This window comes from Bos indicus x Bos taurus, chromosome 23, assembly GCF_003369695.1.
Source record: "Bos indicus x Bos taurus breed Angus x Brahman F1 hybrid chromosome 23, Bos_hybrid_MaternalHap_v2.0, whole genome shotgun sequence".
In the NCBI taxonomy this organism is placed as follows: Eukaryota; Metazoa; Chordata; class Mammalia; order Artiodactyla; family Bovidae; genus Bos; species Bos indicus x Bos taurus.
In genome coordinates, this window is record NC_040098.1 from 35817810 (window position 1) to 35961988 (window position 144179).

Sequence of the window (144179 nt, forward strand, 5' to 3'; positions counted from 1 at the left end):
TACTTTGGCCACCTGATGCAAAGAATTGACTCTTTGGAAAAGACCCTGGTTCTGGGAAAGATTGATGACAGGAGGAGAAGGAGAAGGCAGAGGATGAGATGGTTGAATGGCATCACCGACTGGATGGGCATGAGTTTGAGCAAGCTCCAGGAGATGGTGGAGGACAGGGGAGCCTGATGTGCTGCAGTCCATGGGGTCTCAAACAATTGGATATGACTGAGTGACTGAAGTTACTTGAAGGTATGATGTGTTATGTACATAACATAATGATTATATGATCATCATACATAGGTCACATTGACATATATGCTATTTCAGTTTCAGGTATCATTATACATAGATTATATTGACATATAATGTTATTTTGGTTTCAGGTGTACATTATTTTATATATATTGCAAAATGATCACCACAATAATTCTGGCGAACATCCCTCATTAGAAATAGTTACAATTTTCTCCTTGTGATGAAAACTTTTAGGATCTCTTGGCAGTATTCAAATAGGCATAAGTATATTCCCTTTTTGACTTAGTGCAGTTAAATGAAACAAGTGGTGCTCAGTTGTAGAATCAAAGAATCATGTTGAAACAGTTGAGTTGAATCAAACTTCTCAGTGCCAACTCATATAGAGCTGTCTTGAAAAATCCATCCTTCATTAGGCCCACCTGGGTCCCATCACACATGGTATGGTGTGCAGGCATAGATCAGTGTTTAAGCCTTATGCTATATTTTCCAATTGTCCATGAATTTCTTTCTCGACATCTTTCAGTGCTTCATCCATCTCATGTCTTCACTATCCAAAGAGGTTATAATTATGGCAGAAGACATCTAAGTAGCTAGACTCGCAATTGCTGCCCACTGGGCATTTTGGAAAGAGGCTGGGAAGGAGTCCTTCCAGTATTAGCATTTTACTTTCAGGGGATTAGGAAGCTTTTCTGTTTGAAGAGTCCATCAATACAAATATATCTCGGGAGTGAGCACTGTTTAATTATTTACTTGATTAGTGATTAGCTGACCGTCTGCTGAGAGTAATGCAACGAAGCGTTAGTAAACTAGGGAGAATTCAGGCAAAAGGAATGAGAAACTCTGGGAAAAGTGGACACATGCTTAAGGAGACCATTAACTCTATTTGGTTTAGGTTTTAGGTTTTGTTTAGACCGACTCTGTAAAGGTATGGGTTGTTTCCATTTGATTTCCATTCATCCTCTATGCTTTACAGTGTATGTCTTATTTACTTGTTGAAAGTGACTAGTGACTTACTGCTTGTTATCACTGGGTAGTCCTGCTTTGGTTCTGGTATTCCATAGGGTCTAGCAGAGGCACCTTAGAGTACTTATTTCTATCATTTGCTGCAGAACCTTAACATTTTTTGGTAATTTCTGCTACTAAGATGATGAAATACAGGAAAATAGAGCCCAGGTGCTTTTGGATAAAACCCTAATTTATTTCCCCTCTTCTCTCTGACTTTTGATACATTTACTGACTCAACTAGCCCCATATTGCTGGATGCCTTTTTTGGCTCTTCTGACTGCCTCATTCCTTGCCTGTGGTCAAGGTCTATTTCATTTCCTGTATCTCTCACATGCTTTGCATCTTTTTACTTGGCAGAGCCCTCTTTGATTTTTAGTGTCATAATATTCCCAGCTTTTTCTCATCTCTTTCTTTATCTCTACCAGCCCCAGCAGCCACAACTCCTCTATCCACATTGAAGTTTCTCTTTTCTAATTCTGGACATTCTGCTCTCTTGGACTGAATATTCTTGGTTTCTTGTTGCATTGAAGAATAAAGACAAACTCTCCATTTTGCAATATATGATTCTCCCTATTGCATAAAAATCCATGCAAGTATTTCTCCATTCTAACCCTACAATAATATATACAGTATATCATGGGAGCATAATCATGAGAGATACAACATGAATGGTAAGAAATGAACATTTCTTGTGTTTTGGTCAGACTTGATTATTCACTGATACCTTATAATGCTATATGTATTTATATCTCAGTTTCCTTGATCTAGGATGTCAGAGATCGTTACTTCCTAAGATGATCCTAAATGAATTGACAGATATACTGTTTTTCTATTTTTTTTCTTCTGTTCTTTGTATGTATTACCTGTTCAAAGAACTTTATACATTGATTCATTAAATCTTCATAAAAATTGATGAGAGAGACACTATAATTTTCCCCACCATATCCATCACTGTTCTAAAGTCACCCAGCGAGCGATGTGCCATCCCACTGCCCCTCAGTGCCTTTGCCATGATCAATATCCCATCAACTTTTCAAAACTCCATCATAAAGCCATCCCATTTGCATCACTCCTGTAACACACTCAGATGGCTCCTAGCTTTACTTCAATCCACTGTAGCTCCGTGGTGGCATCACATCTTATTCTTCTTCATGCTACCATGCAATATAGCAGTTTGTGTGTTTATATCACCCTCTCCTTTTCCACAAATTGAGGGCCTGCTTTGGGAAATAGAGATTTTTTTAAACCTCAGTTTAAGTCCTCATTGTATCCATGACATGTGATTTACTAATCTATAAGGTCAGTGAACTTCAAAGGTTCTTCATTTGTTTGTTTCCTTTCAGTAACCACTGTTACTATTCTTGATATAATAGGGCCATTTCTGCAAAAGTAATCTTACATGGAAATCTGTAAAAGAGGGGAAAATCAACACTTTCTGGATGGCAAGGGAGTGATTGTTAAATGCTGTCCAAATATCCCCACTTTGGCTATTCCTGACTGACTCTATAGTATATCTATGGCTCTGTTCAATATTTTCTGAAATCTGCAATATTCACTTTTTATGTCACAGTCAAGCAGGGAGAGAGCTTTAATGTCACCACCTCTGTTGTTGATCTAAAGTCCTAAATATATGCTTGAAATAAATTTTATGAGAGACAAATACATGAAGATGTGTGTGGTCTATTGGTGTGTGTATATTTCCTCCAATTGCATTGCCCCCTTATTGACAAAATTTCCCTGTAATAAATGCCATCCTCTCTGCTGGAAATATCTGCATGAAAGAAAGTTAAGCAAGTAACAAAATAGAATTAGATGTTTTGGGCAGTAAATGACTTAGAAAGTGCTTACAGGGTTTTTTTCATGGAAAGGGAATATGAGATATTTGCTCTTAGGATATTAAGAAAAGCATATATATTTGGGTCCTTAAAAATAAAGTGTTCTAACAGCATTTCATCCTTCACTACCCAAGTCCTAGACTCACTTTCCCTTTGCTGTTTTTCCTTCCTCTGTCTTTCTCTTCCTTCCCTCTTATTCATCCCCCTTTCCCTTCTACCTTTTGATTTCCCATTTTCTTTATCAGGAATTACTGCTAAAGCCCTAAAGATGCTGTAAAACCAGCCCAGGTACATCACTGAATTCTTAGGAGAGACAGTCAGAGATCGGCCCTCATCCCAGGTTGTTTGGAGGCTGTTGAACAAGCTGAGCATCCCTAATCCAGTCACATTGCTCCAGTCTCAGTAGAGACTCAGTCTATTTGGAGGATTTTATAACTCAGGGACTTACTAGGGCATGTTTGTAAGGCCAAATAATTAATGCCAAAGATAGTTAATCTAAAAGGAAGAGAGAATGGCATCTCACTTCTCAGATAAATGTGTTTTTGAATCCAGCTTTCTGATCTACTCAGTGTCTACGTGACCAGTTGGACAATTGTCCAGAATCCCCAGGTGGGGGACAGATACACACCAGTATTTCTGCCATTCAATTGATCAGAGTGTTTATGATACATGGGGTTCCTGTGGGTCAGTTAGTAGGCAGCTGACTGTGGGCTGCTTAATTTTCTCCAGATGGTGCTTGCAGAGTGAGGGAAACAGAGAGGCTGTGGAGAATACTGCAAGTGGGGAGCTGTGGTTCCAGAATATTTCCCCTGATTAAAAAGGAAACTATGAAGTTGGGGATCCCCAACTTGTGAATGTCCTAGAAAATCACATGGATACCCCACAAGGGAAATACTTGTTAGTCAGGAGGAATTTCAGTTCAGTCCATCTGGACCAAGAAAATGCTAGAACACTACCATGTAAGTCAATGATGTCAGAACTTTCCCTTCTCGTCACCGTCTCCCCTGCTCCAACATGATCCAAAAAATGAAAATCCAGAGAGGGAGAGAGAAGGAAGGTTGCAGAAATGGACACATCTGCACTTCCTGGTAGGTTCCCTGGACCTCAGCAGGGGAGAAGGAGACATTGAATAGGCTGAATATGAGATGGAGCTGACACTTGACTGATATGGACTTGTGAAACCCAGAGTGATAGAATGTATGGAATGGCTGCAAGGTGATGCAGGAAATGAGGATGCAATGGAGTGTGGGTGAGGACAGCCACTGGAGGAGGATGAGCCAGTTCACCTTTCTATCTGCTATGGTCTCAGCCTTTGTGTCCCCTAGAAATTTGAAATCCTGATTCCCATGGTTATGGTAACCCTAGGTGCAGTCTTTGTGAGGTGATGGAATTGTAAGGATGAAGCCTCTTCAATGAGATGAGTGCTTTTATATATAAGAGACACTCAGTGTTCCCGAGCCCTCCCCCGTGTGAGGATACAGTAGGAAGTGTGTGACCAGAATGGACCCTGCATGACCCCACTGTGAAAATCCATTACCATTGTTTTTAAGCCTGTGATATTTTGTTATAACATCCCAGAAGGACTAAGACAACATCCCAGAAGGACTAAGACAGCATCCTAACAATCTTTACACAGTTTAGTAAACCTCATGCTATTTACACAAAAGTGCAAAGCACTTGTCTTGTCTGGTGTAACACTGTGATATTTGGCTGAAAGTCGTGGCTGGCTTTCATAAAGAATCCTGAGAATTCAGTCTTCTTGGTAGCATGACCAGAACCATGAACAATTGTCTAATTCTTTGATTCTAATAACTTGACCCAGAATAATTGGCTGTGATTCTTACATTATCTCTTAATGGTCTTCTTTGTAATGCCAGCTTCTGCTATTTGTGACTAATTTTAGTAGGCGCTTCATTCTCTCTATTGTAGGGTTGGATTTTCTTTTGATTTACTCTTAAATGGAGATAAGAAATGTTAACAAATTGCCCTTTTAGATTTTCACATCTCTAAAGTGTCTGTGTTTATTTTTTTAAGAGGAGACCCATTACAGAGCATGCATTAAAAAGCTCTAAATTTCAAAGTAGCTTGCTGTGGGATAGATCGTTATGACCATCTCAGAGCTGGATGGGATGGATGTGGATTTAGCACGTTTTGCGGGTTCGGCACGTCAGGATCTTGATGTACGTGTCAACTTTACGTGAATCCCTGTGCAGGCAGTAGAACAGGTTATAAAATTCAGAAAGACGCCTGTCTTCATCGCTGGACGTCAGGGATGGGAGTCCTGACCAGCTACTGGGAGCCTCGTGGATCATCTTCAAGACTGGAACAATAATCTGAATACCCAAATGATAATGACTTCTTGTGCATTTTATTAATATACGCTTCTCTTTTTTTCTTCTAATTATCAAATAAAGATTTGGGGAAGACATATGAATATAAAACTCTCTAGATACCAATTTTGGAGCCAGCCTATAAGAAAACAATTAGAAATCTAAAAAGTATAAATGGAACTCAAGTTTAGTTTTAACTTTCTCTTTTCTTCCTTCCCTCTCTTATCCGTTGATTTGAGGAGAACAGAGAAAGAAGTCAAGTGGAACTTCAATAGCAGATGTGCTGGGATACTTTGAAGAAAAATGTTGATCTTGGAAATTCTTTTCTCTAGTACTATTACTTTTGAAAATATTTCAATCACCAGTGCCCAGGAAGAGGCAAGCTTTTGGTGGAATTATGTGCAATGCAGGGAAGGCTGCACATGTCAAAAATTGCAGTGAAATTCTGATTCCTTTACAGTAGAATCTATCATTATGAATGACTAGGCTCCTGCTTTATGTAGTAGTAGTCTAACATAAAGTAGTGATGAACCTTTTTCTTACAAAATGAGATATTTCCAAACTCCTTACGCATTACAGAGGTCACCTCTTTCATTCATGAAGAAAACAAGAAAGCCCTCTACAGGACGCTCACCTTGCTGAATTGACTCTCTATGAATGACTGAAGTTTGTCTGACATGTTCTCAATCTTTATGGCGCTTGATAGGAAAGCCTCTGACACTTCTTTCATACTCTGCAGCTCCGTGACTAGATGGTACAGAGGATTATTCCAGGAGTACAGTAACACGAGTGTCCACTTACTAAGGTCTTCATTCTAAGCAACCATAAGAAAAGGTCTCATTAAAATAATGCTAATGCAGTGGATTTGGTAACATGTGATCTTTGCTCAGAGCAGCTGACCTAAAAAAACTTTTGGTTATTCCTATGTGCATGCAGAGATTTTTGAAGGTAGTAAAAGTTGCAAAAGGATAAAATGTAAGCTGTTAGTTCACACTTTGCTGAAATATTAAAAATCTAGCTTAATTTAGGAACTGATTCTTCTGGTGTGTTCTAATTTATAACATAAAGAATTTTCTTTTTTCCTCTGAAATTCTACCACCATTCAGTGAGTTCTTTTGTGTTTGTATATTTCCGTGAGAGAATCTAAGTATTTACGCAAGTCAGTATGTGCTGCAGTGCCTGACCCAGGAAAGAGGGATTCCACCTGTGCCCACATCATTGTCACCCAGTGATTCATTCGTATTAATGAATCAGATGAGTCACTTGTATTGATTTTTGATTGGTAATTGTTTTATGATAGTACATCAAAGAGACAATGAAAAGACATGACATTCCTAAACAGGCTTCTCTCCTCAGCTGATCCCACACCAGCCCCCTGCTGACATCAGAAGAGTCTGTTTTGTTGACAAGTGTCTGGGCAAAAAATGGCACAGCGTTGTCTTTAGTAACAGCATCAGTGGGATTCACAGTGGAGGGTCCCCCCTAGTTCACTACTACTAGCAGAATTGAGCCTGAAAATCCCGGGGGCTGAAGATCTCTAGTTAATATGCTTGATTTCTTTATAGCCATGAACTGTTTTACTGGTAAAGAACAGAGAACTCAATAGGATTAAATATAGTAATGCACATAAAGTGCTGAGTAAAATGTAAGGCCGTGTAGTAACTCTCAATAAACTTTAAATTTAAGCTTATTGAAAATCCCTCCTCTTCTCCCTCTTTGTCCTTTTTCCTTGTTCACCCTCATTATTAATGAGCTTAACAGGGGAAAAGAATGCTGGTATCATTAAGAAGGTTGTAGAGAGAGAAGATAGAATTTTAAGGTAGGATGCATGTGGAAACATTTTAAATAATGTTAGGAAGAAGGATAATGCAGGAAATAAGAAAGGAGAGATTATAACAGTGAAAATTTGGAGTTGCCATAAAGGATTGAGGCTTGATATGTAAACTGTGTTGTCCTCAGAACAGAGGCAAGTGTTGCGGCCATGAGAAGCAAGGCAATGTTTATAGGCCTTGTAGGGGAGACTTACAAATTAAGAATAAAAGGCGACGGAGGAGTCATTGAGAATGAAGAATGAAGGTATCAGAGAAGTAGAAGCAGAATCAGGAGAGCCTTGAAAGGCAGATGCGAGGCCTCAGATGGTGCAGTATAGGACTCCCAAGTAGGAGTCACTACTAACAGGGAGTACTCAAAATGGGTGTATTTCTTACATATTCATAATTTTGCAATCTTATATTTTACCCATGGAAGTTCCCATTCATTTCCCATTTTCATACAGAATAATAGCTGCGATCCTGTGTCTAATGCATTGGTTGAACTAAAGTTGTCTGCATAGACAATTTATAGATCTGTTATTTATCTTGCTACTACAGATCTTTAGTCATTCCTTGATTTCCCTCATGCTTCATGAAGTGCATAATATAATTGTCTTCAACTGCTTACAGTTCCTCCACCTTTTTCTGCATGTACAGTTACCATAACCTCTAATAATCTGAAGTCTGGTAACCTACATGCTGTCTCGTTTGACCCGGTGAAAAACCCAGGTGAAAGACTCACGTTCGTCTGCTGGGCTTTATCTCTTTCTTCGGGAGTATGGAAGGAATTGGTGTGGCAGCTCTTGGTGGCATTGATATAGTACTGTTTGCCCTGGGCATATTTTTCATCCTGAAAGTGATCAGGCAATTAGTTAGGGTTGTTGGGCATTGAGTAGATGAACCCATTACCAGAACACTAACATGTTTGATAGACGTGTATTTTTTTTAATGGGGGGGGGCAATCACAAAATTTGAAAGTCATTCTTTTCCTACTTTTCTATACATTGTCTCTATAAAAATGATTTTACATATAACTTTTCTAAGTTTAACCTTTTCCCTTCTCTGTTTTTTTATTATTATCATTATTTTTACTATTTGAACCAAATATAGCACATATGTACCAATATTTGGTGCTTCCCAGGGGACACTAATGGTAAAGAACATTCCTGCCAATGCAGGAGATATAACAAGACTCAGGTTTGATCCCTAGGTGAGGAGCATCCCTTGCAACAGTGTACATCAGCATACTCCAGTATTCTTGCCTGGCCAATCCTATGGACAGAGGAGCCTGTTCGGCTAGTCAGTAGGGTTGCCAAGAGTTGGACACAACTGAAGTGACTTAGAGTGCATGCATGCACCTATATTTAACAATTTAATCTTTTGTTTACTTGGAAGAGTTGGAAAAAAAAGGACAGTCAAAATGGAGGATAAAAGAAAACCTAGTGAGTAAAAAGAACTACGTGAATTTAATAGAAACCTTTAGCACCGCCTTTTATTAGCTGTCTCTTCCACTGTGTGCTCCTTGATTGACCTAAAAGAATTAACACACAACTTTCAAATAACTTCCTCAGAAAGAGTATAATTGTTTCCAATTGTAAACACCCCTTCTATTGTAGCTCAAAACCTATTCCCTACAAATCTTAGAACAATAATTTGTACCATTAAAAAAACTACAAAGTATTCATTTCTGTGACCGGGATTCAGCTTTATTTAACATGTTCCATCCACCCAGTTCACTGCAGAGCTGCTGCTGCTGCTAAGTCGCTTCAGTTGTGTCCGTCTCTGTGCGACCCCATAGATGCCAGCCCACCAGGCTCCCCCGTCCCTGGAATTCTCCAGGCAAGAACACTGGAGTGGGTTGCCATTTCCTTCTCCAATGCATGAAAGTGAAAAGTGAAAGTGAAGTCGCTCAGTCGTGTCCGACTCTTAGCGACCTCATGGACTGCAGCCTACTAGGCTCCTCCATCCATGGGATTTTCCAGACAAGATTACTGAAGTGGGTTGTTGTTGTTAGAACCCTAACTGCCAAAGTGCTGTGTTTTGAAAAGGGTTCTGACTTTTGGGTATCCCATGGTCTATAGCCCACCAGATTCCTCTGTCCATGGGATTTCTTAGGCAAGAATACTGGAGTGGCTTGCCATTCCCTTCTCCAGGGAATCTTCCAGACCCAGGGATAGAACCCAAGTCTCTCACATTGTGGGCAGATTCTTTACCATCTGAGCCACCAGTGAAGCCCATTAACGTTAACTGAGCTCTTAAGATGGAACACTCATCCAATAGGTTTAGTGTCTTCATGAAGCGAAACACCAGAGAATTTTCTCTATGTTTCTGTGTCTCTGTGTCTTTTCCTCTATCTCTCTTCCACATGCGCCACCCTTTGTGAGGACTCATGGAGAAACCAGCCTGGGAAGAAAGAGTTCTTACCAGAACCTCACCTTGCTGGCACCCTGATCTGGGACTTCTAGCCCCCAGAACTGTGAGAAAAGAATTTTCTGTTTATTCCACTGAGTCTAATGTATTATTTTATGGCATTCCTAGCTGACAAATACAAAATAATTTATATGGAAATTTAAAAAAGAAAATGAATGAAAGGAAATTGAAAAAGTTATTGCACTTCTTTTATTTGAGATTTCACAAAACTGATCCTTTCTTCGATTTCAACATCTTATGAACTGAAAGCTTCTTTGACCTAGAGACGGTGTTACTGCAGCCTTCTTGTTTAAAGGATAGTATAGTCCCATCACTTCGGCGAGGTTTCCTTCTGGGAGCCTGGTGACTACAGTCCACAGGGTCACAAGAGTAGGACACGATTAAGCAACTAAACCACCACCACGATAGTACTTACAAACTTATGGAACATTATTGTGGAAAGGTTATGGAAGTCATGGGAGAGGCTGGCGGCATTGATAAACAAGTCTGTAAGGGATTTCCGTAAGGAGACAAACACGTCAGGACTGCAGGACGGGCATGAGTTGCCTTGGCATAGGAGCAGATTAGACATGAGCAGCAGCAGCAGCAGGCAGGACCCTGTTTAAATAAAAACATGAGCCATTCTGAGATGATTTAGTCAGCTGAGGTTATCAAATCCATCCTGTGGAGGGAAGCCTTTTCTTTCCCTGTTGCTCAGAGCAGGAGTTGGTGCTGTAGAAGCTGGGGTGGAGAAGAAGGAGCACTTTCAGTGTAAATTTAGATGGATGATGATATTTGCACAGACAGAGAGTTGGAGAAGTAGGTTACTCCCTATATTTTTGAATTGCTGCCAGAAATACTTCAGTGCTCTGCAAACATTTGGAACTTAATTCTGAACCAGAGTGTTTAGGCCATTCTTTTAAGACAGTTTAATGTTGGGACTCTGCAGACTCTGAGCAGCAAGGCCCTCTAGGAGTTTGCAATGTTTTTACTCTACATCGACTAATGCTTGAATTTTAGACACTGAAATGACAAGAAAAGTCCAGTCGATCTGTGTGGTTTACCATCACGCTGGGGTAAGAGTAAACACGTGACTGACTGATCACCACTATTGAGTACAGAGAGAATACTAAGAGAAAAAGATACTGTACCTTGGATCTGCTCACTCACCTTAGTAACCCCATGCATGTCTTTGATACTTTCCCAAAAGCTTTAAAACATCTTAAAATTTGTGTTTCACAGGAACCCTGTGAGATAGCCTTAATCTTCACTATGATCATCAAGTTATGTTAACGAAGATGTGATGACTTGGAGAGGACAAGTAACTTTCCCCAGGTCCCATTAGAAGCAGGTGGAGGTGACTGGGCACCAATACACTCATCTGTTCACTTTCTGATGTCACATCACACATGCCTGTGGCCCTCAGTCTGCATGTGTGTAACCAGGATTACATCAGGAGCTATGATGACTCTGCTTAAAGAGAAAAGTATTTTGTCTTTGACTGCAAAACAGCAGTGACCCTAGAACATTGTTTTTATATGCACTTGTTCTGCTCTGTCTATAAAACACTCACTGTTACAGTCTTTGACGATTATCAATGTGAGGGCCTGGTTCTCCTGGCTAGCCCTTCTTCTAGGCACCTTGGCAGCTCCTCTACTCTTATCCATGTTTATTCTTCTCATTATGTTTGTTTCTTCAAGAAAATAGCAAATAAATCTCCAAATGGTAATACAAGAATATTACCTGGTCAGCACCCAAGACAACATCATCGGCTCTGCAAACAAGGCCTGCCTCTTCTTGACTTTGACTTTTTAAGGACAAAATTTACCTGCCTGGTCGGGAGTACATCCTGACAACCCATGAGCTTTAGTTTTTGAACCATCTCCAAACATCTCTTTGACAGTAGAACTAGACCTTCATGCTTCCATGATGTATTGTAATATTTCAGAAATTATTCCTGGCCCTACCTTTGGCCAACAGAAGCATAAAATCATAGACCCTTGCAAGCATGATTTTAATATTACTTTTCCTGTGCGTCCTTTGTAAGTAAGCAGAATTTAAGACTGAAGTGAGCAAAAATTGAATTTGGACAAGAGAACTGATAAAATAGAGATTTTATCCTCCTGAATGAGATCTGAATATGATTCTTTTTCCAAATTACCAGAAGAGTGATAATTTAATGAAGGATAAGATATCAGCATTTAGTAGGTTTTCTCTACTCTTAGTTAGTTTAAATGGCATGGTATCTAAGAATAAAATTAATATTTAAAATTAGGGGATGAAAATAAAAGAAGTGGTTCTCAAAAAGGAGACATATAAGTTGGAGAAATTTGGGACTATCGCTCTTATCAACTAAAGAGCTTATTGCGACAGGCAAGGAGGATAATAGCTTATATAACATAAACATATTTGTGTGCATATATTTCTCTGCATGTATTCATGTGCTATGCATAAATATATGCTTAATTCCTTCATGAAACTTTGGACCTTATAAAATTCAATTTTATAAGAGGCGGTAAATATAGCAGAATACCCTAATTCCTAATGTAATTGATCATCTATTGGTAGATGATTAACTATATGATTTTTCTTTCTGTTAAATTGTTTTTTTTTAATATTTTATCTCAAATATTTATTTTTTTATTTTTTAATTTAAATTTATTTATTTTAATTGGAGGCTAATTACTGTACAATATTATATTGGTTCTGCCACACATCAACATGAATCTGCCACGGGCGAACATGTGTTCCCCATCCTGAACCCCCCTCCCACCTCCCTCCCCGTACCATCCCTCCAGGTCATCCCAGTGCACCAGCCCCAAGGGTCCTTATTGAACCTGGACTGGCGATTCATTTCCTATATGATATTATACATGTTTCCATGACATTCCCCCAATTGTTATTTGTGTGTTTGCTTTGGTAGCACATATAATGAAAAATTGGAATAATACTGAGAAGATTAGCATGGCCCCTGCCCAAGGATGAAACACAAATTTGTGAAGCCTTCCATATTTTTCTGTAACAGCTTCAAGGGGTGGGACAGGAAGGAAGGTGGGAATGAGGTTCAAGAGCGGGGGGACATAGGTATACCTATGGCTGATTCATGCTGATGTTTTGGCCGAAAACAGTACAGTATTGTAAAGCAATTCCCCTTCACTTAAACATCAAGAAATTCAATTCTAAAAACTGTTATTGGGGATCATATAACAGGTTCAGATATCCATTGTATGACTAAAGAGGATCTGACTGGAAACTGATGATGTGAATTATCATTGAATAGTGATTCATTAACTTTATAGTTAAATGAGAAAAGTAAACTAACAAACACTACTGTCTGTGATTCAGTGTCATAGCAAGCTATAATCCTAGTCTGCGTTCACTTTTAGGTTGTATGGTGACCAAACTTTGAAACTGAGGCTGTTCCCAGAAACTCACAGTCGTGAGTCCTGCCCAGGGATTTTGTTCCTGATGCTGGAGGCTTCTGTTCGCTGGTCACTAAGGCCGAAATTTTCTCTGCTGAGCATTCTCTGGTCTATCATGTGCACAAGTCTTTATATTTTGGTTTTCTAATTTGATTCTCTTATTCTTTTGATCAGACTACCAAGTCCCTTGATGATTTATTTTTCAGACCCTTTTGTGCTTTGATCTTTCTGATGCTCATTAGTGTATTTGCTTCCATGTCTACCTCTCTGAGTAGTTTTCAGCATCTACATAAACCCTACCCTATTCTCTTACTGTCTGGATTTTGGCATTTAGCATAAGCATATTTTTATGAACTTCACTTTCCTTCTGGTGCAGTTTCTGGTACACAGTTTAAGCTGGTTGGCTCACATCTTGCTTGTCCGTGTTGTCTCCGAACAATTAGAGAACTCTGTTTTCTTTCTAGGCAATACTGCGCTTCATTTTGATACCGTTGCTAATTTTCTGTGATTTCCCTTCCAGCCTCAGAAGCTTTGTCTTTCTCAATCTACTGTACCCTGAGCACTATGTACTGTATGTTGTTATTACTCTTTTAAATCAATATCCACTAGTATAGCAGAGAATTAAAGGCAATATAATTGCAATAGTATTAGTAATAATACATTCCCCAAAAATGTAATCCAGTAATGCTCCCAGTTTTAAATGACTTTCTATGCATGTATTGTTGAGGTTCCCTACTCATTTTTCCATACTAGGTGTTTCAATTTTGAAAAAGAATGTAGAAAACAGTGGAGTGGAAAATTCTGAAAATCACCTTAGATTTTAGATGCCTCAAGATTAAGTATGTAATTATTAGTTTGTTATAGTTAATAAGGCTATTCTGAGCACATATAGTCAGTGTTGGGTGAGCTATTGAGTAAAGGATGTATACTGTGAACTGCATCACCAAACAGGTGATTGGAGTTAAAGAGAGCAATGCCAGGAAGACACAGGTTTTTGTTCTGGAAGGAAAAATTTACAGGGTCTGTCATCTACAGTCTACTCTTCAGAGTTTTCAAAACACTTACTCTCCCTTTGCTCATTTAATAATTTGGGTTGTTTGATTTCTTTTCATACTGAGTTGCATAAGTCTCTTATATATACCTGGATACAAAGCCCTTACCAAATATGTGATTTGCAAATTTTTTTTTCATTCCATAGGTTGTCATTTCATTTTACTGATGGCTTCTTTTACTATGCAGGAGGTTTTGAGTTTGATGTGCTTTCACTAGTTTATTTTTGCAGTTCTTGCCTTTGCTTTTGATGACTGAGTTGTTTGAGCTGCTTGTATTTTGGAAAGCAATCTTCTATCAGTTGCTTTATTTGCTATTATCTTCTTCCATTCTTACCAAAAGACACAGACTGGCTGAATGGATACAAAAACAAGACCCATATATATGCTGTCTACAAGAGACCCACTTCAGTCCTAGAGACACATACAGACTGAAAGTGAGTGGATGGAAAAAGATATTCCATGCAAATGGAAATAAAAAAAAAAAGCCAGATTGATGATCTTCATATCAGAAAAAAATAGACCTTAAAATCAAAACTATTATAAGAGATAAAGAAGGACCCTACCAAATGATCAAAGGATCAGTCCAAGAAAAACAGATAACAATTTTAACTATTTATGTACCCTACATGAGAGCACCTCAATACATAAGGAAAGCATTAACTGACAAAAAAGGAGAAATTGACCGTAACAGAATAATAGTAGGGTATGTTGACACCACACCTATAACAATGGACAGATTAACAGAACAGAAAATTAATAAGGAAACTTAAGCCTAAAAGAAAATATTAGAGCAAACAGACCTAAATGATATCTTCAACACATTCCATCCAAATGCAGAAGAATACACTTTTTTCTCAAGTGCACATGAAACATTCTCCTCATCTTGGGTCCCAAATCAAACCTCAATAAATTTAAGGAAACTGAGATTATATCAAGAATTTTCTCTGACCACAACACTATGATACTGCTACTGCTACTGCTGCTAAGTCGCTTCAGTCGTGTCCGACTCTGTGCGACCCCATAGACGGCAGCCCACCAGGCTTCCCCGTCCCTGGGATTCTCCAGGCAAGAACACTGGAGTGGGTTGCCATTTCCTTCTCTAATGCATGAAAGTGAATTGTGAAAATGAAGTCGCTCAGTCATGTCTGACTCTTAGCAACCCCATGGACTGCAGCCTACCAGGTCCTACATCCATGGGATTTTCAAGGCAAGAGCACTGTGATATGAGATATCAATTATAGGGAAAAAAACTTTAAAGAACACAAACACATGGTGATTAAACAACACATTTCTAAATAATGAGTTTCTTCAGTTTACTGAAGACATAAGGGAAATCAACACATTCCTAGAAACAAAGAACAATGAAAATATGATGATCAAAAACCTAGAGGATGCAACAAAAGCAGTTCTAAGAGGAAAGTGCATAGTAATAAAAATCCGACCTCAAGAAACACATTCTATAGACAACCTAACTTTACGTATCTGTAACTCTTTTTAAATTTCTCTTATCAATGTCTTAAAGGTTTTGCATAAAATCTTTCAGCACCTTGCTTGTTTATTTCTAAGTGTTTTATCTTTATTTGATGCAATAGCAAATGGGATTGTTTTCTTTATTCCACTTTCTGATAGTTTGTTGTTGATATATAGGTAGGCAACTGAGTTTCATATATTGGAATATAATAAACATAATGTATGCTACATCTTTAAAGAATAGACATTTTCTCACAAATAAGACATCTAGATGATCAAGAGGTATATGACAAGATGCTCAGTATCACTAGTAATCAAAAGAAATGCAGATCGAAAGCACAAGGGATATATCCTCATACCTGTTTGAAAGGTTAGTACCAAAAATGTAAGAAATGACAAATGTTATTGAGGATGAGGAGAAAAAGGAGTGCTTATGCACTGTTGGTAGGGATGTATACTGGTGCAACTCCCATGAACACATACTGTGGAGGTTATTCAAGAAATTTAAAAGAGAATGTTTACGTGATGCATTATCCCACTTCTGGATATATAGTCAAAGGAAATGAATTCATTGTCTCAAAGAGAGACCTGCATTCCCATGTTCATTGCAGCATTATGCACAGTAGCCTTGTTACAGAAACAACAATCTTTCAACAGGTGAATGGATTAAAACTATTTGATGTAACATATATAGGCAAATATTATTTAGCCATTAGAATTAGAAAGAAATCCTTCCATTTGTGGCAACATGGATGAAACTGGAGGGCATTACACTAAATAAAGTAAGTCAGAGAAAGACAAATACCATAGGATCTCATCTATAAGGACTTTCAAAAAAAAAAGGGAACTCAGAGTAGAAAAATGATCGCCAAAGACTGGAGAACAGGAAAATTGGGAGAGTTTTTTAAAGGTTGCATATATTATGTATAAAAAATTAATAAGGTGAGGATCTAAGTTTGAGCTTCATGATCTAATCATGAGATTGAACAAGCTCTGGGAGTCGGGATGTACAGGGAAGCCTGGCGTGCTGCAGTCCCTGGGGTCACACAGAGTGGGACACGACTGAATGACTGACTGAACTGAAGAGAGTGGAACTTACCTGTGTTCTCCTCAAAAAGCAAAAGTTAAATGTGTGTGGTGATGGTAATGTTACTTAATAGAAAGGGAAACTCGTTTCTAATCCATGCACAAATGGGGGTGGACAAGATGATGGAGGGGTAGGTGGAAGTGGGGTACACCTCTCTCCACCGATGCATCAAGAACGTCTAAAGACGCAGCAGTTCTCACAGAAGACCAGGTGAATCCTGGCAGGACTCCCTGACTACTGAGAAGGAACATCCGGATCTACACAGAACTTGGTAGGACAAAGGAGAGAAGGGACAAGGAGGAAGGGGAAAGAAGGAGGAGAGCAAGTGGGACCTGCCTGCACCTGGGGGAGAGGGAGCTGAAGCGCAGGGGAGAGATCCCCACGTCCATGCCCATCCACTGGGATGGGGGAGTCATTTGAAGCTTGGGGAGAGAACTCACTAATCTGTGACTGTCTGAACGGAGTGAGAACCACACAGACAAGCCATGCTGCAGCCTTTCATACCTCGGACAGAGTTGTAAGTCCACTGGTGTCCACGGAAGCTGGGAGTTGGAGCCATGGGGATTGCGGAATGATCCCAGGGTGAGGACTCCTGTTGACAGTGGGGAGTCAGCCTGATGGGATGGGATGGAGGAAATCTGCTGCATGGAATGCTTCTTAAGGAAAGCCATGAGGTGTAAAGGTAGGCTTCTACTGCCTGTGGAGTAGAGCTGTCTCTTTCTCCATGCTGGTACCTGTAGGTTGAGCAATAGAGAAAGACTTCAGTGAGGGTGGTCCTTGAGTGCCTGATGCACTAAGCAATGGAGAACTTTGAATGTCTATATACATGACCCTACACCATTCTCTGTTAAATTTTGGGTTTGAGCATCGTAATGTTTTTATGAACTTAAATTTCTTCTGGTAGAGTTTCTGGTTTACAAATTAAGCTAATCCCTCACATCTGGCTCGACCTTGGTGTTTCAAGAAACTTTGAGAACCTTCTTTCCTCTCAAGGCAAAATTGCCCTTTACTTTACTACCATTGCTGACTTCCAATACTTTCACTTCTTGCCTAATATATTCTATGTCTTTCTCTATTTGCTATAAGTTTAGTAGTTTGTGTCCCTGTGTTGGTATTAATATTTATCATAAATTATGAATGGATGCAGTAGAGATCTAAAAGGACTACAGTTACAACAGTAGTAATAAATAACCCCTAAATTTTAATCCATTAATGCTCCCATTTAAAAATGGTTTTCTATCTGTATATTATTGAGGTCTCTTAACTCATTTTCCTTACTAGGTAGCTCAATTTTGAAATGAAATTTAGAAAACAATGTAGTGGTAAACTCTGGAAATTGCCTTCCTTTTGATATGCTTCATTAGTAAGGATGCAATATTAGGATTTTTTTTCCCCTGGTGGGGCTGTTCTTAGTACATATTATAGCTCACTGTGGGGTGATTGCTATTGACTGAAGAATGTACACATTGAACTGTGATTGTCAAACAAGTGAGTGGAGATGAAGAAAGTCATGCCAGGAAGGCACAGGCTTTTATTCTTCTAGAAGGAAAACTTTGTTGTGTTTCTCATCTACAGTCTAATCTTCAGATATATTGAAATTCTTACTTTCCTTACACTCCGTTAAAAATTTGGATTATTTGGGGATTTTTGCCCTTGAATTGTATGTCTGTATTTTTGGATATTAAGCCCTTGTCAAATATATGATTTGGAATATCTTCTGTCAATCTGTGAATTGCCATTGATTTTGTTGACGTTCCCTTCTTTGGAGTCTGATGTGGCTCCACTTGTTTGTTTTGCAGTTGTTGCCTTTGCTTTTGGTGTGAAACCCAAAACTCATTGCAAAGACCAATGGCAAGAAGATGACCTCAGTGTCTTCTTCTAGGTGTTTAATCACTTAAAGTCTTATGTTCAACTTTTTAATCCCTTTTTAGTTGACTTTTGTGTATGGTAAAAGACAGGGGTACGGTTTCATTTTTTCATAGGACTATCCAGTTTTCCCAGTGCCATTTTGAAAAGCTTGTCCTTCCCCACTGGATATTGTTGGCTCCTTTTTCATAAGCTAACCAACAATATACGGGTGTGCATTTCTTTCTGGCTTCGCTGTTCTGCTCTGTTGATCTATGTGTCTGTTTTCATGCCAGAAGCAAAGCATTCTGTTTTGATTACTACAGCTTTCTAATATAATTTGAAATCAGCAACCATGGTCTCAAACTTTGTTCTTCTTTCTCAAGATCACTTTAACTCTTTGGTATTTTGTGATTTAATAAAGCAGAATAGACCAAGAAGAGATGGGAAAAGTACACAGAAGAACTATACAAAAATATCTTAATGACCCAGATAATCACAATGGTGTAGTTTCTCACTCTGAGCCCCACATTCTAGAATGTGAAGTCAAGTGGGTCTTAAGAAGCACTGCTGCCATAAAGCTATTGGAGGTGATGGAATTCCAGCAAAGCTATTTAAAATCCTAAAAGATGATGCTAATAAGGGCTCCATTCAATATGTCATAAAATTTGGAAAAGCCAGCAGTGGCCAAAGGACAGGAAGAGGTCAACCTTGTCCCAATTCCCAAGAAGGGCAGTACTAAAGAATGTTCAAGCTTCTGAACAGTTGCAATCATCTCCAGTGCTAGTAAGGTTATGCTCAAAATCCTCCAGGCTAGGCTTCAGCATTATGCAAACCTAGAACTTCCAGATGCTCAACCTGGGTTTACAAAGGCAGTCGAACCAGAAATCAAATTGACAACATTTGCTGGAACACAGAGAAAGCAAGGCAATTCCAGAAAAACATCTGTTTCAGTGACCTCACCAGACTGTGTGGATCACAACAAAGTGGAAACTTCTTAAGAAGACGGGCATACCAGACCAACCTTACCCATCTTATGAGAAACCTGTATGCAGTTCAAAAAGCAGCAGTATACCTATGGTGGATTCATTTTGATATTTGGCAAAACTAATACAATTGTGTAAAGTTTAAAAAAAAAAAAAAAAGCAGCAGTTAGAAGCAGACAAGGAATGATAAACTGGTTCAAAATTAGTGAAGGAGTCCTTCAGGCCTAAATATGGTCACCCTGCTGATTTAAGATATATGCAGAGCATGTCATGTAAATTGCAGGACCAGATGAGTCCTAAAAGCTGGAATCAAGATGGCTGGGAGAAATATCAACAACCTCAGATATGTGAGTGTTACAACTCTAATGGCAGAAAGTGAGAAGAACTAAGTGCCTCCGATGAGGGTGAAAGAGGAGAATGAAAAAGCCGGCTTGAAACTCAATATCAAAAAAGCTAAGATCACGTCATCTGGTCCCATCAGTTCAGTCGCTCAGTTGTGTCCGACTCTTTGCGACCCCATGAATCGCAGCACGCCAGGCCTCCCTGTCCATCACCAACTCCCGGAGTTCACTCAGACTCACGTCCATCGAGTCAGTATTGCCATCCAGCCATCTCATCCTCTGTCATCCACTTCTCCTCCTGCCCCCAATCCCTCCCAGCATCAGGGTCTTTTTCAGTGAGTCAACTCTTTGCATGAGGAGGCCAAATATTGGAGTTTCAGCTTTAGCATCAGTCCTCCCAAAGAACACCCAAGACTGATCTCCTTTAGAATGGACTGGATGGATCTCCTTGCAGTCCAAGGGACTCTCAAGAGTCTTCTCCAACACCACAGATCAAAAGAATCAATTCTTCAGCGCTCAGCTTTCTTTACAGTGCAACTCTCACATCCACAATAACTACTGAAAAAACCTTAGCCTTGGATAGACGGACCTTCATTGACAATGTCTCTGCTTTTTAATATGCTGTTTACGTTGGTCATAACTTTCCTTCCAAGGAGTAAGCGTCTTTTAATTCATGGCTGCAATCACCATCTGCAGTGATTTTGGAGCCCCAAAAATAAAGTCAGCCACTGTTTCCAGTTTCCCCATCTATTTGCCATGAAGTGATGGGACCGGATGCCATAATCTTAGTTTTTTGAAAGTTGAGCTTTAAGCAACTTCTTCACTCTCCTCTTTCACTTTCATCAAGAGGCTCTTTAGTTCTTCTTCACTTTCTGCCATAAGGGTGGTGTCATCTGCATGTATATGGTTATCAATATTTCTCCCGGCAATCTTGATTCCATCTTGTGCTTCATCCAGCCCAGCGTTTCTCATAATGTAATGTGCATGTAAGTTAAATAAGCCTGATAACAATATACAACCTTGACATACTCCTTTTCCTATTTGGACCCGTCTGTGCTTCATGAGAAAAGAATCTAAAAAAGAGTGTATATATGTATATGTATAACTTATTCACTGTTCAACAAAAACTGACATTTATAGCATTGCAAATCAATTATACTGCACTAAAAATAAAAAATGAATTAAAAATAAATCAAAGATCTGGAATAAACCATAACCATGTATAGCAGCTTTTAGTGAGCTCTTGGAGTCCTAGCTGATTATGGAACCCAAGAATGATCTTGGGAGATCCCCAAACTTTTAATTGCTATCTGAAGTGAATAAAGTCTTGAGGACTTTCCACACTGAAATTTGTATCTGTCAAAGGCCCTTTCCTTCATATTCATAGTCGTTATGTTTCCATGTTGATCAACAGGTACTTTGTCTAAGAACTCAGTCATTAACTCATATTTGAAATCAGAACATGTATAGGAGGGGCGGGGGGATTGCTCAATGACTGATAACCAAGGAAGACCCTGGAAACACGCTTATATTGTTGTGAAATCCATCAAGGAGTTTGCCATCTCAGACCCTCCATCTGGGGCTGCTGGTCCTGATTCAGCTTCCTTAGTCCTTGGCTTCCTATCAGCACCACAGAGCATTCAGTATGGATGAGGCACTGGGTTCCTTAGACAAGTCAGTCTCCTCATTGGGTCCAAATGCTTGTGTTCTCCCAAAATTCATATGTTGAAAACCTAATTCCCAAAGTAACGATTTTAGGAGAGGGGACCATTGGAAAATGATTAGGTCATGAGGCAGAGCCCACATGAAGGGGATTAGGGCTCTTGTGAAAGAGGCCTGAAATACTTGCTCATCCCTTCTATTTAGGGATATGTCCTGGAAGAGGCCCTCACTCACTCAACCATGCTGGCACCCTGATCTTGGACTTCTAGCCTCCAGAACTGTGATACATAACGTGGTTTATAAACCACCCAGCCGCTGGCATTCTGTGAAGGCAGTCTGCATGCACTAAAACACTGAGCGTGATTAAATGGGGGGAAAAATACTGTCACTCTTGTTTTCCCTTCCTAGGTGATAAATGAGGAACAGGTAGCATGGATAATCAGTTCCCGAGGCCCATGGTAATGTATTCCATAGAACTGTACACTTCTTTCAAATTGTAGTTCTTTGACATGCTCACCAGGGAACATATTTTCTTAGAGGTAATTAACATTTAAACCAATAGATTGTAGATTTTATGGGATCAGTTGAGGGTGTTAAGAGCAAAGATAGACGTTTCCCAAAATAAAAGCAATTCAGCCTGAAGACGGCACCATTACTGGTACCCAAGTCTCTAGCCTGTCAGCCTAAAGATGAAGCAACTGAACCCTAAGGCCTGTATCTGGGCTCTCATCAGAATCCTAACTTACCTGCTCTTTGACTTGGAAAACTTATCTTCAATTCTCTAGGGCTTGGTTTTCTCAACTGGAAAAGGAAAATTAGAGTAGAAAATCCTTTACATTTCCAAAGATTATGCAAATCTCTGTGTAAAACATGATTCCAAACTGAGGTTTTATTCTTTTTCCAAAAAGAAAATTATCGATTGGTTGTGCAGCTTCCATGTTTGGGTCTCTTATACTACTCATTATCTGTTCTATGCAACAGTGTATTTCTCTAGCGTAGCTTTCAGAAAATACCTTGATAGAAATAGTTATTGACTGTTATGGAATATTACTTTTATCTTTGATCTTCCACTGAAAAGCAGGAGTTGTAGTTAAGCACACTAGTGAGAGAAACTGTTTCTAAATGTCAGGATGTCACCTTGAGAAGTTTGCTGTGTGTCGTTGCTCCATCGTGTCAAACACTTTACGACCCCCTGGACTCACAATCCCTTGGACTGCAGCCCGCCAGGCTCCTCTGTCCATGGGGATTCTCTACACAAGAATACTGGAGTGGTTTGACATGCCCTCTTCCAGGGATCTTCCTGACCAGGGATGGAACCCAGATCTCCTCTATGCACGGGAACTCTCTTTACTGTCTGAGCTGCCAGCTCCTAATAAAATAGGTCTTGAAGTACACAGAAGATGCATGATTTGTCTACTTTTGTTTCCTGCAACAATGGGTTTTTTCCAGCTAATGTATCAGTCCAATTTCTATTTACCTGAATGCTATCTAGAATGCAAGTTCTCGCTAAAAGAAAAAAATCCACACAAAAGGAACTTTTATCTGGAATAGCAGTTAAGATTTTGTCCAGTTGTCAGTTTGTCCAAAATACCAGAGGCTGGGTATTTTCTTTTAATTATAATATTTACCTCAGAAAGAACAAATGGCTGGCCAGTTTCTGCCATGTTTGATACTCAATAAATATTAACTTCAGGGCAGTTGGCGTAACCCTGTAGACCCAATGGAACTGAATTAAAGGAGTGGGAATTGGTGTTATGCAGATAATTAACTATAATATAAGTCAGAATGTGGTCAAGGAGGTAAAAATGGTGAGGATGAAATTAGGAAGCCATAAGGAGGAAGATGGTACTTCTATCTGGGAAAAGTAGGTAACAATTCATCAAGGAGGTGACTTTCTTTTGTACCTTCCAAGAGAGATTAGGTGCTTGTGTACAATGCAGGAATATTTGATTTGTAGGCTCTCCTTAAAGTATTTTTATCTGTCATCATCAGAGAGTACAGCTAAGAAATTGAACTTCTCTAGTGAAGCTGAGAATCCTATGGTAAATAGTAGACTCAAGCGGCAGGTTCAGAGCACTGTCTCTAGTTCTGTCCTATTCAGCCTTTTTGTCAGTGACTCAATTATCACATTATCTTAAGACGTGAACTGTGAGGGCTAGTGTATGTGGAATAACAGACTGTAAATCGAGTGGTTTCTATCTAATAAGGTGATGATTAAAAGCAAATGCATCCACAGTTTTGTGAAAGTGAAAGTTGCTCAGTCATGTCCAGATCTTTGTGACCCCATGGACTAACAGTCCATGGAATTCTCCAGGCCAGAAAACTGGAGTGGGTAGCCTTTCCCTTCTCCAGGGAATCTTCCCAACAGAGGGATCAAACCCAGACCTCCCACACTGCAGGCAGATATTTCACCAGCTGAGCCAAAAGGGAAGCCCCCGCAGTTCTAGTTCTGTAATTATATCCAAATAATCAGGGTATGAGGGTTTAGGTGGGGAGAGAAGACCTCAATGGTTTTAGTTCACTGGATGCTGTGAGCGGAATCAAAAATTCATTGGAATTTTACTCTGCACGAATAAAAGTGTTTCATTGAACAAACACATAAGAAAGGCCTTCTGGATGAAAAGAATAGACAGCAGGGAAGAGCACACATGTGGACTTTGTGAATTAGGACTTAAATTTTAGTAGAAAACCAGAAAGAGGTAAATTTCAAAGTTACATGTTGCAGCACAATTGGGACACATGTCAAGAGGGAAAAGCACAGAATGCCATTTGTGCACATAACAAGGAGCCCTGAGCTGTGTCAGAATCAGGAACGGCTGCTTTGGGGAAGTGGTCTTTTCAGTGAGAACTGAAAGATGTTGCGGAAGTCATGAGGTAAAAGAGAGAGAGTCTTCCAGGGAGAAGGAATTGCATTGATAAAGAGTTAGCCATATGTGAGAATATAGAGTGAGGAGAACAGGCGTGCCAGGATTGAACCTTCAAGGAACTCAATTTACTTGGTAAAACTTATGCAAACTAGACAGTGAATACAAGATGGAATATGATCAGTTCTGTGAAAGAGATAAAAATCAAGTTTTGCAGAGCATAGGAGATATTTCCATTTGCCTGGGAATTCGGTAAAGATTCACTTAAACCTAGGAAACCTGGTTTCTATTGCTACTTTTGCATCGAGTTTTATAAATTTAGATAAGTGACATAATCATTCTTGAATTTCCTTATATGTCCTTATATGAAAGGATTTTCTAGATAATTTCCAAGGTTTCTTCGTTTTCTAAATATCCAGTGAATCCCACTGGTTATTATCTGGAATAAAAAAACCCTTTTACATACCAAGAGTAATAGCTGAAATATCTACAAAATTATATAAAAAGCATTGAAATTCTTGCTTTTTTTCTTTTTTCATTTTTTGAAAAATATAATTTCCAGATAAAATGGCAAGATATTTAAAGTATACATGACAATTTAAATAGGTATACATTATTAATGGATTCTCACATTGATATAATTCACATATCTATTAATATCACCTCACATATTTATTTTTCAAGATCTTTTTGGTGAGGACCTTTTAGTTTTACTCTGCACAGTTCAGTTCACAGTCCCTCAGTCCTGTCCGACTCTTTGCGACCCCATGAATCGCAGCACTCCAGGCCTCCCTGTCCATCACCAACTCCCGGAGTTCGCCCAGACTCACGTCCATCGAGTCAGTGATACATGTGTGCTAATGACTTCAGTCATGTCCAACTCTTTGTGACCCCATGGACTATATAGACTGCCAGCTCCTCTGTCCATGGGGATTCTCCAGGAAAGAACACTAGAGTGGGATGCCATCCCCTCTTCCAGGGGATCTTCCTGACCCAGGGATTCAACCCACGTCTCTTATGCATCCTGCACTGGCAGGAGGGGTCTTTACCACAAACACCACCTGGGAAGCCCCACAAATGTCAATAATACTTTACAAACCTTAGTCACCATGTTACACATTAGATCCTCAGACTTTATTCATCATCTTACAGCTTAAAGTTTGTGAACTTTGACCAAATTCATTCTTAAATCATTGATTTCTCAGCACTTATTTTTACATGTTACATGTTACATGTTCTTGTATTTATGATTTTGGAGTCAGTAAGAATGATGTCCCCCTCTTGTTGTAAGCAGTTTAGCATTACATCTTTGAGGGACCATCTTTATCTAGCAGGTCCATTGCCACCCCTATCATTGTCAGAAATCAAGATGATTTACACAGGTAAGGGAAATAAAGAAAACTGGCTTCCCTGGTGGCTCAGATGGTAGAGAATCTGCCTGCAATGTAGGAGACCTGGGCACCCCTGAGTCAGGGAAGATCCATGTAGGAGGGAATGGTTACCCAATCCAGCATTCTTATCTGAAGAATCCTTTGGACAGAGAAGCCTTGTTGGCTACAGTCCATGGGGATCACAAAAAGTCAGACATGCCTGAGCAACTAACACACAATGAACTTTAAGGATTTGGAAGCCATACCAGAGCTAAGGATACCTTAAAAGGAAAAGCAAAACTCTTAGATACAGGCAAGAACATGGATGCATAAACACTTTTAGGCCAACAGGGCAAAGGAAGAGAATGGATATTGCAGGCTCTAAAGAGTCTTGTACATAGCTGCAGCTAAAAGCAAGGGCCTCTGACCAGAGCTCTGGGCTTCAGTGGAGAAACTTGGCCACTTTGCAGCAAGAAAGGAGTCAGAGGAAAGAATCAATCCACTAATCTCTTTCTCCATTGACTCACCAATCTCTTTTGTCCACCCCTGGCCAAACTCAAGTAGAAGTCAGAGGCCAGGAGAGCTAGAGGGATAAAGTATGGTCTTCTCAGCCTCCAAAGGTTCATAACATAATAGAAAATGATCAACAGTGTTACCAAGGGGCATATAAAGAATTCAAACACACCCACCATTTCTATGTAGTAGCTGTGTTTTCTTTATCTTATGATTCTAGTTGTAGTTAATTTTGCTAGACATTTAGGATGACTGGGTAGGATTAACTTTAATGGCAGAAGTCAGTTTCTGATTTAACCTAGACTTGAGTATTTGTCACTGTATTTCTGGTATCATAATATTATTACTGGGTCCCTAACTGACTGTATCCTTGATTCACTTAAACCCTTTGAAGAGATACGTAATGGGACCAGATTTAGGAAGGGACCAGAATTATCAAGAGATGTTTTTATACATTGTTGAATTCATTTGGTTGATTTGTATGTGTGAGAGTGAAAAATTTAATTCCAAATTTGTGGAAACGTTACTCTGAAATTTCCTTTTTGTACTGCCTTTGTTTGATTTTAATATAGATCAATATTGGCCCCATCTCATTAGTTGGGAATGGTTTCCTACTCTTTCATTTTCTTGAAAAGATTATGTCAAATTGATCTTAATTTTTTAAATATTTATTAGAATTCTCTGGTCAAACTATCTGGGATTGATGATTTCTTTTTCAAAAGTTTTATGTCGCAGTTTCAATCTCATTAAAGTTTATAGGAGTATTCAGAGGATGTATTTATTTTTGCTTCAAGTATTTTGAGATTATGTTGCTTGGTTATACATAGCTAGGATTATTATGAATTCCTGCTGAATTGACTCTTTTTCACTTATGTAAAGTCCTTGTATTCCTTTGTTCATAGATATTTCCATTGCTCTAAATTTTACTTTATCTAATATTAACATTTGTTTTTATCCTTTTATTTTCCAAATATCCATGTGATTATTGAGTTTCTTGGGCTTTCCTGGTGCCTCAGACAGTAAGGAATTCACTTGCCTTGTGAAGACCCAGATTCAATCCCTGAGTTGGAAAGATCCCCTGGAGGAGGACATGGGAATCCGTATTCTTGACTGGAGAATTCCATGGACAGAGGAACCTGGTGGGCTACAGTCCATGGGGTCACAAAGAGTCAGGCACAGCTTAGCAACTAAACCACCACCTGGTGTTCCTTCACATTTATTCCTTGGGAGGAACAGCCCTACTCAGGCTGCCTTCTGAGGCTAGGTTGGAGGTTAGGAATGCTGGGCCTGGGTTGTCCTCTCTTAGGTGCTGCTGTGTTGCTCTTCCATTCTTCAGGCCCTAATCTAGTTCACCTTCTTCTTGCCAACTATACAAGGTCTCTTTTAATGGTCTCTTCTTATTTCCAGAACAAGCAAAGGAGTGGGCACAAAGGGATCAATGTCATCTTGTCTGAACCAGAAGCCCAAGGTGTGTTTAATAACCTAGGGAAGAGATTTCATGGAGGGAACTTGAGGAGGAAAGTGGAAAGGAGTCCACAGCAGGCTGGAGATGAAGGTCTTGGAATCCCCTTCTTTAGAAGTTATCAGAAGCTGAGAAAGTATTTTTTCTAGATTATATATATATTCAGTTCTGAGTGAGTACACTTTCAGTTTCAGCAAACTGTAAGTCTTCTGATTGTTTTCATTAATTTTCTTTACAAATGCATATATATAATGATATCCATATGACATTTTATTTATTCTTCTAGGCTATTTCAGTTCAGTTAAGTTCAGTCTCTCAGTCGTGTCCAACTCTTTGCGGCCCCATGAACTGCAGCACGCCAGGCCTCCCTGTCCATCACCAACTCTCGGAGTTCACCCAAACCCATGTTCATTGAGTTCGTGATGTCTTCCAACCATCTTATCCTCTGTCATCCCGTTCTCCTCCTGCCCTCAATTTTTCCCAGTATCAGGGTTTTTTCAAATGAGTCAGCTCTTTGCATCAGGTGGCCAAAATATTGGAGTTTCATCTTCATTATCAGTCCCCCAATGAACACCCAGGACTGATCTCTTTTAGGATGGACTGGTTGGATCTCCTTGCAGTCCAAGGGACTCTCAAGAGTCTTCTCCAACACCACAGTTTGAAGGCATCAATTCTTCGGCACTCAGCTTTCTTTATAGTCCAACTCTCACATCCACACATGACTACTGAAAAAACCATAGCCTTAGCTAGACGCACCTTTGTTGACAAAGTAATGTCTCTGCTTTTTAATATGCTGTCTACGTTGGTCATAACATTCCTTCCAAGGAGTAAGCGTCTTTTAATTCCGTGGCTGCAGTCACCATCTGCAGTGATTTTGGAGCCCCCCAAAATAAAGTCAGCCACTGTTTCCACTGTTTCCCCATCTATTTGCCATGAAGTGATAGGACCAGATGCCATGATCTTAGTTTTCTGAATGTTGAGCTTTAAGCCAACTTTTTCACTAGGCCATTTTTTCCAAGGCCATTGCTCTGCTTTATTATGATTTGAGATTTAAACCTGAAAAAACAAATCTATTGTAGAGTTTGGGTTATTTCCCAGTAGATGAATTGATGGAATAACAAAAGAACTAAAAATGATTACTTAATTGAGCTCAGAAAATCTTACATATGCATATGAAGAGAGTTATTCACATATATTTGTATTCTTGGCCCCTTGTGGTATTCTGAGAACTTTGATTGAAGCTATATATAAAAGAAATTACTTTATTATGATAGGTAAACAAGTGGTATAATTAGGTGTGTACAGTCAGAATCCATTAGTCCAGTGGCCATAAAGATGAGTGTCCTCATTCCCTGGGGAAGAAAATGTTAGCATTTCCATTTATTTTTATCTCACTGTCATTTAATTTACATTTTGTGTATATATTTTAAATGTCATAATATATTAGAATAGTAATGCATATATAAGATTTTTCCATATTATAATTAGGTCACTGACAGTGTGTTGAAAAATGGAAAATACTTTGGAGATTAGTTCTTCAGGAATCAGAAAATTATCAAAATTTGCTGCATAAAATGTTACTTAATTTGGCGGAGTTTACCAACAATTTTTTATGAAACCAGTTCAACTGAAGAGAAGCAGAATGTTCAGAACATCCATGTTTGCATGAGTTTGCATAGAGCCTCAGAGACAGAAACATTTTTGAAATTTTATAGAAGACCAAGAGACCTGATTGGACAGGGGAAAACTTGAATCTTGAATGCAAGAGAGCATGTTTGCTCCCCTCAGTGTGGTCTAAGTTGTTTTTCTTTAAATCACCTCCCTTTCTTCACCTTCATTCCCTAAACCCCATCCTCTGCTTTACTAGTTCTTTTCCCATAGTACAGATCACCTGTTAACATACCATATAATGTACTTGGATTCATGTTTATTGCAAATTATCTGTCTTCCACCAGGTAGAATATCAGTTCCATGAGGACAAGTGTCTGCCTGCTTTGTTTATTGATGTAAACTAAGCACCTTTAGGAGAAGGCAATGGCACTCCACTCCAGTACTCTTGCCTGGAAAATCCCATGGACAGAGGAGCCTGGTAGGCTGCAGTCCATGAGGTTGTTAAGAGTCAGACACGACTGAGCAACTTCACTTTCACTTTTCACTTTTATGCATCGGAGAAGGAAATGGCAACCCACTCCAGTGTTCTTGCCTGGAGAATCCCAGGGATGGCAGAGCCTGGTGGGCTGCCATCTATGGGGTCGCACAGAGTCGGACACGACTGAAGCGACTTAGCAGCAGCAGCAGCAAACACCTATAAGAGTTTCTGAGTCAAGGAGGAATTAAGTCAATGATCAATTGGTTAATTACCAATAGCAGAGTACTGGGCAGGCCTATAGGTTTCAAAATTTAGTGATTCATTAGCTATTGTAAATAAGCTGTTCTACAGTTAATATTATAAGTTTAAGACACATTTCTGTTTCTTTTACCAGCATAAAGATAAACTACATTTGAAAAAAAGGTTTTAGACCCAACATGATAGCCAAAATGCACAGTTGAAAAAACAAATTATTCTAGATTATTTGTTTTCTTTATCCAAAATATAATTATATTCCTTTTCAAAACCTTTTCCTTACATAGGTGTATGTACATATATGTTTATATATATAAATAAAATTCCATATAGTCAAAACTATGGTTTTTCCAGTAGTCATGTATGAATGTGAGAGCTGGACCATAAGGAAACTGAGCACTGAGGAACTCATGCTTTTGAACTGCAGTGTTGGAGAAGACTCTTGAGAGTCCCTTGGACTACAAGGAGATCAAACCAGTCAATACTAAGGAAATCAGCCCTGAATATTCATTGAAGGCACTGATACTGAAGCTGAAGCTCCAATACTTTAGCCACCTGATGCAGAGAACTTACTCATTGGAAAAGACCATGATGCTGGGAAAGATTGAGGGCAGGAGGAGAAGGAGCTGGCAGAGGATTAGATGGTTGGATGGCATCACCGACTCGATGGGCATGAGTTTGAGCAAGCTCCAGGAGATGGTGGAGGACAGAGTAGCCTGATGTGCTGCAGTCCATGGGATCTCAAAGAGTGGATATGACTGAGTGACTGAACTTAACTGAAGGTATACATATGTATCATGTATATAACATGATGATTATATGATCATCATACTAGGTCACATTGACAAATATGCTATTTCAGTTTCAGGTATCATTATACATAGATAATTTTGACATATAATGTTATTTTTGTTTCAGGTGTACAATGTAATTATATCAAATATATTGCAAAATTATCACTACAATAAGTCTGGTGAACACTTGTCACTAGAAAGAGTTACAATTCTCTTCTTGCACTGAGAACTTTTATGATCTCTTCAGTTCAGTTCAGTTCATTCGCTCACTCGTGTTGACTTTTTGTGACCCCATGAATCGGAGCACGCCAGGCCTCCCTAATTATCACCAACTCCCAGAGTTTACTCAAACTCATGTCCATCGAGTTGGCAATGCCATCCAACCATCTCATCCTCTGTTATTCCTTTCTCCTCCTGCCCCGAATGGCTATCAGCATCAGAGTCTTTTCCAATCAGTCAACTCTTCCCATGAGGTGGCCAAAGTATCGGAGTTTCAGCTTTAGCATCAGTCCTTCCAATGAATGCCCAAGACTGATCTCCTTTAACAATGGACTGGTTGGATCTCCTTACAGTCCAAGGGACTCTCAGGAGTCTTCTCCAACACCACAGTTCAAAAGCATCAATTCTTTGGTGCTCAGCTTTCTTCACAGTCCAACTCTCACATCCATACATGACCACTGGAAAAACCATAGCCTTGACTAGATGGACCTTTGTTGGCAAAGTATTATCTCTGCTTTTGAATATGCTATCTAGGTTGGTCAAACTTTCCTTCCAAGGAGGAAGCATCTTTTAATTTCATGGCTGCAAGTCACCATCTGCAGTGATTTTGGAGCCCAAAAAAGTAAAGTCTGACACTGTTTCCACTGTTTCCCCATCTATTTCCCATGAAGTGATGGGACCAGAAGCCATGATCTTCATTTTCTGAATGTTGAGCTTTAAGTCAACTTTTTCACTCTCATCTTTCACTTTCATCAAGAGGCTTTTTATTTCCTCTAGAAGCAGAATCAGGAGAGCCTTGAAAGGCAGACGAAATGGCTCGAGTGGTCCAGTATAGGACTTCCACATAGGAGTCACTAGTAACAGGGAGATCTAAAAACTGGGGTATGTTTCTTACATATTCATGAATTTTGCATCTTTTATTTTACACATGGACATTCCCACTCATTTCCTGTTCTCGTACAGTATAATAGCTGCAATCCTGTGTCTAATGCATTGGTTGAACTAAACTTGTCTGCATGGACAACTTATAGATCTGTTATTTATATTGCTACTACAAGATTTTTAGTCATCCCTTGATTTCGCTCATGCTTCATCAACTGCATAATATAATTTCTCTTCAATTGTTTACAGGCCTCAACCTTTTCCTGCATGTACAGTTACCATTACCTCTAATAATCTGAAGCCTGATAACCTGCATACTGTCTCATTTGATCTGGAAAAAAAACCCAGGTAAAAGACTCATGTGCATGTGTTGGATGTATTCTTTATCTTCAGGGGTATGGAGAGAATTGGTGTGGCACTAGTTGGAGGCATTGATATGGTAAAATTTGCCCTGGGCATACTGTTCATCCTGAAAGTGATCAGACAATTAGTTATGGTTGTTGAGCATTCAGCAGATGAGCCCATCACCAGAACATTAACATGTTGATAGATGTATAATTTTTTTATTGGGGGAGGCATCACAATATTTGAAAGTATTTCCTTTCCTATTTTTTCTATACATTGTCTCTATCAAATTTATTTAACATCTAACTTTTCTAAGTTTAACCTTTTCCTTCTCTGTTATATTATTATTATTTTTTTTATTTTTTAGTACTTGACCCAAATATAGCACATATGTACCAATATTTGGTGCTTCCCAGGTGACGGTAGTGATAAAGAACATTCCTGCCAATGCAGGAGATATAAGAGGACTCAGGTTTGATCCCTAGGTGAGGAGCATCCCTTGCAAGGGGGTACGGCAGCATACTGAAGTATTCTTGCCTGGCGAATGCGATAGAGGAGTGAAGCCTGTTGGGCTACAGTCAATAGGGTTGCAAAGAGTTGGACACAACTGAAGTGACTTAGAATGCATGCATGCACCTATATTTAACCATTTAATCTCTTGTTTACTGTGGGTTAGAGCCAATTATTCCCTTATAAGGTGTTATACGGTTATGACGTTGACTTATCCCTGATCCGCACACAAAAAAGCTTAGTGTTCATCCCAGGTGCAGAATACAATGTTGTTTATGGTGACAAAATGGTACAGCAGAAAAACATGGCATAAAGTTATAGGAAATACTAAGCATGGACTGAGAATAATAAGAGTAGAGAAATCTAGCTAACACATTGACAGAGAAAAACTAATCTTTTGCAAAAGTTATGAACACTTAAAGAGATTACTTGGAAGATTTGGAAAAAATGGGTAGTCAAAAATGGAGGTTGAAACAAAAACTAGTGAGTAAAAAGAACAACGTGAATTTAATAGAAACTTTTAGCACCGCTTTTTATTAGCTGTCTGCTCTACTGTGTGCTCCTTCATTGACCTAAAAAAATTAACATACAACTTTCAAATACCTTCATCAGAAAGAGAATAATTGTTTCCAATTGTAAACTCCCATTCTACTGTAGCTCTATGGTCTATAGCCCACCAAAATCCTGTGTCCATGGGATTTCTCAGGCAAAAATAATGGAGTGGCTTGCCATTTTCTTCTCCAGGGAATCTTCCAGACCCAGGGATAGAACCCAGGTCTCTCACATTGCGGGCAGATTCTTTATCATCTTAGCCACCAGCAAAGCCCATTAAGGTTAAATGAGCTCTTAGGGTGGAACATCGATCCAATAGGTTTAGTGTCTTCATGAAGCAAAACACCAGAGAATTACCTCTGTGTCTCTGTGTCTCTGTGTCTTTACTTCTATCCCTCTTCCCAACCCCCAACGTTGTGTGAGGATAAATGGAGAATGCAGCCTGAGAGGAAAGAATTCTTAGCAGAACCTCACCCTGCTGGCACCCTGATCTGAGACTTCTAGCCCCCAGAACTGTGAGGAAATAAATTTCTGTTGTTTATTCCACTGAGTCTATTGTATTCTTTTATGGCATTCTTGGATGACAAATACAAAATCATTTATTTTGGAGATTTAAAAAAGAAAATGAATGAAAAAAAATTGAAAAACTTACTGAACTTCTTAGGAATCTTAGGGATTTCACAACACTGATCCTTTCTTTGATTTCCACATCTTATGAGCTGATGGCATCTTTGACCTAGAGACTGTGTTATTTGAAGTTTGGCTGATGCAGCCTTCTGTTGAAAGGACAGTGTAGCCCAGTCACTTACGCAAAGTTTCCATCCAGAAGCCTAGCCGGCTACAGTCCATGGGGTTGTAATAGCCAGATATGACTTACGAACTAAACCACCACCACCACAGTACTTACAAACTCGGTGAACATTATCCAGGAAAGGCCAAAAATGTCATGGGACAGCCTGGTGGCATTGAGAAACAGGCCTGTAAGGGATTCCGGGGGGATGTCAAACACATCAGGACAGCAGGACAGGCATGAGTTGCCTTGGCACAGGAGCAGATTTGACATGACCAGCAGCAGCAGCAGGCAGGACCCTGTTTAAATAAAAACATGAGCCATTCTGAGATGATCTAGTCACCTGAGGTTATCAAATCCATCCCTGTGGAGGGAAGCCTTTTCTTTCCCTGTTGCTCTGATCAGGAGTTCTTGCTGTAGAAGCTGGGGTGGGGAAGAAGAAGTGCCTTCAGTGTAAGTTTAGATGGTTGATGATATTTGCATAGATAGAGAGTTGGAGAAGTAGGTTATTCCATGTATTTTTGAATTCTGAGCAGTTGTTGCTGTATTAGCTGTGGTGAGGAAGAATGAGCACCTTCTGTGAAAATTTAAATGGATGATGATATTTGCACAAATAGATAGTTGGAGAAGTAGTTACTCCCTGCGTTTTTCTATTGCTCCCAGAAGAACTTCTGTGCTCTACAAACATTTGGAACTTAATTCTGAGCCAGAGTGCTTAGGCCATTTTTTTAAGACAGTTTAATGTTGGGACTGGAATGGATGAATTTAACTCAGATGACCATTATATCTACTTCTGCAGGCAGGAATCCCTTAGAAGAAATGGAGTAGCCATCATGGTCAACAAAAGAGTCCGAAATGCAGTACTTGGATGCAATCTCAAAAACAACAGAATGATCTCTTTTCATTTCCAAGGCAAACCATTAAATATCACAGTAATCCAAGTCTATGCCCCAACCAGTAACACTGAAGAAGCTGAAGTTGAACAGTTCTATGAAGACCTACAAGACCTTTTAGAACTAACACCCAAAAGAGATGTCCTTTTCATTATAGGGGACTGGAATGCAAAAGTAGGAAGTCAAGAAACACCTGGAGTAACAGGCAAATTTGGCCTTGGAATACGGAATGAAGCAGGGCAAAGACTAATAGAGTTTTGCCAAGAAAATGCACTGGTCATAACAAACACCCTCTTTCAACAAAACAAGAGAAGACTCTATACATGGACATCACCAGATGGGCAACACCAAAATCAGACTGATTATATTCTTTGCAGCCAAAGATGGAGAAGCTCTATACAGTCAGCAAAAACAAGACCAGGAGCTGACTGTGGCTCAGACCATGAACTCCTTATTGCCAATTCAGACTTAAATGGAAGAAGGTAGGGAAAACCACTAGACCATTCAGGTATGACCTAAATCAAATCCCTTATGATTATACAGTGGAAGTGAGAAATAGATTTAAGGGCCTAGATCTGATAGACAGAGTGCCTGATGAACTATGGAATGAGGTTCGTGACATTGTACAGGAGACAGGGATCAAGACCATTCCCATAGAAAAGAAATGCAAAAGAGCAAAATGGCTGTCTGGGGAGGGCTTACAAATAGCTGTGAAAAGAAGAGAAGTGAAAAGCAAAGGAGAAAAGGAAAGATATAAACATCTGAATGCAGAGTTCCAAAGAATAGCAAAAAGAGATAAGAAAGCCTTCTTCAGCGATCAATGCAAAGAAATAGAGGAAAACAACAGAATGGGAAAGACTAGGGATCTCTTCAAGAAAATCAGAGATACCAAAGGAAAATTTCATGCAAAGATGAGCTCGATAAAGGACAGAAATGGTATGGACCTAACAGAAGCAGAAGATATTAAGAAGAGATGGCAATAATACACAGAAGAACTGTACAAAAAAGATCTTCACGACCCAGATAATCACAATAGTGTGATCACTGACCTAGAGCCAGACATCCTGGAATGTGAAGTCAAGTAGGCCTTAGAACGCATCACTACAAACAAAGCTAGTGGAGGTGATGGAATTCCAGTTGAGCTATTCCAAATCCTGAAAGATGATGCTGTGAAAGTGCTGCACTCAATATGCCAGCAAATTTGGAAAGCTCAGCAGTGGCCACAGGACTGGAAAAGGTCAGTTTTCATTCCAATCCCAAAGAAAGGCAATGCCAAAGAATGTTCTAACTACCGCACAATTGCACTCATCTCACAGGCTAGTAAAGTAATGCTCAAAATTCTCCAAGCCAGGCTTCAGCAATATGTGAACCGTGAACTTCCAGATGTTCAAGCTGGTTTTAGAAAAGGCAAAGGAACCAGAGGTCAAATTGCCAACATCCGCTGGATCATGGAAAAAGCAACTCCAGGAGTGGTGACGGACAGGGAGGCCTGGCGCGCTGCGATTCATGGGGTTGCAAATAGTCGGACACCACTGAGCGACTGATCTGGTGTGATCTGAATGTTGGGACTCTGCAGACTCGGACAGGGTGGCCCTCAAGGAGTTTGTAATTTTTTCACTCTACATTGACTAATGCTTGAATTTTAGACACTGAAATGACAAGAAAAGTCCAGTTGATCTGTGTGGTTTACCATCACACTGGGGTAAGAGTAAACACATGACTGACTGATTGCTACTGTTGAGTATAGAGAGAATACTAAGAGAAAAAGATACTGTACCTTGGATCTGCTCACTCTCCTTAGTAACCCCATGCATGTCTCTGATACTTTCCCAGAAGCTTTAAAACATCTTAAAATTTGTGTTTCACAGGAACCCTGTGAGATAGCCTTAATTTTCACTAAGATCATCAAGTTATGGTAATAAAGACGCAATGACTTGGAGAGGGCAAGTAATTTTCCCCACGTCCCATTATTAGCAAATGCAGGTCACTGGGCACCAAAACAGTCATCTGTTCACTTCCTGATGTCACATCACACATGCCTGTGGCCCTCGGTCTGCATGTGTGTAACCAGGAACACATCAGGAGCTCTGATGACTCTGCTTAAAGAGAAAAATATTTTGTTTTTGACTGCAAAACAGCAGTGACCCTAGAACATTGGTTTTATCCACTTGTTCTGCTCTGTCTATAAAACACTCACTGTTAAAGGCTTTGACAATTATCAGTGTGGGGGCCTGGTTCTCCTGGCAACTTTTCTTCTAGGCACCTTGACAACTCGTCTACTTTTATGCATCTTTAATCCTCTGGTTACATTTTTTTTTTTTTATAAAATAGCAAATAAATATCCAAATGGTAATACAAGAATATTACCTGGTCAGCTCCCAAGACAATGTCATCAGCTCTGCGAACAAGGCCTGCCTTTTCCTGAATTTGACTTTTTAGGGACCAAATTTACCTGTGTGGTTCGGAGTACCTCCTGACATCCCATCAGTTCAGTTCAGTCGCTCAGTCGTGTCCGACTCTTTGTGACCCCATGAATCACAGCATGCCAGGCCTCCCTGTCCATCACCATCTCCTGGAGTCCACTCAGACTCACGTCCGTCGAGTCAGTGATGACATCCAGCCATCTCATCCTCTGTCGTCCCCTTCTCCTCCTGCCCCCAATCCCTCACAGCATCAGAGTCTTTTCCAATCAATCAACTCTTTGCATGAGGTGGCCAAAGTACTGGAGTTTCAGCTTTAGCATCATTCCTTCCAAAGAAATCCCGGGGCTGATCTCCTTCAGAACGGACTGGTTGGATCTCCTTGCAGTCCAAGGGACTCTCAAGAGTCTTCTCCAACACCACAGTTCAAAAGCATCAATTCCTCGGCGTTCAGCCTTCTTCACAGTCCAACTCTCACGTCCATACATGACCACTGGAAAAACCATAGCCTTGACTAGACGGACCTTTGTTGGCAAAGTAATGTCTCTGCTTTTGAATATGCTATCTAGGTTGGTCATAACTTTTCTTCTGAGGAGTAAGTGTCTTTTAATTTCATGGCTGCAGTCACCATCCACAGTGATTTTGGAGCCCCAAAAATGAAATCTGACACTGTTTCCACTGTTTCCTCATCTTTTTCCCATGAAGTGATGGGACCAGATGCCATGATCTTTGTTTTCTGAATTTTGAGTTTTAAGCCCACTTTTTCACTCTCCTCTTTCACCTTCATCAAGAGGCTTTTTAGTTCCTCTTCACTTTCTGCCATAAGGGTGGTGTCATCTGCATATCGGAGGTTATTGATATTACTCCCAGCAATCTTGATTCCACCTTGTGCTTCATCCAGCCCAGATTTTCTCATGATGTACTCTGCATATAAATTAAATAAGCAGGGTGACAATATACAGCCTTGACGTCCTCCTTTTCCTATTTGGAACCAGTCTGTTCCATGTCCAGTTCTAACTGTTGCTTCCTGACCTGGATACAAATTTCTCAAGAGGCAAGTCAGGTGGTCTGGTATTTCCAACTCTTTCAGAATTTTCCACAGTTTATTGTGATCCACACAGTCAAAGACTTTGGCATAATCAGTAAACTAGAAATAGATATTTTTCTGGAACTTTCTTGCTTTTTCGATGATCCAGCAGATGTTGGCAATTTGGTCTCTGGTTCCTCTGCCTTTTCTAAAACCAGCTAAAACATCTGGAAGTTCATGATCCAGGGAAAATGCCTTCTTGATCTGCTGGCTCTTCGAATAAAGTTAATATTAAGAATAAATATTCCTTGCCTCAACACCTTGTCTTGGATTCATTGGCCTGTCATGCAACGAGTACAGTGAGCTTGGAGGGTAAAAGAAGTGATGGCTACGCAGGTGCAGGAGGGCCTAGAGGAGCTATTCCATGTTCAAGGTCAGAAGGGGCAGCAGTGAGGAAATACCCCATGTCCAAGGTAAGGAGCAGCAACTGCAGTTTGCTGGAGCATTCGTGAAGAGATACCCCATGTCCAAGGTAAGAGAAACCCAAGTAAGATGGTAGGTGTTGCAAGAGGGCATCAGAGGGCAGACACACTGAAACCATACTCACAGAAAACTGGTCAATCTAATCACACTAGGACCACAGCCTTGTCTAACTCAATGAAACTAAGCCATGCCCGTGGGGCAACCCAAGATGGGTGGGTCATCTTGGAGAGGTCTGACAGAATGTGGTCCACTGGAGGAGGGAATGGCAAACCACTTCAGTATTCTTGCCTTGAGAACCCCATGAACAGTTTGAAAAGGCAAAATGATAGGATACTGAAAGAGGAACTCCCCATGTCAGTAGGGGCCCAATATGCTACTGGAGATCAGTGGAGAAATAACTCCAGAAAGAAGGAAGGGATGGAGCCAAAGCAAAAACAATACCCAGTTGTGGACGTGACTGGTGATAGAAGCAAGGTCCGATGCTGTAAAGAGCAATATTGCATAGGACCCTGGAATGTCAGGTCTGTGAATCAAAGCAAATTGGATATGGTCAAACAGGAGACGGCAAGAGTGAATGTTGACATTCTAGGAATCAGCGAACTAAAACGGACTGGAATGGGTGAATTTAACTCAGATGACATCCCATGGAGCTTAGTTTTTGAACCATCTCCAAACATCTCCTCTTTGATACTAGAACTAGACCTTCATGCTTCCATGATGTATTGTAATATTTCAGAAATTATTCCTGGCCCTACCTTTGGCCAACAGAAGCATAGACCCTTGCAAGCGTGATTTTAATATTACTTTTCCTGTCCATTCTTTGTAAGTAAGCAGATTTTAAGACTGAAGTTAGCAAGACTTGAGTTTGGACAACAGAACTGATAAAATAGAGATTTTATCCTATTTTGAACATGATTCTTTTTCCAATTTACCAGAAGAGTGGTAATTTAATTAAGGATGAGATATCAGCATTTACTAGGTTTTCTCTGCTCTTAGTTAGTTTAAAGGGGAATGGTATCTAAGAATAAAATGGTTATTTAAAATTAGGTGATGGAAATACACTTTCTAACACCATACACACAAATAAACTCAGGATGGATTAAAGATCTAAACATAAGACCAGAAACTACAAAACTCCTAGAGGAGAACATAGGCAAAACACTCTCCAACATAAATCACAGCAGGATCCTCTATGACCCACCTCCCAGAATATTGGAAATAAAAGCAAAAATAAACAAATGGGACCTAATCAAAATTAAAAGCTTCTGCACAACAAAGGAAACTATAAGCAAGGTGAGTAGATAGCCTTCTGAGTGGGAGAAAATAATAGCAAATGAAGCAACGGACAAATAACTAATCTCAAAAATATACAAGCATCTCCTGCAGCTCAATTCCAGAAAAATAAATGACCCAATCAAAAAATGTGCCAAAGAACTAAACTGACATTTTTCCAAAGAAGACATACAGATGGCTAACAAACACATGAAAAGATGTTCAACATTACTCATTATCAGAGAAATGCAAATCAAAACCACTCTGAGGTACCATTTCACGCCAGTCAGAATGGCTGCTATCCAAAAGTCTACAAGCAATAAATGCTGGAGAGGGTGTGGAGAAAAGGGAACCCTCTTACACTGTTGGTGAGAATGCAAACTAGTACAGCCACTATGGAGAACAGTGTGGAGATTCCTTAAAAAACTGGAAATAGAACTGCCATATGACCCAGCAATCCCACTGTGGGCATACACACCGAGGAAACCAGAATTGGAGGAAACCAGAATTGAAAGAAACACATGTACCCCAATGTTCATCGCAGCACTGTTTATAATAGCCAGGACATGGAAGCAACCTAGATGTCCATCAGCAGATGAGTGGACAAGAAAGCAGTGGTACATATACACAATGGAGTATTACTCAGCCATTAAAAAGGATACATTTGAATCAGTTCTAATGAGGTGGATGAAACTGGATCCTATTATACAGAGTGAAGTAAGCCAGAAAGAAAAACACCAATACAGTATCCTAATGCATATGTATGGAATTTAGAAAGATAACCCTGTATGTGAGACAGCAAAAGAGACACAGATGTATAGAACAGTCTTTTGGACTCTATGGGAGAGGATGAGGGTGGGATGATTTGGGCGAATGGCATTGAAACATGTATAATATCATATGTGAAATGAATCGCTGGTCCAGGTTCCATGCATGATGCAGGATGCTTGGGGCTGGTGCACTGAGATGACCTAGAGGGATGGGATGGTGAGGGAGGTGGGAGAGGGGTTCAGGATAGGAAACACATGTACACCTGTGGCAGATTCATGTTGATGTATGGCAAAACTAATACAATATTGTAAAGTAATTAGCCTCCAATTAAAATAAATAAATTTATATTAAAAAAATAAATAAATTGATACAGCAAAAAAAAAAAAACAACAACAACGATGCAGGAAGGAAATGGTGTCTCTATTAAGTGGTAAATATTAATAAATAGATACATATAAACAACAAAAAAGAAGATGTGGTACATGTATACAGCAGAGTACTACTCATTCATTGAAAAGAATGAAATAATGCCATTTGCAGCAACATAGATTGCTGCATATGCTAGGACCATAGATGGACCTAGAGAGTCATGCTGAGTAGACTATGTCAGACAGAGAAGGAGAAATATCATACAATATTCCTTACAGGTGGTATCTGAAAAGAAATGATACAAATGAACTTAACTTGCAAAGCAGAAGGAGACTCACAGAGTAAAAAACGAACTTATGGCTGCTTGAGGGAAGGGATAGTTAGGTAGTTTGGGATGGTCATGTGCACACTGATACATTTAAAATGGATAACAACAAGGACCTATTGTATAGCATATGGAACTCTGTTCAATTATGTGGCAGCCTGGATAGGAGGGGAATTTGTGGAAGAATGGATACATATATATGTATAGCTGAGTCCCTTCACCATTTACCTGAAACTATCACAATATTGTTAATCAGCTGTACCCCAATACAAAATAATAAGTTCAAAGTATGGGGAGAAAAGACTGCAAAAAAATAAAATAAAATTGCAAAAAAAAAGGAAAATAAAAGAAGTGGTTCTCAAAAGGAAGACATATAAGTTGGAGAAGGCTTCCCTGGTGGCTCAGACGGTAAAGCGTCTGCCTGCAATGCGGGAGACCCAGGTTCGTTCCCTCGATCAGGAAGATCCGCTGGAGAAGGAAATGGCAACCCACTCCAGTATTCTTGCCTGGAAAATCTCATGGATGGAGCCTGGTAGGCTACAGTCCATGGGGTCGCAAAGAGTCGGACACGACTGAGCGACTTCACTTCACTTCACTCATCAGCTAAAGAGCTTGTTGTGACAGGAAAGGACAATAATACCTTGAATAACATAGACGTATTTGTGTGCATATATTTCTGTGCATGTATACATATGTTTTGCATAAATATATGCTTAATTCCTTCATGGAACTTTGGACCTTATAAAATTTGATTTTATAAGAGGCGGTAAATATAGCAGAATACCCTAATTTCTAATGTAATCGATCATTTATTGGTAGATGACTAACTATATGATTTTTTTTTCTGTTAAATTTTTATTCATGTGTTTGCTTTGGTAGCACATATATTAAAAAACTGGAATAATACTGAGAAGATTAGCATGGCCTCTGCCAAGGATGACACACAAATTTGTGAAGCCTTCCATATTTTTCTATAACTTCAAGAGGTGAGACTGGAAGGATGGTGGGGAGGAGGTTCAAGAGCGAGGGGATATAGGTATACCTATGGCTGATTCATGTTGATGTTTGGCCGAAAGCAGTACAGTATTGTAAAGCAAATACCCTTCGATTAAACATCAATAAATTCAATTATAAAAACTGTTATTGGGGATCATATAACAGGTTCAGATATCCATTGTATGACTAAAGAGGGTCTGACTGGAAACTGATGGTGTCAATTATCATTGGTTAGTGATTCATTAACTTTATAGTTGAATGCTGCTGCTGCTGCCGCTTCAGTCGTGTCCGACTCTGTGCGACCCCATAGACAGCAGCCAATCAGGCTCCACCGTCCCTGGGATTCTCCAGGCAAGAACACTGGAGCAGGTTGCCATTTCCTTTTCCAATGCATGAAAGTGAAAAGTGAAAGTGAAGTCGCTCAGCCGTGTCTGACTCTTAGCGACCCCATGGACTGCAGCCTACTAGGCTCCTCCATCCATGGGATTTTCCAGCCAAGAGTACTGGAGTGGGGCGCCATTGCCTTCTCCGACTCAGTGTCATAGCAAGCTATAATCCTTGTCTGCCTTCGCTTTTAGGTGGTGTAGTGTCCAAACTTTGAAACTGAGGCTGTTTCCAGAAGCGCACAGTCGTGAGTCCTGCCCAGGGTTTTTGTTCCTGATGCTGGAGGCTTCTGTTCGCTGGTCACTAAGGCTGAAATTTTCTCTGCTGAGCATTCTCTGGGTCTATCACGTGCACAAGTCTTTATATTTTGTTTTTTTAATTTGCTTCTCTTATTCTTTTGACCAGACTACCAAGTCTCTTTATGATTTATTTTTCAGACCCTTTTGTGCTTTGATTTTTCTGATGCTCTTTAGTGTATTTGCTTCCATGTCTACCTCTCTGAGTAGTATTCAGCATCTACATAAACCCTACCCTATTTTCTTACTGTCTGAATGTTGTCATTTAGCATCAGCATAGTTTTATGAACTTCATTTTCCTTCTGGTGCAGTTTCTGGTATACAGCTTAAGCTGGTTGGCTCACATCTAGCTTGTTTGTGTTGTCTCCAAAAAATTAGAGAACTCTGCTTTCTTTCTAGGATAAGGCCCCTTGTTGTGATACCATTGCTAATTTTCTGTGATTTCCCTTCCTGCCTCATAAGCTTTGTCTTTCTCAATCTACTTTAACTTGAGTACCATGTGCCTCTATGTTGGTATTACTATTTTAAGTCAACATCAACCTAGTATAACATAGAATTAAAGGGAATAAAATTACAATAGTATTAGGAATAATACAGTCCCCCAAATTATAATCCAGTAATGCTCCCAGTTTTAAATGACACATACAGACTGAAAGTGAGAGGATAGAAAAAGATATTCCATGCAAATGCAAATCAAAAGAAAGCCAGATTGGCAATTCTCATATCAGAGAAAATAGACCTTAATTGAAAACTATTATAAGAGTTAAAGAAGGACACTAACAAATGATTAAGGGATTGATGCAAGAAAAGACATAGCAATTTTAAATATCATTTACCCACAATAGAGCACCTCAATACATAAGGTAAACACGAACTGACATAAAAGGGGAAATTGACAGTAACACAATAATAGTAGGCATGTTTTCACTGCACCTATACCAATGGACAGATAATCAAAACAGAAAATTAATAAGGAAACATAAGCCTAAAAGGAAATATTAGAGCCAACAGACCTAATTGATATCTCAGCACATTCCATCCAAATGCAGAAGAATACACTTTCTTCTCAAGTGCACATGGAACATTTTCCTCATCTTGGGTCACAAATCAAACCTCAGTAAATTTAAGGAAATTGAAATTATATTAACCATTTTCTCTGACCACAACACTATGAGACTAGATATAGATTATATGGGGGAAAAAACTGTAAAGAACACAACCACATGGACATTAAGCAAAACATTTCCAAATAATGAACAGGTTACTGAAGAAATAAGGGAAATCAAAACATACCTAGAAACAAGGAACAATGAAAACATGATGATCTAAAACCTAGAGGATGCAACAAAAGCAGTTCTAAGAGGGAGGTTTATAGAAATACAAATCCTACCTCAAGAATCACCTTGAATTGACAATCTAACTTTACATATCTTTAGCTCTTTTAAAATTTCTCTTATCAATGTCTTAAAGGTTTTGCATAAAATCTTTCAACACCTTGCTTAAGTTTATTTCTAAGTGTTTTATCTTTTTTAGATGCAATAGCAAATGGGATTGTTTTCTTTATTCCACTTTCTGATAGCTTGTTGTTGATATATAGGTAGGCAACTGAGTTTCGTATATTGGAATATAGTAAACATAATGTATGCTCCATCTTTTAAGAATAGACATTTTCCCACAAATAAGACATATAGATGATCAAGAGGTATATGACAAGATGCTCAGCATCACTAATAATCAAAGGAAATGCAGATCAAAAGCACAACAGATATCACCTCTTACCTGTTTGAAAGGCTAGTACCAAAATGTAAGAAATGACAAATGTTATTGAGGCTGAGGAGAAAAAGGAGTGCTTATGCACTGTTGGTAAGGATGTATACTGGTGCAACTCCCATGGAAACATACTGTGGAGGTTCCTCAAGAAGTTTAAGAGAACTGTTATGTGATGCATTATCTCACTTCTGGATATATAGTCAAAGGAAATGAAGTCATTGTCTCAAAGAGAGATCTGTATTCCCATGTTCATTGCAGCATTATTCACAGTAGCCTTGTTATAGAAACAACAATCTTTCAACAGGTGAATGGATTAAGACAATGTGATGTGACATATATAGGTTAATATTATTTAGCCATTAGAAAAAGAAAGAAATCCTCACATTTGTGGCAACGTGGATGTAACTGGAGGGCATTACGTTAAGTGGACTCAGTCATAGAAAGACAAATACCATATGATATCAATCATAAGGAATCTCAAAAAAAGAAAAAAAGATGGAACTCAGAGTAGAAAAATGATTGCTAAAGACTGAAGGATAGGGGAAATAGGGAGAGATTTTTAAAGGTTACACACTTTCATATATAAAAAATTAATAATGTCTGAAGATCTAAATTTTAGCTTCATCATCTAATCATGAGATCTAATCATGAGTTTGAGCAAGCTCTAGGAGTTGATTATGGATAGGGAAGCCTGTGCTGCTGCAGTCCAGGGGGCCACAAAGAGTCGGAAATGAATGAGCAACTGAACTGAACTGAGGATCTGATGTATAGCATGGTTACTGCAACTAATAAGATTGTGTTGTATTTTTAAATTGTCTGAGAGAGTGGATATTATCAAGTGGTATCACTGACTCGATTGACATGAGTTTGAGTAAGCTCTGGGAGTTGGGGATGGACAGGGAAGCCTAGCATGTTGCAGTCCATGGGGTCTCAAAGAGTCAGCCACGCCTGGATGACTGACTCAACTGAAAAGAGTGGAACTTTCCTGTGTTCTCTTCAAAAAGCAGAAGTTAAACATGGGTGGTGATGGCAATGTTACTTAATAGAAAGGGAAACTCGTTTCTAATCCATGCACAAATGGGGTGGACAAGATGATGGAGGGATAGGTGGAAGTGGGGTACACCTCTCTCCACTGATGCATCAAGAACGTCTAAAGACACAGCAGTTCTCACAGAAGACCAGGAATATCTGGATCCATACAGAACTCAGTAGGACAAAGGAAAGAAGGAACAAGGAGGAAGGTGAAAGAAGGAGAGCAAGTGGGACCAGCCTGCACCTGGGGGAGAGGGAGCTGAAGTGCAGGGGAGAGATCCCCACATCCATGGCCGTCCACTGGGACGGGGGAGGCAGTTGAAGCAGTTGGGGAGTGAGCTAACTAATCTGTGACAGTCTGAACAGAGTGAGAACCACATAGACAAGCCATGCTGCAGCCTTTCATACCTCGGACAGGGTTGTAAGTCCACCGGTGTCCACGGAAGCTGGGAGCTGGAGCCATGGGGATTGCAGAATGATCCCAGGGTGAGGACTCCTGTTGACCAAGGGGAGTCAGCCTGATGGGATGGGGTGGAGGAAATGTGCTGCATGGAATGCTTCTTAAGGAAAGCCATGAGGCCATAAAAGTAGGGTTCAACTGCCTGTGGAGTAGAGCTATCTCTTTCTTCATGCTGGTACCTGTAGGATGAGCAATAGAGAAAGACTTCAGTGAGGGTGGCCCTTGAGTGCCTGATGCACTAAGCAATGGAGAATTTTGAATGTCTACCCTATTCTCTGTCTAAGTTTTGGGTTTAAGCATCATAATATTTTTATGAACTTAAATTTCTTCTGGTAGAGTTTCTGGTTAACAAATTAAGCTAGTTCCTCACATCTGACTCTTGTTGGTGTTTCAAGAAACTTTCAGAATCTTCCTTCCTCTCAAGGCCATACTGACCTTTACTTTACTGCCAATGTTGACTTCCCATACTTTCACTTCTTGCCTAATATATTCATTCTTTCTCTACTCACTATAAACTTAACAGTAGGTTTTCCTATTGGTATTAATACTTATGATAAATTATTAACCTGATGCAGTAGAGAATCAAAAGGAATAGAGTTACAGCAATAATAATAAATTACCCCCAAATTATAATCCATTAATGCTCCCATTTAAAACTGATGTTCTATCTATGTATTATTGAGCTCTTAACTCATTTTCCTTACTAGGTGGCTCAACTTTGAAATGAAATATAGAAAACAATGAAATGGTAAACTCTGGAAATTACTTTCCTTTTGATATGCCTCATTAGTAAGAATACAAATATTAGGGTGTTTTTTTTTTCCCAGTGGGGCTGTTCTTAGTACACATTATAGCTCACTGTGTGGTGATTGCTATTGATTGAAGAATGTACACTGTGAACTGTAATTGTCAAACAAGTGAGTGGAGATGAGGAAAGTAATGCCAGGAATGCACAGGCTTTTGTTGATCTAGAAGGAAAACCTTGCTTGTCTCTCATCTACAGTCTAATCTTCAGGTTTATTGAAACTCTTACTTTTATTATGCTCCATTAAATTTTTGGATTATTTGGGGTTTTTTTTGCTCTTGAGTTGAATGTCTCATGCATTTTTGGATGTTAAGCCCATACCAAATATATGATTTAGAATGTCTTCTGTCAATCTGTATGTTGCCATTTGATTTTGCTGATGTTCCTTTGTTTGGAGTTTGATGTGGTCCCACTAGTTTGTTTTTGCAGTTGTTGCCTTTCCTTTTGGTGTGAAACCCAAAAAACAGTTGCAAAGACCGATGGCAAGAACATTTCCTCAATGTCTTCCTCTAAGAGTTTAATCGCTTAAAGTCTTATGTTCAAATTTTTAATCCATTTTAATTTGATTTTTGTGCATGGTAAAAGACAGGGGTACAGTTCCATTTTTTCATAAGACTATCCAGTTTTCCCAGTGCCATTTTTGACAAGCTTGTCCTTTCCCCACTGGATAGTCTTGGTTCCGTTTTCATAAGCTAACCGACAATATACGGGTGTGCGTTTCTTTCCGGCTTCGCTGTTCTGCTCTGTTGATCTATGTGTCTGTGTTTGTGCCAGAAGCAAATCATTCTGTTTTGATTACTATAGCTTTCTAATACAATTTGAAATCAACAACCCTAGTCTTGAACTTTGTTCTTCTTTTTCAAGAACACTTTTATCTTTGGTGCTTTGTGACTTAATACAGCAGAATAGACCAAGAAGAGATGGAAAAAGTACACAGAAGAACTATACAAAAAAATATCTTAATGACCCAGATAATCACAATGGTGTAGTTTCTCACTCAGAGCCAGAAATTCTGGAATGTGAACTCCAGTGGGTCTTAAAAAGCGTTGCTGCCAACAAAGCTAGTGGAGGTGATAGAATTCCAACAAAGCTATTTAAAATCCTGAAAGATGGTGCTATTAAAGTGGTCCACTTAATATCTCAGAAAATTTGGAAGAGCCAGCAGTGACCAGAGGACTGGAAAAGGTCAATCCTCATCCCAGTTCCCAAGAAAGACATTGTTAAAGAATGTTCAAGCCACTGAACAGGTGCACTCATCTCCAGGGCTAGTAAGGTTATGATCAAAATCTTCCAGGCTAGGCTTCAGCATTATGTGAACCTAGAACTTCCAGATGTTCAAGCTGGGTGTAGAAAAGGGAGACGAACCAGAGATCAAATTGGCAACATTTGCTGGAACATAGAGAAAGCAAAGGAATTCCAGAAAATCATCTGCTTCATTGATCTCACCAAACTGTGTGGATCATAACACAGTGGAAAATTCTTAATGAGATGGGAATACCAGACGAACCTTACCTGTCTTCTGAGAAACTTGTATGCAGTTCAAAAAGCAACAGTTAGAAGCAGACAAGGAAAAATAAACTGGTTCAAAATTGATGAAGGCATCCGTCAAGGCTGAATATTGTCACCCTGCTGATTTAACTTGTATTCAGAGCATGTCATGCGAAATGCTGGACTGGATGAGTCCTAAAGGCTGGAATCGAGATTGCTGGGAGAAATATCAACAACCTCAGATATGTGAATGATACCACGTTAATGGCAGAAAGCAAAGAGGAACTAAAGAACCTCCGATGAGAGTGAAAGAGGAGAGTGAAAAAGCTGGCTTAAAACTCAATATCAAAAAAGCTAAGACCATAGCATCTCGTCCCATCATTTACATGCAAATAGAAGGGAAAAAAGGTGGAAGCAGTGACAGATTTCCTCTTCCTGGGCTCTAAAGTCACTGTGGATGGTGACTGCAGCCACGAAATTAGAAGACGATTGCTTCTTGGCTGGAAAGCTGTGACAAACCTAGACAGTGTGTTAAAAGCAAAGACATCACTTTGCCGACAGAGGTCTGTATAGTCAAGGCTGATGCTCTTTCCAGTAGTCATGTACACATGTAAGAGCTGGACAGACAATAAAGAAGACAGAGTGCTGAAGAACTGATGTTTTCAAACTGTGCTGGTGTAGAAGACTCTTGAGAGTCCCTGGGGCACCAAGGAGTTCGAAACCAGTCAATCTTAAAGGAAATCAACCCCATGTACCCTTCGGAAGGACTGAGGCTGAAGCTGAAGCTCCAATACATTGGCCACCTAATGTGAATAGCTGACTTATTGGAAAAGACCCTGATGCTGGGAAAGATTGAAGGCAGAAGAAAAAGAGGCTGATAGAGGATGAGATGGTTGAATAGCATCACCAATTCAATGGGCATGAACTTGGGCAAATTCTAGAAGATGGTAAGGGACAGGGAAGTCTGGCACTCTGCAGTCTATGGAGTCAGTAAGAGTCAGACATGAACAACAACAACAGTTTTATACAAGTTGTAGAATTTTTTTGTTTGTTTTGTGAAAAGTTTTGAAATTTTGAAAGAGACTGCAGTGATATGTAGATAGCTGTGGGTAGAATGGATGTATTAACAATATTAATTCTTCCAGTCAATAAATATGAAGTATGCTCCTTTTGTCTGTTTTAAACATTTCCTTCATGAGTTTCTTGAATGTTTTCATACATATATCTTTCAACACCTTGCTTTAATTTATTTAAGTATTTTGTTTTTTGATGCAATTGTAAATGTGATTATTTGTATTTCTGTAATGTGTTTTGGTGTGTGGATAGGTAACTGAGTTTTATATATTCAAATACAGTATACAAAATGCATGCTATTTTTTCCAGAATAGACAATTTTTCCTCTAAATAAAACAATTTTTAATCTGGGCAGTTTTTTATCTGTATCTTTCAAGACTCTGCAATCCCCTGGGTATATGCTAGGAGAAATCTATAATTCCTTAGTCCTTGGCTTCATATCAGCACCACAGAGCATTCAGTACGGATGAGGTTTTGGGTTACCTTAGACAAGTCAGTCTCCTTGTTGAGTGCCATGGTCTAATGCTTATGTTCTCCCAAAATTCATATGTTGAAAATCTAATCCCCAAAGTGACAATTTTAGATGGTGGGACCATTAGAAAATAATTAGGTCATGAGTTCAGAACCCACATGAAGGCAGAGCCCACATGAATGGGATTAGGGCTCTTGTGAAAGAGGCCTGAAATACTTGCTCATCCCTTCTATTTAGGGATATGTCCTGGAAGAGGCCCTCACTCACTCAACCATGCTGGCTCCCTGATGTTGGGCTTCTAGCCTCCAGAACTGTGATAAGTAACATCGTTTATAAACCACCCAGCCTCTGGCATTTTGTAATAGCATCCTGCATGCACTAAAACACTAGACATGATTAAGTGGGAAAAAAAATAAAATGTTGTCAATCTTGTTTTCCCTTCCTAGGTCATAAATGTGGAAAGGGTAGCATAGATATTCAATTCCAGTGTCACGTGATAACATACTCCATAGAATTGTAAATTTCTTTCAAATTGTAGTTCTTTAACATGCTCATCTGGGAAGATATTTTCTTAGATGTAATTAAGATTTAAACTATTAGATTTTGGATTTTATGGGATCAGTTGAGGGTGTTAAGAGCAAAGATAGAGCTTTCCCAAAGTAAAAGCAATTCAGCCTGAAGACTGCACCATTACTGGTACCCCAATCACCAGCCCATCTGCCTAAGGATGAAGCAACTGGACCCTAAGGCCTGTCACTGGACTGTCATAGAATCCTAACTTAATTGCTCTTTGACTTAGAAAACTTATCTTCACTTCTCTAGGCCTTGGTTTTCTCAACTAAACAAGGAGATTAGAGTAGAAATTTTCTTACATTTCAAAAGAGTATGCATATCTCTGTATAAAACATGATCCCAAACTGAGGTTTTATCCTTTTTCGTGAAAAGAAAATTATCGATTGGTCATGAAGCTTCCATGTTTGGATCTCTTCTACTTCGCATTATCTGCTCTATCTCACGGTGTATTTCTCTAGCTAGCCTTAAGGAAAATTCCTTGATAGAAATAATTACTTGATTGTTATGAAATATTACTTTTATCTTTGGTCTTTCATTGAAAAGCTGGACTTGTAGTTAAGCACACTAGTGAGAGAAATTGTTTCTAAATGTCAGTATGTCACCTTGAGGAATTTTTCTATGTGGAGTTGCTCAGTCAAGTCCAACACTTTACGACTCCATGGTCTGATGACCCACCAGGCTCCTCAGTCCATAGGGATTCTCTAGGCAAGAATACTAGAGTGGTTTGACGTGCCTTCTTCCAGGAATCTTCCTGACTAGGGATGAAATCCAGGTCTCCTGTACTGCAGGGGGACTCTACTGTGTGAGCCAACAGCTCCCAATAAAATGAGTCTGGACATATACAGAAGATGCGTGATTTGTCTACTTTTGTTTATTGCAACAGGGTTTTTTTTTTTCAGTTAACATATCAGTCCCGTTTATATTCACCTGAAAGCAATCTAGAATCCAAGTTCTTTCTGAAACAAACAAAAAATAACACAAAAGGAACTTTTATCTGAAAGAGCAGTTAAGATTCTGTCCTTTTCAACCTTTTTGTCAGTGGTAGATTATCACATTATCTTAGGACATGAAACAGTGAGGGATAGTGTATGTGGAATGAAAGACCAAACAGGTTTTAGTTCACTGTATGCTGTGAGACCAGCATCAAAAATTCATTGAAATTTTATTCTGCATGAATAAAAGTGTTTCATTGAACAAACACCTAATGAAGGCCTGTTGGATGCAAAGAATGGACAGCAGTGAAGGGCACACATGTGGACTTTATGAATTAGGACTTAAATTTTAACAAAAAAACAGGAATGAGGTGAATTTCAAAGTTAAATGTTGCACCACAACTGGGACACGTGTCCAGAGGGAAAAGCACAGAATGCCCTATGTCCACATAACAAGGAGACCTGAGCTGTGTCAGAGTCAGGAAACGCTGTTTGGAGGAACTGGTTTTTACTGAGATCTGAAAGATGTCGAGGAGGTAATCATGTAAGAGAGAGAGGGTGTTCCAGGGAGAAGAAGGCATTTATAAAGAGCTTTAGCCATATGTGAGAATATAGAGTGAGAAGAACCGACATGCCAGGACTGAACCTTCAAGGAATTTAATTTGCTTGGTAAAACTTAACCCTAACAGGACAATGAATACAAGGTAGAATATGATCAGTTCTGTGAAAGACATAAGAATCAAGCTTTGCAGAGCAAGGAGATATTTCCATTTGCCGGGGTAATTCGGTAAAGATTCACTTAAACCTAGGAAACCTGGTTTCTATTGCTACTTTTGGATCGAGTTTTATAAGTTTAGATAAGTGACATAATCATTCTTGGATTTACTTATATATTCTTAATATGGGAGGATTGCCTAGATAATGTCCAAGGTTTCTTACTTTTCTGAATATCCAATGAATCCCACTGATTATTATCTGGGGGAAAAAAAAAAAAAAAACCCTTTACATACCAAGTGTAATATCTGAAATAAATTATATAAAAAGCATTGAAATTCTTGCTATTTTTGTTTTTTTCAGTTTTTTTTTATTAAATTCAAATTTATTTATTTTAATTGGAAGCTAATTTTTTTAAATATATTTTCCAGATAAAATGGCAAGATATTTAAAGAATACATGGCAATTTAAATAGGTATACATTATTAATGGATTCCCTCATTGATTTAATTAACATATCTATTAATATCACCTCACATATTTACCTTTCAAGATCTTTTTGGTGAGGACTTTTAAGTTTTACTATCTTACATGTGTGCTAAGTGACTTCAGTCATGTCCAACTCTTTGTGACCTCATGGACTATATAGCCTGCCAGGCTCTTCTGTCCATGGGGATTATCCAGGAAAGAATGTTAAGGTGGATTGCCATGCCCTCCTCCAGGAGATCTTCATCTCTTTATTTTTTATGTAATGTCCTTATATTTCTTTGTCTTTGGAAATTTTCTTTGCTCTCAACTCTACTTTATCTAATAATAACATATGCTTTTATCCTTTTATTTTCCAAATATCCATGCCATTATTGAGTTTCTTGGGCTTTCCTGGTGGCTCAGACAGTAAGGAATCCACTTGCCTTGTGAAGACCTGGATTCAACCCCTGGGCTGGGAAGATCCCCTGGAGGAAGACATGCGAATCCATAATCTTGCCTGGGGAATTCTGTGGACAGAGGAACCTGGTGGCCTCTATTCCATGGGTCACACAGAGTCAGGCACAGCTTAGCAACTAAACCACCACCTGATGTTCCTTCACATTTATTCCTTGGGAGGAACAGCCCTACTCAGGCTGCCTTCTGACACTAGGTTGGAGGTCAGGAATGCTGGGCCTGGCTTGTCTTCTCTTAGGTGCTGCTGTGTTGCTCTTCCATTATTCAGGCCCTAAGTGAGTACACTTTATGTTTCAGAAAACTGTAAGTCTGTATTTTTTCATAATTTTCTTTACAAATGCATATATATAGTGATATCCATATGACATTTTATTCATCCTTCTAGGCCATTGCTCCGCTTTTATTATGACTTGAGATTTAAACCCTGAAAAAAAGATATCTATTGTAGAGTTTGGATTATTTGACAGTAGATGAATTGATGGATTAACAAAAGAACTAAAGATGATTACTTAATAGAGTTCACACAATTTTATATATGCATATGAAGAGAGTTATTCACATACAATTGTATTCCTGGCCCCTTGTGGTATTCTGAGAATTTTGATTGAAACTATATGTAAAAGAAATTACTTTATCATGATAGTTAAATAACTGTTATAATTATGTGTGTACATTCCGAATCTATTAGTCCAGTAACCATAAAAATGAGTGTCCTCATCCCCTGGAAGAAAATGTTACTATTTCCATTTCTATTTCTATTTATCTCAGTGTCATTTAGTTTATATTTTGTGTATATTTTATTAATGTCATAATATATTAGAATACCAATGCATATAAAATACTTTTACATAATATAATTATGTCACTGACAGTCTGTTGAAAAATGGAAATACTTTGGAGATTAGTTCTTCAGGAATCAGAAAATTATCAAATGTGCTGCATAAAATGTTACTTAATTTGGGGGAGTTTACCAACAATTTTTTATGAAACCAGTTCAACTGAAGAGAGGCAGAATGTTCAGAACACGCATATTTGCATGAGTTTGCATAGAGACTCAAAGACGGAAAAATTTTTGAAGTTGGGTAGTCCATGGGGTTGCTAAGAGTCGGACGCGACTGAGTGACTTCACTTTCAATTTTCACATTCGTGCATTGGAGAAGGAAATGGCAACCCACTACAGTATTCTTACCTGGAGAATCCCAGGAATGGGGGAGCCTGGTGGGCTGCCTTCTATGGGGTCACACAGAGTCGGACACGACTGAAGCGACTTAGCAGCAGCAGCAGAGGAAGACCAAGAGACCTGACTGGACAGGGGAAAACGTCAATCCTGAATGCAAGAGCAGGTTTGCTCCCCTCAGTGTGGTCTAAGTTGTTTTTCTTTAAATCACCTCCCTTTCTTCACCTTTATTCCCTAAATCCCGTCCTCTGCTTTACTAGTTCTTTTCCAATAGTACAGATCACCTGTTAACATACCATAAAATGTACCTGGATTCATGTTTATTGCAGATTATCTGTCTTCCCCCAGCTAGAATATCAGTTCCATGAGGATAAGTGTCTACCACTTTGTGTATTGATGTAAACAAAGCACCTATAAGAGTTTTTGAGTCAAGGAGGAATTAAGTCAATAATAAATTGGTTAAATGACCAATAGCAGAGTACTGGGCAGGCGTATAGGTTTCAAAATTTTGTGACTTTAATTAGCTATTGTAAATAAACTGTTCTACAGTTAATGTTACAAGGTTAAGACATGTTTCTGTATCTATTATCAGCATAAACATAAACTACATTTAAAGAGAAGGTTTTAAACCAAACATGATAGCCAAAATGCACATTTGAAAAAAAATTATACTAGTTTGTTTTCTTTATCCAAGATATAATTATATTCCTTTTCAAAACCTTTTCCTTACATAGGTGTGTGTACCTATACGTTTATATATATAAATAAAATTCCATCTATTCAAAGTTATGGTTTTCCCAGTAGTCACTATGGATGTGATAGCTGGACCATAAAGAAACTGAGCACCAAGGAATTGATGCTTTTTATTTTTTTTTTTTTTTTGGTGTGAAATATTTTTTTTAAATTTTATTTTATTTTTAAACTTTACATAATTGTATTAGTTTTGCCAAATATCAAAATGAATCCGCCACAGGCATACATGTGTTCCCCATCCTGAACCCTCCTCCCTCCTCCCTCCCCACACCATCCCTCTGGGTCGTCCCAGTGCACCAGCCCCAAGCATCCAGTATCGCGCATCGAACCTGGACTGGCAACTCGTTTCTTACATGATATTCTACATGTTTCAGTGTCATTCTCCCAAATCTTCCCACCCTCTCCCTCTCCCACAGAGTCCATAAGACTGTTCTATACATCAGTGTCTCTTTTGCTGTCTCGTACACCAGGTTATTGTTACCATCTTTCTAAATTCCATATATATGCGTTAGTGCTTTTGAACTGCAGTGTTGGAGAAGACTCTTGAGAGTCCCTAGGACTGCAGGATCAAACCGGTCCATAATAAGGAAATCAGCCCTGAATATTCATTGAAAGGACTGATACTGAAGCTGAAGCTCCAATACTTTGGCCACCTGATGCAAAGAATTGACTTATTGGAAAAGACCCTGGTACTGGGAAACATGATGGCAGAAAGAGAAGGTGATGGCAGAGGATGAGATGGTTACATGGCATCACCGACTCGATGGGCATGAGTTTGAGCAAGCTCCAGGAGATGGTGGAGGACAGGGGAGCCTGATCTGAGTCTGTGAGGTCTCAAACAGTTGGATATGACTGAGTGACTGAAGTAAATCGAAGGCATGCATATGTGCTACGTCCATAATATAATGATTATATGATCATTATATCATATAAGTCATTATAAGTCACATTGACAAATATGCTATTTCAGTTTCAGGTATCATTATACATAGATATAATGATTATATGATCATTATATTATATAAGTCATTATATAAGTCACATTGACAAATATGCTATTTCAGTTTTAGGTATCATTGTATGTAGATAATATTGACATATAATGGTATTTGGTTTCAGGTGTACAATATAGTAATTTGATATATATTGCGAAATAATCTCTGCAATAAGTCTGGTGAACATCCCTCATAAGAAATAGTTACAATTTTCTCCTTGTGATGAAAACATTTACGATCTCTTGGCAGTGTTCAATTAGGCAATAAGTATATTCCCTTTTTGACTTAATGCAGTGAAATGAGACAGTGGCGCTGAGTATTAGAATCAAAGAATCATGTTGAAACAGTTGAGTTGAATCAAACTTCTCAGTGCCAACTCATATAGAGCTGTCTTGAAAAATCCATCCCTCATTAGGCCCACCTGGCTCCCATCACAATGGTATGGTGTGCAGGCATAGATCGGTGTTTAAGGCTTATGGTATCTTTTCCACTTGTCCGTGCATTTCTTTTTTTTTTTTTTTTTTCATGGTTGTAAAATTATTTTTTATTCTAGGACCAAATTCCTTCTCCCTTGTTCAAAGCTCACAGTGTCATTTGCCTGAAACAAGAATCTACTAGCATCGTGTAAGGTCAAGTGGTTTCCTCAATTTTATTCATTGTTTAAAATAAATGTTTGGTAGAATTCAATGGTGGTGCCATACAGACATAGACTTTTGTTTGAGTGGAAGTTTTTAACTACAGATTTAATATCTTTAGTAATTACAGGACTATTCTGATTTTTTATTTCTTCTTAATACGAGTTTTGAAAAGTTGTCTTGTTATAGAAAATTGTCCATTTTTCCTTCAATTTTCATTTTTTGGCATAAATTCTTTTTTAAATATTCTGGATCCTAATTTCAATTTCTGGAATATCTTTAGTGATGTCTCCTTTTTCATTATAATAATGGCTAGTGTATTTTCTTAATCAGTCTTCCTAGTAGGTATCTATCAATTTAATCTTTTAAGAAGTGAAGTTGCTGGCTCCTTGGGTATAAATCTATTCTACTTTTATTGATATGCTAAACAGTTTTCCAAAGTGGTTTTTACCAAATTACACACACACCAGCAGGATATGAGAGTTTTGCTTGGTCCCCATCTTTACGAGACAGCAAAAGAGACACTGATGTATAGAACAGTCTTATGGACTCTGTGGGAGAGGGAGAGGGTGGGAAGATTTGGGAGAATGACATTGAAACATGTAAAATATCATGTAAGAAATGAGGTGCCAGTCCAGGTTCGATGCACCATACTGGATGCTTGGGGCTAGTGCACTGGGACGACCCAGAGGGATGGTATGGGGAGGCAGGAGGGAGGAGGGTTCAGGATGGGGAACACATGTATACCTGTGGCAGATTCATTTTGATATTTGGCAAAACTAATACAATTATGTAAAGTTTAAAAATAAAATAAAATTTAAAAATAAATAAATAAATAAAAATAAAATAAAACTTCAAAAAAAAAAAAAGAAAAGGCAAGTTAAGAAGCTGGGAGATGATATTTTGCAATACACATAACGTGAAAAGGACACATACGTATGTAAATGTGTAAAATATATGAAAAATGTTTAAAAAAAAAAAACTCTTAGGTAATAGAGAAATGGGCAAATACATAGAGAGGAACTTCATACTGGGTTTTGGCAAACATGCATTTCTTTCTCCACATCTTTCAGTGCTTCATCTGTCTCCTGTCTTCATTATCCAAAGAGGTTATAATTATGGCAGAATAGTCTAAGTAGCTAGTCTTGCAATTGCTGCCCAGTGTACATTTTGGAAAGAGGCTGGGAAGGAGTCCTTCCAGTATTAGCATTTTACTTTCAGGGGATTAGAAAGCCTTTCATTTGAGGAGTCCATCAATACAAATATGTCTCAGGAGTGAACACTGGTTAATTATTTATTTGATTAGTGATTAGCTGACTGTCGGCTGAGAGTAAGGCAATGAAGGATTAATAAACAAGGGAGGATTCAGGCAAAAGGAATGAGAAACTCTTGGAGAAAGTGGACACATGATTAAGGAGACCATTACCTCTATTTGGTGTAGGTTTCAGGTTTTGTTTAGGCTGGCTCTTGGAGAAGACAATGGCACCCACTCCAGTACCCTTGCCTGGAAAATCCCATGGACGGAGGACCCTGGAAGGCTGCAGTCCATGGGGTCACTGAGGTTCGGACACGACTGCACCACTTCACTTTCACTTTTCACTTTCATGCATTGGAGAAGGAAATGGCAAGCCACTCCAGTGTTCTTGCCTGGAGAATCCCAGGGACAGGAGAGCCTGGTGGGCTGCCGTCTATGGGGTTGCACAGAGTCAGACATGACTGAAGTGACTTAGCAGGAGCAGCAGCAGGCTGGGTGTATAAATGTATGGGTTGTTTGCATTTGATTTCCATTCATCCTCTATGCTTTACAATGTATGTCTTATTTAAGTGTTGAAAGCGACTAGTGACTCACTGCTTGTTATCACTGGGTAGTCCTGCTTTGGTTCTGGGATTCCATAGGCTCTAGCAGAGGCACCTTAGACTACTTATTTCTATCATTTGCTGCGGAACCTTAACATTTTTTGGTGATTTCTGGTACTAAGTTGATGACATACAGGACAATAGAGCTCAGGTGCTTTTGGATAAAACCCTAATTTATCTCCTCCCTTCTCTCTGACTTTTCAGTCACTTATTGACTCAGCTAGTCCCATGTTGCTGGATGCCTTTTTTGGCTCCTCTGTCTGCCTCATTCCTTGCATGTGGTCAAGGTCTATTTCATTTCCTGTATCTCTCACATGCTTTGCGACTTTTTACTTGGCAGAGCCCTCTTTGATTTTTAGTGTCATAATATTCCCAGCTCTTTCTGGTCTCTTTTTCTCTGCCAGCCCCATAAACATAACTCCTCAATCCACATTAAATTTTCTCTTATCTACTTCTGGACCTAGTGCTCTCTTGGACTGAATGTTCTTGGTTTCCTGTTGCATTGTAGAATAAAGACAAACTCTACATTTTGCAATATATGATTCTCCCTAGTGCATAAAAATCCATACAAGTATTTCCCCATTCTAACCCTACAATAATATATGCAATATATCGTGGGAGCATAACCATGAGAGATACAACATGAATGGTATAAAATGAACATTTCTTGTGTTTTTGTCAGACTTGATTATTCAATGATACCTTATAATGCTATGTGTATTAATATCTCAGTTGCCTTGATCTAGGATGTCAGAGATCCTTACTTCATAAGATGATCATACATGAATTGACAGATATACTGTTTTCCTACTTTTGCACATCAATATCCCATCAACTTCTCAAAACTCCATCATAAAGCTATCCCATTTGAGTCACTCCTATGACACACTCAGATGGCTCCTAGCTTTACTTCAATCCACTGTAGCCCCATGGTGGCTCCACATCTTATTCTTTTTCATGCTACCATGCAATATAGCAGTTTGTGTGTTTATATCACCCTCTCCTTCTTCACAACTTGCAGACCTGCTTTGGGACAAGAGAGATTTTTTTAAACCTCAGTTTAAGTCCTCATTGTATCCATGACATGTGACTTACTAACCTATAAGGTCAGTGAACTTCAAAGATTCTTCATTTGTTTCTTTTCGGGAACCACGGCTACTATTCTTGATATAATAGGGCCATTTCTTCAAATGTAATTTTATGTGGAAATCTGTAAAAGTTGGGAAAATCAACGCTTTCTGGATGGCAAGCGAGTGATTGTTAAATCCTGTCCAAATATCCCTGCTTTGGCTATTCCTGACTGACTCTATAGTATATCTATGGCTCTGTTCAACATTGTCTGAAACCTACAGTATTCACTTTATATGTCACAGTCAAGCAAGGAGAGCGCTCTGAATGTCACCACTTCTGTTGTTGATCTAAAGTCCTAAATTTATGCTTGAAATAAATTTTATAAGAGACAAATACATGAGGATGTGTGTGGTCTATTGGTGTGTGTATATTTCCTCCAATGGCATTGTCCCCCTTACTGCCAAATTTTCCCGCTAATAAATACCATCCTCTCTGCTGGAAATATCGAGACACTGAACAAAAGAAAGTTAAGCAAGTAACAAAATAGAATTAGATGTTTAGGGCAGTAAATGACTTAGAAAGTGCTTACAAGGTTTTTTCATGGAAAGGGAATATGAGATATTTGCTCTTGAGATATTAAAAAAAAGCATATACATTTGGGTCCTTCAAAATAAAGTGTTCTAACAGCATTTCATCCTTCACTACCCAAGTCTTAGAATCACTTTCCCTTTGCTGCTTTTCCTTCCTTCTGTCTTACTCTGCTTCTCTCTTATTCATCCCCCTTTCCCTTCTACTTTGTTTTTTCCCATTTTCTTTACCAGGAATTACTGCTAAAGCCCTAAAGATGCTGCAAAACCAGCCTCTTCTTAGGAAGAGCCACTATCTCCCTAAGTGACTGACTTCTAGGTACTGACTTCTTAGGAGAGACCATCAAGTGATTGGCCCTCATCCCAGTTTTTTGGAGGCTGTTGAACAAGTTGAGCATCCCTAATCCAGTCACATTGCTCCAGCCTCAGTAGAGACTCAGTCTATTTGGAGAATTTTATAATTCAGGGACCTACTAGGGCATGTTTGCATGGCAAATAATTAATGGCAAGGATAGTTACTCTAAAAGGAAGACAGAATGATATCTCACTTTTCAGATAAATGTGTTTTTGAATCCAGCTTTCTGATCTACTCAGTGTCTACGTGACCAGTTGGACAATTGCCCAGAGGCCTCAGGTGGTGGACAGATGCACACCACTATTTCTGCCATTCAATTGATCAGAGTGTTTATTATACATGGGGTACCTGTGGGTCAGTTAATAGGCAGCTGACTTGGGCTGCTTAATTTTTTCCAGATGGTGCTTGCAGAGTGAGGGAAACAGAGAGGCTGTGGAGAATACTGCAGGTGGGGAGCTGTGGTTCCAGAACATTCCCCCTGATTAAAAAGGAAACCATGAATTTGGGGATCCCCAACTTGTGAATGTCCTGGAAAATCACCAGGATACCCCTCAAGAGAAATACTTGTTAGGGGCAATTTCAGATCAGTCCGTCTGGACCAAAGAAGGCTACAAGGGCACCATGTAAGTCAGTGATGTCAGAACTTTCCCATCTCATTACCATCTTCCCAGTTCCAACATGGCCCAAGGAATGAAGATCCAGAGAGGGAGAGAGAAGGAACGTTGCAGAAATGGACACATCTGCACTTTCTGGTAGGTCCCCTGGGCCTCAGCAGGGGAGAGGGAGACATTGAATAGGCTGAATATGAGATGGAGCTGACACTTGACTGACCTGGACTTGTGAAACCCAGAGTGATAGAATGTATGGAATGGCTGCAAGGTGATGCAGGAAATGAGGATGCAGTGGACTGTGGGTGACGACAGCCACTGCAGGAGGATGAGCCGGTTCACCTTTGTATCTGCTATAGTCTCAGCCTTTGTGTCCCCCAGAAATTTCATATGATGAAATCCTGATTCCCAGGGTTATGGTAACCCTAGGTGCAGTCTTTGTGAGGTGATGGAGTTGTAAGGATGGACCCTCTTCAATGAGATGAGTGCTTTTATATACAAGAGACACACAGTGCTCCTGAGCCCTCCCCTGTGTGAGGATACAGTAGGAATTATGTGACCAGAAAGGACCCTGCATGACCCCGCTGTGGAAATCCATTTCCATTGTTTTTAAGCCTGTGATATTTTGTTATAACATCCCAGATGGACTAAGACAGCACCCTAACAATCTTTAGACAGTTCAGGAAACCTCATGCTATTTACACAAAGGTGCAAAGCATTTATCTTGTCTGGTGTAACACTGTGATAGTTGGCTGAAAGTCGTGGCTGGCTTTCATAAAGAATCCTGAGAATCCAGCCTTCTTGGTAGCATGACCAGAACCATGAACAAGTGTCTAATTCTTTGATTCTAATAACTTGACCCAGAATCACTGGCTGTGATTCTTATGGAATCTCTTAATGGTCTTCTTTCTAATGCCAGCTTTTGCTATTTGTGACTAATTTTAATAGGAGCTTCATTCTCTCAATTGTAGGGGTGAATTTTCTTTTGATTTACTCTTAAATGAAGATAAGAAATGTTAACAAATTGCCCTCTTAGATTTTGACATCTCTAAAGCATCTGTGTTTATTTTTTTAAGAGGAGACCCATTACAGAGCATGCATTAAAAAGCTCTAAATTTCAAGAAGCTCGCTATGGGATAGATGATTATGACCATCTCAGAGCTGGATGGGATGGATGTGGATTTAGCATGTTTTGCGGGTTCGGCACGTCAGGATCTTGATGTACATGTCAACTTTACGTGAATCCCTGCGCAGGCAGTAGAACAGGTTATAATATTCAGAAATACTCCTATCTTCATCGCTGAACGTCATGGATGAGAATCTTGACCAGGTGTTGCTAACCTCGTGTATCGTCTTCAAGACTGGAACAATAATCTGAATACCCAAATGATAATGACTTCTCATGCATTCCCTTAGTACTTGTTTATCTTTTTTTCTTCTAATTATCAAATAAAGATATGAGGAAGACATATGAATATAAAACTCTCCAGACATGGATTTTGGAGCCAGCCTATGAGAAAACTACTAGAAATCTAAAAACTAGATATGGAACTCAAGTTTAGTTTTAACTTTCTCTTTTCTTCCTGGGTTCCCACTCTCATCCTTTAATTTGAGGAGAACAGAGAAAGAAGACAAGTGGAACTTCAATAGCAGATGTCCAGGGTTACTTTAGAAAAATGCTGATCTTGGAAAGTCTGTTCTCTAGTACTACTACTCTTGAAAACATTACAACCACCAGTGCCCAGGAAGAGGCAAGCTGTTGGTGGAACTGTGTGCAATGCAGGGAAGGCTGCACATGTCAAAAATTGCAGTGAAATTCTGATTCCTTTACGGTAGAATCTATCACTATGAATGTCTAGGCTCCTGCTTTATGTAGTAGCCATCTAGCATATAGAAGTCATGAATCTTTTTCTTACAAAATGAGATATTTCCAAACTCCTTATGCATTACAGTGGTCACCTCTTTCATTCATGAACAAAGAAAGAAAGCCCTCTGCAGGATGCTCACCTTCCTGAATTGACTCTCAATGAATGCTTGAAGTTTCTCTGACATGTTCTCAATCTCCATGGCACTTGATATGACTGCCTCTGACAGATTTTTCATATTCCGAAGCTCCAGGAGTAGATAATACAGAGGATTATTCCAGGAGTACAGTAACACGAGTGTCCACTTACTAAGGTCTTCATTCTAAGCAACCAGAAGAAATGATCTCATTTAAAAAATCATAATTCACTGGTTTTGGTAACGTGGTCTTTGCTCAGAGCAGCTGACCTAAAAATCTTGGTTATTCCTATGTGTATGCAGAGATTTTTGAAGGTAGTAAAAGTTGCAAAAGTATAAAATGCAAGCTATTAGTTCACACTTTGCTGAATTTTTAAACATCTAGGTTATCTTAGGAACTAATTCTTCTGATGCATTCTAATGTATAACATGAAGAATTTTCTTTTTACTTCTGAAATTCTACCACCACTCAGTGAGTTCTTTTGTGTTTGTATATTTCCGAGAGAGAATCTAAGTATTTACGCAAGTGAGTATGTGCTGCAGTGCCTGACCCAGGAAAGAGGGATTCCACCTGTGCCCACATCATTGTCACCCAGTGATTCATTCGTATTAATGAATCGATGAGTCCTTCCTATTGATTGTAGATCGGTAATTGCTTTATGATATTACAACAAAGAGACAAGGAAGAAGACATGACGTTCCTAAACAGGCTTCTCTCCTCAGCTGATCCCACATCAGCCCCCTGCTGATATCAGAACAGTTGTTTTGTTGACATGTGTCCGGGCAGAAAATGGCACAGCGTTGTCTTTAGTAACAGCATCAGTGGGATTCACAGTGGAGGGTTCCCCCTAGTTCACTACTACTAGCAGAATTGAGCCTGAAAATCCCGGGGGCTGAAAATCTCTAGTTAATATGCTTGATTTCTTTACAGCCATGAACTGTTTTAGTGGTAAAGAACAGAGAACTGAGTAGGATTAAATATAGTAATGCACATAAAGTGAAAGTGAAGTCGTTCAGTCGTGCACGACTCTTTGTAACCCCATGGACAGTAGCCTGCAGCAAGCTCCTCTGTCCATGGGATTTTTTAGGCAAGAGTACTGGAGAGGGTTGCCATTTTCTTCTCCAGGAAGTCTTCCCGATCCAGGGATGGAACCCAGGTCTCCCGCATTGTAGACAGATGCTTTACCATCTGAGCCACCAGGGAAGTCTCGTCACATAAAGTGCTAAGTAAAACGTAAGGCCATGTAGTAAATCTAAATAAGCTTTAAATTTAAGCTTATTGAAAATCCCTCCTCTTCTTCCTCTTTGTCCTTTTTCCTTTACTTGTTCACCCTCATTATTAATGAGCTTAACAGGAGAATAGAATGCTAGTATCATTAAGAAGGTTGTAGAGAGAGAAGATAGAATTTTAAGGGGGGATACATGTGAAAATATTTTAAATAAGGTTAGGAGGAAGAATAATGCAGGAAATCAGAAAGAAGAGATTATAACAGTGAAAACTTGTAGCTGCCATAAATGATTGAGGCTTCTATGTAAACTGTGTTGTCCTCAGAACAGAGGCAATTGTTGCCACCATGAGAAGGAAAGCAATGTCTTATAGGCCATTGTGGGGGAGACTTACATATTAAGAATATAAGGTGACAGAGGAGTCATTGAGAATGAGAAATGAAGGAGGTGTCAGAGAAATAAAAGCAGAATCAGGAGAGCTTTGAAAGGAAGATGCGAGGGCTTGGGTGATGCAGTATAGGATTCCCAAGTAGGAGTCACTACTAACAGAGTGTACTCAAATCTGGGGTGTGTTTCTTACATATTCATGAATTTTGCAATCTTATATTTTACACATGGAAGTACCCATTCGTTTCCTGTTTTCATACAGAATAATAGCTGCAATCCTGTGTCTAATGCATGGGTTGAACTAAAGTTGTCTGCATGGACAATTTATGGATCTGTTATTATCTTGCTACTACAGATCTTTAGTCATCCCTTGATTTCGCTCATGCTTTATCAGCTGCATAGTATAGTTTCTCTTCTATTGCTTACGGTGCCTCCACCTTTTTCTGCATATACAGTTAACATAACCTCTAATAATCTGAAGTCTGGTAACCTACAGACTGTCTCATTTGATTCGGTGAAAAACCCAGGTGAAAGACTCACGTTCATCTGCTGGGCTTTATCTCTTTCTTCGGGAGTATGGAAGGAATTGGTGTGGCAGCTCTTGGTGGCATTGATATAGTACAGTTTGCCCTGGGCATATTTTTCATCCTGAAAGTAATCAGGCAATTAGTTAGGGTTGTTGGACATTCAGTAGATGAACCCATTACCAGAACACTAACATGTTTGATAGACGCGTATTTTTTTTAATGGGGGGGGGGTCACAAAATTTGAAAGTCATTCTTTTCCTACTTTTCTATATATTGTCTCTATAAAAATGATTTTACATATAACTTTTCTAAATTTAACCTTTTACCTTCTTGTTTTATTATTATCTTTTTTTTTTTTTTTTTTTTTGCTATTTGAACCAAATATAGCACATATGTACCAATATTTGGTGCTTCCCAGGGGACGGTAGTGGTAAAGAATATTCCTGCCAATGCAGGAGATATAACAAGACTGAGGTTTGAATCCTAGGTGAGGAGCATCCCTTGCAAGAGGGGACAGCAGCCTACTCCAGTATTCTTGCCTGGCCAATCCTATGGACAGAGGAGCCTGTTGGGCTACAGTCAGAAGGGTTGTCAAAAATTGGACACAACTGAAGTGACTTAGAATGCATGCATGCACCTCATTTAATCATTTAATCTTTTGTTTACTTGTAAGAGTTGGAAAAAAAAATAGACAGTCAAAATGGAGTATAAAAGAAAATCTAATGAGTAAAAAGAACTACGTGAATTTAATAGAAAACTTTAGCTCCGCCTTTTATTACCTATCTGCTCTACTGTGTGCTCCTTGATTGACCTAAAAGAATTAACATACAACTTTCAAATACCTTGCTCAGAAAGAGAATAATTGTTTCCAATTGTAAACATCCCTTCTACTGCAGCTCGAAACCTAGTCACTGCAAATCTTAAAACAATAATTTGTACCTTTAAAAAAACTACAAAGTATTCATTTCTGTGACTGGGATTCAGCTTTGTTTAACATGTTCCATCCACCCAGTTCACTGCAGAGCAGGTCTTATTTATTGGCTATTTACTCTGAGCCTGGAGAAGAAAGCCCAGAGAGAAAGGACCTGAAAATCAACACGCTTCCTTTACCCCAATCCCACCTGAAAGTGCTTTGTGTCAGGTAGTATTATGGGCTGAATCTGTGTTCTTCAAATTCATGTGTTAGAGCCCTAACTGCCAAAGTCCTATGTTTTGAAAAGGGTTCTGACTTTTGGGGATCCCATGGTCTATAGCCCACCAGATTCCTCTGTCCATGGGATTTCTCAGGCAAGAATACTGGAGTGCTTGCCGTTCCAGTCTCCAGGGAATCTTCCAGACTCAGGGATAGAACCCAAGTCTCTCACACTGTAGACAGATTCTTTACCATCTTAGCCACCAGCGAAGCCCATTAAGGTCAAATGAGCTCTTAAGGTGGAACGCTGATCCAATAGGTTTAGCGTCTTCATGAAGCCAAACAGCAGAGAATTCTGTGTATTTGTGTCTCTGTGTCTTTTCCTCTATCTCTCTTCCCCACCCCCCACGCTTTGGGAGGAGTTACAGAGAAGCCAGCCTGGGAAGAAAGAGTTCTTACCAGAACCTCACCTTGCTGGCACCCTGATCTGGGACTTCTATCCCCCAGAACTGTGAGGAAAGAAATTTCTGTTGTTTATTCCACTGAGTCTATTGTATTATTTTATGGCATTCCTAGCTGATAAATACCAAATCATTTATTTTGGAAATTTAAAAAAGAAAATGAATGAAAGGAAATTGAAAAAATTATTGCACTTCTTAGGAATCTTTGAGATTCCACAAAACTGATCCTTTCTTCGATTTCAACTTCTTATGAACTGACGGCTTCTTTGACCTAGAGACGGTGTTATTGCAGCGTTCTTGTTTGAAGGATACTATAGCCCCGTCACTTAGGGGAAGTTTCCTTCTGGGAGCCTGGTGGTCTACAGTCCATGGGGTCGCAAGAGTCGGACACGATTTAGCAACTAAACCACCACACCAGAGTACTTACAAACTCATTGAACATTATTGTGGAAAGGTTATGGAAGTCGTGGGAGAGGCTGGCGGCATTGATAAACACGTCAATAAGGGATTTCTGTAAGGAGACAAACACGTCAGGACCGCAGGACGGGCATGAGATGCCTTGGCACAGGAGCAGATTAGACACGACCAGCAGCAGCAGCAGGCAGGACCCTGTTTAAATAAAAACATGAGCCATTCTGAGATGATCTAGTCACCTGAGGTCATCAAATCCATCCTGTGGAGGGAAGCCTTTTCTTTCCCTGTTGCTCTGATCAGGAGTTCTTGCTGTAGAAGCTGGGGTGGGAAAGAAGAAGTGCCTTCAGTGTAAGTTTAGATGGTTGATGATATTTGCATAGATAGAGAGTTGGAGAAGTAGGTTATTCCGTGTATTTTTTAATTGCTCCCAGAAGTACTTCTGTGCTCTGCAAACATTTGGAACTTAATTCTGAGCCAGAGGGCTTAGGCCATTTTTTTAAAACAGTTTAATCTTGGGACTCTGCAGACTCTGTGCAGCGAGGCCTTCTAGGAGTTTGCAATTTTTTTAACTCTACATTGACTAATGCTTGATTTTTAGACACTGAAATGACAAGAAAAGTCCAGTTAATCTGTGTGGTTTACCATCACACTGGGGTAAGAGTAAACACGTGACTGACTGATCACCACTATTGAGTACAGAGAGAATACTAAGAGAAAAAGATACTGTACCTTGGATCTGCTCACTCACCTTAGTAACCCCATGCATGTCTCTGATACTTTCAAAAAAGCTTTGAAACATCTCAAAATCTGTGTTCCACAGGAACCCTGTGAGATAGCCTTAATCTTCACTATGATCATCAAGTTATGTTAATGAAGATGTGATGACTTGGAGAGGGCAAGTAATTTTCCCCAGGACCCATTATTAGCAGATGCAGATGACTGGGCACCAGTACATCTGTTCACTTCCTGATGTCACATCACACATGCCTGTGGCCCTCGGTCTGCATGTTTGTAACCAGGACCACATCAGGAGCTGTGATGACTCTGCTTAAGAAGAAAAATATTTTGTCTTTGCCTGCAAAACAGCAGTGACCCTAGAACATTGGTTTTATCCATTTGTTCTGCTCTGTCTATAAAACACTCACTGTTACAGTCTTTGACAATTATCAGTGTAGGGGCCTGGTTCTCTTGGCTAGCCTTTCTTCTTGGCACCTCGGCAGCTCTTCTACTCTTATCCATCTTTATTCTTCTCATTACGTTTGTTTCTTCGAGAAAATAGCAAATAAATCTCCAAATGATAACACAAGAATATTACCTGGTCAGCACCTAAGACGACGTCATCGGCTCTGCAAACAAGGCCTGCCCTTTCCTGACTTTGACTTTTTAAGGACAAAATTTACCTGTTTGGTCGGGAATACATCCTGACAACCCATGGGGCTTAGTTTTTAACCATCTCCAAACATCTCCTCTTTGACAGTAGAACTAGACCTTCATGCTTCCATGATGTATTGTAATATTTCAGAAATTATTCCTGGCCCTACCTTTGGCCAACAGAAGCATAAATCATAGACTCTTGCAAGTGTGATTTTAATATTACTTTTCCTGTCTGACCTTTGTAAGTAAGCAGAATTTAAGACTAAAGTGAGCAAGAATTGAGTTTGGACAAGAGAACTGATAAAATAGAGATTTTATCCTCCTGAATGAGATCTGAACATGATTCTTTTTCCAATTTACCAGAAGAGTGAGAATTTAATTAAGGATAAGATATCAGCATTTAGTAGGTTTTCTCTGCTCTTAGTTAGTTTATTTTTTGTTATTTTTTTATTTTTATTTTTCGTAGTTAGTTTAAATTGGCATGGTATCTAAGAATAAAATGAATATTTAAAATTAGGTGATGAAAATAAAAGAAAGTGAAAGTAAAGTCACTCAGTCGTGTCCGACTCTTACTGACCCCATGGACTACAGCCCACCAGGCCCTCCTTCCATGGGATTTTCCAGGCAAGAGTACTGGAGTGGGGTGCCATTGCCTTCTTTGGAAAATAAAAGAAGTGGTCCTCAAAAACAAGACATATAAGTTGGAGAAATTTGGGACTATCTCTCTCATCAAGTAAAGAGCTTATTGTGACAGGCCAGGAGGATAATAGCTTATATAACAGAAATGTATTTGTGTGCATATATTTCTGTGCATGTATACATGTGCTATGCATAAATATATGCTTAATTCCTTCATGAAACTTTGGACCTTATAAAATTCAATTTTATAAGAGGTGGTAAATATAGACGAATACCCTAATTCCTAATGTAATTGATCATCTATTGGTAGATGACTATATGATTTTTTTCTGTTAAATTGTTTTTTTTAATATTTTATCTCAAATACTTATTTTTTTATTTTTAAATTTAAATTTATTGATTTTAATTGGAGGCTAATTACTTTACAATATTCTATTGGTTCTGCCACACATCAACATGAATCTGCCACGGGCGTACATGTGTTCCCCATCCCTAACCCCTCTCCCACCTCCCTCCCTGTACCATCCCTCCGGGTCATCCCAGTGCACCAGCCCCAAGGATCCTGTATCGAACCTGGACTGGCGATTCGTTTCCTATATGATATTCTACATGTTTCCATGACATTCCCACAATTGTTATACATGTGTTTGCTTTCATAGCACATATATTAAAAATTTGGAATAACACTGAGAAGATTAGCATGACCCCTGCCCAAGGATGACACACAAATTTGTTAAGCTTTTCATATTTTTCTGTAACAGCTTCAAGGGGTGGTGGCAAGGAGGTTCTAGAGCGTGGGGACATAGGTATCCCTGTGGCTGATTCATGCTGAGGTTTGGCCAAAACCAGTACAGTATTGTAAAGCAAGTCCCCTTCAATTAAACATCAAGAAATTCAATTATAAAAACTGTTATTGGGGATCATATAACAGGTTCAGATATCCACTGTATGATTAAAGAGGATCTGACTGGAAACTGATGATGTCAATTATCATTGGTTAATGATTCATTAACTTTATAGTTGAATGAGAAAAGTAAACTCACAAACACTATTGTCTTGATTCAGTGTCATAGCAGGCTATAATCCTTGTCTGCATTCACTTTTCGGAGGTACGGTGCCCAAACTTTGAAACTGAGGCTGTTTCCAGAAGCGCACAGTCGTGAGTCCTGCCCAGGGTTTTTGTTCCTGATGGTGGAGGTTTCTGTTCACTGGTCACTAAGGCCGAAATTTTCTCTGCTGAGAATTCTCTGGGTCTATCACGTGCACAAGTCTTTATATTTTGGTTTTCTGATTTGATTCTCTTATTCTTTTGATTATACTACCAATTCACTTTATGATTTATTTTTCAGACCTTTTGTGCTTTGATCTTTCTGATGCTCATTAGTGTATTTGCTTCCATGTCTACCTTTCTGAGTAGTTTTCAGCATCACATAAACCTTACCCTATACTCTTTCTGTCTGGATTTTGGCGTTTAGTATCAGCATATTTTTATGAACTTCATTTTCCTTCTGGTGCGGTTTCTGGTACACAGTTTAAGCTGGTTGGCTCACATCTTGCTTGTTTGTGTTGTCTCCAAACAATTAGAGGACTCTGCTTTCTTTCTAGGCAATACTGCACTTCGTTTTGATACTGTTGATAATTTTCTGTGATTTCCCTTCCTGCCTCATAAGCTTTGTCTTTCTCAGTCTACTGTACCCTGAGTACTATGTGCTGTATGTTGTTATTACTATTTTAAATCAATATCCACTAGTATAGCAGAGAATTAAAGGCAATAAAATTGCAATAGTACTAGTAATAATACATTCCCCCAAAAATGTACTCCAGTAATGCTCCTGGTTTTAAATAACTTTCTATGCATGTATTACTGAGGTCCCCTACTCATTTTTCCATAGTAGGTGTTTCAATTTTGAAGAAGAATGTAGAAAACATTGGAGTGGAAAATTCTGACAATCACCTTAGATTTTAAATGCCTCAAGATTAAGTATGTAATTATTAGTTTGTTATAGTTAATAAGGCTCTTCTGAGCACATATAGCTCAGTGTTCAGTGACTGCTATTGGGTAAAGGATGTATATTGTGAACTGTATCACCAAACAGGTGATTGGAGATAAAGAAAGCAATGCCAGGAAGACACAGGCTTTTGTTCTGGAAGGAAAAATGTATAGGGTCTATCATGTACAGTCTACTCTTCAGATTTTTCAAAACACTTACTCTTCCTTTGCTCATTTAATAATTTGGGTTGTTTGATTTCTTTTCATACTGAGTTGCATAAGTCTCTTATATATACTTGGATACGAAGTCCTTAGCAAATATGTGATTTGCAAATATTTTTTTTCATTGCATAGGTTGTCATTTCATTTTACTGATGGCTTCTTTTACTATGCAGAAGGTTTTGAGTTTGATGTGGTCTCACTGGTTTATTTTTGCAGTTGTTGCCTTTGCTTTTGATGACTGAGTTGTTTGAGCTGCTTGTATTTTGGAAAGCAATCCTTTATCGGTTGTTTTATTTGCTATTATCTTCTTCCATTCTTACCAAAAGACTCAGACTGGCTGAATGGATACAAAAACAAGACCCATATATATGCTGTCTACAAGAGACCCACTTCAGTCCTAGAGACACATACAGACTGAAAGTGAGTGGATGGAAAAAGATATTCCATGCAAATGGAAATCAAAAGAAAGACGGATTGGCAATTCTCGTATCAGAAAAAACAAACCTTAAAATCAAAACTATTATAAGAGATTAAGAAGGGCACTACCAAATGATCAAGGGATCAGTCCAAGAAAAGACATAACAATTTTAACTATTTATGTACCCTACATAAGAGCACCTCAATACATAAGATAAACACTAACTGACACAAAAGGGGAAATTGAGCATAACACAATAATAGTAGGCATGTTAACCCTGCACCTACACCAGTGGACAGATTATCAGAACAGAAAATATAAGGAAACATAAACCTAGAAGGAAATATTAGAGCAAACAGAACTAACTGATATCTTCAGCACATTCCATCCAAACGCAGAAGAATACACTTTCTTCTCAAGTGCACATGGAACATTCTCCTCATCTTGGGTCCCAAATCAAACCTCAATAAATTTAAGGAAATTGGAATTATATCAAGAATTTTCTCTGACCACAATACTATGATACTGCTACTGCTACTGCTGCTAAGTCACGTCAGTCTTATCCGAGTCTGTGCGAGCCCATAGGCAGCAGCCCACCAGGCTCCCCCGTCCCTGGGATTCTCCAGGCAAGAGCACTGGAGTGGGTTGCCATTTCCTTCTCCAATGCATGAAAGTGAAAAGTTAAAGTGAAGTCGCTCAGTCCTGTCCGACTCTTAGCAACCCCATGGACTGTAGCCCAGGAGGTCCTACATCCATGGGATTTTCAAGGCAAGAGCACTATGAAATGAGATGTCAATTATAGGGAAAAAAGAACTTTAAAGAACACAAACACATGGTGATTAAACAACACATTTCTAAATAATGAGTTTCTTCAGTTTACTGAAGACATAAGGGAAATCAACACATTCCTAGAAACAAAGAACAATGAAAACATGATGGTCAAAAACCTAGAGGATGCAACAAAAGCAGTTCTAAGAGGAAAGTGCATAGTAATAAAAATCCGACCTCAAGAAACACATTCTATAGACAAACTAACTTTACGTATCTTTAACTCTTTTTAAATTTCTCTTATCAATGTCTTAAAGGTTTTGCATAAAATCTTTCAGCACCTTGCTTGTTTATTTCTAAGTGTTTTATCTTTATTTGATGCAATAGCAAATGGGATTGTTTTCTTTATTCCACTTTCTGATAGTCCATTGTTGATATATAGGTAGGCAACTGTGTTTTGTGTATTGGAATACAGTAAACATAATTTATGCTCCATCTTTTAAGAATAGACATTTTCCCACATATAAGACATATAGATGATCAAGAGGTATATGACAAGATGCTCAGTATCACTAGTAATCAAAAGAAATGCAGATCAAAAGCACAAGGGATATATCCTCATACCTGTTTGAAAGGTTAGTACCAAAAATGTAAGAAATGACAAATGTTATTGAGGCTGAGGAGAAAAAGGAGTGTTTATGCACTGTTGGTAGGGATGTATACTGGAGCAACTCCCATGAACACATACTGTGGAGGTTATTCAAGAAATTTAAAAGAGAACATTTCTGTGATCCATTATCCCACTTCTGGATATATAGTCAAAGCAAATGAAATCATTGTCTCAAAGAGAGATCTGTATTCCCATGTTCATTGCAGCATTATTCACAATAGCCTTGATATAGAAACAACAGTCTTTCAACAGGTGGATGGATTAAAACTATCTGATGTGACATATATACTACTACTACTAAGTCACTTCGGTCCTGTCCGATCCTGTGCGACCCATAGACGGCAGCCCACTAGGCTCCCCCGTCCCTGGTATCCTCCAGGCAAGAACACTGGAGTGGGTTGCCATTGCCTTCTCCAATGCATGAAAGTGAAAAGTGAAAGTGAAGTCGCTGAGTTGTGTCTGACTTTTAGCAACCCCATAGACGCAGCCTACCAGGCTCCTCCATCCATGGGATTTTCCAGGCAAGAGTACTGGAGTGGGGTGCCATTGCCTTCTCCCTGTGACCTATATAGGTAAATACTATTTAGCCATTAGAATGGGAAAGAAATCCTTCCATTTGTGGCAACGTGGATGAAACTGGAGGGCATTACACTAAGTAAACTAAGTCAGAGAAAGACAAATACCACAGGATCTCAACTATAAGGACTTTCAAAAAAAAGAAGGGAACTCAGAGTAGAAAAATGACTGCCAAAGACTGAAGGGTAGGACAAATAGGGAGAGATTTTTAAAGGTCACATATTTTCATGTATAAAAAAGTAATAAGGTGAGGATCTAAGTTTGAGCTTCATGATCTAATCATGAGATTGAACAAGCTCTGGGAGTCGGGATGTACAGGGAAGCCTGGCATGCTACAGCCCCTGGGGTCACACAGAGTGGGACACAACTGAATGACTGACTGAACTGAAGAGAGTGGAACTTACCTGTGTTCTCCTCAAAAAGCAAAAGTTAAATGTGTGTGGTGATGACAATGTTACTTAATAGAAAGGAAACTCGTTTCTAATCCATGCACAAACGGGGTGGACAAGATGACGGAGGGGTAGGTGGAAGTGGGGTACACCTCTCTCCACTGATGCATCAAGAATGTCTAAAGAGGCAGCAGTTCTCCCAGAAGACCAGGTGAATCCTGGCAGGACTCCCTGACTACTGAGAAGGAACATCCCGATCTACACAGAACTTGGTAGGACAAAGGAAAGAAGGGACAAGGAGGAAGGGGAAAGAAGGAGGAGAGCAAGTGGGACCAGCCTGAACCTGGGGGAGAGGGAGCTGAAGCGCAGGGGAGAGATCCCCATGTCCATGGCCATCCACTGGGAAGGGGGAGGCATTTGAAGCTGTTGGGGAGTGAGCTAACTACTCTGTGACAGTCTGAACAGAGTGAGAACCACATAGACAAGCCATGCTGCAGCCTCTCATACCTCGGACAGGGTTGTAAGTCCACTGGTGTCCACGGAAGCTGGGAGCTGGAGCCATGGGGATTGTGGAATGATCCCAGGGTGAGGACTCCTGTTGACCTTGGGGAGATAGCCTGATGGGATGGGATGGAGGAAATCTGCTGCATGGAATGCTTCTTAAGGAAAGCCATGAGGCCATAAAAGTAGGGTTCAACTGCCTGTGGAGTAGAGCTATCTCTCTTCATGCTGGTACCTGTAGGTTGAGCAATAAAGACTTCAGTGAGGGTGATCCTTGAGTGCCTGATGCACTAATCAATGGAGAACTTTGAATGTCTATATACCCGACCCTACACTATTCTCTGTCTAAATTTTGGGTTTTAGCATCATAATGTTTTTATGAACTTAAATTTCTTCTGGTAGAGTTTGTGGTTTACAAATTAAGCTAATTCCTGACAGTTGGCAGGATCTTGATGTTTCAAGAAAGTTTGAGAACCTTCGTTCCTCTCAAGGTAAAACTGCCCTTTACTACCATTGCTGACTTCCCATACTTTCACTTCTTGCCTAATATGTTCTATGTCTTTCTCTATTCGCTATAACTTTAGTAGTATGTACCCCTGTGTTGGTATTAATATTTATAATCAATTATTAATGGATGCAGTAGAGATCCAAAAGGAATACAGTTACAACAGTAGTAATAAATAACCCCAAGTTATAATCCATTAATGCTCCCATTTAAAACTGATTTTCTATCTAAATGTTATTGAGGTCTCTTAACTCATTTCCTTACTAGGTAGCTCAATTTTGAAATGAAATATAGAAAACAATGTAGTGGTAAACTCTGGAAATTACCTTCCTTTTGATATGCCTCATTAGTAAGGATGCAAACATTAGGATTTTTTTTTCCCCTGGTGGGGCTGTTCTTAGTACATATTATAGCTCACTGTGGGGTGATTGCTATTGACTGAAGAATGTACACATTGAATTGTAATTGTCAAATAAGTGAGTGGAGATGAAGAAAGTAATGCAGGAAGGCACAGGCTTTTATTGTTCTAGAAGGAAAACCTTGCTGTGTCTCTCATCTGTAGTCTAATCTTCAGATTTATTGAAAGTCTTACTATTCTTATGCTCCACTAAAAATTTGGATTATTTGGGGGTTTTTGTCCTTGAGTTGTATGTCTCATGTATTTTTGGATATTAAGCCCTTATCAAATACATGATTTGGAATATCTTCTGTCAATCTGTAAATTGCCATTTGATTTTACTGACGTTCTTTTCTTTGGAGTCTGATGTGGATCCACTTGTTTTGGCAGTTGTTGCCTTTGCTTTTGGTGTGAAACCCAAAACCTCATTGCAAACACCGATGGCAAGAAGATTACCGCAGTGTCTTCTTCAAAGAGTTTAATCGCTTAAAGTCTTATGTTCTAATTTTTAATCCATTTTTATGCATGGTAAACGACGGGGGTACAGTACCATTATTTCACTGGACTATCCAGTTTCCCCAGTGCCATTTTTGACAAGCTTGTCCTTTCCCCACTGGATAGACTTAGCTCCTTTTTCATAAGCTAACCGACAATATATGTGTGTGTTTCTTTCCGGCTTCGCTATTCTGCTCTCTTGATCTATGTGTCTATTTTCATGCCAGAAGCAAAGCATTCTGTTTTGATTACTATAGCTTTCTAATACAATTTGAAATCAGCAACCCTAGTCTTGAACTTTGTTCTTCTTTCTCAAGATCGCTTTTATCTTTGGTGCTTTGTGACTTAATACAGCAGAATAGACCAAGAAGAGATGGAAAAAGTACACAGAAGAACTATACAAAAACATATCTTAATGACCCAGATAATCACAATGGTGTAGTTTCTCACTCAGAGCCAGAAATTCTGGAATGGGAACTCCAGTGGGTCTTAAAAAGCACTGCTGCCAACAAAGCTAGTGGAGGTGATAGAATTCCAACAAAGCTATTTAAAATCCTGAAAGATGGTGTTATTAAAGTGGTCCACTTAATATGTCAGGAAACTTGGAAGAGCCAGCAGTGACCAGAGGACTGGAAAAGGTCAATCCTCATCCCAGTTCCCAAGAAGGACATTGTTAAAGAATGTTCAAGCCACTGAACAGATGCACTCATCTCCAGGGCTGGTAAGGTTATGATCAAAATCTTCCAGGCTAGGCTTCAGCATTATGTGAACCTAGAACTTCCAGATGTTCAAGCTGGGTTTAGAAAAGGGAGACGAACCAGAGATCAAATTGGCAACATTTGCTGGAACATAAAGAAAGCAAGGGAATTCCAGAAAATCGTCTGCTTCATTGATCTCACCAAACTGTGTGGATCACAACACAGTGGAAAGTTCTTAATGAGATGGGAATACCAGATGAACCTTTACTGTCTTCTGAGAAACTTGTATGCAGTTCAAAAAGCAACAGTTAGAAGCAGACAAGGAAAAATAAACTGGTTCAAAATTTGTGAAGGAGTCCATCAAGGCTGAATATTGTCACCCTGCTGATTTAACTTATATGCAGAGCATGTCATGCGAAATGTTGGACTGGATGAGTCCTAAAGGCTGGAATCGAGATTGCTGGGAGAAATATCAACAACCTCAGATATGTGAATGATACCATGTTAATGGCAGAAAGCGAAGAGGAACCAAAGAGCCTCCAATGAGGGTGAAAGAGGAGAGTGAAAAAGCTGGCTGAAAACTCAATATCAAAAAAGCTAAGATCATGGCATCTGGTCCCATCACTTACATGCAAGTAGAAGGGGAAGAGGTGGAAACAGTGACAGATTTCGTCTTCCTGGGATCTAAAGTCACTGTGGATGGTGATTGCAGGCACAAGTTTAGAAGAAGATTGCTTCTTGGCAGGAAAGCTCTGACAAACCTAGACAGTGTGTTAAAAGCAAAGACATCACGTTGCTGACAGAGGTCTGTATAGTCAAGGCTATGCTCTTTCCATTAGTCATGTACACATGTAAGATCTGGACAGACAATAAAGAAGGCAGAGTGCTGATGAACTGATGTTTTTGAACTATGGTGCTGTAGAAGACTCTTGAGAGTCCCTTGGTCAGGAAGGAGTTCAAAACCAGTCAAGCTTAAGGAAATCAACCCCATATACTCTTTGGAAGGACTGATGCTGAAGCTCCAATACACTGGCCACCTAATGTGAATAGCTGACTTATTGGAAAAGACCCTGATGCTGGGAAAGATTGAAGGCAGAAGAAAAAGAGGCTGACAGAGGATGAGAATTGGTTGAATGGCATCACCAATTCAATGGGCATGGACTTGGGCAAATTCTAGGAGATGGTAAGGGACAGGGAAGTCTGGCACACTGCAGTCTAGGGCGTCACTAAGAGTCAGACATGACCTGGCAACCGAACAACAACAACAGTTTTATACAAGTTGTAGAATTTTTTTGTTTGTTTTGTGAAAAGTTTTGACATTTTGATAGAGACTGCAGTGAAAATGTAGATAGCTGTGGGTAGAATGGATGTATTAACAATATTAATTCTTCCAGTCAATAAATATGAAATATGCTCCTTTTGTCTGTTTTAAACATTTCCTTCATGAGTGTCTTGAATGTTTCATCCATAGATCTTTCAACACCTTGCTTTAATTTATTTAAGTATTTTATTTTTTGATGCAATTGTAAATGTGATTTTTTGTATTTCTGTAATGTGTTTGATGTATGGATAGGTAACTGAGTTTTATATATTCAAATATAGTATACAAAATGCATGCTATTTTTTACAGATTAGACAATTTTTCCCCTAAATATAACAATTTTTTTTATCTGGGCAGGTTTTTCTGTATCTTTCAAAACTCTGTAATCCCCTGGGTATATACCGGGAGAAATCTGTAATTCCTTAGTCCTTGGCTTCATATCAGCACCACAGAGCATTCAGTATGGATGAGGCTTTGGGTTACCTTAGACAACTCAGTCTCCTGGTTGGGTGCCATGGACTAATTCTTGTTTTTTCCCAAAATTCCTATGTTGAAAACCTAATCCCCAAAGTGATGACTTTAGATGGTGGGACCATTTGAAAATAATTAGGTCATGAGTTCAGAACCCACATGAAGGCAGAGCCCACATGAATGGGATTAGGGCTCTTGTGAAAGCCCTAGTTCACTGTATGCTGTGAGAGCAGCATCAAAAATTCATTGAAATTTTATTCTGCACGAATAAAAGTGTTTCATTGAACAAACACATAACAAAGGCCTGATGGATCCAAAGAACGGACAGCAGTGAAGAGCACACATGTGGACTGTATGAATTAGGATTTAAATTTTAACAAAAAAACAGAAATGAGGTGAATTTCAAAGTTAAATGTTGCACCACAACTGGGACACGTGTCCAGAGGGAAAAGCACAGAATGCCCTATGTCCACATAACAAGGAGACCTGAGCTGTGTCAGAGTCAGGAAACGCTGTTTGGAGGAACTGGTTTTTACTGAGATCTGAAAGATGTCGAGGAGGTAATCATGTAAGAGAGAGAGGGTGTTCCAGGGAGAAGAAGGCATTTATAAAGAGCTTTAGCCATATGTGAGAATATAGAGTGAGAAGAACAGACATGCCAGGATTGACCCTTCAAGGAATTTAATTTGCTTGGTTAAACTTATGTTAACTGGACAATGAATACAAGGTGGAATATGATCAGTTCTTTGAACGAGATAAGAATCAAGTTTTGCAGAGCATAGGAGACATTTCCATGCGGGGTAATTCTGTAGAGATTCACTTAAACCTAGGAAATCTGGTTTCTATTGCTACTTTTGCATCGAGTTTTATAAGTTTAGATAAGTGACATAATCATTCATGGATTTACTTACATATTCTTAATATGGGAGGATTGCCAAGATAATTTCCAAGGTTTCTTAATTTTCTGAATATCCAATGAATCCCACTGATTATTATCTGGGAAAAAAAAAAACAAAACTCTTTTTCTGCCAAGTGTAATATTTGAAATAAATTATATAAAAAGCATTGAAATTCTTGCTATTTTTGTTTTTTCAATTTTTTTATTGTTTTTTTGCTTATTAAATTTAAAATATTTAATTGGAGGCTAATTACTTTAAAAATATATTTTCCAGATAAAATGGCAAGTATTTAAAGAATACATGACAATTAAAATAGGTATACATTATTACTGGATTCCCTCATTGATTTAATTAACATTTAATTATTAATATCACCTAATATATTTACCTTTCAAGATCTTTTTGGTGAGGACTTTTAAGTTTTACTCTCTTACATGTGTGCTAAGTGACTTCAGTCATGTCCAACTCTTTGTGACCCCATGGACTATATAGCCTGCCAGGCTCCTCTGTCCATGGGGATTCTCCAGGGAAGAATGTTAAGGTGGGTTGCCATGCCCTCCTCCAGGAGATCTTCCTGACCCAGGGGTTCAACTCTGTATTCTTTATGTAATGTCCTTATATTCCTTTGTCTTTGGAAATTTTCTTTGCTCTCAACTCTACTTTATCTAATATTAACATATGCTTTTATCCTTTTATTTTCCAAATATCCATGCCATTATTGAGTTTCTTGGGCTTTCCTGGTGGCTCAGACAGTAAGGAATCCACTTGCCTTGTGAAGACCTGGATTCAACCCCTGGGTTGGGAAGATCCCCTGGAGGAGGACATGGGAATCCGTATTCTTGCCTGGAGAATTCAGTGGACAGTCCAACCTGATGGGCTACTGTCCATGGGGTCACAAAGAGTCAGGCACAGCTTAGCAACTAAACCACCACCTGGTGTTCCTTCACATTTATTCCTTGGGAAGAACAGCCCTACTCAGGCTGCCTTCTGAGGCTAGGCTGGAGGTCAGGAATGCTGGGCCTGGCTTGTCTTCTCTTAGGTGCTGCTGTGTTGCTCTTCCATTCTTCAGGCCCTAATCTAGTTCACCTTCTTCTTGCCAACTATACAAGGTCTCCTTTGGTGGTCTTTTTTTCCAGAACTGACAGAGGAGTGGGCACAAAGAGATCAATGTCATCTTGTCTGAACCAGAAGCCCAAGGTGTGTTTTATAACCTAGGGAAGAGATTTCATGGAGGGAAGTGGAGGAGGAAAATGGAAGGGAGTCCACAGTAGGCTGGAGATGAAAGTCATGGGGTCCCTTTCTTTAGAAGTCATCAAAGCTGAGAAAGTATTTTTTCTAGGTGATATGTATATTCATCTCTGAGTGAGTACACTTTCTGTTTCAGCAAACTGTGAGTCTGTATTTTTTCATTAATTGTCTTTACAAATGCATATATATGATGATATCCATAAAACATTTTATTCATTCGAGGCCATTGTTCTGCTTTTATTATGACTTGAGATTTAAACCCTGAAAAAAAGATATCTCTTGTAGAGTTTGGTTTATTTGACAGTAGATGAATTGATGGATTAACAAAAGAACTAAAGATGATTACTTAATTGAGTTCACACAATTTTATATATGCATATGAAGAGAGTTATTCACATACAATTGTATTCCTGGCCCCTTGTGGTATTCTGAGAACTTTGATTGAAACTATATGTAAAAGAAATTACTTTATCATTTCTTACAGAGATCCTCAGCTAGGAACTTAAAAGGGTAAAGGGAAATAAGCCTCTATGTCACCCTAAGTCAGCTTCAATTATTGCCATAGTGAGCAGTCTTTTTTTTGGGGGGGGGATGAAATGTCCTATAGCTATCAATTAGGTCTTAGCTGAGGATCTCTGTAAGAAATGACAGAATAGCAGGACAAAATCAAACAGAAGTTTATTAACATAAAAAAATAAAAATAAAAAAAAAAAAAAAAAGAAAAGAAACCGAGAGAAACTCAAAAAGTCTCACCTGTAAAGTCTGGTAATTAAAAACCTATATGTTTCAGAGGAAACATCAGTAATTTAGTGAAAATACTAAAAAAAGATTCTAGTTGACAATTAAAGAATTTTGATTATTTATACGTGTTTTACTCTGAAAACCAAGGTAAAAATATTGTTCTGATTAATTTAGTTACATTCATAAAAGCAGGTTATTGAAGTATTTATTAGAATTAGGTTTCAGTAAAACATTTATTGGAAACAGTATAAAGCTCACTGTACAAACATGTGGCTAGGAACAGAACAGTGTGCAGGCTTATTCTGCTGTGTCAAATGGCTATGTTGAAAATCAGATGAAGAGTATCTATAGAACATTTATTGAAATATTAAAAAAAAAAAAAGAAAGTAAGACCAATAAAATTTTCAAGACAGAAAAAAAAAAAAGGACACTAAAACTAGAATTGTAAAAATTTTAAACATAAACATTATATTATAAAACCTGTGAGGATGTGATCAGAATACTAAATAGTAAGAAAATTTATTATTTGAGATACATTCATTGTAGAAGACTAGTGTGAGAAAAGAACAAGAATGTCAGAGATGTAATATCCTCATCATAAATGAATAGAAAAAAAAAAAGAAATTACTTTATCATGATAGTTAAATAACTGGTATAATTATGTGTGTACATTCATATTCATTAGTCCAGTGGCCATAAAAATGAGTGTCCTCATCCCCTGGGGAAGAAAATTTTACTATTTCCATTTCTATTTCTATTTATCTCAGTGTCATTTAGTTTATATTTTGTGTATATTTTTTAAATGTCATAATATATTAGAATACCAATGCATATATAATACTTTTACATAATATAATTACATCACTGACAGTGTGCTGAAAAATGGAAATAGTTTGGAGATGAGTTCTTCAGGAATCAGAAAATTATCAAAATTTGCTGCATAAAATGTTACTTAATTTTAGGGAGTTTACCAGCAATTTTTTATGAAACTAGTTCAACTGAAGAGAGGCAGAATGTTCAGAACATGCATATTTGCATGAGTTTGCAAAAAGCCTCAAAGACGGAAACATTTTTGAAGTTGGGTAGTCTATGGGGTCGCTAAGAGTCAGACACAACTGAGTGACTTCAGTTTCACTTTTCACTGTCAAGCATTGGAGAAGGAAATGGCAACCAACTCCAGTGTTCTTGCCTGGAGAATCCCAGGGATGGGGGAGCCTGGTGAGCTGCCATCTATTGGGTCGCACAGAGCCAGACACGACTGAAGCGACTTAGCAGCAGCAGCAGCAGAGAGGAAGACCAAGAGACCTGACTGGACAGGGGAAACCTGAATCTTGAATGCAAGAGAGCATGTTTGCTCCCCTCAGTGTGGTCTAAGTTGTTGTTCTTTAAATCACCTCCCTTTCTTCACCTTTATTCTCTAAACCCCATCCTCTGCTTTACTAGTTCTTTTCCAATAGTACAGATCACCAGTTAACATACCATAAAATGTACTTGGATTCATGTTTATTGCAGATTATCTGTCTTCCCCCAGCTAGAATATCAGTTCCATGAGGATAAGTGTCTGCCTGCTTTGTGTATTGATGTAAACAAAGCACCTATAAGAGTTTCTGAGTCAAGGAGGAATTAAGTCAATAATAAATTGGTTAAATGACCAATAGCAGAGTACTGGGCAGGCGTATAGGTTTCAAAATTTTGTGACTTTAATTAGCTATTGTAAATAAACTGTTCTACAGTTAATGTTACAAGGTTAAGACATGTTTCTGTATCTATTATCAGCATAAACATAAACTACATTTAAAGAGAAGGTTTTAAACCAAACATGATAGCCAAAATGCACATTTGAAAAAAAAAAATTAGACGAGTTTATTTGTTTTCTTTATCCAAAATATAATTATATTCCTTTTCAAAACCTTTTCCTTACATAGGTGTGTGTACCTATATGTTTATATATATAAATACAATTGCATCTAGTCAAAGCTATGCTTTTCCCAGTAGTCAGTATGGATGTGAGAGCTGGACCATAAGGAAACTGAGCACCAAGGAATTGATGCTTTTGAACTGCAGTGTTGGAGAAGACTCTTGAGAGTCCCTAGGACTGCAGGGAGATCAAACCGGTCCATACTAAAGGAAATCAGCCTTGAATATTCATTGAAAGGACTGATACTGAAGCTGAAGCTCCAATACTTTGGCCACTTGATGCAAAGAATTGACTCATTGGAAAAGACCCTGTACTGGGAAAGACTGATGGCAGAAAGAGAAGGTGATGGCAGAGGATGAGATGGTTGGATGGCATCACCGACTCGATGGGCATGAGTTTGAGCAAGCTCCAGAGATGGTGGAGGACAGGGGAGCCTGATGTGCTACAGTCCGTGGGGTCTCAAACAGTTGGATATGACTGAGTGACTGAAGTAAATTGAAGGTATGATATGTGCTATGTCCATATTATAATGATTATATGACCATTATATTATAGAAATCATTACATAAGTCACATTGACAAATATGCTATTTCAGTTTCAGGTATCATTATACATAGATAATATTGACTTATGATGTTATTTTGGTTTCAGGTGTACAACCTAATAATTTGATATATATTGCGAAATGATCACCATATAGTTACAATTTTCTCCTTGTGATGAAAACTTTTATGATATCTTGGCAGTGTTGAAATAGGCAATAAGTATATACCCTTTTTGACTTAGGGCAGTTAAATGAGACAAGTGGTGCTGAGTCTTAGAATCACAGAATCATGTTGAAACAGTTGAGTTGAATCAAACTTCTCAGTGCCAACTCATATAGAGCTTTCTTGAAAAATCCACCCCTGATTAGGCCCACCTGGCTCCCATCACACATGGTATGGTGTGCAGGCATAGATCAGTGTTTAAGGCTTATGGTGTCTTTTCCACTTGTCCATGCATTTCTTTCTCAATATCTTTCAGTGGTTCATCCATCTGTTGTCTTCACTATCCAAAGAGGTTATAATTATGGCAGAAGATGTCCAAGTAGCTAGACTCACAATTGCTGCCCACTGGGCATTTCAAAAGCAGATACATTACTTTGCCAACGAAGGTTCGTCTAGTCAAGGCTGTGGTTTTTCTTGTGGTCATGTATGGATGTGAGAGTGCACTGTGAAGAAGGCAGAGCGCCGAAGAATTGATGCTTTTGAACTGTGGTGTTGGAGAAGACTCTTGAGAGTCCCTTGGACTGCAAGGAGATCCAACCAGTCCATTCTGAAGGAGATCAGCCCTGGGATTTCTTTGGAAGGAATGATACTAAAGCTGAAACTCCAGTACTTTGGCCACCTCATGCGAAGAGTTGACTCATTGTGAAGGACTCTGATGCTGGGAGGGATTGGGGGCAAGAGGAGAAGGGGACGCCAGAGGATGAGATGGCTGCATGGCATCACTTACAAAATGGACGTGAGTCTGAGTGAACTCCAGGAGTTGGTGATGGACAGGGAGGCCTGGCGTGCTGCGATTCATGGGTCGCTAAGAGTCGGACACGACTGAGCAACTTCACTTTCACTTCTCACTTTCATGCATTGGAGAAGGAAATGGCAACCCACTCCAGTGTTCTTGCCTGGAGAATCCCAGGGATGGAGGAGCCTGGTGGACTGCCGTCTATGGGGTCACACAGAGTCAGACACGACTGAAGTGACTTAGCAGGAGCAGCAGCAGGCTGGGTCTGTAAAGGTATGTGTTGTTTCCATTTGATTTCCATTCATCCTCTATGCTTTACAATGTATGTCTTATTTAAGTGATGAACATGATTAGTGACTTACTGCTTGTTATCACTGGGTAGTCCTGCTTTGGTTCTGGTGTTCCATAGGGTCTAGCAGAGGCACCTTAGAGTACTTATTTCTATCATTTGCTGCAGAACCTCAAAATTTTTTGGTGATTTCTGGTACTAAGTTGATGAAATACAGGAAAATAGAGCTCAGGTGCTTTTGGATAAAACCTTAATTTATCTCCCCCCTTTTCTCTAACTTTTCAGTCATTTATTGACTCAGCTAGTCCCATGTTGCTGGGTGCCTTTTTTGGCTCTTCTGACTGCCTCATTCCTTGCATGTGGTCAAGGTCTATTTCATTTCCTGTATCTCTCACATGCTTTGTGACTTTTTACTTGGCAGAGCCCTCTTTGATTTTTAGTGTCATAATATTTCCAGCTCTTTCTGGTCTTTTTCTTTTTCTCTACCAGCCCCAACAGACACAACTACTTAATCCACATTAAAGTTTCTCTTATCTAATTCTGGACATAGTGCTCTCTTGGACTGAATGTTCTTGGTTTCCTGTTACATTGTAGAATAAAAACAAACTCTCCATTTTGCAATATATGATTCTCCCAAATGCATAAAAATCCATACAAGTATTTCCCCATTCTAACCCTACAAAATATATGCAATATACCATGGGAGCTTAACCATGAAAGATACAACATGCATGGTAAAAAATGAACATTTCTTGTGTTTTTCTCAAACTTGATTATTCAATGATACCTTATAATGCTATGTGTATTAATATCTCAGTTGCCTTGATCTAGGATGTCAGAGATCCTTACTTCATAAGATGATCATACATGAGTTGATAGATATACTGTTTTCCTATTTTTGCACATCAATATCCCATCAACTTTTCAAAACTCCATCATAAAGCCATCCCATTTGAGTCACTCCTATGACACACTCAGATGGCTCCTAGCTTTACTTCAATCCACTGTAGCCCCGTGGTGGCTCCACATCTTCTTCTTCACCCAGCCATGCAATATAGCAGTTTGCGTGTTTATATCACCCTCTCCTTCTCCACAACTTGCGGACCTGTTTTGGGAAAAGAGAGATTTTTTTAAACCTCAGTTTAAGTCCTCATTGTATCCATGACATGTGACTTACTAATCTATAAGGTCAGTGAACATCAAAGGTTCTTCCTTTGTTTCCTTTCGGTAACCACTGCTACTATTCTTGATATAATAGGGCCATTTCTTCAAATGTAATCTTACGTGGAAATTTGTAAAAGTTGGGAAAATCAACGCTTTCTGGATGGCAAGGGAGTGGTTGTTAAATCCTGTCCAAATATCCCTGCTTTGGCTATTCCTGACTGACTCTATAGTATATCTATGGCTCTGTTCAATATTGTCTGAAACCTACAGTATTCACTTTATATGTCACAATCAAGCAAGGAGAGCGCTCTGAATGTCACCACTTCTGTTGTTGATCTAAAGTCCTAAATTTATGCTTGAAATAAATTTTATAAGAGACAAATACATGAGGATGTGTGTGGTCTATTGGTGTGTGTATATTTCCTCCAATTGCATTGTCCCCAACCGCCAAATTTTCCCTCTAATAAATACCATCCTCTCTGCTGGAAATATCGAAACATTGAATGAAAGAAAGTTAAGCAAGTAACAAAATAGAATTAGATGTTTAGGGCAGTAAATGACTTAGAAAGTGCTTACAAGGTTTTTTCATGGAAAGGGAATATGAGATATTTGCTCTAGAATATTAAAAAAGAGCATATACATTTGGGTCCTTAAAAATAAAGTGTTCTAACAGCATTTCATCCTTCACTACCCAAGTCTTAGACTCACTTTCCCTTTGCTGCTTTTCCTTCTTTCTGTTTTTCTGCTTCTCTCTTATTCATCCCCCTTTCCCTTCTACCTTTTTATTTCCCATTTTCTTTACCATGAATCACTGCTAAAGCCCTAAAGATGCTGCAAAGCCAGCCTCTTCTTAGGAAGAGCCACTATCTTCCTAGTGACTGACTTCTAGGTACTGACTTCTTAGGAGAGCCAGTCAAGTGATTGGCCCTCATCCCAGGTTGTTTGGCGGCTGTTGAACAAGCTGAGCATCACTAATCCAGACACACTGCTCCAGTCTCAGTAGAGACTCAGTCTATTTGGAGAATTTTATAATTCAGGAACCTACTAGGGCATGTTTGTAAGGCAAATAATTAACGGCAAGGATAGTTACTCTAAAAGGAAGACAGAATGGTATCTCACTTTTCAGATAAATGTGTTTTTGAATCCAGCTTTCTGATCTACTCAGTGTCTATGTGACCAGTTGGACAATTGTCCAGAGGCCTCAGGCAGTGGACAGACGCACACCCATATTTCTGCCATTCAATTGATCAGAGTGTTTATTATACATGGGGTTCCTGTGGGTCAGTTAGTAGGCAGCTGACTGTGGGCTGCTAATTTTCTTCACATGGTGCTTGCAGAGTGAGGGAAACAGAGAGGCTGTGGAGAAAACTGCAGGTGTGGTGCTGTGGTTCTACAACATTTTCCCTGATAAAAAAGGAAACCAGGAATTTGGGGATCCCCAACTTGTGAATATCCTGGAATATAATCAGGATACCCCTCAAGAGAAACACTTGTTAGTCAGGGGGAATTTCAGATCAGTCCGTCTGGACCAAGAGAAGGCTACAAGGGCACCATGTAAGTCAGTGATGTCAGAACTTTCCCATCTCATTACCATCTTCCCAGTTCCAACATGGCCCAAGGAATGAAGATCCAGAGAGGGAGAGAGAAGGAACGTTGCAGAAATGGACACATCTGCACTTTCTGGTAGGTCCCCTGGGCCTCAGCAGGGGAGAGGGAGACATTGAATAGGCTGAATATGAGATGGAGCTGACACTTGACTGACCTGGACTTGTGAAACCCAGAGTGATAGAATGTATGGAATGGCTGCAAGGTGATGCTGGAAATGAGGATGCAGTGGACTGTGGGTGACGACAGCCACTGCAGGAGGATGAGCCGGTTCACCTTTGTATCTGCTATAGTCTCAGCCTTTGTGTCCCCCAGAAATTTCATATGATGAAATCCTGATTCCCACGGTTATGTTACCCCTAGGTGGGGCCTTTGTGAGGTGATGGAGTTGTAAGGATGGACCCTCTTCTGTGAGATGTGTGCTTTTATATATAAGAGACACTCAGAGCTCCCGAACCCTGCCCCGTGTGAGGATACAGTAGGAATTGTGTGACCAGAAAGGACCCTGCATGACCCCACTGTGGAAATCCATTTCCATTGTTTTTAAGCCTGTGATATTTTGTTATAACATCCCAGAAGGACTAAGACAGCATCCTAACAATCTTTAGACAGTTCAGTAAACCTCATGCTATTTACACAAAAGTGCAAAACACTTATCTTGTCTGGTGTAACACTGTGATAGTTGGCTGAAAGTCGTGGCTGGCTTTCATAAAGAATCCTGAGATTCAGCCTTCTTGGTAGCATGACCAGAACCATGAACAATTGTCTAATTCTTTGATTCTAATAACTTGACCCAGAATAATTGGCTGTGATTCTTACATAATCTCTTAATGGTCTTCTTTGTAATGCCAGCTTCTGCTATTTGTGACCAATTTTAATAGGCGCTTCATTCTCTCAATTGTAGGGGTGGATTTTCTTTTGATTTACTCTTAAATGAAGATAAGAAATGTTAACACATTGCCCTCTTAGATTTTGACATCTCTAAAGCGTCTGTGTTTATTTTTAAGAGTTGACCCATTACAGAGCATGCATTAAAATGCTCTAAATTTCAAGAAGCTCGCTATGGGATAGATGATTATGACCATCTCAGAGCTGGATGGGATGGATGTGGATTTAGCACGTTTTGCGGTTTTGGCACGCCAGGATGTTGATGTACATGTCAACTTTACGTGAATCCCTGCGCAGGCAGTGGAACAGGTTATAAAATTCAGAAAGACGCCTATCTTCATCGCTGAACTTCATGGATGAGAATCTTGACCAGGGAATGTGAGCCTCGTGTATCATCTTCAAGACTGGAAAAATAATCTGAATACCCAAATGATAATGACCTCTTATGTGTTTTATTAGTATTTGCTTATCTTTTTGCCTTCTAATTATCAAATAAAGATTTGGGGAAGACATATGAATATAAAACTCTCTAGAAATGGATTTTGGAGCCAGCCTCTGAGAAAACAATTAGAAATCTAAAAACTAGAAATGGAACTCAAGTTTAGTTTTAACTTTCTCTTTTCTTCCTTCCCACTCTCATCCTTTGATTTGAGGAGAACAGAGAAAGAAGACAAGTGGAACTTCAATAGCAGATGTCCTGGGATACTTTAGAAAAATGCTGATCTTGGAAATTCTGTTCTCTAGTACTATTACCCTTGAAAACACTACAACCACCAATGCCCAGGAAGAGGCAAGCTGTTGGTGGAAGTGTGTGCAATGCAGGGAAGGCTGCACATGTCAAAAATTGCAGTGAAATTCGGACTCCTTTACAGTAGAATCTATCACTATGAATGTCTAGGCTCCTGGTTTATGTAGTAGCCACCTAGTATATAGAAGTCATGAATCTTTTTCTTACAAAATGAGATATTTCCAAACTCCTTATGCATTACAGTGGTCACCTCTTTCATTCATGAACAAAGAAAGAAAGCCCTCTGCAGGATGCTCACCTTCCTGAATTGACTCTCTATGATTGTTTCAAGTTTCTCTGACATATTCTCAATTCCATGGCACTTGATATGACAGCCTCTGACAGATTTTTCATACTCTGAATCTCCATGACTAGATAATACAGAGGATTATTCCAGCAGTACAGTAACACGAATGTCCACTTAATAAGGTCTTCATTCTAAGCAACCAGAAGAAACGGTCTCATTAAAAAAATCATAATTCAGTGGTTTTGGTAACGTGATCTTTGCTCAGAGCAGCTGACCTAAAAAACTTTTGGTTATTCCTATGTGCATGCAGAGATTTTTGAAGGTAGTAAAAGTTGCAAAAGTATAAAATGTAAGCTATTACTTCACACTTTGCTGAATTTTTAAACATCTAGGTTATTTTAGGAACTAATTATTCTATGCATTCTAATGTATAACATGAAGAATTTCTTTTTACTTCTGAAATTCTACCACCACTCAGTGAGTTCTTTTGTGTTTGTATATTTCCGTGAGAGAATCTAAGTATTTACGCAAGTCAGTATGTTCTGCAGTGCCTGACCCAGGAAAGAGGGATTCCACCTGTGCCCACATCATTGTCACCCAGTGATTCATTCGTATTAATGAATCAGATGAGTCCTTCCTATTGATTGTAGATTGGTAATTGCTTTATGATATTACAACAAAGAGACAAGGAAGAAGACATGACGTTCCTAAACAGGCTTCTCTCCTCACCTGATCCCATACCAGCCCCCTACTGATATCAGAACAGTTGTTTTGTTGACATGTGTCCGGGCAGAAAATGGCACAGTGTTGTCTTTAGTAACAGCATCAGTGGGATTCACAATGGAGGGTCCCCCCTAGTTCACTACTACTAGCAGAATTGAGCCTGAAAATCCCAGGGGCTGAAGATCTCTAGTTAATATGCTTGATTTCTTTACAGCCATGAAGTGTTTTACTGGTAAAGAACAGAGAACTGAATAGGATTAAATATAGTAATGCATATAAAGTGAAGTTCTCAGTCGTGCCTGACTCTTTGTAACCCCATGGACAGTAGCCTGCACCAAGCTCCTCTGTCCATGGGATTTTCTAGGCAAGCCACCAGGGAAGTCTTGTCACATAAAGTGCTGAGTAAAATGTAAGGCCATGTAGTAACTCTCAATGAACTTTACATTTAAGCTTATTGAAAATCCCTCCTCTTATTCCTGTTTGTCCTGTTTCCTTTACTTGTTCACCCTCATTATTAATGAGCTTAACAGGGGAATAGAATGCTAGTATCATTAAGAAGGTTGTAGAGAGAGAAGATAGAATTTTAAGGGGGGATACATGTGAAAATATTTTAAATAATGTTAGGAGGAAGAATAATGCAGGAAATCAGAAAGAGATTATAACAGTGAAAATTTGGAGTTGCCATAAATGATTGAGGCTTGATACATAAACTGTGTTATCCTCAGAACAGATGCAGTTGTTGCCGCCATGAGAAGCAAAGCAATGTTTTATAGGCCATTGTGGGGGAGACTTACATATTAAGAATATAAGGTGACAGAGGAGTCGTTGAGAATGATGAATGAAGAAGGTGTCAGAGAAGTAGAAGCAGAATCAGGAGAGCCTTGAAAGGCAGATGCGAGGGCTCGGTTGGTGCACTATAGGATTCCCAAGTAGGAGTCACTACTAACAGGGAGTACTCAAAACTGGGGTGTGTTTCTTACATATTCATGAATTTTGCAATCTTATATTTTACACATGGAAGTTCCCATTCATTTCCTGTTTTCATACAGAATAATAGCTGCAATCCTGTGTCTAATGCATGGGTTGAACTAAAGTTGTCTGCATGGACAATTTATGGATCTGTTATTTATCTTGCTACTACAGATCTTTAGTCATCCCTTGATTTCGCTCATGCTTCATCAGCTGCATAATACAGTTTCTCTTGTATTGCTTACGGTTCCTCCACCTTTTTCTGCATATACAGTTAACATAGCCTCTAATAATCTAAAGTCTGGTAACCTACAGACTGTCTCTTTTGATCCGGTGAAAAACCCAGGTGAAAGACTCACGTTCATCTGCTGGGCTTTATCTCTTTCTTCGGGAGTATGGAAGGAATTGGTGTGGCAGCTCTTGGTGGCATTGATATAGTACAGTTTGCCCTGGGCATATTTTTCATCCTGAAAGTAATCAGGCAATTAGTTAGGGTTGTTGGGCATTCAGTAGATGAAGCCATTACCAGAACACTAACATGTTTGATAGACGTGTATTTTTTTTAATGGGGGGGGGGGTCACAAAATTTGAAAGTCATTCTTTTCCTACTTTTCTATATATTGTCTCTATAAAAATGATTTTAAATTTGACTTTTCTAAATTTAACCTTTTCCCTTCTCGTTTTATTATTATCTTTTTTTTTTACTATTTGAATCAAATATAGCACATATGTACCAATATTTGGTGTTTCCCAGGGGACGGTAGTGGTAAAGAATATTCCTGCCAATGCAGGAGATATAACAAGACTGAGGTTTGAACCCAAGGTGAGGAGCTTCCCTTGCAAGAGGGTACAGCAGCCTACTCCAGTATTCTTGCCTGGCCAATCCTATGGACAGAGGAGCCTGTTGGGCTACAGTCAGAAGGGTTGTCAAAAATTGGACACAACTGAAGTGACTTAGAATGCATGCGTGCACCTCATTTAATCATGTAATATTTTGTTTACTTGTAAGAGTTGGAAAAAAAATAGACAGTCAAAATGGAGGATGAAAGAAAAGCTAATGAGTAAAAAGATCTACGTGAATTTAATAGAAGACTTTAACTCCACCTTTTATTAGCTGTCTGCTCTACTGTGTGCTCCTTGATTGACCTAAAAGAATTAACATAACAACTTTCAAATACCTTGCTCAGAAAGAGAATAATTGTTTCCAATTGTAAACACCCCTTCTATTGCAGCTGGAAACCTATTCACTGAAATCTTAGAACAATAATTTGTACCTTTAAAAAAACTACAAAGTATTCGTTTCTGTGACCGGGATTCAGCTTTGTTTTACATGTTCCACCCACCCAGTTCACTGCAGAGCAGTTCTCATTTATTGGCTATTTACTCTGAGCCTGGAGAAGAAAGCTCAGAGAGAAAGGACCCAAAAATCAACATACTTCCTTTTGCCCAGTCCCACCTGAAAGTGCTTTGTGTCAGGTAGTATTGTGGGCTGAATCTGTGTTCTTCAAATTCATGCGTTAGAGCTTTAACTGCCAAAGTGCTGTGTTTCGAAAAGGGTTCTGACTTTTGGGAATCCCATGGTCTATAGCCCACCAGATTCCTCTGTCCATGGGATTTCTCAGGCAAGAATACTGGAGTGCTTGCCGTTCCAGTCTCCAGGGAATCTTCCAGACCCAGGGATAGAACCCAAGTCTCTCACACTGCAGACAGATTCTTTACCATCTGAGCCACCAGCAAAGCCCATTAAGGTCAAATGAGCTCTTAAGGTGGAACACTGATCCAATAGGTTTAGCATCTTCATGAATTGAAACACCAGAGAATTCACTCTGTGTCTCTGTGTCTTTTCCTCTATCTCTCTTCCCCACCCCCCACGCTTTGGGAGGAGTCACAGAGAAGCCAGCCTGGGAAGAAAGAGTTCTTACCAGAACCTCACCTTGCTGGCACCCTGATCTGGGACTTCTATCCCCCAGAACTGTGAGGAAAGAAATTTCTGTTGTTTATTCCACTGAGTCTATTGTATTATTTTATGGCATTCCTAGCTGATAAATACCAAATCATTTATTTTGGAAATTTAAAAAAGAAAATGAATGAAAGGAAATTGAAAAAATTATTGCACTTCTTAGGAATCTTTGAGATTTCACAAAACTGATCCTTTCTTCAACATCTTATGAACTGACGGCCTCTTTGACCTAGAGAGGGTGTTATTGCAGCCTTCTTGTTTAAAGAATAGTATAGCCCTGTCACTTAGGCGAATTTTCCTTCTGGGAGCCTGGCAGGCTACAGTCCACAAGGTCTCAAGAGTTGGACACGATTTAGCAACTAAACCACCACACCAGAGTACTTACAAACTCATTGAACATTATTGTGGAAAGGTTATGGAAGTCGTGGGAGAGACTGGCGGCATTGATAAACACATCAATAAGGGATTTCTGTAAGGAGACAAACATGTCAGGACGGCAGGACAGGCATGAGATGCCTTGGCACAGGAGCAGATTAGACACGACCAGCAGCAGCAGCAGGCAGGACCCTGTTTAAATAAAAACATGAGCCATTCTGAGATGATCTAGTCACCTGAGGTCATCAAATCCATCCTGTGGAGGGAAGCCTTTTCTTTCCCTGTTGCTCTGATCAGGAGTTCTTGCTGTAGAAGTTGGGGTGGGGAAGAAGGAGCACTTTCTGTGTAAATTTAGATGGTTGATGATATTTGCACAGATAGACAGTTGGATAAGTAGGTTTTTCCATGTATTTTTGAATTGCTCCCAGAAGTACTTCTGTGCTCTGCAAACATTTGGAACTTAATTCTGAGCCAGAGTGTTTAGGCCATTCTTTTAAGACAGTTTAATCTTGGGACTCTGCATACTCTGAGCAGTGAGGCCTTCTAGGAGTTTGCAATTTTTTTACTCTACATTGACTAATGCTTGAATTTTAGACACTGAAATGACAAGAAAAGTCCAGTCGATCTGTGTAGTTTACCATCACACTGGGGTAAGAGTAAACACGTGACTGACTGATCACCACTATTGAGTACAGAGAGAATACTAAGAGAAAAAGATACTGTACCTTGGATCTGCTCACTCACCTTAGTAACCCCATGCATGTTCTGATACTTTCACAAAAGCTTTAAAACATCTCAAAATTTATGTTTCACAGGAACCCTGTGAGAAAACTTTAATCTCACTATGATCATCAAGTTCTGTTAATAAAGATGTGATGACTTGGAGAGGGCAAGTAATTTTCCCCAGGTCCCATTATTAGCAGATGCAGGTCACTGGGCACCAGTACATCTGTTCACTTCCTGATGTCACATCACACATGCCTGTGGCCCTCGGTCTGCATGTGTGTAACCAGGACCACATCAGGAGCTGTGATGACTCTGCCTAAAGAGAAAAATATTTTGTCTTTGACTGCAAAACAGCAGTGACCCTAGAACACTGGTTTTATCCACTTATTCTGCTCTGTCTATAAAACACTCACTAAGTCTTTGACAATTATCAGTGTGGGGGCCTGATTCTCTTGGCTAGCCTTTCTTCTTGGCACCTTGGCAGCTCTTCTACTCTATGCATCTTTATTCTTCTCATTATGTTTGTTTCTTCGAGAAAATAGCAAGTAAATCTCCAAATGATAACACAAGAATATTACCTGATCAGCACCCAAGACAACATCATGGGCTCTGCAAACAAGGCCTGTCTCTTCCTGACTTTGACTTTTTAGGGATAAAATTTACCTATCTGGTCGGGAATATATCCTGACAACCCATGGGGCTTAGTTTTTGAACCATCTCCAAACATCTCCTCTTTGACAGTAGAACTAGACCTTCATGCTTCCATGATGTATTGTAATATTTCAGAAATTATTCCTGGCCCTACCTTTGGCCAACTAAGCATAAATCATAGACTCTTGCAAGCATGATTTTAATATTACTTTTCCTGTCTGACCTTTGTAAGTAAGCAGAATTTAAGACTAAAGTGAGCAAGAATTAAGTTTGGACAAGAGAACTGAAAAAATAGAGATTTTATCCTCCTGAATGAGATCTGAACATGATTCTTTTTCCAATTTACCAGAAGAGTGATAATTTAATGAAGGATAAGATATCAGCCTTTATTAGGTTTTCTCTGCTCTTAGTTAGTTTAAATGGGCATGGTATCTAAGAATAAAATGAATATTTAAAATTAGGTGATGAAAATAAAAGAAAGTGAAAGGGAAGTCACTCAGTCATGTCCTACTCTTACTGACCCCATGGACTACAGCCCACCAGGCCCTCCTTCCATGGGATTTTCCAGGCAAGAGTACTGGAGTGGGGTGCCATTGCCTTCTCTGGAAAATAAAAGAAGTGGTCCTCAAAAACAAGACATATAAGTTGGAGTAATTTGGGACCATCTCTCTCATCAAGTAAAGATCTTATTGTGACAGGCCAGGAGGATAATAGCTTATATAACATATATTTGTGTGCATATATTTCTGTGCATGTATACATGTGCTATGCATAAATATGTGCTTAATTCCTTCATGAAACTTTGGACCTTATAAAATTCAACTTTATAAGAGGCGGTAAATATAGCAGAATACCCTAATTCCTAATATAATTGATCATCTATTGGTAGATGACTAACTATATGATTTTTTTTCTGTTAAATTGTTTTTTTAATATTTTATCTCAAATACTTATTTTTTTATTTTTTTAATTTAAATTTATTGATTTTAATTGGAGGCTAATTACTGTACAATATTCTATTGGTTCTGCCACACATCAACATGAATCCGCCACGGGCGTACACGTGTTCCCCATCCCTAACCCCCCTCCCACCAGCCCCAAGGATCGTGTATCGAACCTGGACTGGCGATTCGTTTCCTATATGATATTCTACATGTTTCCATGACATTCCCCCAATTGTTATACGTGTGTTTGCTTTCATAGCACATATATTAAAAATTTGGAATAATACTGAGAAGATTAGCATGACCCCTGCCCAAGGATGACACACAAATCTGTTAAGGCTTCCATATTTTTCTGTAACAGCTTCAAGGGGTGGGATGGTGGCAAGGAGGTTCAAGATCGTGGGGACATAGGTATCCCTATGGCTGATTCATGCTGATGTTTGGCCAAAACCAGTACAGTATTGTAAAGCAAGTCCCCTTCAATTAAACATCAAGAAATTCAATTCTAAAAACTGTTATAGGGGATCATATAACAGGTTCAGATATCCATTGTATGACTAAAGAGGATCTGACTGGAAACTGATGGTGTCAAATATCATTGGTTAGTGATTCATTAACTTTATAGTTGAATGAGAAAAGCAAACTCACAAACACTACTGTCTGTGATTCAGTGTCATAGCAAGCTATAATACTTGTCTGCGTTTGCTTTTCGGTGGTATGGTGCCCAAACTTTGAAACTGCGGCTATTCCCAGAAGCGCACAGTCGTGAGTCCTGCCCAGGGTTGTTGTTCTTGATGCTGGAGGCTTCTGTTCGCTGGTCACTAAGGCCGAAACTTTCTCTGCTGAGAATTCTCTGGGTCTATCACGTGCACAAGTCTTTATATTTTGGTTTTCTAATTTGATTCTCTTATTCTTTTCATCAGACTACTGATGATTTATTTTTCAGACCCGTTTGTGCTTTGATCTTTCTGATGCTCATTAGTGTATTTGCTTCCATGTCTACCTCTCTGAGTAGTTTTCAGCATCACATAAACCCTACCCTATTTTCTTACTGTCTGGATTTTGGCGTTTAGTATCAGCATATTTTTATGAACTTCACTTTCCTTCTGGTGCAGTTTCTGGTACACAGCTTAAGCTGGTTGGCTCACATCTTGCTTGTTCGTGTTGTCTCCAAACAATTAGAGAACTCTGTTTTCTTTCTAGGCAATACTGCACTTCGTTTTGATACCGTTGCTAATTTTCTGTGATTTCCCTTCCAGCCTCATAAGCTTTGTCTTTCTCAATCTACTGTACCCTGAGCACTATGTGCTATATGTTGTTATTACTATTTTAAATCAATATCCACTAGTATAGCAGAGAATTAAAGGCAATAAAATTGCAATAGTATTACTAATAATACATTCCCCAAAAATGTAATTCAGTAATGCTCCCAGTTTTAAATGACTTCTATGCATGTATTACTTAGGTCCCCTATTCATTTTTCCATACTAGGTGTTTCAATTTTGAAAAAGAATGTAGAAAACAATGGAGTGGAAAATTCTGACAATCACCTTAGATTTCAAATGCCTCAAGATTAAGTATGTAATTATTAGTTTGTTATAGTTAATAAGGCTATTCTGAGCACATATAGCTCAGTGTTCAGTGATTGCTATTAGGTAAAGGATGTATACTGTGAACTGCATCACCAAACAGATGACTGGAGATAAAGAAAGCAATGCCAGGAAGACACAGGCTTTTTTTTCTGGAAAGAAGAACTTACAGGGTCTGTCATCTACAGTCTACTCATCAGATTTTTCAAAACACTTACTCTTCCTTTGCTCATTTAATAATTTGGGTTGTTTGATTTCTTTTCATACTGAGTTGCATAATCTCTTATATATACTTGGATACGAAGCCCTTAGCAAATATGTGATTTGCAAATATGTTTTTTCATTCCATAGGTTGTCATTTCATTTTACTGATGGCTTCTTTTACTATGCAGAAGGTTTTGAGTTTGATGTGGTCTCACTGGTTTATTTTTGCAGTTCTTGCCTTTGCTTTTGATGACTGAGTTGTTTGAGCTGCTTGTATTTTGGAAAGCAATCCTTTATCAATTGCTTTATTTGCTATTATCTTCTTCCATTCTTACCAAAAGACTCAGACTGGCTGAATGGATACAAAAACAAGATCCATATATATGCTGTCTACCAGAGACTTACTTCAATCCTACAGACACATACAGACTGAAAGTGAGTGGATGGAAAAAGATATTCCATGCAAATGGAAATCAAAAGAAAGCCAGATTGGCAATTCTCGTATCAGAAAAAACAAACCTTAAAATCAAAACTATTATAAGAGATTAAGAAGGACACTACCAAATGATCAAGGGATCAGTCCAAGAAAAAGACATAACAATTTTAACTATTTACGTACCCTACATAAGAGCACCTCAATACATAAGGTAAACACTAACTGACACAAAAGGGGAAATTGACCATAACACAATAATAGTAGGCATGTTAACCCCACACCTACACCAGTGGACAGATCATCAGAACAGAAAATATAAGGAAACATAAACCTAGAAGGAAATATTAGACCAAACAGAACTAACTGATATCTTCAGCACATTCCATCCAAACGCAGAAGAATACACTTTCTTCTCAAGTGCACATGGTACATTCTCCTCATCTTGGGCCCCAAATCAAACCTCAATAAATTTAAGGAAATTGAAATTATATCAAGAATTTTCTCTGACCACAACACTATGATACTGCTATTGCTACTGCTGCTAAGTCGCTTCAGTCGTGTCCAAGTCTGTGCGAGCCCATAGGCGGCAGCCCACCAGGATCCCCCGTCCCTGGGATTCTCCAGGCAAGAACACTGGAGTGGGTTGCCATTTCCTTCTCCAATGCATGAAAGTGAAAAGTGAAAGTGAAGTTGCTCAGTCGTGTCTGACTCTTAGCAACCCCGTGGACTGCAGCCTACCAGGCTCCTCCATCCATGGGATTTTCCAGGCAAGAGTACTGGAGTGGGGTGCCATTGCCTTCTCCCTGTGACCTATATAGGTAAATACTATTTAGCCATTAGAATGGGAAAGAAATCCTTCCATTTGTGGCAACATGGATGAAACTGGAGGGCATTACACTAAGTAAACTAAGTCAGAGAAAGACAAATACCATAGGATCTCAACTATAAGGAGTTTCACACAAAAAAAAAAAGGGAACTCAGGGTATCAAATGTTTGCCAAAGACTGAAGGGTAGGACAAATAGGGAGAGATTTTTAAAGGTTACATATTTTTATGTATAAAAAATTATTAAGATGAAGATCTAAGTTTGAGCTTCGGGTCTAATCATGAGATTGAACAAGCTCTGGGAGTCGGGATGTACAGAGAAGCCTGGCGTGCCACAGTCCCTGGGGTCACACAGAGTGGGACACGACTGAATGACTGACTGAACTGAAGAGAGTGGAACTTACCTGTGTTCTCCTCAAAAAGCAAAAGTTAAATGTGTGTGGTGACAGCAATGTTACTTAATAGAAAGGGAAACTCGTTTCTAATCCATGCACAAACGGGGTGGACAAGATGACGGAGGGGTAGGTGGAAGTAGGGTACACCTCTCTCCACTGATGCATCAAGAACGTCTAAAGAAGCAGCAGTTCTCACAGAAGACCAGGTGAATCCTGGCAGGACTCCCTGACTACTGAGAAGGAACATCCGGATCCACACAGAACTTGGTAGGACAAAGGAAAGAAGGGGCAAGGAGGAAGGGGAAAGAAGGAGGAGAGCAAGTGGGACCAGCCTGCACCTGGAGTGAAGGGGCTGAAGCACTTGGAGAGATCCCCGTGTCCATGGCCATCCACTGGGACGGGGGAGGCATTTGAAGCAGTTGGGGAGTGAGCTAACTAATCTGTGACAGTCTGAATGGAGTGAGAACCACATAGACAAGCCATGCTGCAGCCTCTCATACCTCGGACAGGGTTGTAAGTCCACTGGAGTCCACAGAAGCTGGGAGCTGGAGCCCTGGCGAATGGGGAATGATCCCAGGGTGAGGATGCCTGCTGACCATGGGGAGTCAGCCTGATGGGATGGGGTGGAAAAAATGTGCTGCATTGAATGCTTCTTAAGGAAAGCCATGAGGCCATAAAAGAGGATTCAACTGCCTGTGGAGTAGAGCTATCTCTTACTCCATGCTGGTACCTGTAGGTTGAGCAATAAAGACTTCAGTGAGGGTGGTCCTTGAGTGCCTGATGCACTAATCAATGGAGAACTTGGAATGTCTATATACCCGACCCCACACTATTCTCTGTCTAAATTTTGGGTTTTAGCATCATAATGTTTTTATGAACTTAAATTTCTTCTGGTAGAGTTTCTGGTTTACAAATTAAGCTAATTCCTGACAGCTGGCACGATCTTGATGTTTCAAGAAACTTTGAGAACCTTCGTTCCTCTCAAGGTAATACTGCCCTTTACTTTACTACCATTGCTGACTTCCCATACTTTCACTTCTTGCCTAATATATTCTATGTCTTTCTCTATTCACTATAACTTTAGTAGTATGTATCCCTGTGTTGGTATTAATATTTATCATAAATTATTAATGGATGCAGTAGAGATTCGAAAGGACTACAGTAACAACAGTAGTAATAAATAACCCCCAAGTTATAATCCATTAATGCTCCCATTTAAAACTGATTTTCTATCTATATATTATTGAGGTCTCTTAACTCATTTTCCTTACTAGGTGGCTCAATTTTGAAATGAAATATAGAAAACAATGTAGTGGTAAACTCTGGAAATTACCTTCCTTTGGATATGCCTCATTAGTAAGGATTCAAATATTTGATATTTTTCCCCTGGTGGGGCTGTTCTTAGTACATATTATGGCTCACTGTGGAGTGATTGCTATTGACTGAAGAATGTACACATTGAATTGTAACTGTCAAATAAGTGAGTTGAGATAAAGAAAGTAATGCAGGAAGGCACAGGTTTTTATTGTTCTAGAAGGAAAACCTTGCTGTGTCTCTCATCTATAGTCTAATCTTCAGATTTATTGAAAGTCTTACTATTCTTATGCTCCACTAAAAATTTGATTATTTGGGGTTTTTGTCCTTGAGTTGTATGTCCCATGTAGTTTTGGATATTAAGCCCTTATCAAATACATGATTTGGAATATCTTCTGTCAATCTGTAAATTGCCATTTGATTTTACTGACGTTCCTTTCTTTGGAGTCTGATGTGGATCCACTTGTTTTGGCAGTTGTTGCCTTTGCTTTTGGTGTGAAACCCAAAACCTCATTGCAGACACCGATGGCAAGACGATTACCGCAGTGTCTTCTTCAAAGAGTTTAATCGCTTAAAGTCTTATGTTCTAATTTTTAATCCATTTTTATGCATGGTAAACGGCGGGGGTACAGTTCCATTATTTCACTGGACTATCCAGTTTCCCCAGTGCCATTTTTGACAAGCTTGTCCTTTCCCCACTGGATAGACTTAGCTCCTTTTTCATAAGCTAACCGACAATATATGTGTGTGTTTCTTTCTGGCTTCGCTATTCTACTCTGTTGATCTATGTGTCTGTTTTCATACCAGAAGCAAAACATTCTGTTTTGATTACTTCAACTTTCTAATACAATTTGATATCAGCAACCCTAGTCTCGAACTTTGTTCTTCTTTCTCTAGATCACTTTTATCTTTGGTGATTTGTGACTTAATACAGCAGAATAGACCAAGAAGAGATGGAAAAAGTACACAGAAGAACTATACAAAAAAATATCTTAATGACCCAGATAATCACAATGGTGTAGTTTCTCACTCAGAGCCAGAAATTCTGGAATGTGGACTCCAGTGGGTCTTAAAAAGCACTGCTGCCAACAAAGCTAGTGGAGGTGATAGAATTCCAGCAAAGCTATTTAAAATCCTGAAAGATGGTGCTATTAAAGTGGTCCACTTAATATCTCAGAAAATTTGGAAGAGCCAGCAGTGACCAGAGGACTGGAAAAGGTCAATCCTCATCCCAGTTCCCAAGAAGGGCAGTGTTAAAGAATGTTCAAGCCACTGAACAGGTGCACTCATCTCCAGGGCTAGTAAGGTTATGCTCAAAATCTTTCAGGCTAGGCTTCAGCATTATGTGAACCTAGAACTTCCAGATATTCAAGCTGGGTTTAGAAAAGAGAGATGAACCAGAGATCAAATTGGCAACATTTGCTGGAACATAGAGAAAGTAAGGGAATTCCAGAAAATCGTCTGCTTCATTGATTTCACCAAACTGTGTGGATCATAACAGAGTGGAAAATTCTTAATGAGATGGGAATACCAGACGAGAAACTTGTATGCAGTTTAAAAAGCAACAGTTAGAAGCAGACAAGGAAAAATAAACTGGTTCAAAATTGGTGAAGGAGTCCATCAAGGCTTAATATTGTCACCCTGCTGGTTTAACTTATATGCAGAGCATGTCATGTGAAATGTTGGACTGGATGAGTCCTAAAGGCTGGAATTGATATTGCTGGGAGAAATATCAACAACCTCAGATATGTGAATGATACAATATTAATGGCAGAAAGTAAGAGGAACTAAAGAGCCTCCAATCAGGGTGAAAGAGGAGAGTGAAAAAGCTGGCTGAAAACTCAATATCAAAAAAGCTAAGATCATGGCATCTGGTCCCATCACCTACATGCAAATAGAAGGGGAAGAGGTGGAAGCAGTGATAGACTTCTGCTTCCTGGGCTCTAAAATCACTGTGGATCGTGACTGCAGCCACAAATTTAGAAAAAGATTGCTTCTTGGCAGGAAAGCTCTGACAAACCTAGACAGTGTTTTAAAAGCAAAGACATCACGTTGCTGACAGAGGTCTGTATAGTCAAGGCTATGCTCTTTCCATTAGTCATGCACACATAAGATCTGGACAGACAATAAAGAAGGCAGAGTGCTGAAGAACTGATGTTTTTGAACTATGGTGCTGTAGAAGACTCTTGAGAGTCCCTGGGGCACAAAGGAGTTCAAAACCAGTCAACCTTAAAGGAAATCAACCCCATATACTCTTTGGAAGGACTGATGCTGAAGCTCCAATACATTGCCCACCTAATGTGAATAGCTGACTTATTGGAAAAGACCCTGATGCTGTGAAAGACTGAAGGCAGAAGAAAAAGAGGCTGACAGAGGATGAGAATTGGTTGAATGGAATCACCAATTCAAAGGGCATGGACTTGGGCAAATTCTAGGAGATGGTAAGGGACAGGGAAGTCTGGCGCACTGCAGTCTATGGTGTCAGTAAGAGTCAGACATGACCTGGCAACTGAACAACAACAACAGTTTTATACAAGTTGTAGAATTTTTTTGTTTGTTTTGTGAAAAGTTTTGAAATTTTGAAAGATACTGCAGTGAATATGTAGATAACTGTGGGTAGAATGGATGTATTAACAATATTAATTCTTCCAGTCAATCAATATGAAATATGTTCCTTTTTTCTGTTTTAAACATTTCCTACATGAGTGTCTTGAATGTTTCCATACATAGATCTTTCAACACCTTGCTTTAATTTATTTAAGTATTTTATTTTTTGATGCAATTGTAAATGTGATTATTTGTATTTCTGTAATGTGTTTTGCTGTGTGGATAGGTAACTGAGTTTTATATATTCAAATACAGTATACAAAATACATGCTATTTATTCCAGAATAGACAATTTCCCCCTAAATATAACAATTTTAATCTGGACAGTTTTTTATCTGTATCTTTCAAAATTCTGCAATCCCCTGGGTATATACTAGGAGAAATCTATAATTCCTTAGTCCTTGGCTTCATATCAGCACTACAGAGCATTCAGTATGGATGAGGCTCTGGGTTACCTTAGACAAGTCATTCTCTTCGTTGGGTGCCATGGTCTAATTCTTGTGTTCTCCCAAGATTCATATGTTGAAATCCTGATCCCCAATGTGACGATTTTAGATGGTGGGACCATTTGAAAATAATTAGGTCATGAGTTCAGAACCCACATGAAGGCACAGCCCATACGAATGGGATTAGGGCTCTTGTGAAAGCCCTAGTTCACTGTATGCTGTGAGAGCAGCATCAAAAATTCATTGAAATTTTATTCTGCACAAATAAAAGTGTTTCATTGAACAAACACATAACAAAGGCCTGATGGGTGCAAAGAATGGATAGCAGTGAAGGGCACACATGTGGACTTGATGAATTAGGACTTAAATTTTAACAGAAAAACAGAAATGAGGTGAATTTCAAAGTTAAATGTTGCACTACAATTGGGACACGTGTTGACAGGGAAAAGCACAGAATGCCCTATGTCCACATAACAAGGAGACCTGAGCTGTGTCAGCATCAGGAAACACTGTTTGGAGGAACTGGTTTTTACTGAGATCTGAAAGATGTCGAGGAGGTAATCATGTAAAAGAGAGAGGGTGTTCCAGGGAGAGGAAGGCATTTATAAAGAGCTTTAGCCATATGTGAGAATATAGAGTGAGAAGAACAGACATGCCAGGATTGAGCTTTCAAGGAATTTAATTTGCTTGGTAAAACTTATGCTAACTGGACAATGAATACAAGGTGGAATATGATCAGTTCTGTGAAAGAGATAAGAATCAAGTTTTTCAGAGCATAGGAGATATTTCCTTTTGCAGGGTAATTCGGTAAAGATTGATTTAAACCTAGGAAACCTGGTTTCTATTGCTACTTTTGCATCGAGTTTCATAAGTTTAGATAAGTGACATAATCATTCATGGATTTACTTATATATTCTTAATATGGGAGGATTGCCTAGATAATTTCCAAGGTTTCTTACTTTTCTGAATATCCAATGAATCCCACTGGTTATTATCTGGAAAAAAAAAAAAAAAACCCTTTACACACCAAGTGTAATATTTGAAATAAATTATATAAAAAGCATTGAAATTCTTGCTATTTTTGTTTTTCAGTTTTTTGTTTGTTTCTTTGTTTCTTAAAATTAAATTTATTTAATTGGAGGCTAATTGCTTTAAAAATATTTTTCCAGATAAAATTGCAAGATATTTAAAGAATACATGACAATTTATATAGGTATACATTATTAATGGATTCCCTCATTGATTTAATTAACATATCTATTAATATCACCTCACATATCTCCTTTCAAGATCTTTTTGGTGAGGACTTTTAAGTTTTACTCTCTTACATGTGTGCTAACTGACTTCAGTCATGTCCAACTCTTTGTGACCCCATGGACTATGTAGCCTGCCAGGCTCCTCTGTCCATGGAGATTCTCCAGGGAACAATGTTAAGGTGGGTTGCCATGCCCTCCTCCAGGAGATCTTCCGACCCAGGGGTTCAACTCTGTATTCTTTATGTAATGTCCTTATATTCCTTTGTCTTTGGAAATTTTCTTTGCTCTCAACTCTACTTTATCTAATATTAACATATGCTTTTATCCTTTTATTTTCCAAATATCCATGCAATTATTGAGTTTCTTGGGCTTCCAGGTGGCTCAGACAGTAAGGAATCCACTTGCCTTGTGAAGACCCGGATTCAATCACTGGGTTGGGAAGATCCCCTGGAGGAAGACATGGGAATCCATATTCTTGCCTGGAGAATTCCATGGATAGTCCAACCTGATGGGCTACTGTCCATGGGGTCACACAGAGTCAGGCACAGCTTAGCAACTAAACCACCACCTGGTGTTCCCTCACATTTGTTCCTTGGGAGGAACAGCCCTACTCAGGCTGCCTTCTGACGCTAGGTTGGAGGTCAGGAATGCTGGGCCTGGCTTGTCTTCTCTTAGGTGCTGCTGTGTTGCTCTTCCATTCTTCAGGCCCTAATCTAGTTCACCGTCTTCTTGCCAACTATACAAGGTCTCCTTTAGTGGTCTCTTCTTTTTTCCAGAACACACAGAGGAGTGGGCACAAAGAGATCAATGTCATCTTGTCTGAACCAGAAGCCCAAGGTGTGTTTTATAACCTAGGGAAGAGATTTCATGGAGGGAAGTTGAGGAGGAAAGTGGAAAGGAGTCCTCAGTAGGCTGGAGATGAAAGTCATGGGGTCCCTTTCTTTAGAAGTCATCAGAAACTGAGAAAGTATTTTTTCTAGGTGATATGTATATTCAGCTCTGAGAGAGTACACTTTCTGTTTCAGCAAACTGTAAGTCTGTAATTTTTCATTAATTGTCTTTACAAATGCATATATATCATGATGTCCATAAGACATTTTATTCATTCTAGGCCATTGTTCCGCTTTTATTATGACTTGAGATTTAAACCCGGAAAATAAGATATCTATTGTAGAGTTTGGATTATTTACCAGTAGATGAATTGATGGAATAACAAAAGAACTAAAGATGATTACTTAATTGAGCTCACACAATTTTATATATGCATATGAAGAGAGTTATTCACATACAATTGTATTCCTGGCCCCTTGTGGTATTCTGAGAACTTTGATTGAAACTATATGTAAAAGATATTACTTTATCATGATAGTTAAATAACTGTTAAAATTATGTGTGTACATTCATAATCCATTAGTCCAGTGGCCATAAAAATGAGTGTCCTCATCCCCTGGGGAAGAAAATGTTACCATTTCCATTTCTATTTCTATTTATCTCAGTGTCATTTAGTTTATATTTTGTGTATATTTTTAAATGGCATAATATATTAGAATAGCAATGCATATAATACTTTCGTAGAAGGCACTGGCACCCCACTCCAGTATTCTTGCTTGGAAAATCCCATGGACGGAGGAGCCTGTTAGGCTGCAATCCATGGGGTTGCTAAGAGTCGGACATGACTGAGTGACTACACTTTCACTTTTCACTTTCATGCATTGGAGAAGGAAATGGCAGCCCACTCCAGTGTTCTTGCCTGGAGAATCCCAGGGACAGGGGAGCCTGGTGGGCTGCCGTTTATGGGGTCGCACAGAGTCGGACACGACTGAAGTGACTTAGCATAGCATAGCATATAATACTTTTATATAATATAATTACGTCACTGACAGTGTGTTGAAAAAAGGAAATACTTTGGAGATTAGTTCTTCGGGAGTCAGAAAATTATCAGAATTTGCTGCATAAAATGTTACTTAATTTGGGGGAGTTTACCAACAATTTTTTTTTTTTACCAACAATTTTTTATGAAACCAGTTCAACTGAAGAGAGGCAGAATGTTCAGAACATGCATATTTGCATGAGTTTGCATAGAGCCTCAAAGACATAAACATAATTTTTAATTTTATTTTATTTTTAAACTTTACAATATTGTATTAGTTTTGCCAAATATTGAAATGAATCCGCCACAGGTATACCTGTGTTCCCCATTCTGAACCCTCCTCCCTCCTCCCTCCCCATACCCTCCCTATGGGTCGTCCCAGTGCACCAGCCCCAAGCATCCAGTATCGTGCATCGAACCTGGACTGGCGACTCGTTTCATACATATTATACATGTTTCAATGCCATTCTCCCAAATCTCCCCACCCTCTCCCTTTCCCACAGAGTCCATAACACTGATCTATACATCAGTGTCTCTTTTGCTGTCTCGTACACAGGGTTATTGTTATCATCTTTCTAAATTCCATATATGCGTTAGTATACTGTATTGATGTTTTTCTTTCTGGCTTACTTCACTCTGTATAATAGGCTCCAGTTTCATCCATCTCATTAGACCTGATTCAAATGTATTCTTTTTAATGGCTGAGTAATACTCCATTGTGTATATGTACCACAGCTTTCTTATCCATTCATCTGCTGATGGGCATCTAGGTTGCTTCCATGTCCTGGCTATTATAAACAGTGCTGTGATGAACATTGGGATACACGTGTCTCTTTCCCTTCTGGTTTCCTCGGTGTGTATGCCCAGCAGTGGGATTGCTGGATCATAAGGCAGTTCTATTTCCAGTTTTTTAAGGAATCTCCACACTATTCTTCATAGTGGCTGTACTAGTTTGCATTCCCACCAACAGTGTAAGAGAGTTCCCTTTTCTCCACACCCTCTCCAGCATTTATTGCTTGTAGACTTTTGGATTGTAGCCATTCTGAATGGCGTGAAATGGTACCTCATAGTGGTTTTGATTTGTATTTCTCTGATAATGAGTGATGTTGAGCATCTTTTCATATGTTTGTTAGCCATCTGTATGTCTTCTTTGGAGAAATGTCTATTTAGTTCTTTGGCCCATTTTTTGATTGGGTCATTTATTTTTCTGGAATTGAGCTGTAGGAGTTGCTTGTATATTTTTGAGATTAGTTATTTGTCAGTTGCTTCATTTGCTATTATTTTCTCCCATTCTGAAGGCTGCCTTTTCACCTTGCTAATAGTTTCCTTTGATGTGCAGAAGCTTTTAAGTTTAATTAGGTCCCATTTGTTTATTTTTGCTTTTATTTCCAATATTCTGGGAGGTGGGTCATAGAGGATCCTGCTGTGATGTATGTCAGAGAGTGTTTTGCCTATATTCTCCTCTAGGAGTTTTATAGTTTCTGGTCTTACGTTGAGAAACATTTTTGATGTTGGGTAGTCTATGGGGTCGCTAAGAGTCGGGCCCGACTGAACGACTTCACTTTCACTTTTCACTTTCACGCACTGGAGAAGGAAATGGCAACCCATTCCAGTGTTCTTACCTGGAGAATCCCAGGGATGGGGGAGCCTAGTGAGCTACTGTCTATGGGGTCACACAGAGTCGGACATGACTGAAGCGACTTAGCAGCAGCAGCAGCAGAGGAAGATCAAGAGACCTGCCGGGACAGGGGAAAACTTGACTCTTGAATGCAAGAGAGCATGTTTGCTCCCCTCAGTGTGGTCTAAGTTGTTTTTCTTTAAATCACCTCCCTTTCTTCACCTTTATTCCCTAAACCCCATCCTCTGCTTTACTAGTTCTTTTCCAATAGTACAGATCACCTGTTAACATACCATAAAATGTACTTGGATTCATGTTTATTGCAGATTATCTGTCTTCCCCCAGCTAGAATATCAGTTCCATGAGGATAAGTGTCTGCCTGCTTTGTGTATTGATGTAAACAAAGCACCTATAAGTGTTTCTGAGTCAAGGAGGAATTAAGTCAATAATAAATTGGTTAAATGACCAATAGCAGAGTACTGGGCAGGCGTATAGGTTTCAAAATTTTGTGACTTTAATTAGCTATTGTAAATAAGCTGTTCTACAGTTAATGTTACAAGGTTAAGACATGTTTCTGTATCTATTATCAGCATAAACATAAACTACATTTAAAGAGAAGGTTTTAAACCAAACATGATAGCCAAAATGCACATTTGAAAAAAAATTATACTAGTGTATTTGTTTTCTTTATCCAAAACATAATTATATTCCTTTTCAAAAATTTTCCTAACATAGGTGTGTGTACCTATATGTTTATATATATAAATACAATTCCATCTAGTCAAAGCTATGGTTTTCCCAGTAGTCAGTATGGATGTGAGGGCTGGACCATAAGGAAACTGAGCACCAAGGAATTGATGCTTTTGAACTGCAGTGTTAGAGAAGATTCTTCAGAGTCCCTAGGACTGCAGGGAGATCAAACCGGTCCATACTAAAGGAAATCAGCCCTGAATATTCATTGAAAGGACTGATGCTGAAGCTGAAGCTCCAATACTTTGGCCACCTGATGCAAAGAATTGACTCATTGGAAAAGACCCTGGTACTGGGAAAGATTGATGGCAGGAAGAGAAGGTGATGGCAGAGGATGAGATGGTTGGATGGCATCACCGACTCGATGGGCATGAGTTTGAGCAAGCTCCAGGAGATGGTGGAGGACAGGGGAGCCTGATGTGCTATAGTTCATGGGGTCTCAAACAGTTGGATATGACTGAGTGACTGAAGTAAACTAAAGGTATGATATGTGCTATGTCTGCAACATAATGATTATATGATCATTATATTATAGAAGTCATTATATAAGTCACATTGACAAATATGGTATTTCAGTTTCAGGTATCAATATACATAGATAATTTTGACATATAATGTTATTTTTTTTCAGGTGTACAACATAATTATTTGATATATATTGCAAAATGATCACCACAATAAGTCTGGTGAACATCCCTCATTGGAAATAGTTATAATTTTCTCCTTGTGATGAAAACTTTTATGATCTCTTGGCAGTGTTTAAATAGGCAATAAGTATATACCCTTTCTGACTTAGTGCAGTTAAATGAGACAAGTGGTGCTGAGTCTTAGAATCAAAGAATCATGGTGAAACAGTTGAGTTGAATCAAGCTTCTCAGTGCCAACTCATATAGAGCTTTCCTGAAAAATCCATCCCTCATTAGGCCCACCTGGCTCCCAACACACATGGTATGGTGTGCAGGCATAGATCAGTGTTAAAGGCTTATGGTATCTTTTCCACTTTTCCAGGCATTTCTTTCTCGACATTTTCAGTGCTTCATCCATCTGTTGTCTTCACTATCCAAAGAGGTTATAATTATGGCAGAAGATGTCTAAGTAGCTAGACTTCCAATTGCTGCCCACTGGGCATTTCAAAAGCAGAAACATTACTTTGCCAACGAAGGTTAGTATAGTCAAGGCTGTGGTTTTACCTGTGGTCATATATATATGTGAGAGTTGGACTGTGAAGAAGGCTGAGCGCCGAAGAATTGATGCTTTTGAACTCTGGTGTTGGAGAAGACTCTTGAGAGTCCCTTGGACTGCAAGGAGATCCAAATAGTCCATTCTGAAGGAGATCAGCCCTGGGATTTCTTTGGAAGGAATGATGCTAAAGCTGAAACTCCAGTACTTTGGCCACCTCTTGTGAAGAGTTGACTCATTGGAACAGACTCTGATGCTGGGAGGGATTGGGGGCAAGAGGAGAACGGGATGCCAGAGCATGAGATGGCTGGATGGCATCACTGACTTGATGGATGTGAGTCTGAGTGAACTCCGGAAGTTGGTGATGGACAGGGAGGCCTGGCGTGCTTTGATTCATGGGGTTGCAAAGAGTAAAACATGACTGAGTGACTGATCTGATCTGATCTGGCCATTTTGGGAAGGAGTCCTTCCAGAATTAGAGTTTTACTTTCAGGGGATTAGAAAGCCTTCATTTGAAGAGTCCATCACTACAAATATGTTTCAGGAGTGAACACTGTTTAATTATTTATTTGATTAGTGATTAGCTGACCGTCTGTTGAGGGTAAGGCAATGAAGGGTTAGTAAACAAGGGAGGATTCAGGCAAAAGGTATGAGAAACTCTTCCAGAAAGTGGGAACATGATTAAGGAGACCATTACCTCTATTTGGTGTAGGTTTCAGGTTTTGTTTAGGCTGGCTCTCGGAGAAGGCAATGGCACACACTCCAGTACCCTTGCCTGGAAAATCCCATGGACGGAGGACCCTGGAAGGCTGCAGTCCATAGGGTCGCTGAGGGTTGGACAAGACTGCACGATTTCACTTTCACCTTTCACTTTCATGCATTGGAGAAGGAAATGGCAAGCCACTCCAGTGTTCTTGCCTGGAGAATCCCAGGGACAGGAGAGCCTGGTGGGCTGCTGTCTATGGGGTCACACAGAGTCGGACAGGACTGAAGTGACTTAGCAGGAGCAGCAGCAGGCTGGGTCTGTAAAGGTATGGGTTGTTTCCATTTGATTTCCATTCATTCTCTATGATTTACAGTGTATGTCTTATTTAAGTGTTGAACGTGATTAGTGACTTACTGCTTGTTATCACTGTGTAGTCCTGCTTTGGTTCTGGTATTCCATAGGTTCTAGCAGAGGCACCTTAGAGTACTTATTTCTATCATTTGCTGTGACAGCTTAACATTTTTTTGGTGATTTCTGGTACTAAGTTGATGAAATACAGGCAAATAGAACTCAGGTGCTTTTGGATAAAACCTTAATTTATCTCCCCCCTTTTCTCTGACGTTTCAGGCATTTATTGACTCAGCTAGTCCCATATTGCTGGATGCATTTTTGACTCTTCTGTCTGCCTCATTCCTTGCATGTGGTCAAGGTCTATTTCATTTCCTATATCTCTCACATGCTTTGCGACTTTATACTTGGCAGAGCCCTCTTTGATTTTTAGTGTCATAATACTCCCAGTTCTTTCTGGTCTCTTTCTTTTTCTCTACCAGCCCCAACAGACACAACTACTCAATCGACATTAAACTTTCTCTTATCTAATTCTGGACATAGTGCTCTCTTGGACTGAATGTTCTTGGTTTGCTGTTGCATAGTAGAATAAAAACAAACTCTCCATTTTGCAATACATGATTCTCCCAAATGCATAAAAATCCATACAAGTATTTCCCCATTCTAACCCTACAAAATATATGCAATATATCATGGGAGCATAACCATGAAGGATACAACATGAATGGTAAAAAATGAACATTTCTTGTGTTTTTGTCAGACTTGATTATTCAATGATACCCTATAATGCTATGTGTATAATATCTCAGTTACCTTGATCTAGGATGTCAGAGATCCTTACTTCATAAGATGATCCTAAATGAATTGACAGATATACTGTTTTCCTATTTTTGCACATCAATATCCCATCAACTTTTCAAAATTCCATCATAAAGCTATCCCATTTGAGTCACTCCTATGACACACTCAGATGGCTCCTAGCTTTACTTCAATCCACTATAGCCCCGTGGTGGCTCCACATCTTATTCTTTTTCATGCTACCATGCAATATAGCAGTTTGTGTGTTTGTATCACCCTCTCCTTCTCCACAACTTGCAGACCTGCTTTGGGAAAAGAGAAATTTTTTTAAACCTCAGTTTAAGTCCTCATTGTATCCATGACATGTGACTTACTAACCTATAAGGTCAGTGAACTTCAAAGGTTCTTCATTTGTTTCCTTTCGGGAACCGCTGCTACTATTCTTGATATGATAGGGCCATTTCTTCAAATGTAATCTTATGTGGAAATCTGTAAAAGTTGGGAAAATCAATGCTTTTTAGACGGCAAGGGAGTGGTTGTTAAATCCTGCCCAAATATCCCTGCTTTGGCTATTCCTGACTGACTCTATAGTATATCTATGGCTCTGTTCAACATTGTCTGAAACCTACAGTATTCATTTTATATGTCACAGTCAAGCAAGGAGAGTGCTCTGAATGTCACCACGTCTGTTGTTGATCTAAAGTCCTAAATTTATGCTTGAAATAAATTTTATAAGAGACAAATACATGAGGATGTGTGTGGTCTATTGGTGTGTGTATGTTTCCTCCAATTGAACTGTCCCCCTTATTGCCAAATTTTCCCGCTAATAAATACCATCCTCTCTGCTGGAAATACCGAGACATTGAATGAAAGAAAGTTAAGCAAGTAACAAAATAGAATTAGGTATTTAGGGCAGTAAATGACTTAGAAAGTGCTTACAAGGTTTTTTCATGGAAAAGGAATATGAGATATTTGCTCTTAAGATATTAAAAAAAAAGCATATACATTTGGGTCCTTCAAAATAAAGTGTTCTAACAGCATTTCATCCTTCACTACCCAAGTCCTAGAATCACTTTCCCTTTGCTGCTTTTCCTTCCTTCTGTCTTTCTCTGCTTCTCTCTTATTCATCCCCCTTTCCCTTCTACCTTTTTATTCCCCATTTTCTTTACCAGGAATTACTGCTAAAGCCGGAAAGATGCTGCAAAACCAGCCTATTCTTAGGAAGAGCCACTATCTTCCTAGTGACTGACTTCTAGGTCACTGACATCTTAGGAGAGCCAGTCAAGTGATTGGCCCTCATCCCAGGTTGTTTGGCGGCTGTTGAACAAGCTGAGCATCACTAATCCAGTCACATTGCTCCAGTCTCAGTAGAGACTCAGTCTATTTGGAGAATTTTATAATTCAGGGACCTACTAGGGCATGTTTGTAAGGCAAACAATTAATGGCAAGGATAGTTACTCTAAAAGGAAGACAGAATGATATCTCACTTTTCAGATAAATGAGTTTTTGAATCCAGTTTTCTGATCTATTCAGTGTCTACATGACCAGTTGGACAATTTTCCAGAGACCTCAGGCAGTGGACAGATGCACACCAGTATTTCTGCCATTCAATTGATCAGAGTGTTTATTATACATGGAGTTCCTGTGATTCAGTTAGTACGCAGCTGACTGTGGGCTGCTAATTTTCTCAAGATGGTGTTTGCAGAGTGAGGGAAACAGAGAGGCTGTGGAGAATACTGCAGGTGGGGAGCTGTGGTTCCAGAATATTTCCCCTGATTAAAAAGGAAACTATGAATTTGGGGATCCCCAACTTGTGAATATCCTGGAAAATCACCAGGATACCCCTCAAGAGAAACACTTGTTAGTCAGGGGGGATCTCAGATCAGTCCGTCTGGACCAAGGAAAGGCTAAAAGGGCCCCATGCAAGTCAGTGATGTCAGAACTTTCCCATCTCATTACCATCTTCCCAGTTCCATCATGGCCCAAGGAATGAAGATCCAGAGAGGGAGAGAGAAGGAACATTGCAGAAATGGACACATCTGCACTTTCTGGTAGGTCCCCTGGGCCTCAGCAGGGGAGAGGGAGACACTGAATAGGCTGAATATGAGATGGAGCTGACACTTGACTGACCTGGACTTGTGAAACCCAGAGTGATAGAGTGTATGGAATGGCTGCAAGGTGATGCAGGAAATGAGGATCAGTGGAGTGTGGGTGATGACAGCCACTGCAGGAGGATGGAGCAGTTCACCTTTATGTCTGCTATGGTCTCAAGCTTTGTGTCCCCCAGAAATTTCATATGATGAAATCCTGATTCTCATGGTTATGTTACCCCTAGGTGGGGCCTTTGTGAGGTGATGGAGTTGTAAGGATGGACCCTCTTCAATGAGATGAGTGCTTTTATATATAAGAGACACTCAGACCCCCCGAACCCTCCCCCGTGTGAGGATACAGTAAGTAGTGTGTGACCAGAAAGGACCCTGCATGACCCCGCTGTGGAAATCCATTTCCATTGTTTTTAAGCCTGTCATATTTTGTTATAACATCCCAGAAGGACTAAGACAGCATCCTAACAATCTTTAGACAGTTCAGGAAACCTCATGCTATTTACACAAAAGTGCAAAGCACTTATCTTGTCTGGTGTAACACTGTGATAGTTGGCTGAAAGTCGTGGCTGGCTTTCATAAAGAATCCTGAGAATTCAGCCTTCTTGGTAGCATGACCAGAACCATGAACAATTGTCTAATTCTTTGATTCGAATAACTTGACCCAGAATAATTGGCCTTGATTCTTACGGAATCTCTTAATGGTCTTCTTTCTAATGCCAGCTTCTGCTATTTGTGACTAATTTAAATAGGAGCTTCATTCTCTCAATTGTAGGGGTGGATTTTCTTTTGATTTACTCTTAAATGAAGATAAGAAATGTTAACAAATTGCCCTCTTAGATTTGACATCTCTACAGTGTCTGTGTTTATTTTTTTAAGAGGAGACACATTACAGAGCATGCATTAAAAAGCTCTAAATTTCAAGTAGCTCGCTATGGGATAGATGATTATGACCATCTCAGAGCTGGATAAGATGGATGTGAATTTAGCATGTTTTGCGGGTTCGGCACTCCAGGATGTTGATGTACATGTCAACTTTATGTGAATCCCTGCGTAGGCAGTAGAACAGGTTATAATATTCAGAAATACGCCTATCTTCATTGCTGAACTTCATGGATGAGTATCTTGACCAGGGAATGCGAGCCTCGTGTATCGTCTTCAAGACTGGAAAAATAATCTGAATACCGAAATGATAATGACTTCTTATGTGTTTTATTAGTATGTGCTTATCTTTTTTTCTTCTAATTATCAAATAAAGATTTGGGGAAAACATATGAATATAAAGCTCTCCAGATATGGATTTTGGAGCCAGCCTCTGAGAAAACTATTAGAAATCTAAAAAGTAGAAATGGAACTCAAGTTTAGTTTTAACTTTCTCTTTTCTTCCTTCCCACTCTCATCCTTTGATTTGAGGAGAACAAAGAAAGAAGACAAGTGGAACTTCAATAGCAGATGTCGGGGTTACTTTAGAAAAATGCTGATCTTGGAAATTCTGTTCTCTAGTACTGTTACTCTTGAAAACATTACAACCACCAGTGCCCAGGAAGAGGCAAGCTTTTGGTGGAATTGTGTGCAATGCAGCGAAGGCTGCACATGTCAAAAATTGCGGTGAAATTCTGACTCCTTTACAGTAGAATCTATCACTCTGAATGTCTAGGCTCCTGGTTTATGTAGTAGCCATCTAGCATATAGAAGTCATGAACCTTTTTCTTACAAAATGAGATATTTCCAAACTCCTTATGCATTACAGTGGTCACCTCTTTCATTCATGAACAAAGCAAGAAAGCCCTCTGCAGGATGCTCACCTTCCCGAAATGAGTCTCTATTAATGATTCAAGTTTCTCTGACATGTTCTCAATCTCTTCGGCACTTGATACGACAGCCTCTGACAGATTTTTCATACTCTGAATCTCCGGGACTAGATAATACAGAGGATTATTCCAGCAGTACAGTAACACGAGTGTCCACTTAATAAGGTCTTCATTCTAAGCAACCAGAAGAAACGGTCTCATTAAAAAAATCATAATTCAGTGGTTTTGGTAACATGTGATCTTTGCTCAGAGCAGCTGACCTAAAAAACTTTTGGTTATTCCTATGTGCATGCAGAGATTTTTGAAGGTAGTAAAAGTTGCAAAAGGATAAAATGTAAGCTATTACTTCACACTTTGCTGAATTTTTAAACATCTAGGTTATTTTAGGAACTAATTCTTCTGATGCATTCTAATTTATAACATGAAGAATTTTCTTTTTACTTCTGAAATTCTACCACGACTCAGTGAGTTCTTTTGTGTTTGTATATTTCCATGAGAGAATCTAAGTATTTACGGCAAGTCAGTATGTGCTGCAGTGCCTGACCCAGGAGAGAGGGATTCCACCTGTGCCCACATCATTGTCACCCAGTGATTCATTCGTATTAATGAATCAGATGAGTCACTTGTATTGATTTTTGATTGGTAATTGTTTTATGATAGTACATCAAAGAGACAATGAAAAGACATGATTTTCCTAAACAGGCTTCTCTCCTCAGCTGATCCCAATACCAGCCCCCTGCTGATATCAGAACAGTCTGTTTGTTGACAAGTGTCTGGGCAGAAAATGGCACAGTGTTGTCTTTAGTAACAGCATCAGTGGGATTCACAGTGGAGGGTCCCCCCTAGTTCACTACTACTAGCAGAATTGAGCCTGAAAATCCCGGGGGCTGAAGATCTCTAGTTAATATGTTTGATTTCTTTACAGCCATGAACTGTTTTAGTGGTAAATAACAGAGAACTGAATAGGATTAAATATAGTAATGCACATAAAGTGAAAGTGAAGTCGCTCAGTCGTGCCCGACTCTTTGTAACCCCATGGACAGTAGCCTGCAGCAAGCTCCTCTGTCCATGGGATTTTCTAGGCAAGAGTACTGGAGTGGGTTGCCGTTTCTTTCTCCAGGAAGTCTTTCTGACCCAGGGATTGAACCCAGGTCTCCCACATTGTAGACAGACACTTTACCATCTGAGCCACCAGGGAAGTCTTGTCACATAAAGTGCTGAGTGAAACGTAAGGCCATGTAGTAACTCTAAATAAACTTTAAATTTAAGCTTATTGAAAATCCCTCCTCTTCTTCCTCTTTGTCCTTTTTCCTTTACTTGTTCACCCTCATTATTAATGAGCTTAACAGGGGAATAGAATGCTAGTATCATTAAGAAGGTTGTAGAGAGAGAAGATAGAATTTTAAGGGGGGATGCATGTGAAACTATTTAAATAATGTTAGGAGGAAGGATAATGCAGGAAATCAGAAAGAAGAGATTATAACAGTGAAAATTTGGAGTTGCCATAAATGATTGAGGCTTGATATGTAAAATGTGTTGTCCTTTGAACAGAGGCAATTGTTGCCGCCATGACAAGCAAAGCAATGTTTTATAGGCCATTGTGGGGGAGACTTACAAATTAAGAATAAAAGGTGACAGAGGAGCCGTTGAGAATGATGAATGAAGGAAGTGTCAGAGAAGTAGAAGCAGAATCAGGAGAGCCTTGAAAGGCAGATGCGAGGGCTCAGATGGTGCAGTATGGGATTTACAAGAGGGAGTCACTAGTAACAGGGAGTACTCAAAACTGGGGTGTGTTTATTACATATTCATGAATTTTGCAATCTTATGTTTTACACATGGAAGTTCCCATGCATTTCCTGTTTTCATACAAAATAATAGCTGCGATCCTGTGTCTAATGCTTTGGTTGAACTAAAGTTATCTTCATGGACAATTTATAGATCTGTTATTTATCTTGCTACTACAGATCTTTAGTCATCCCTTGATTTCCCTCATGCTTCATCAGCTGCAAAATATAGTTTCTCTTCAATTGCTTATGGTTCCTCCACCTTTTTCTGCATATACAGTTAACATAACCTCTAATAATCTGAAGTCTGGTAACCTACAGACTGTGTCATTTGATCTGGTGAAAAACCCAGGTGAAAGACTCACGTTCGTCTGCTGGGCTTTATCTCCTTCTTCGGGAGTATGGAAGGAATTGGTGTGGCAGCTCTTGGTGGCATTGATATGGTACAGTTTGCCCTGGGCATATTTTTCATCCTGAAAGTGATCAGGCAATTAGTTAGGGTTGTTGGGCATTCAGTAGATGAAGCCATTACCAGAACACTAACATGTTTGATAGACGTGTATTTTTTTTAACAGGGGGGCATCACAAAATTTGAAAGTCATTCTTTTCCTACTTTTCTATATATTGTCTCTATAAAAATGATTTTACATATAACTTTTCTAAATTTAACCTTTTCCCTTCTCTGTTTTATTATTATCTTTTTTTTTTTTTTTTTTTTTTTTGCTATTTGAACCAAATATAGCACATACGTACCAATATTTGGTGCTTCCCAGGGGGCGGTAGTGGTAAAGAATATTCCTGCCAATGCAAGAGATATAACAAGACTGAGGTTTGAATCCTAGGTAAGGAGCATCCCTTGCGAGAGGGCAGAACAGCCTACTCCAGTATTCTTGCCTGGCCAATCCTATGGACAGAGGATCCTGCTGGGCTACAGTCAGAAGGGTTGTCAAAAATTGGACACAACTGAAGTGACTTAGAATGCATGCATGCACCTCTATTTAACCATTTAATATTTGTTTACTTGGAAGAGTTGGAAAAAAATAGACAGTCAAAATGGAGGATAAAAGAAAAGCTAATGAGTAAAAAAGAACTACGTGAATTTAATAGAAAACTTTAGCTCCGCCTATTATTAGCTGTCTGCTCTACTGTGTGCTCCTTGATTGACCTAAAAGAATTAACATACAACTTTCAAATACCTTCCTCCGAAAGAGAATAATTGTTTCCAATTGTAAACACCCCTTCTATTGTAGCTCAAAACCAATTCACTGCAAATCTTAGAACAATAATTTGTACCTTTAAAAAAACTACAAAGTATTCATTTCTGTGACCAGGAATCTGCTTTGTTTAACATGTTCCATCCACCCAGTTCACTGCAGAGCAGTTCTCATTTATTGGCTATTTACTCTGAGCCTGGAGAAGAAAGCCCAGAGAGACACTGAAGGACCAGAAAATCAACACGCTTCCTTTTCCCCAGTCCCACCTGAAAGTGCTTTGTGTCAGGTAGTATTGTGGGCTGAGTCTGTGTTCTTCATGTGTTAGAGCCCTAACTGCCAAAGTGCTGTGTTTTGAAAAGGGTTCTGACTTTTGGGGATCCCATGGTCTATAGCCCACCAGATTCCTCTGTCCATGGGATTTCTCAGGCAAGAATACTGGAGTGCTTGCCGTTCCAGTCTCCAGGGAATCTTCCAGACCCAGGGATAGAACCCAAGTCTCTCACATTGCAGACAGATTCTTTATCATCTGAGCCACCAGCGAAGCCCATTAAGGTCAAATGAGCTCTTAAGGTGGAACACTGATCCAATAGGTTTAGCGTTTCCATGAAGCGAAACACCAGAGAATTCACTCTGTGTCTCTGTGTCTTTTCCTCTCTCTCTCTTCCCCCTGCCCCATGCTTTGGGAGGAGTCACAGAGAAGCCAGCCTGGGAAAAAAGAGTTCTTACCAGAACCTCACCTTGCTGGCACCCTGATCTGGGACACTATCCCCCAGAACTGTGAGGAAAGAAATTTCTGTTGTTTATTCCACTGAGTGTATTGTATTATTTTATGGCATTCCTAGCTGATAAATACAAAATCATTTATTTTGGAAATTTAAAAAAGAAAATGAATGAAAGGAAATTGAAAAAGTTATTGCACTTCTTAGGAATCTTTGAGATTTCACAAAACTGATCCTTTCTTCGATTTCAACATCTTATGAACTGACGGCTTCTTTGACCTAGAGAGGGTGTTATTGCAGCCTTCTTGTTTAAAGGATAGTATAGCCCTGTCACTTAGGCGAAGTTTCCTTCTGGGAACCTGGCAGGCTACAGTCCACAGAGTCGCAAGAGTCGGACATGATTTACCAACTAAACCACCACACCAGAGTACTTACAAACTCATTGAACATTATTGTGGAAAGGTTATGGATGTCGTGGGAGAGGCTGAGGGCATAGACAAACACGTCTGTAAGGGATTTCTGTAAGGAGACAAACACGTCAGGACTGCAGGACAGGCATGATTTGCCTTGGCACAGGACCAGATTAGACACGACCAGCAGCAGCAGCAGGCAGGACCCTGTTTAAATAAAAACATGAGCCATTCTGAGATGATCTAGTCACCTGAGGTCATCAAACCCATCCTGTGGAGGGAAGCCTTTTCTTTCCCTGTGGCTCTGACCAGGAGTTCTTGCCGTAGAAGCTGGGGTGGGGAAGAAGGAGCACCTTCTGTGTAAATTTAGATGGATGATGATATTTGCACAGATAGACAGTTGGAGAAGTAGGTTATTCCATGTATTTTTGAATTGCTCCCAGAAGTACTTCTGTGCTCTGCAAACATTTGGAACTTAATTCTGAGCCAGAGTGTTTAGGCTATTCTTTTAAGACAGTTTAATGTTGGGACTCTGCAGATTCTGAGCAGCGAGGCCTTCTAGGAGTTTGCGATTTTTTACTCTACATCGACTAATGCTTGAATTTTAGACACTGAAATGACAAGAAAAGTCCAGTTAATCTGTGTAGTTTACCATCACAATGGGGTAAGAGTAAACACGTGATCACCACTATTGAGTACAGAGAGAATAATGAGAGAAAAAGATACTGTACCTTGGATCTGCTCTCTCACCTTAGTAACCCCATGCATGTTCTGATACTTTCACAAAAGCTTTAAAACATCTCAAAATTTGTGTTTCACAGGAACCCTGTGAGAAAACCTTAATCTTCACTATGATCATCAAGTTCTGTTAATAAAGATGTGATGACTTGGAGAGGGCAAGTAATTTTCCCCAGGTCCCATTATTAGCAGATGCAGGTCACCGGGCACCAGTACACTCATCTGTTCACTTCGTGATGTCACATCACACATGCCTGTGGCCCTCGGTCTGCATGTGTGTAATTAGGACCACATCAGGAGCTGTGATGACTCTGCTTAAGAAGAAAAATATTTTGTCTTTGACTGCAAAACAGCAGTGACCCTAGAACATTGGTTTTATCCATTTGTTCTGCTCTGTCTATAAAACACTCACTGTTACAGTCTTTGACAATTATCAGTGTGGGGGCCTGGTTCTCTTGGCTAGCCCTTCTTCTTGGCACCTTGGCAGCTCTTCTACTCTTATCCATCTTTATTCTTCTCATTACGTTTGTTTCTTGGAGAAAATAGCAAATAAATCTCCAAATGGTAACACAAGAATATTACCTGGTCAGCACCCAAGACAACGTCATCAGCCCTGCAAACAAGGCCTGCCTCTTCCTGACTTTGACTTTTTAAGGACAAAATTTACCTGTCTGGTCAGGAATACATCCTGACAACCCCTGGGGCTTTGTTTTTGAATCATCTCCAAAATATCTCCTCTTTGACAGTAGAACTAGACCTTCATGCTTCCATGATGTATTGTAATATTTCAGAAATTATTCCTGGCCCTACCTTTGGCCAACTAAGCATAAATCATAGACTCTTGCAAGCATGATTTTAATATTACTTTTCCTGTCTGACCTTTGTAAGTAAGTAGAATTTAAGACTAAAGTGAGCAAGAATTGAGTTTGGACAAAGAACTGAAAAAATAGAGATTTTATCCTCCTGAATGAGATCTGAACATGATTCTTTTTCCAATTTACCAGAAGAGTGATAATTTAATGAAGGATAAGATATCAGCATTTACTAGGTTTTCTCTGCTCTTAGTTAGTTTAAATGGGCATGGTATCTAAGAATAAAATGAATATTTAAAATTAGGTGATGAAAATAAAAGAAAGTGAAAGGGAAGTCACTCAGTCCTGTCCGACTCTTACTGACCCCATGGACTACAGCCCACCAGGCCCTCCTTCCATGGGATTTTCCAGGCAAGAGTACTGGAGTGGGGTGCCATTGCCTTCTCTGGAAAATAAAAGAAGTTGTCCTCAAAAACAAGACATATAAGTTGGAGTAATTTGGGACCATCTTTCTCATCAAGTAAAGATCTTATTGTGACAGGCCAGGAGGATAATAGCTTATATAACATGTATTTGTGTGCATATATTTCTGTGCGTGTATACATGTGCTATGCATAAATATATGCTTAATTCCTTCATGAAACTTTGGACCTTATAAAATTCAATTTTATAAGAGGCGGTAAATATAGCAGCATATCCTAATTCCTAATGTAATTGATCATCCATTGGTAGATGACTAACTATATGATTTTTTTTCTGTTAAATTGTTTTTTTAATATTTTATCTCAAATACTTATTTTTTTATTTTTTTAATTTAAATTTATTGATTTTAATTGGAGGTTAATTACTGTACAATATTCTATTGGTTCTGCCACACATCAACATGAATCCACCACGGGCATACACGTGTTCCCGATCCCTAACCCCCCTCCCACCTCCCTCCCTGTACCATCCCTCAGGGTCATCCCAGTGCACCAGACCCAAGGATCCTGTATCGAACCTGGACTGGTGATTCGTTTCCTATATGATATTCTACATGTTTCCATGACATTCCCCCAATTGTTACACATGTGTTTGCTTTCATAGCACATATATTAAAAATTTGGAATAATACTGAGAAGATTAGCATGACCCCTGCCCAAGGATGACACACAAATTTGTTAAGGCTTCCATATTTTTCTGTAACAGCTTCGAGGGGTGGGATGGGAAGGATGGTGGCAAGGAGGTTCAAGAGCATGGGGACAAAGGTATCCCTATGGCTGATTCATGCTGATGTTTGGCCAAAACCAGTACAGTATTGTAAAGCAAGTCCCCTTCAATTAAACATCAAGAAATTCAATTCTAAAAACTGTTATAGGGGATCATATAACAGGTTCAGATATCCATTGTATGACTAAAGAGGATCTGACTCTAAACTGATGATGTCAGTTATCATTGGTTAGTGATTCATTAACTTTATAGTTGAATGAGAAAAGTAAACTCACAAACACTGTTGTCTTGATTCAGTGTCATAGCAGGCTATAATCCTTGTCTGCGTTCGCTTTTAGGTGGTGAAGTGCCCAAACTTTGAAACTGAGGCTGTTCCCAGAAGCGCACAGTCGTGAGTCCTGTCCAAGGTTTTTGTTCCTGATGCTGGAGGCTTCTGTTTGCTGGTCACTAAGACCAAAATTTTCTCTGCTGAGCATTCTCTGGGTCTATCATGTGCACAAGTCTTTATATTTTGGTTTTCCAACTTGATTTTCTTATTCTTTTGATCAGACTACCAAGTCCCTTGATGATTTCTTTTTCAGACCCTTTTGTGCTTTGATCTTTCTGATGCTCATTAGTGTATTTGCTTCCATGTCTACCTTTCTGACTAGTTTTCAGCATCTACATAAACACTACCCTATTCTCTTACTGTCTGGATTTTGGCGTTTAGTATCAGCATGTTTTATGAACTTCATTTTCCTTCTGGTGCAGTTTCTGGTACACAGCTTAAGATGGTTGGCTCACATCTGGCTTGTTCGTGTTGTCTCCAAACAATTAGAGAACTCTGCTTTCTTTCTAGGCAATACTGCAGTTCGTTTTGATACCATTGCTAATTTTCTGTGATTTCCCTTCCTGCCTCATAAGCTTTGTCTTTCTCAATCTAGTGTACCGTGAGCATTATGGGCTGTGTATTGTTATTACTATTTTAAATCAATATCCACTAGTATAGCAGAGAATTAAAGGCAATAAAATGGGAATAGTATTAGTAATAATACATTCCCCAAAAATGTAATCCAGTAATGCTCCCAGTTTTAAATGACTTTCTATGCATGTATTACTGAGGTCCCCTACTCATTTTTCCATACAAGGTGCTTCAATTTTGAAATAGAATGTAGGAAACAGTGGAGTGGAAAATTCTGAAAATCACCTTGGATTTTAGATGCCTCAAGATTAAGTATGTAATTATTAGTTTGTTATAGTTAATAAGGCTATTCTGAGCACATATAGCTCAGTGTAGGGTGATTGCTATTGGGTAAAGGATGTATTCTGTGAACTGCATCACCAAACAGGTGATTGGAGATAAAGAAAGCAATGCCAGGAAGACACAGGCTTTTTTTTCTGGAAGGAAGAACTGTCATCTACAGTCTACTCATCATATTTTTCAAAACACTTACTCTTCCTTTGCTCATTTAATAATTTGGGTTGTTTGATTTCTTTTCATACTGAGTTGCATAAGTCTCTTATATATACTTGGATACAAAGCCCTTTCCAAATATGTGATTTGCAAATATTTTTTTTTTCATTCCATAGGTTGTCATTTCATTTTACTGATGGCTTCTTTTACTATGCAGAAGGTTTTGAGTTTGATGTGGTCTCACTGGTTTATTTTTGCAGTTCTTGCCTTTGCTTTTGATGACTGAGTTGTTTGAGCTGCTTGTATTTTGGAAAGCAATCCTTTATCAGTTGTTTTATTTGCTATTATCTTCTTCCATTCTTACCAAAAGACTCAGACTGGCTGAATGGATACAAAAACAAGATCCATATATATGCTGTCTACCAGAGACCTACTTCAATCCTACAGACACATACAGACTGAAAGTAAGTGGATGGAAAAAGATATTCCATGCAAATGGAAATCAAAAGAAAGCCAGATTGGCAATTCTCGTATCAGAAAAAAACAAACCTTAAAATCAAAACTATTATAAGAGATTAAGAAGGACACTACCAAATGATCAAGGGATCAGTCCAAGAAAAAGACATAACAATTTTAACTATTTATGTACCCTGCATAAGGGCACCTCAATACATAAGGTAAACACTAACTGACACAAAAGGGGAAATTGAGCATAACACAATAATAGTAGGCATGTTAACCCCACACCTACACCAGTGGACAGATCATCAGAACAGAAAATATAAGGAAACATAAACCTAGAAGGAAATATTAGAGCAAACAGAACTAACTGATATCTTCAACACATTCCATCCAAACGCAGAAGAATACACTTTCTTCTCAAGTGCACATGGAACATTCTCCTCATCTTGGGCCCCAAATCAAACCTCAATAAATTTAAGTAAATTGAAATTATATCAAGAATTTTCTCTGACCACAACACTATGATACTGCTACTGCTACTGTTGCTAAGTCGCTTCAGTCGTGTCCGACTCTGTGCGAGCCCATAGACGGCAGCCCACCAGGCTCCCCTGTCCCTGGGATTCTCCAGGCAAGAACACTGGAGTGGGTTGCCATTTCCTTCTCCAATGCATGAAAGTGAAAAGTGAAAGTGAAGTCGCTCAGTCGTGTCCGACTCTTAGCAACCCCATGGACTGTAGCCCAGGAGGTCCTACATCCATGGGATTTTCAAGGCAAGAGCACTATGATATGAGATATCAATTATAGGGAAAAAAGAACTTTAAAGAACACAAACACATGGTGATTAAACAACACATTTCTAAATAGTGAATTTCTTCAGTTTACTGAAGACATAAGGGAAATCAACACATTCCTAGAAACAAAGAACAATGAAAACATGATGATCAAAAGCCTAGAGGATGCAACACAAGCAGTTCTAAGAGGGAAGTTCATGGTAATACAAATCCGACCTCAAGAAACACATTCTATAGACAACCTAACTTTACGTATCTTTAACTCTTTTTAAATTTCTCTTATCAATGTCTTAAAGGTTTTGCATAAAATCTTTCAGCACCTTGCTTGTTTATTTCTAAGTGTTTTATCTTTTTTGATGCAATAGCAAATGGGATTGTTTTCTTTATTCCACTTTCTGATAGTTCACTGTTGATATATAGGTAGGCAACTGAGTTTCGTATATTGGAATATAGTAAACATAATGTATGCTCCATCTTTAAAGAATAGACATTTTCTCACAAATAAGACATATAGATGATCAAGAGGTATATGACAAGATGCTCAGTATCACTAGTAATCAAAAGAAATGCAGATCAAAAGCACAAGGGATATCTCCTCATACCTGTTTGAAAGGTTAGTACCAAAAGTGTAAGAAATGACAAATGTTATTGAGGATGAGGAGAAAAAGGAGTGCTTATGCACTGTTGGTAGGGATGTATACTGGTGCAACTCCCATGAACACATACTGTGGAGGTTATTCAAGAAATTTAAAAGAGAATGTTTACGTGATGCATTATCCCACTTCTTCTTTTTTTTTTTTTTTAAACTTTACATAATTGTATTAGTTTCGCCAAATATCAAAATGAATCCACCACAGGTATACATGTGTTCCCCATCCTGAACCCTGGACATATAGTCAAAGCAAATGAAATCATTGTCTCAACGAGAGATCTGTATTCCCATGTTCATTGCAGCATTATTCACAGTAGTCTTGTTATAGAAACAACAATCTTTCAACAGGTGAATGGATTAAAACTATCTGATGTGACATATATACTACTACTACTAAGTCACTTCAGTTGTGTCCAACCCTGTGCGACCCATAGACGGCAGCCCACCAGGCTCCCCTGTCCCTGGGATTCTCCAGGCAAGAACACTGGAGTGGGTTGCCATTGCTGTTCCCAATGCATTAAAGTGAAAAGTGAAAGTGAAGTCGCTGAGTCGTGTCTGACTCTTAGCAACCCCATGGACTGCAGCCTACCAGGCTCCTGCATCCATGGGATATTCCAGGCAAAAGTACTGGAGTGAAGTGCCATTGCCTTCTGCGTGTGACCTATATAGGTAAGTAATATTTAGCCATTAGAATTGGAAAGAAATCCTTCCATTTGTGGCAACATGGATGAAACTGGAGGGCATTACACTAAGTAAACTAAGTCAGAGAAAGACAAATACCATAGAATCTCAACTATAAGGAGTTTCAAAAAAAAAAAAAAAAAGATTTCAGAGTAGAAAAATGATCTGCCAAATGATTGCCAGAGAAGAGGAAAATTGGGAGAGTTTTTTAAAGGTTGCATATTTTCATGTATAAAAAATTAATTAGGTGAGGATCTAAGTTTGAGCTTCATGATCTAATCATGAGATTGAACAAGCTCTGGGAGTCGGGATGTACAGGGAAGCCTGGTGTGCTACAGCCCCTGGGGTCACACAGAGTGGGACACGACTGAATGACTGACTGAACTGAAGAGAGTGGGACTTACCTGTGTTCTCCTCAAAAAGCAAAAGTTAAATGTGTGTGTGGTAATGATAATGTTACTTAATAGAAAGGGAAACTCATTTCTAATCCATGCACAAATGGGGGTGGACAAGATGACGGAGGGGTAGGTGGAAGTGGGGTACACCTCTCTCCACTGATGCATCAAGAACGTCTAAAGACGCAGCAGTTCTCACAGAAGACCAGGTGAATCCTGGCAGGACTCCCTGACTACTGAGAAGGAATATCCGGTCCATGCAGAACTTGGTAGGACAAAGGAAAGAAGGGACAAGGAGGAAGGGGAAAGAAGGAGGAGAGCAAGTGGGACCAGCCTGAACCTGGGGGAGAGGGAGCTGAAGCACAGGGGATAGATCCCCGTGTCCATGGCCGTCCACTGGGACGAGGGAGGCATTTAAAGCAGTTGGGGAGTGAACTCACTAATGTGACAGTCTGAACGGAGTGAGAACCACATAGACAAGCCATGCTGCAGCCTCTCATACCTCGGATAGGGTTGTAAGTCCACTGGTGTCCACGGAAGCTGGGAGCTGGAGCCATGGGGACTGTGGAATGATCCCAGGGTGAGGATGCCTGCTGACCGTGGGGAGTCAGCCTGATGGGATGGGATGGAGGACATGCACTGCATTGAATGCTTCTTAAGGAAAGCCATGAGGCCATAAAAGTAGGGTTCAACTGCCTGTGGATTAGAGCTGTCTCTTTCTCCATGCTGGTACCTGTAGGTTGAGCAATAGAGAAAGACTTCAGTGAGGGTGGTCCTTGAGTGCCTGATGTACTAATCAGTGGAGAACTTTGAATGTCTATATACCGGACCCTATACTATTCTCTGTCTAAATTTTAGGTTTTAGTATCGTAATGTTTTTATGAACTTAAATTTCTTCTGGTAGAGTTTCTGGTTTACAAATTAAGCTAATTCCTGACAGCTGGCACGATCTTGGTGTTTCAAGAAACTTTGAAAACCTTCCTTCCTTTCAAGGCAGTACTGCCCTTTACTACCATTGCTGACTTCCCGTACTTTCACTTCTTGCCTAATGTATTCTATGTCTTTCTCTATTCGCTATAACTTTAGTAGTATGTATCCCTGTGTTTGTATCAATATTTTAATTAATTATTAATGGATGCAGTAGAGATCCAAAAGGACTACAGTTACAACAGTAGTCATAAATAACCCCAAGTTATAATCCATTAATGCTCCCATTTAAAACTGATTTTCTATCTATATATTATTGAGGTCTCTTAACTCATTTCCCTTACTAGGAGGCTCGATTTTGAAATGAAATATAGAAAACAGTGTAGTGGTAAACTCTGGAAATCACCTTCCTTTGGATATGCCTCATTAGTAAGGATTCAAATATTTGATAATTTTCCCCTGGTGGGGCTGTTCTTAGTACATATTATGGCTCACTGTGGAGTGATTGCTATTGACTGAAGAATGTACACATTGAATTGTAACTGTCAAATAAGTGAGTTGAGATAAAGAAAGTAATGCAGGAAGGCACAGGCTTTTATTGTTCTAGAAGGAAAACCTTGCTGTGTCTCTCATCTATAGTCTAATCTTCAGATTTATTGAAAGTCTTACTATTCTTATGCTCCACTAAAAATTTGATTATTTGGGGTTTTTGTCCTTGAGTTGTATGTCCCATGTAGTTTTGGATATTAAGCCCTTATCAAATACATGATTTGGAATATCTTCTGTCGATCTGTAAATTGCCATTTGATTTTACTGACGTTCCTTTCTTTGGAGTCTGATGTGGATCCACTTGTTTTGCAGTTGTTGCCTTTGCTTTTGGTGTGAAACCCAAAACCTCATTGCAGACACCGATGGCAAGACGATTACCGCAGTGTCTTCTTCTAAGAGTTTAATTGCTTAAAGTCTTATGTTCTAATTTTTAATCCATTTTTATGCATGGTAAAGACAGGGGTACTGTTCCATTATTTCACTGGACTATCCAGTTTCCCCAGTGCCATTTTTGACAAGCTTGTCCTTTCCCCACTGGATAGTCTTAGCTCCTTTTTCATAAGCTAACCAACAATATACGTGTGTGTTTCTTTCTGGCTTCGCTATTCTGCTCTGTTGATCTATGTGTCTATTTTCATGCCAGAAGCAAAGCATTCTGTTTTGATTTCTATAGCTTTCTAATACAATTTGAAATCAGCAACCCTAGTCTCTAACTTTGTTCTTCTTTGTCAAGATCACTTTTATCTTTGGTGCTTTGTGATTTAATACAGCAAAATAGACCAAGAAGAGATGGAAAAAGTACACAGAAGAACTATACAAAAACATATCTTAATGACCCAGATAATCACAATGGTGTAGTTTCTCACTCAGAGCCAGAAATTCAGGAATGTGGACTCCAGTGGGTCTTAAAAAGCACTGCTGCCAACAAAGCTAGTGGAGGTGATAGAATTCCAGCAAAGCTATTTAAAATCCTGAAAGATGGTGCTATTAAAGTGGTCCACTTAATATCTCAGAAAATTTGGAAGAGCCAGCAGTGACCAGAGGACTGGAAAAGGTCAATCCTCATCCCAGTTCCCAAGAAGGGCACTGTTAAAGAATGCTCAAGCCACTGAACAGGTGCACTCATCTCCAGTGCTAGTAAGGTTATGATCAAAATCTTCCAGGCTAGGCTTCAACATTGTGTGAACCTAGAATTTCCAGATGTTCAAGCTGACTTTAGAAAAGGCAGAGGAACCAGAGATCAAATTGGCAACATTTGCTGGAACATAGAGAAAGCAAGGGAATTCCAGAAAATCATCTGCTTCATTGATCTCACCAAACTGTGTGGATCACAACACAGTGGAAAATTCTTAATGAGATGGGAATACCAGACGAACCTTACCTGTCTTCTGAGAAACTTGTATGCAGTTCAAAACGCAACAGGTAGAAGCAGACAAGGAAAAATAAACTGGTTCAAAATTGGTGAAGGAGTCCGTCAAGGCTGAATATTGTCATCCTGAGCGACTTCACTTTCACTTTTCACTTTCATGAATTGGGGAAGGAAATGACAACCCACTCCAGTGTTCTTGCCTGGAGAATCCCAGGGATGGGGGAGCCTAGTGGGCTGCCGTCTATGGGGTCACACAGAGTTGGACACGACTGAAGTGACTTAGCAGCTGATTTCACTTGTATGCAGAGCATGTCATGCGAAATGTTGGACTGGATGTGTCCTAAAGGCTGGAATCAAGATTGCTGGGAGAAACACCAACAACCTCAGATATGTGAATGATACCACATTAATGGCAGAAAGCAAAGAGGAACTTAAGAGCCTCTGATGAGGGTGAAAGAGGAGAGTGAAAAAGCTGGCTTAAAACTCAATATCAAAAAAGCTAAGATCATTACATCTGGTCCCATCACTTACAAGCAAATAGAAGGGGAAAAGGTGGAAGCAGTGACAGACTTCCATTTCCTGGGCTCTAAAATCACTGTGGATGGTGACTGCAGACATGAAATTAGAAGACAATTGCTTCTTGGCAGGAAAGCTCTGACAAACCTAGACAGTGTGTTAAAAGCAAAGACATCACTTAGCCGGCAGAGTTCTGTATAGTGAAGGCTATGCTCTTTCCATTAGTCACGTACACATGTTAGAGCTGGACAGACAGTAAAGAAGGCAGAGTGCTGAAGAACTGATGTTTTTGAACTACGGTGTTGTAGAAGACTCTTGAGAGTCCCTGGGGCACCAAGGAGATCAAAACCAGTCAACCATAAAGGAAATCAACCCCATATACTCTTCAGAAGGACTGATGCTGAAGCTCCAATACATTGGCCACCTAATGTGAATAGCTAACTCATTGGAAAAGACCCTGATGCTGGGAAAGACTGAAGGCAGAAGAAAAAGAGGCTGACAGAGGATGAGAATTGGTTGAATGGCATCACCAATTCAAAAGGCATGAACTTGGGCAAATTCTAGGAGATGGTAAGGGACAGGGAAGTCTGGTGCACTGCAGTCTATGGCGTCAGTAAGAGTCAGACATGACCTGGCAACTGAACAACAACAACAGTTTTATACAAGTTGTAGAATTTTTTTGTTTGCTTTGTGAAAAATTTTGACATTTTGAAAGAGACTGCAGTGAATATGTAGTGGGTAGAATGGATGTATTAACAATATTAATTCTTCCAGTCAATAAATATGAAATATGCTCCTTTTGTCTGTTTTAAACATTTCCTTCATGAGTGTCTTGACTGTTTCCTCCATAGATCTTTCAACACCTTGCTTTAATTTATTTAAGTATTTTATTTTTTGATGCAATTGTAAATGTGATTATTTGTATTTATGTAATGTGTTTGATGTATGGATAGGTAACTGAGTTTTATATATTCAAATACATTATACAAAATGCATGCTATTTTTTCCAGAATAGACAATTTTCCCCCTAAATATAACAATTTTTTATCTTGTCAGTTTTTTATCTGTATCTTTCAAAACTCTGCAATCCCCTGGGTATATACTGGGAGAAATCTCTAATTTCTTAGTCCTTGGCTTCATATCAGCACCACAGAGCATTCAGTATGGATGAGGCTTTGGGTTACCTTAGACAAGTCAGTCTCCTGGTTGGGTGCCACGGACTAATTCTTGTTTTCTCCCAAAATTCATATGATGAAAACCTAATCCCCAAAATGATGACTTTAGATGGTGGGACCATTTGAAAATAATTAGGTCATGAGTTCAGAACCCACATGAAGGCAGAGCCCACATAAATTGGATTAGGGCTCTTATGAAAGCCATAGTTCACTGTATGCTGTGAGAGCAGCATCAAAAATTCATTGAAATTTTATTCTGCATGAATAAAAGTGTTTCATTGAGCAAACACATAACAAAGGCCTGCTGGATGCAAAGAATGGACAGCAGTGAAGAACACACATGTGGACTTCATGAATTAGGACTTAAATTTTAACAGAAAAACAGAAATGAGGTGAATTTCAAAGTTAAATGTTGCACCACAACTGGGACACGTGTCCAGAGGGAAAAGCACAGAATGCCCTATGTCCACGTAACAAGGAGACCTGAGCTGTGTCAGAGTCAGGAAACACTGCTTAGAGGAACTGGTTTTTACTGAGATCTGAAAGATGTCGAGGAGGTAATCATGTAAGAGAGAGAGGGTGTTCCAGGGAGAAGAAGGCATTTATAAAGAGCCTTAGCCATATGTGAGAATATAGAGTGAGAAGAACCGACATGCCAGGATTGAACCTTCAAGGAATTTAATTTGCTTGGTAAAACTTATGCTAACTGGACAATGAATACAAGGTGGAATATAATCAGTTCTGTGAAAGAGATAAGAATCAAGTTTTGCAGAGCATAGGAGATATTTCCATGCGGGGTAATTCTGTAAAGATTCACTTAAACCTAGGAAAATTGGTTTCTATTGCTACTTTTGCGTCGAGTTTCATAAGTTTAGATAAGTGACATAATCATTCATGGATTTACTTATATATTCTTAATATGGGAGGATTGCCTAGATAATTTCCAAGGTCTCTTACTTTTCTGAATATCCAATAAATCCCACAGGTTATTATCTGGAATAAAAAAAAAAAAAAAAAACCCTTTACATACCAAGTGTAATATCTGAAATAAATTATATAAAAAGCATTGAAAATAATGCTATTTTTCTTTTATCAGTTTTTTTGTTTCTTTGTTTATTAAATTTAAATTTATTTATTTTAATTGGAGGCTAATTACTTTAAAAATATATTTTCCAGGTAAAATGGCAAGTATTTAAAGAATACATGACAATTTAAATAGGCATACATTACTAATGGATTCCCTCATTTATTTAATTAACATATCTATTCATATATCCTCACATATCTCCTTTCACCAAAGATCTTTTTGGTGAGGACTTTTAAGTTTTACTCTCTTACATGTGTGCTAAGTGACTTCAGTCATGTCCAACTCTTTGTGTCCCCATGGACTATATAGCCTGCCAGGCTCCTCTGTCCATGGGGATTCTCCAGGGAAGAATGTTAAGGTGGGTTGCCATGCCCTCCTCCAGGAGATCTTCCTGATCCAGGGGTTCAACTCTGTATTCTTTATGTAATGTGCTTATATTCCTTTGTCTTTGGAAATTTTCTTTGCTCTCAACTCTACTTTATCTAATATTAACATATGCTTTTATCCTTTTATTTTCCAAATATCCATGCCATTATTGAGTTTCTTGGGCTTTCCTGGTGGCTCAGACAGTAAGGAATCCACTTGCCTTGTGAAGACCTGGATTCAACCCCTGGGTTGGGAAGATCCCCTGGAGGAGGACATGGGAATCCGTATTCTTGCCTGGAGAATTCAGTGGATAGTCCAACCTGATGGGCTACTGTCCATGGGGTCACACAGAGTCAGGCACAGCTTAGCAACTAAACCACCACCTGGTGTTCCTTCACATTTATTCCTTGGGAAGAACAGCCCTACTCAGGCTGCCTTCTGAGGCTAGGTTGGAGGTCAGGAATGCTTGGCCTGGCTTGTCTTCTCTTAGGTGCTGCTGTGTTGCTCTTCCATTCTTCAGGCCCTAATCTAGTTCACCTTCTTCTTGCCAACTATACAAGGTCTCCTTTGGTGGTCTCTTTTTCCAGAACTGACAGAGGAGTGGGCACAAAGGGATCAATGTCATCTTGTCTGAACCAGAAGCCCAAGGTGTGTTTTACAACCTAGGGAAGAGATTTCATGGAGGGAAGTGGAGGAGGAAAATGGAAAGGAGTCCACAGTAGGCTGGAGATGAAAATCGTGGGGTCCCTTTCTTTAGAAGTCATCAGAAGCTGAGAAAGTATTTTTTCTAGGTGATATGTATTTTCAGCTCTGAGAGAGGACACTTTCTGTTTCAGCAAACTGTAAGTCTGTATTTTTTCATTAATTGTCTTTACAAATGCATATATATGATGATGTCCATAAGACATTTTATTGATTCTAGGCCATTGTTCTGCTTTTATTATGACTTGAGATTTAAACCTGAAAATGAGATATCTATTGTAGAGTTTGGATTATTTACCAGCAGATGAATTGATGGAATAACAAAAGAACTAAAGATGATTACTTAATTGAGCTCACACAATTTTATATATGCATATGAAGAGAGTTATTCACATACAATTGTATTCCTGGCCCCTTGTGGTATTCTGAGAACTTTGATTGAAACTTTATGTAAAAGAAATTACTTTATCATGATAGTTAAATAACTGATATAATTATGTGTGTACATTCATTTCCATTAGTCCAGTGGCCTTAAAAATGAGTGTCCTCATCCCCTGGGGAAGAAAATGTTACTATTTCCATTTTTATTTCTATTTATCTCAGTGTCATTTAGTTTATATTTTGTGTATATTTTTTAAATGTCATATTATATTAGAATACCAATGCATATGTAATACTTTTACATAATATAATTAGGTCACTGACAGTGTGTTGAAAAATGGAAATACTTTGGAGATTAGTTCTTCAGGAATCAGAAAATTATAAAAATTTGCTGCATAAAATGTTACATAATTCGGGGGAGTTTACCAACAATTTTTTATGAAACCAGTTCAACTGAAGAGAGGCAGAATGTTCAGAACATGCGTATTTGCATGAGTTTGCATAAAGCCTCAAACATGAAACATTTTTAAAGTTGGGTAGTCTAAGGGGTCACTAAGAGTTGGGCATGACTGAACGACTTCACTTTCACGCATTGGAGAAGGTAATGGCAACCCACTCCAGTATTCTTGCCTGGAGAATCCCAGGGACTGGGGAGCCTGGTGGGCTGCCGTCTATGGGGTCACACAGGGTCAGACACGACTGAAGCGACTTAGCGGCAGCAGCAGAGAGGAAGACCAAGAGACCTGACTGGACAGGGGAAAACCTGAATCTTGAATGCAAGAGAGCATGTTCGCTCATCTCAGTTTAGTCTAAGTTGTTTTTCTTTAAATCACCTCCCTTTCTTCACCTTTATTCCCTAAATCCCGTCCTCTGCTTTACTAGTTCTTTTGCAATAGTACAGATCACCTGTTAACATACCATAAAATGTACTTGGATTCATGTTTATTGCAGATTATCTGTCTTCCCCCAGCTAGAATATCAGTTCCATGAGGATAAGTGTCCGCCTGCTTTGTGTATTGATGTAAACAAAGCACCTATAAGAGTTTCTGAGTCAAGGAGGAATTAAGTCAATAATAAATTGGTTAAATGACCAATAGCAGAGTACTGGGCAGGCGTATAGGTTTCAAAATTTTGTGACTTTAATTAGCTATTGTAAATAAACTGTTCTACAGTTAATGTTACAAGGTTAAGACATGTTTCTGTATCTATTATCAGCATAAACATAAACTACATTTAAAGAGAAGGTTTTAAACCAAACATGATAGCCAAAATGCACATTTGAAAAAAAATTTAGACTAGTGTATTTGTTTTCTTTATCCAAAACATAATTATATTCCTTTTCAAAACCTTTTCCTTACATAGGTGTGTGTACCTATATGTTTATATGTATAAATACAATCCCATCTAGTCAAAGCTATGGTTTTCCCAGTAGTCAGTATGGATGTGAGAGCTGGACCATAAGGAAACTGAGCACCAAGGAATTGATGCTTTTGAACTGCAGTGTTGGAGAAGACTCTTGAGAGTCCCTAGGACTGCAGGGAGATCAAACCGGTCCATACTAAAGGAAATCAGCCTTGAATATTCATTGAAAGGACTGATACTGAAGCTGAAGCTCCAATACTTTAGCCACCTGATGCAAATAATTGACTCATTGGAAAAGACCCTGTACTTGGAAAGATTGATGGCAGGAAGAGAAGGTGATGGCAGAGGATGAGATGGTTGGATGGCATCACTGACTCGATGGGCATGAGTTTGAGCAAGCTCCAGGAGATGGTGGAGGACAGGGGAGCCTGATATGCCACAGTCCATGGGGTCTCAAACAGTTGGATATGACTGAGTGACTGAAGTATATTGAAGGTATGATATGTGCTATGTCCATAACATAATGAGTATATGATCATTATATTATAGAAGTCATTATATAAGTCACATTGACAAATATGCTATTTCAGTTTCATGTATCATTATACATAGATAGTATTGACATATAATGTTATTTTGGTTTCAGGTGTACAACCTAATAATTTGATATATATTGCAAAATGATCACCACCATAAATCTGGTGAACATCCCTCATTAGAAATAGTTATAATTTTCTCCTTGTGATGAAAAGTTTTATGATCTCTTGGCAGTGTTCAAATAGGCAATAAGATATTCCCTTTTTGACTTAGTGCAGTTAAATGAGACAAGTGGTGCTGAGCCTTAGAATCAAAGAATCATGTTGAAATAGTTGAGTTGAATCAAACTTCTCAGTGCCACCTCATATAGAGCTGTCTTGAAAAATCCATCCCTCATTAGGCCCACCTGGCTCCCATCACACATGGTATGGTGTGCAGGCATAGATCAGTGTTTAAGGCTTATGGTATCTTTTCCCCTTGTCCATGCATTTCTTTCTTGACATCTTTCAGTGCTTCATCCATCTCCTGTCTCATTATCCAGAGAGGTTATAATTACGGCAGAAGACGTCTAAGTAGCTAGACTCTCAATTGCTGCCCACTGAGCATTTTGGAAAGAGGCTAGGAAGGAGACTTTCCAGTATTAGTGTTTTACTTTCAGGGGATTAGAAAGCCTTTCATTTGAAGAGTCCATCACTACAAATATGTCTCAGGAATGAACACTGTTTAATTATTTATTTGATTAGTGATTAGCTGACCATCTGCTGAGAGTAAGGCAATGAAGGGTTAGTAAAGAAGGGAGATTCAGGCAAAAGGAATGAGAAACTCTTCCAGAAAGTGGGCACATGATTAATGAGACCATTACCTCTATTTGGTGTAGGTTTCAGGTTTTGTTTAGGCTGGCTCTCAGAGAAGGCAATGGCACACACTCCAGTACCCTTGCCTGGAAAATCCCATGGACGGAGGACCCTGGAAGGCTGCAGTCAATGGGGTCGCTGAGGGTCGGACAAAACTGCTCAATTTCACTTTCATCTTTCACTTTCATGCATTGGAGAAGGAAATAGCAACCCACTCCAGGGTTCTTGCCTGGAGAATCCCAGGGACAGGGGAGCCTGGTGGGCTGCCGTCTATGGGGTTGCCCAGAGTTTGACACAACTGAAATGACTTAGCAGGAACAGCAGCAGGCTGGGTCTGTAAAGGTATGGGTTGTTTCCATTTGATTTCAGTTCATCCTCTATGCTTTAAAATGTATGTCTTATTTAAGTGTTGAAAGTGACTAGTGACTTACTGCTTATTATTACTGGGTAGTCCTGCTTTGGTTCTGGGATTGCATAGCGTCTAGCAGAGGCACCTTAGAGTACTTATTTCTATCATTTGCTGCAGAACCTTAACATTTTTTGGTGATTTCTGGTACTAAGTTGATGAAATACAGGAAAATAGAACTCAGGTGCTTTTGGATAAAACTTTAATTTATCTCCCCCCTTCTCTCTGACTTTTCAGTCATTTATTGACTCAACTAGTCCCATATTGCTGGATGCCTTTTTTTGCGGTTCTGTCTGCCTCATTCCTTGCATGTGGTCAAGGTCTATTTCATTTCCTGTATCTCTCACATGCTTTGCATCTTTTTACTTGGCAGAGCCCTCTTTGATTTTTAGTGTCATAATATTCCCAGCTCTTTCTGATCTCTTTCTTTTTCTCTACCAGCCCCAACAGCCACAACTCTTCAATCCACATTAAAGTTTCTCTTATCTAATTCTGGACATAGTGCTCTCTTGGACTGAATGTTCTTGGTTTCCTGTTGCATTGTAGAATAAAGACAAACTCTCCATTTTGCAATATATGATTCTCCCTAATGCATAAAAATCCATACAATATTTCCCCATTCTAACCCTACAACAATATATGCAATATATCATGGGAGCATAACCATGAAAGATACAACATGCATGGTAAAAAATGAACATTTCTTGTGTTTTTGTCAGACTTGATTATTCACTGATACCTTATAATGCTATGTGTATTAATATCTCAGTTGCCTTGATCTAGGATGTCAGAGATCCTTACTTTATAAGATGATCCTAAATGAATTGACAGATATACTGTTTTCCTATTTTTGCACATCAATATCCCATCAACTTTTCAAAACTCCATCATAAAGCCATCCCATTTGAGTCACTCCTATGACACACTTAGATGGCTCCTAGCTTTGCTTGAATCCACTGTAGCCCCGTGGTGGGTCCACATCTTATTCTTCTTCACGCTGCCATGCAATATAGCAGTTTGTGTGTTTATATCACCCTCTCCTTCTCCACAACTTGCGGGCCTGCTTTGGGAAAACAGATTTTTTTAAACCTCAGTTAAAGTCCTCATTGTATCCATGACATGTGACTTACTAATCTATAAGGTCAGTGAACTTCAAAAGTTCTTCATTTGTTTCCTTTCGGGAACCACTGCTACTGTTCTTGATATAATAGGGCCATTTCTTCAAATGTAATCTTACATGGAAATCTGTAAAAGAGGGGAAAATCAACGCTTTCTGGATGGCAAGGGAGTGGTTGTTAAATTCTGTCCAAATATCCCTGCTTTGACGATTCCTGACTGACTCTGTTCAATATTGTCTGAAACCTACAGTATTCACTTTATATGTCACAGTCAAGCAAGGAGAGCACTCTGAATGTCACCACTTCTGTGATTAATCTAAAGTTCTAAATTTATGCTTGAAATAAATTTTATAAGAGACAAATCCATGAGGATGTGTGTGGTCTATTGGTGTGTGTATATTTCCTCCAATTGCATTGTCCCCCTTATTGCCAACTTTTCCCTCTAATAAATACCATGCTCTGCTGGAAATATTGAGACAATGAAAGAAAGAAAGTTAAGCAAGTAACAAAATAGAATTAGATGTTTAGGGCAGTAAATTACTTAGAAAGTGCTTACAAGGTTTTTTTCATGGAAAGGGAATATGAGATATTTGCTCTTAGGATACTAAAAAAAAAAGCATATACATTTGGGTCCTTCAAAATAAAGTGTTCTAACAGCATTTCATCCTTCACTACCCAAGTCTTAGACTCACTTTCCCATTGCTGCTTTTCCTTCCTTCTGTTTTTCTCTGCTTCTCTCTTATTCATCCCCCTTTCCCTTCTACCTTTTTATTTCCCATTTTCTTTACCAGGAATTACTGCTAAAGCCCTAAAGATGCTGCAAAACCAGCCTCTTCTTAGGAAGAGCCACTATCCCTCTAAGTGACTGACTTCTAGGTACTGACTTCTTAGGAGAGCCAGTCAAGTGATTGGCCCTCATCCCAGGTTGTTTGGAGGCTGTTGAACAAGCTGAGCATCCCTAATCCAGTCACATTGCTCCCGTCTCAGTAGAGACTCAGTCTATTTGGAGAATTTTATAATTCATGGACCTACTAGGGCATGTTTGTATGGCAAATAATTAATGGCAAGGATAATTACTCTAAAAGGAAGACAGAATGGTATCTCACTTTTCAGATAAATGTGTTTTTGAATCCAGCTTTCTGATCTACTCAGTGTCTACGTGACCAGTTGGACAACTGTCCAGAGGCCTCAGGTGGGGACCAGATGCACACCAGTATTTCTGCCATTCAATTGATCAGAGTGTTTATTATACATGGGGTACCTGTGGGTCAGTTAATAGGCAGCTGACTTGGGCTGCTTAATTTTTTCCAGATGGTGCTTGCAGAGTGAGGGAAACAGAGAGGCTGTGGAGAATACTGCATTTGCAGAGCTGTGGTTGCAGAACATTTCCCCTGATTAAAAAGGAAACTATGAATTTGGGGATCCCCAACTTGTGAATGTCCTGGAAAATCACCAGAATACCCCTCAAGAGAAACACTTGTTAGTCAGGGGGAATTTCAGATCAGTCCGTCTGGACCAAGAGAAGGCTACAAGGGCTCAAAGGAAGTCAGTGATGTCAAATTTTCCATCTCATTACCATCTACCCTGTTCCAACACGGCCCAAGGAATGAAGATCCAGAGTGGGATAGAGAAAGTACCTTGCAGAAATGGACACATCTGCACTTCCTGGTAGGATCCCTGGGCCTCAGCAGGGGAGAGGGAGACATTGAATAGGCTGAATATGAGATGGAGCTGACACTTGACTGACCTGGACTTGTGAAACCCAGAGTAATAGAATGTATGGAATGGCTGCAAGGTGAGCAGGAAATGAGGATCAGTGGAGTGTGGGTGACGACAGCCACTGCAGGAGGATGAGCCAGTTCACCTATGTATCCGCTATGGTCTCAACCTTTGTGTCCCCCAGAAATTTCATATGATGAAATCCTGATTCCCATGGTTATGGTAACCCTAGGTGCAGTCTTTGTGAGGTGATGGAGTTGTAAGGATGGACCCTCTTCAATGAAATGAGTGCTTTTATATACAAGAGACACACAATGCTCCCAAGCTCTCCCCCGTGTGAGGATACAGTAGGAATTATGTGACCAGAAAGGACCCTGCATGACGCTGCTGTGGAAATCCATTTCCATTGTTTTTAAGCCTGTGATATTTTGTTATAACATCCCAGAAGGACTAAGACAGCATCCTAACAATCTTTACACAGTTCAGGAAACCTCATGCTATTTACACAAAGGTGCAAAGCACTTATCTTGTCTGGTGTAACACTGTGATAGTTGGCTGAAAGTTGTGGCTGGCTTTCATGAAGAATCCTGAGAATTCAGCCTTCTTGGTAGCATGACCAGAACCATGAACAATTGTCTAATTCTTTGATTCTAATAACTTGACCCAGAATAATTGGCTGTGATTCTTACGGAATCTCTTAATGGTCTTTTTTGTAATGCCAGCTTCTGCTATTTGTGACTAATTTTAATAGGCGCTTCATTCTCTTAATTGTAGGGGCGGAATTTCTTTTGATTTACTCTTAAATAAAGATAAGAAATGTTAACAAATTGCCCTCTTAGATTTTGACATTTCTAAACCATCTGTGTTTATTTTTTAAGAGAAGACCCATTACAGAGCATGCATTAAAAAGCTGTAATTTCAAGTAGCCCGCTATGGGATAGATGATTATGACCATCTCAGAGCTGGATGGGATGGATGTGGATTTAGCACTTTTTGCGGATTCGGCACGTCAGGATCTTGATGTACGTGTCAACTTTCCCTGAATCCCTGTGCAGGCAGTGGAACAGGTTATAAAATTCAGAAAGACGCCTATCTTCATCGCTGGACGTCAGGGATGGGAGTCCTGACCAGCTACTGCGAGCCTCATGTATCGTCTTCAAGACTGAAACAATAACCTGAATACCCAAATGATAATGACTTCTTATGCGTTTTATTATTTACTTATCTTTTTTTCTTCTCATTTCAAATAAAGATTTGGGGAAGACATATGAATATAAAACTCTCTAGATATGGATTTTGGAGCCAGCCTATGAGAAAACTATTAGAAATCTAAAAACTAGATATGGAACTCAAGTTTAGTTTTACCTTTCTCTTTTCTTCCTTTCCACTCTCATCTTTTGATTTGAGGAGAACAGAGAAAGCAGACACGTGGAACTTCAATAGCAGATGTCCTGGGATACTTTAGAAAAATTCTGATCTTGGAAATTCTGTTCTCTATTACTATTACTCTTAAAAACATTACAACCACCAGTGCTCAGGAAGAGGCAAGCTGTTGGTGGAATATGTGCAATGCAGGGAAGGCTGCACATGTCAAAAATCGCAGTGAAATTCTGATTCCTTTACAGTAGAATCTATCACTATGAATGTCTAGGCTCCTGGTTTATGTAGTACCCGTCTAGCATATAGAAGTCATGAATCTTTTTCTTACAAAATGAGATAATTCCAAACTCCTTATGCATTACAGTGGTCACCTCTTTCATTCATGAACAAAGCAAGAAAGCCCTCTGCAGGATGCTCACCTTCCTGAATTGACTCTCTATGAATGCCTGAAGTTTGTCTGACATGTTCTCAATCTCCATGGCACTTGATACGACAGCCTCTGACAGATTTTTCATATTCCGAAGCCTCGGGACTAGATGATACAGAGGATTATTCCAGGAGTACAGTAACACAAGTGTCCACTTACTAAGGTCTTCATTCTAAGCAACCAGAAGAAACAGTCTCATAAAAATAATCATAATTCAGTGGTTTTGGTAACGTGATCTTTGCTCAGAGCAGCTGACCTAAAAAACTTTTGGTTATTCCTACGTGTATGCAGAGATTTTTGAAGGTAGTAAAATTTGCAAAAGGATAAAATGTAAGCTATTAGTTCACACTTGGCTGAATTTTTAAACATCTAGGTTATTTTAGGAACTGATTCCTCTGATGTGTTCTAATTTATAACATAAAGAATTTTCTTTTTTCCTCTGAAATTCTACCACCACTCAGTGAGTTCTTTTGTGTTTCTATATTCGTGTGAGAGAATCTAAGTAGTTACGCAAGTCAGTTTGTACTGCAGTGCCTGACCCAGGAAAGAGGGATTCCACCTGTGCCCACATCATTGTCACCCAGTGATTCATTCATATTAATGAATCTGATGAGTCCTTCGTATTGATTTTAGATCGGTAATTGCTTTATGATATTACAACAAAGAGACAAGGAAGAAGACATGACATTCCTAAACAGGCTTCTCTCCTCAGCTGATCCCACACCAGCACCCTGCTGATATCAGAAGAGTCTGTTTTGTTGACATGTGTCTGGGCAGAAAATGGCACAGCGTTGTTTTTAGTTATAGCATCAGGGGGATTCACAATGGAGGGTTCCCTGCTAGTTCACTACTTCTAGCAGAACTGAGCCTGAAAATCCCAGGGGCTGA

General features: G+C 39.2%; 4 protein-coding genes and 5 non-coding genes across 12 annotated transcripts in view; 5 read left to right on the plus strand and 4 right to left on the minus strand.

The window, feature by feature from the left end:
- Positions 1 to 5074: 5074 nt before the first annotated feature.
- Positions 5075 to 75623, minus strand: LOC113881820 (chorionic somatomammotropin hormone 2). 4 transcript variants are annotated; one of them, XM_027524935.1, is made up of 6 exons: positions 75385 to 75623; positions 46593 to 46823; positions 34264 to 34445; positions 7970 to 8077; positions 6051 to 6230; positions 5075 to 5419 (listed from the first exon to the last, which is right to left on the minus strand). In XM_027524935.1, the coding sequence occupies exons 1-6, from the start codon at positions 75557 to 75559 to the stop codon at positions 5228 to 5230; spliced, it is 1068 nt and encodes a 355-aa protein (XP_027380736.1). In that variant the 5' UTR covers positions 75560 to 75623; the 3' UTR covers positions 5075 to 5227. The 4 variants fall into 4 exon arrangements, with proteins under 4 accessions (XP_027380736.1, XP_027380735.1, XP_027380733.1 ...); XM_027524932.1 differs by lacking the exon at positions 5075 to 5419 and adding an exon at positions 17172 to 17401 and having other exon boundaries at positions 6067 to 6230; positions 75385 to 75622; XM_027524934.1 differs by lacking the exons at positions 34264 to 34445; positions 46593 to 46823; positions 75385 to 75623 and adding exons at positions 10073 to 10254; positions 17172 to 17314.
- Positions 12544 to 12652, plus strand: LOC113882355. The gene has a single exon (XR_003508363.1). It is a non-coding gene; the product is annotated as a U6 spliceosomal RNA (small nuclear RNA).
- On the plus strand, positions 42568 to 42677 carry LOC113882371. Its single transcript, XR_003508378.1, has one exon. It is a non-coding gene; the product is annotated as a U6 spliceosomal RNA (small nuclear RNA).
- Positions 70488 to 70596, plus strand: LOC113882364. Its single transcript, XR_003508372.1, has one exon. It is a non-coding gene; the product is annotated as a U6 spliceosomal RNA (small nuclear RNA).
- Positions 75624 to 92441: 16818 nt separating the features above from the next.
- On the minus strand, positions 92442 to 101073 carry LOC113881501 (chorionic somatomammotropin hormone 2-like). The gene is made up of 4 exons (XM_027524510.1): positions 101069 to 101073; positions 100852 to 100961; positions 94593 to 94774; positions 92442 to 92714 (listed from the first exon to the last, which is right to left on the minus strand). Exons 1-4 carry the CDS (start codon positions 101071 to 101073, stop codon positions 92457 to 92459), a joined length of 555 nt encoding a protein of 184 aa, XP_027380311.1. The 3' UTR covers positions 92442 to 92456.
- Positions 97147 to 97255, plus strand: LOC113882363. Its single transcript, XR_003508371.1, has one exon. It is a non-coding gene; the product is annotated as a U6 spliceosomal RNA (small nuclear RNA).
- A 15108-nt stretch (positions 101074 to 116181) lies between the features above and the next one.
- On the minus strand, positions 116182 to 129135 carry LOC113881914 (chorionic somatomammotropin hormone 2-like). The gene is made up of 5 exons (XM_027525039.1): positions 128919 to 129135; positions 121309 to 121490; positions 119306 to 119413; positions 117151 to 117330; positions 116182 to 116522 (listed from the first exon to the last, which is right to left on the minus strand). The coding sequence occupies exons 1-5, from the start codon at positions 129091 to 129093 to the stop codon at positions 116331 to 116333; spliced, it is 837 nt and encodes a 278-aa protein (XP_027380840.1). The 5' UTR covers positions 129094 to 129135; the 3' UTR covers positions 116182 to 116330.
- LOC113882362 lies at positions 123904 to 124012 on the plus strand. Its single transcript, XR_003508370.1, has one exon. It is a non-coding gene; the product is annotated as a U6 spliceosomal RNA (small nuclear RNA).
- Positions 129136 to 142324: 13189 nt separating the features above from the next.
- The window catches only part of LOC113881913 (chorionic somatomammotropin hormone 2-like), a 12389-nt gene continuing 10534 nt past the window's right edge, over positions 142325 to 144179 (minus strand). Inside the window, exons 4-5 of the mRNA XM_027525038.1 lie at positions 143284 to 143463; positions 142325 to 142659 (exon numbers count right to left, since the gene is read on the minus strand). Coding sequence (XP_027380839.1) covers positions 142468 to 142659; positions 143284 to 143463 — 372 coding nt within the window. The 3' untranslated portion in view covers positions 142325 to 142467. The remainder of the gene's footprint in view (positions 142660 to 143283; positions 143464 to 144179) is intronic.

Bases quoted from the DNA above. Each gene is read 5' to 3' on its own strand.
- LOC113881914 (XM_027525039.1), bottom strand. From the start codon at position 129,093: ATGGCCTCATGGCTTTCCTTAAGAAGCATTCAATGCAGTGCATGTCCT. The intron at 119,414-121,308 runs GTAAGTACTCTG...GATCACTTTCAG, and splicing joins CAATAATGTTCAATGAGTTT to GATGAAAAATATGCCCAGGG. The intron at 116,523-117,150 runs GTGAGCATCCTG...TTCGGTATTCAG, and splicing joins TAGAGACTCATTTCGGGAAG to ATTATTTTTCCAGTCTTGAA.
- LOC113881501 (XM_027524510.1), bottom strand. The intron at 94,775-100,851 runs GTATGAGAGGCT...TTATTTAAACAG, and splicing joins GACTTACAACCCTGTCCGAG to GGTCCTGCCTGCTGCTGCTG. The intron at 92,715-94,592 runs GTAAGTACTCTG...GATTACTTTCAG, and splicing joins CAATAATGTTCAATGAGTTT to GATGAAAAATATGCCCAGGG.
- LOC113881820 (XM_027524935.1), bottom strand. From the start codon at position 75,559: ATGGCCTCATGGCTTTCCTTAAGAAGCATTCCATGCAGCAGATTTCCT. The intron at 8,078-34,263 runs GTAAGTACTGTG...GATCACTTTCAG, and splicing joins GGATAATGTTCACCGAGTTT to GATGAAAAATATGCCCAGGG. The intron at 5,420-6,050 runs GTGAGCGTCCTG...TTGGGTATTCAG, and splicing joins TAGAGAGTCAATTCAGCAAG to ATTATTGTTCCAGTCTTGAA.